Source organism: Canis aureus, chromosome 37, assembly GCF_053574225.1.
Source record: "Canis aureus isolate CA01 chromosome 37, VMU_Caureus_v.1.0, whole genome shotgun sequence".
Lineage (NCBI taxonomy): Eukaryota > Metazoa > Chordata > Mammalia > Carnivora > Canidae > Canis > Canis aureus.
Window position 1 is genome coordinate 25923359 of NC_135647.1, and position 135761 is coordinate 26059119.

General features: G+C 46.7%; 1 protein-coding gene and 1 pseudogene across 4 annotated transcripts; both read right to left on the minus strand.

Moving 5' to 3' along the window:
• Positions 1-27211: 27211 nt before the first annotated feature.
• On the minus strand, positions 27212-83016 carry DUSP22 (dual specificity phosphatase 22). 4 transcript variants are annotated; one of them, XM_077886434.1, is made up of 7 exons: positions 82680-83016; positions 71476-71509; positions 62548-62630; positions 41662-41711; positions 31924-31998; positions 28691-28862; positions 27212-28223 (listed from the first exon to the last, which is right to left on the minus strand). In XM_077886434.1, the coding sequence occupies exons 1-7, from the start codon at positions 82698-82700 to the stop codon at positions 28044-28046; spliced, it is 615 nt and encodes a 204-aa protein (XP_077742560.1). In that variant the 5' UTR covers positions 82701-83016; the 3' UTR covers positions 27212-28043. The 4 variants fall into 4 exon arrangements, with proteins under 4 accessions (XP_077742560.1, XP_077742563.1, XP_077742562.1 ...); XM_077886437.1 differs by lacking the exon at positions 31924-31998 and having other exon boundaries at positions 82680-83015; XM_077886436.1 differs by lacking the exons at positions 41662-41711; positions 62548-62630; positions 82680-83016 and adding an exon at positions 82134-82328.
• Positions 83017-91747: 8731 nt separating this feature from the next.
• Positions 91748-92498, minus strand: LOC144306405 (nascent polypeptide-associated complex subunit alpha pseudogene; annotated as a pseudogene).
• Between the last annotated feature and the right edge of the window lie 43263 nt (positions 92499-135761).

Below are 135761 nucleotides of genomic sequence, written 5' to 3' on the forward strand. Positions count from 1 at the left end.
AAGCCAACGAGAACGCAACTGCAGCATCTTCTGAAAGCTGGAGCAACCGGTGGCAACCAGGCAGGCTTGGCTGAGTCCACCCGTTTGCAGCAGGTCCTGAGGACCCTCCGCCCGTCTGCTGTCCTTCCGGCTGCGAATCCTGAGACGATGCACCATTATTTTCAAATGTGGTTCTGCTGCGGAGGGTCGGGGCATGCGGGGTGGTGGGGTCTGTGCCCGTGCATCGCCAGCAGGTCCCAGAGACCCCAGAGCCTAGGCCCGCGGGGCTCTTCGTGGTTACGCAGTCATTCGCCCGCTGGTTGTCCTACCCTGAGAAGCCAGGCTGACCAAGCAGCATCTGGCGGGGACCTTCCTGGTCACAGGGACGAGGGAAACCATCCAGGGGAACCAAGCTGTTCCTCAAGCTTGACGTCACCGAGCCTCGTGCTCCCCTGTTGCGGGGCAAGAAGCGCCCGGAAGGAAGGGAGCCCGGGAGTCGCAGGAGTAAGTAGAGGCAAGTAGCCGGGAGTCCTGGGCCCAGGGGGGCGACGAGGAGGCGGCCGACGGCCGATGGAGAGGCCGTGGGGGGCGCGGGAAGTGTCCTGTGGATGCTGCGGGGAGCGGCGGGCGGGGTTGCAGGGAGGCCCGGCTCGGAGTGGGGGCGAGGTGGCCCGGAGCCGAAGCAACGGCGTCCGGAGGGGCAGGGGCTGAGGTGGCACCCCGACGTCCAGGCCGGTGGGTGGGTGCTGCACTTCCCTTGGGGTCGGCGCCCCTCCGACCACCCGGCACCGGGACACAGAATCCTCTGCGGCTCGTATTTGAGCCGCAGCTTTGTGCCGCGGGCCTTGGAGCAGCGGCCTCCGGGGGACGCTTGGGGACCGCCCGGGGCACCAGGACAGATCCGGCCACGGAGGCGGGCTGCGGGCCTGCCGGGTGCCGCGGACTGGCTGCCTGCAGTGTGGACACCACGGAGTCGGGAGGAGGAAGCGGCTCGGGAGGGAGGAAAGCCAGATGCAGGGCCCGTGGCAAGGCCGCAGCGCGCAGGGGTGTGTGGAGGTCGAGGCCTGGCCCGGTGAGGCCGGCGGTGCCCGGGGCGGGCGGCAGGGCCCATGGCAGGTGGTGGAGGCCGGCAGGGGGTCGGCACCCACACAGGCAGGGAGGAGGCGGCGGGAGAGGGGGCGCCCCCCGCGGTTGAGGGACGACCCGCAGGAGGTCCGTTAGGCCACGGGACGGTGGCTCCACGCGGCGTTCAAGGCCTCTGCCATGGCAGCTGACTGGAGCACCAGGGACGACGTCCATTTAAGCCCGGATCTCGGAAACTCCCAGCTCCCTCTTTTCCAGACTCCCCCACCGGTGCTCCGCGGAGAAGGTGGGAACGCGATTCCTTTGGAGGCTCCGAGGCACGAGCAGAGGCCACAGCTTGGTGCTGGGGCAGAGGTGTGAGAGGGGGGCAGGGAGACACGCACGGCGGGCACCTGTCGCACCTGTTGCACCTGTCGCAGGGCAGACCCTGCAGTGGCTCCCAGGTGCCTGGCCACCGGCGGACGGGCTGGGGCCTAGTGGGAACGCGCTGCCCTTTGTCCGCCCCGTTGTGACCCAGGGCACCGACGCGGGCACTGTGGCTCCCCGCACAGAACGGCTGGGACCCGGGCTTCGAGGGCACAGTGTCGGGGCGGCCGGGCCCTCACCTGGCCCTCACCTGGCCCTGGGCCTCGTACCGCGCACCTGCCGCTCACCAGGTGCCCACCTGCTGCCTCCATCCCCACGCTGGTCCCGTGGACGCAAAGCCATGCAGACTTGGGGTTGGGTGCCCTGGCATGTGGTGTCTGCACCCTGCGTTTGTCTGCCCCGCTTGCCCCCCGCACACCCCACCTGCAGGTAGGGGAGGCAGAGACGTGACGCCAGGCACCTCCCTCCCACCCTGGTCACCGCCCCAAGACCCGGCCTCCGCCCAGACACCTGCGGAGCCACCGAGGGAAGGACACGTGTTCGGTTCCCTCTGAGCAGCCCTTGCGGCCACGCAGGTCCCGGGGCGCTCAGCGGGCCAGTCGGAGCGCCCCGTGTGGGCCTCCGGGGAGGCAGGTGGGGCTGCGGGCCTGAAGGACGCTCCCTCGGGCCGTGGAGGGCGCAGCAGGAGGTCCGCAGGCAGCGGGGGGTGTGCAGAGCAGGGTGGGCCTGGCCCAGCCTCCCAGGGGCCTCCTCCAAGCCTCCGGTGGGGGGCCTCTTCCCGCTGCCCGGGGCCTCCCCTGACGGCCTCTCCTCCCTCCCGTTCCTGGCCCCATTGGGAAGACGCCAGGTGGAATGCCGGTGGGTCCCGGCCAGGCCCCAGGGACCAGGGGGTCACGGAGAAGGAGGCGTGGGAGTGGAGAGTCATGGTTCACCGAGGGGTGGGCAAGAGAGGGAGACACCAGACAGGCTGAGACCCGGACAGCAGCCGGTGACGAAGGAGTGACACTCACGAGGGAGGGTGTCACGTGTGTCCTGGGGATTTGGGCTTGAGGCGCCAGAAAACTACCCGGGCAGGTGGTCTTGTAAAGAGCCCTTGGGTTTCACCCTTGGAAGCGGGTTCGGGGGGCCAGGCAGGTTCGCCCCCGGCAGGCAGGGGACAGCGGGGGACTCGCTGACCACTAAACATGGCGGGCGTCTCCGTTGGCAGCAGGCCTCTACTTGCCCCCCAGACTTGTGGGCTTGGGGCAGTGGGAGGTCAGGAGGAGCTTGGGCTCCCTGAGCACGGACTCGGGTCACTTCCCTCCCGGAGGTTTATCCAGTGAGCCGTGGAGTGGCCCTGGTGGGACCAACCAGCCACATCCTTCAGGACCGCTGCGGCATCCTGGGCCCTGGCAGGTCCCCCGGGCCCACGCCGTTCCCGGGCAGCACCATCCATTGGGCCCATCTATGGGGTCCAGGCGGCAGCCTGGGAGGAGTCTCGGCAGGTGCCGCTCTGGCCCAGGGCCCCGGCCACGTGCAAGGGAGCCACCCCGACATCGGGTCTGCAGCTTACCACGACATCGGGTCTGCAGGCCCCCCGATTGCCCCGCCGGCTTCTGCTGTCATGTACAGGTGAAGCTCACACCTCGGCCCTGGCTGCGGAGGCGAGCACGCTGAGGTCCGCGGGCTCCTGCAGGTGCCTGCTGTCAGCAGAAGGAGCCGACTGGTGAGGGCCCCGGCCTCGTGCCTCAGTGTGAAGCGAGTCCATATGATTAACTGAGAACAATCAGCCTCGTTAACAAGCCCTCTGTCTGGAAAACTCTTTGGGGCTACCTGTGCTTGCTCCCTGCCTTTCACGAGGCCTCTACCCAGAGGCCACAGAGCGGGGGACCCTCCAATCCAACACGTGGACGCTTGCCTGACGCCAACACGTCGCTCTCCGTGGCCTACTTCTGTTACCTGTTGACGCTGTTGATGGCTTATCTCGACTTAGCACAGCGCGAGCCCTGTGGAGGTCGGGACTTCAACACCCTTGCACCTGGCACCGCCAGCTCATACAGCACTTTGCACCCATATTAGATACTCCGTAAATGTTTTCTGGCTAAATGAGTAAATGATCATTAAAAAGAGAAAATTATAAATAAATAAATAAATAAATAAATAAATAAATAGAGAAAATTCGTACCCATTTAAATGAGACCGTATGACACTACATCTATATGAGTGAAAAAAACACGTCCCTCTAGAAAGCAATTGGAAACCCTTCAAAAATATTCATCTCAGCATTTGTTACTGTAAAACCTGGAATCAATTTAAATGTCTAATCATTGGGGAACAATTAAATACGCGTTCGCACATTCACACAGTTGGGCGATTTATTTGTGAAAATTTGTGTTAATTTGGGGGAAATGCTCATGAGTTCAAGTTAAGGGAAAAAGAGCAGAATGCAAAATCATATGTGTGATACAATCTTAACTGAGAAAAAAGCACAAGAGTTAGGGAAAATCCCAGCGTGTGTGGTGAGGTCACACATTATTTATATACGTTGTTTTTATCTCCACTTTTTTTCTGACATTTGTACTTTCAGGGGCATAGAAAGATCTTATAATCCAAACCGTAAAAAAATCTCTTAAGGACAGAAAATTAACACATATTGATATTGCCTTACCGTGTTGATTTATGCCCATGCTTGACCTTGACTTTCACTGAATCCCTCAATCTATGCCAGCCTTCCATTTTTCCCCATCTTACTAGAACATTCATTCCTTAAACGCATCTTTGATGTAAATCACTCCTATTTTCACATATGTGTCTTTTCTTTTCTGGATGGCTTGCAATCTGGTTTGGGTTGAAGCTCTTGGCAGGGAAATACAGAACTCCATTGTCAAAACCCGAAGATGATATTCTGGGTTAGGTATTTTGGGGAAATACAAAGATATATTAAAGCGTGGTTCCTCCCCTCAATAAATTTTCAGTTGAGTAGCTCTCATTCTCTGGTCTTTACCTTGGAGGAACTGTTTTTATTAAACCACCAGTGACATTCTTTGGCAAAAATCCAATGGCCTCATCCCTTTCCTGAGCCTCTGGGCCTCTGAGCTCCGCGGACTGTGCCGATCAGCTCCTCCTCTGTGACATCCCACCCAGTCTGGTCTTCGGCAGCATTTTGTACCCTTGATAGTGGCTTTCACAATCCTTCGGGCTTTAACTTGAACTCCTTTCCTGCTTCTCAGAATCTCTAGGCCTCACAAGGCTCTTGAATCAACCCTGGTTATCTGACCAAGCACTTCAAAGATGTTTATCTTCATGACACCAATCACTCTCATAACCTTGGGCCCAGTGGCCTCGGCTGCCCTCTTCCACCAAAAATAATAAAATAAACCTCAAAGTTTGCCTCCAACCTCTCCCATACCCCTGTCCCCTAATGATTCAAGCGCTCCGTCTTTAGCAGGAAAAGGCAGGTCCCCGTGCATCCGGGAATATTCTCTTCACAGCCGTAATTTAACCATTCAACCACAGCTCTCAACTTCCTCTTCCTGGACTTATCCTTTCTGCCCTCCTCACCTTTAATGGTGATTAAAACATCTTCTTTGCACAAGATCGTATCTCAGAATAAGTGTAATATCTATTTTTATTTTTTTTATTTATTTTATTTTATTTTTATTCATTCATTTATTTTTATTTATTTTAAAAACCACTTTATGGAGGCATGATTGACATGTAAGAAGCTATACATACCTAGTGTACATAACGTGAGTTCGGGGGTTCGCATACGTCTGTGAAATCATCCTCACGACCCTGGCTATCAATGCATGCCTCAGTTTCCAGAGTTAAGACTTAAAATAGTGGTCTGTACAAAGGGAGTTACCTGACAGGAAAAAATGAACATTTGGGCAATTTTTCAAATAAAGGTCATTTTTTTTCAACCTGCTATTGCGACAAATAAGATATTTGGGTGTACACTATCTTAACTGTCCATCGACACTGGCCAAATTCAGGTGCTTTTTCTCTGATACTTCATTTTAACCCTATAGAAACATCAGAGATACATTTTACCTGATTCTCAAGCTTTCCAGGTGATACCCAACTCCTGCCAGAGTTTAAGAGCATCTCCTTATACAACTCTTCCTTTTTTTTTTTTGTTTTTCAGAGAGCAGATCACCAAAAATGTGGGGTTTTTTTTTTGACATTTCCCTAGTCTTTCCTTGTTTTTCATGCCCTGACACTTTTGATGGTACGAGTCAGTTTGTAAGACGTCTCTGATGTTTTCTCATATAACGAGGTGGTGCGTTTTTGGCGGGGATCCCGCGGAAGTGATGCTGCACCGTCCTTGGTGCATCATATCAGGAGTGTGTGAGCTGATAGACTTCCTTGGTGATGTTTTCTTAAAGACCATGTGAACGTGGCTGCAGAGCACCTCCACTGCAAAGTTACTATTTGTCTCTTTCTAACTGATTAATCTCCTTGGAGAAATAAGTTGAGACTGAAAAGATCCTGTTTCTTCTCAGGCTGGGCCCAGTGATTTTTGTATCTATCAGAGAATCTTGCTTGCCATGATTATTACAATCAGATTTGTCTATTGGTGATTTTGTATTTCCCTCATTCCTTCCATATTTGTTAACTTGAATCCTTATGTAAGGAAGAGTTTCTCCTTCTCTGCCGTTTATCTGTCCATCGACCTATCTTCATCACTATAGACTCAGGAATATTTTTTTTCCTGTTGGTTAGAATACATTACTTCTAATTTATGGATTGGAATCCATTGTTTATTTATGAGATTATCCATTAATCTCAAATTATTCCAATTTGGCCAATGGCAGCTCATTCAAATTGTCTCTTGTGCCTTCCCTTTCTTTTTCAAATATTTTCCTATTTTCTGGCCCCACAAGTCTCAAGTTAATTTTGTATTTTCCCTGATCAAACCCTGGAATCAACCACTTATTCTTTTTTTTCAAATTTAATTCCAGTATAGTTAACATAGAGTGTCATATTAGTTTCGGGCGTACAATATAGTGATTCAACAATTCCAAACATCGCCTGGTACTCACCACTACAAGAGCTCTCCTTAATCCCCGTCACCTACTAACTTTACCTCACCTCCTTCCCCTGGGAACCATCAGTTTGTTCTTTATAGTTGAGTCTGTTTGTTGCTCTGTCTCTCTCACTCCCTTTTTTCCCCCTTTGTTGGTTTGTTTTGTCTTTTAGATTTGCATATGAGTGAGGCCATATGAAATTTGTCTTTCTCTGACTGACTTATTTCATTTAGCAGAATATTCTAGCTTCATTCATGTTGTTGTGAATGCAAGATTTCATTCTTTTTTATGGCTGAATAATAATTCCATCATATATTGGAATCAACCACTTCCCCACAAAATGCATTCCTACATTTTAAAATTTCTGCTTTCCAATCATTGTTGCATTCCATCGGTCAACTTTTCATGGAGACTTTGGCCCCAGGAGAGCGGGGAACTTGCTTGTCTGGTCATGGCTATTTTCTTACCACCCAAAACAGCCCCTGACACAGGTTAGGAGCCCACTCTCATCCCCTTTGGGAACTTCTCTTTACTCACCAGAGAGTTCTGATCACTGGCTGTCAGAGAAATTGGTGACTTTGAGCAATTCTAGTTTTTGCGAGCCTGGAGAGGCTGAAACTAGGAATCAAATCTCTGTGCTCATTTTTCTAAAAATTGTTTTTAATGCAACAGAATCTAAGTCACTCCACATACTTGAATGCTACTTCAAGCAGTCAGGAAACAGGGATATGTTATAGAGCATCTCAGTAACTAATCATAAAGTTTGGTATTTAATGTGTGGTACTGACACAAATCTCAAGGAATTCATTGGCAAACACATGCCAAATTTATAACCAGGCAATGAGCTGTTCATTCAGGTGGTCAAGGATGTACAAGCGCATTTGGAATAAGAGTGACTCCAGAAAACAAGGTATGAACCATTAGAGCTGCTCTTAAGTATTGTTGTTAAACTCATCTAAAATAGAGTACTTTAAAATCTATCAGTTATCTTTGCCATTGGCAAAACATTCTAACTAAATGAACTTTTCAAAAATAAAGTCTGAATGGCATAAAATAAGCCAGGACATTCTCTCCATGTGCCATTATTGCATTGTTAAACCAAGGAGATTCACTGCTTGGATTCACAACCATCGATGAATTGTGGCACATTATAATGTAAATAATAGTTCCTTAAACCTTACAAAGAGGAGCCAAAGGTTTCAGCATCTTACACAATTGGTGTCAGTCCTGGCTCCCAACTCACGCTTAAGATAATGACTAGGAATCTAATTGAGCTTTCAGTCTCACCTTCAGGAGGTAGAAGTAAAAAAAAAAAAAAAAAAAAAAAAAAAAAAAAAGAAAAGAAAAAAAGAAAAAAAAAGCAGAGTTTGAAGAGACACCCTTGAGTTCAAATCCCAGCTCTCCCCCTTACGAACTATACTTCCTCAGGCAATCATTTAACTTTTCAGTCATTTGTGAAATAGTGATAATAACACAATTCCTTCATTTAAATCTTATTCAATAAACACCTACTATGTGTCATGTTGTATGCTAGGTGCGGTCATGAGTAACAGGCAAGACAGGTGAATTCCTCCTCTTATGGGATTTGCATTTTTTATATTAATATAGACCCACGGACATTTATTTTATTTTATCATATTATCATTATTTTTTTTTCTTTTCCCAAGTCTTCCTGTTCTTGCCATTGGGAGCTCCATCAGGTTGACTTCTGTGCCCTTGTGTTATGTCCCCAGCCTTTTTAAAAGTGATTCCTTCTTTTCTGACTCCAGAGGAGGAGACAAAGTGTTACATGAACAATTACAGTAATAGTACCTGAGGTGGTTTCACCTAACAGGACTGACTGTAAGCTAAGCCTGTGGGGTGGGGAATGGGCTAGGAGAATGTACCACGCACAGGGGAGTGGACGGAATGTGCAGAGGAACTGAAAGAAGGATGCAGGCTGAGTGCTGGTGGGGCATGTGGCTAGAGGACAGCTATGTGGGCTAGATGCTTCAACGGGTGTTGTAAGCTAAGGAGCTCAAACTGAAGCTACTAAGAGTTTGAAACAGGGAGATTTTTTAAGATTAAATTAGATTACATCTACTATAATGTTTTGCACATAGAAAGTATTCAATATGGGGTGACGAAGGCTATCATTCTGCCCCCATATCTATTGACACTGTGGCTACCACAGTTGCTGTTGCTGCTACTATTACTACTATCACTACCACCACCACTGCTACTTCTACTGCTACTGCTTGTACTGCTACTACTACTACCACTGCCATGGTCGCTGCCATTACTGCTACTGTGACTATTACTACTTTTATGCCTTAATCCCTATTTGGGATGCTATCACCAAAGCTGTATTTTTTTAAGATTTATTTTCTTTATTTTAGAGAGAGAGAGAGCACACAAGTGTGGAGAGGGACAGAGGAAGAGGGAGAGAATACTCAAGCAGGCTGTCTCCTGAGTGTGGAGCCCTATGCAGGGCTCGATCCCACGACCCTGAGATCATGACCTCAGCCAAAACCAAGATTCAGATGCTTAACCAACTGAGTCCCTCAGGAGCCCCCCAGAGTTTTATTTTTAATGAACTCTGTATATCTGAAGGCCTCTAAATTGAATACCAGCCACTCCATAACCTCCTCTGTTAATGTATAAGGAACTTGTTCAGATGCAATGGATATGATATGGGGGTCAGAGAAGTTGGTCTGCGGTCCTTCCCGACTAGAGGGAGCTCCAATCTGGAGAAAACTGGTCCAGACATGAAGTCAGGACTCTACCTGAATGTTTATTACCAGCTACCATGTCTGTCTTTGGTCCATGAAAAATTGATTTCAATCCAAATACTTTTGCTCATTTAGTAAGCATGTGTTGAGCATCTATCACATGCCAAGTACTATTCTGGGGGCTGGCTCCCTCAGAGCGTACACTGTTAGTGAGCAGAGTATGAAAGGGGTCTCAAAAGAATAGATTAGAATATCTGTTTCTATTTTTTTTTTAATGGTGAACTCATCCCTAGCTTAGAGAGTGACAATGGCCCCACTTGGGCCATCCAGGTGGCCCTGATGCTCCGTGATCCACACAGGGGCTTCCTAACAGGAGACAGGCCTCCTGAGGCAGAGGCTGGCAGTGGCAACCTCTATGGGGACTATCACAGTGTACTACAGGGGCCTCCTTAAGTGGACTCGCAGGCAAAGTCTTCTGATGTTAAGTAGGCAACCCCAGAAAGAACTATTCACAAAGAATCTATGAATGAAAGAGAGTAGTAAAAAAGAGCAAGCAAATAGAAAAATAAAAAAGGCAGAGCCTGTTTTTTTTCCCCTGAGTACAAACTCCTTGTCAGCTGCCTTTTCAGATTCAGAAACGTTTGGTGCTAATATGACAAGCTCTGACAAGAACTCAAATTTGAGAGTCTCAACGTGGCTTTTTAAAATACAGTTGCAAATAAAATAAAATAAAATATGATAAGATAAAATAAAATAAAATATGATAAAATAAGATAAGATAAAATAAAATAAAATAATAAAATAAAATAAAATAATAAAATAAAATAAAATAAAATAAAATAAAATAAAATAAAATAAAATAAAATAAAATAAAATAAAATAAAATAAAATATAGTTGCTGTAGACTGAATGATTGCGTCCTCACAGGATGCATATGTTGAAACCCCAATGCCCGAGGTGATGGTATTAGGAGGTGGGCCCTTTAGGAGGCAATCAGGTCATAAAGGTGGAGCCTTTATGAATGGGATTAGCATCTCATAAAAGGAGACCTCAGAGACCGTGTCTTATAAAAGAGAGCCCGGCCCCTTGTATCATGTGAAGACATAATGACCCAGGAAGACGGTTCTCACCAAACATCAAATCTGTCTTAAAGAAACGTAAGAAATAAATGTTCGTTGTTTAAGCCAGCTAGCCGGTGGTAGTTTGTTGCAGAAGCCAAATAAAGTAATGCACTGTCTCTCCCCCCCGAACCCGTCACTAATACTGAACCTCATACTAGATACATGGTTTACTCTAAGATCTCAGCCAGGGATCTCAACCTTGGCGCAGGGAATGGGAAGTGTAAGCGGAAATTCTCTCCCCTCGACAGAGAGGCACCGTGCAGAAGTTTGAAGTGCACAGGCTAGAACCACCTCAAGCCTATACTCACTGAGTGTATGATTCATTCGATGACGCTTATGCCAGGCAACGTGCTGGACGTTGGGGGTGCTGAGATGCATGGACGCCTTCCCCAGCCTCAGGGGACTCTTACATTTGCACACCCAGGCACTCACGCTGCATAATACAGTGGACAAGTGCTATGCGAGAAGGTCCCTGCTGGATGAAGCTCTGTGGGTGCAACAAAGGATGTGATGGGGAAGCAGAGAGGGTTCAGGGGATGAGACGCTAAATCCTAGAGGAGAGGGGCTCAGCGGCTCCCTCTGAGCAGGCCACGCAGGGGTGTCAGCGTGCTCGGGGGCAAGGATGCGCTAGTGTGCCCAGCAGAGTGTCCCGGGAGGGACGCTGCAGCCTGGGGGCTGCTAACAAGGGCACGCGTTTGTGGCCCCCAGACTGCCAAATTGTCCCACACGCACCCCATTGCCCATGGGCCACATGGCCCCTCCCAGGGAGCTGAAGGACCGTAACAATTGCCAGATGAACTTCCCAGAAATTACCTACAGACCTTTTTTCCCAAGTGAATCTCACTGTCCCGGGAAGGAGAGGGCCACACACCTGCGTGAACATTCTGGCTTCACGGGGAGCCACGTGCCGTTTATCACCCCAGTCCTACCCCAGGTCCTCCCCAGAGCCTGCCACAACCGTGACTCGGGCCCCTAATTCTCTTACCTATTTCGAGCCTTTCTATGTCCATCTGTGAAGAACAGATAATATTTTTGCTTGTTTTTAAATATTATAGGTTTGTAACATGATCTTTAATGGAAAAAAGTAAATATGACAAAATATTAAATCACCAGTTTGTATAGTGGGAACCTGGCTATTTGCCATATTGTATTGTGTAGATTTTACATTTCTTTAAAAAAAAAAAGAAAGAAAAGCCAGTAAAGCGTGGGGACCCCAAGTGGCTGATAGCACTGCTCCTCTGCTCCATCCCATTCAAGCTTCAGAATCCAGACTTTCTAATCAACTCCTCTGGGGCATTGACACAGGGGCTCACTTGCCAGGGTAGGGTGACTGCTGCCCACAGAACCCATGTCCCAGGGGCCGTGGGGACCCGTGCCCTCAGGACCTGTGCTCTCTGGGTTCCTGTTGACCTCTTGCCCGCTCCATGAACTCGTGCCTCGTACCCCATAGCACCGGGGCTCCTATGCCGCATGCTGCAGGGTCAGAAGACAAGCCTAAGGGGCAAACCACACTCAGTAGGAGTCTTGGCTGCACAACTTCTAATTCTGTGACCCTGATCCAATGTCCCAACAGACTGAGAATGGACATATCAGTACTGACATCACCCTGAGTGGCCGGAGGCTTATCAAATCCTTGGCAGGTTGGTGGGACCGTCTTCTTCTAGCGATCATCCTCTGGGATGGAGCAAAAATGAAACAGGCCTAGTTTCCCTTCAGGACCAAGGAAAGTACCTCTTTTTCCTAATGCTAGTGTTACGGGGCTTGAGAAAACTTTTGTCAGAATGTTGTGTGTTTTTTCAGTGGAGTAGATATTATATAAACACAAAAGAGCGTGTTCTCTCACTTTGAGGTGCAGGAAGCGAGTCTGCCAAGCATTGGATGACTCGACCATATTTCACCATCTAGAATTGACGTCACTTTTCCCTCCCGGTCACACTTTAGGTCATGGTATGGCTCCAAAGTTGGCAAAAACATTTCCTGAGGACCATTGAAAAAATGATAGTAATTGCAATCCTCTTGTTTAAAAAATAAAATGTTTCCAAAGAGGACCTAGGAAAGGAAAGGAGATCACAGAAGGTGGGCTCGGAGGGGACGAGGTCCAGGGAGCAGGAAGCACGGTCGCGACGGGGCCAAGCTTCATCCAGAGGGACGCCTTGGGAGCAAAGCTCTGGAAGTAACAGTTTCCAACTGAGAGTTTCTGGCTCCCAGAGACTTTTCAGTTTTCTGTTGGAGGCAAACATTTCCCAGGGGCACAGAGTAGCACCCTGATGGAAGAACAGGCACATTTTTAAGGGGAATAGTGGGAACAATAAACAACTGCTCTCCTCTGAGATTCTGAGAGTTTCATCCATTAGTCAGTTCTGGAGAGAGATGAACACAAATAATTCTCAGAACACTTCCCTTCTCTCATTACTGAAAATCAAAATACTTATCTCTGGAATCATTTTTTTTTATTTTATCTATTTATTCATGAGAGACACAGAAAGAGGCAGAGACACAGGCTCCTCCCCTGCAGGGAGCCCGATGCAGGACTCGATTCCAGGACCCCGGGATCACAACCTGAACCAAAGGCAGACGCTCAACCACTGAGCCACCCAGGTGCCCCAGATTTTTTTTTAAAGGGAGTTTAGGGGAAGAGGCCTTCACTTCCATTTCTTTCTTGTAATTAAGTATCCTTGAGCTGGAGAAAGAGAGAGAGGAGATTAAGTGGAAAGCCACAATGCAGGGGTTCTGCGCTATTGTGTGAGGTACAATTTGACCTGGTATTTCTCAAGAGTATTTGAATATGTAGATCCATTGATCCCAGGTAGCATTTCTGGAAGATAATCTCAAGGAGAAAACCACTTAGACTTGTAAAACTATTGCACGAGGGGAGTTTCGTACATTCCAGCCCCCTGTAGTCTCTAACTTCCTTTTATGGAGATTGACGCTCTTTTTTTTTTTTAAGGTTTATTTTATTTATTTGAGAGATTGAGCGGAGGCGGGGGGAGCAGAGGGAGAGAAAGAATCTCAAGCAGACTCTGCACTCAGTGCAGAGTCAAACACGAGGCTTGATTTCATGACCCTGAGATCAGACCTGAGCCCAAACCAAGAGCTGGACTCAATCTGCTGCACCGCCCAGGTGCCCTGGAAATTTCGTTCACCTCTCACTAGTAATCACGTTTGTCTTGTTTGCTGAGGTATCCCTGGATCTTGAAGACTGCGTGGTATACGGTAGGTGTTGTTGAGTTAACTGAGTAACTGAAAAAATTGGCTGCGATCTCAATGTCCAAAAAAGCACCAACCTCTTCCCACAATTTAGCACGGAGTAGGAACACATGGGCGTAAGCAGAGGGGTCGCACGTAAGATCTTGGAATCCTTTTCAGAATGAAGGACAGCAGCTCAGAGGAGCGGCTGAGCGTCCAGAAGGCAAGAGGCTGTCTAAGCTCCTCCGTGGGACAGAAAGCATGGTCACGGGACAGCAGGGACTCCTAAGGTCATAGGTGTCCCCTGTACTAGTCTTGGTGTCAGTCTTTTGTATTAGCCCAAATCCAGTCTTTAGCGGGCTTAGTTGGGATTAAAGAGTTGAGACTGAAGAAGGCCCTAGAATTTCAAGTACTAAGAAATCAAGAGGTCTTGACTTGCTAAAGGTTAGCTTCATACAGATGGCGTTGGCTTGATTCCTTCCTCAAAGGCATCATTTGCCCCATTGTCGGGCTGTGAGATCTACTTGTCTTGTTCGAACCTCACAATAGGGTTTTTAAAAAAATAAGCCGAATAGATGATCGTAATGAATCAGTGTGGTGTTTGTGATGATGATGCAGAACTAGACATGTTAACGAGAATTGTCAACCTGTACCGCCGGGTAATAAGGTCTGCGGAAGACAGTTTATATATGATATCATTTATCTAAGACTCTACCAACTGTTCATCTACCTGCGCATGTACATATGTGTGTACCTGTCTGTCTACGTAGAGAAAGAACAAGAGAAATTCTTATCTCTAGGTGAAGAAATGGAGATAATTCTTACTTTTAAAAATTTTTCATGGGCATATATACTATTTCAGGAATTAGCATAGGTCATTTTTATCTTCAGAGAAAAACTCCAGTTTTATTTTCAGGAACATACACCCCTGTGCGCACACACAGCGACTAGGGTTTATCATATTCTTGGACCTCCAATTCGGGTGGGCCATCGGATCACCCAGTTGAATCATCTGTGAATGGTCTTGGAATGACTCCGCTTCCATGCGGAGTTATATATTTTTTTCTTTCACAGACGTTGTTTTAGGGCAATTTTAAATCCACAACAAAATTAAGAGGAAGGTGCAGACAGTTGCCATACGCCTCTGCTCTACTCACCAACACCCCCCGTCACAATGGTACGTACGTCATAGTTAGTTGACACGTGGCGGGCAAAGTCTGTGGCTCACAGCGGAGTTCACGCTTGGTGTCGCACATTCTATGCACTTGCACAAGTGTATAGTGACACATATCCCCCTTTATACTATCACAGAGTGTCCCACTGCCCTGCCCATTCATTTCTCCCCACCCCTGCAACCGCTGATCTTCTTATTGTTCGAGTTACCTCTCTTTAACCTCAAAATTTTCTTTTGTATTGTTTCTCTCTTTGGAATTTGAATTTAGAAAAAGCCTGGTTTCAAGCTGGGCTCTGCTCCCAGCTGCGCGGCTCTGAGCAAATGACTAAGCCTGTCAGAGCATAAGTGTCCTTTACTATAACGCAGACGCAGACATGTCCCTGGCGGTGAGGAATAAATGTGTCCCGAGGGCTGACAGTAGTGTATGTGAGTATGTGAGTCTGTGCACACACAGGTGAGTATGTAGCTGTATATGTGCATGTGTGTTTGCGTGTGTACGTGCACGTTGTGTGTGCAGCTGTGCGTGTGTACACCTCTGTGTGTTGTGTACACGTGTTGTGTGTGTGTACACATTTGTGTCTGCGTGGGTTTTGCCTTCGGTTTACTTCTGCCGTGTACTTCTGATGTGATTCAGCATTAGTGTGAGCCGGAGGTGCTCGTGGGACGCAGGTGTTGGGTGTGAGCCCGGGAGCCCCCACTCCGGCCCTCGCCCTGCAGCACGCCCACCGCAGCCCAGACCGGCCTTCTCTGCCCCTCGCCGGGCAGGGCCGCACCGCCACCCGCTGGCGCAGGAGAGGGTCGAGTGGCCCCACCGGGGCAGCCCAGACGCCGCCGTTCCCTTGTCCAGTCCCCGAAGGTGCCCTCTGCTCAGTAGGCTTACTGACTCGCAGCGCGTCGGTCTCCTCCTGTGTCACTAGGCTCCGAACAGAGACTCTGCTTCCAATTCATCATCACACAAAACTCAAAAGGCCTCAGAAATAGAATTCCACCTCTTGGCATCTCAACTACCCCAGAGGGAAAAAATCAAGCCGCCAGTGAGTCCCTGGTTTCAGATAAAACAAAATATTTTAATTCGGGCTAATTTCTTCTTATTCCCAAGAGGGGTTTTATGCACCAAATGCTGGGTGATAAGAATCCTTTAGTTTTGTTTTTTTTAGATCTGTTTTCTTTTGATCTCTGTCCCCATGAAAATTTTATGTACCAGTGTTAAATAATACAGTAGATTCAAAATTCTGGAGTCGAACTGGCAAAATATGAATACAGTGTGTGACATTGGAGGTCACGCCACAAAAGTGACGGTGCAATTTGTTAAGTAGGCGATGAACTTTATTAAATGCCTTTGTTATGAACCTTCCAACCGTTCCTGCAGCTTCCTGGGAACTTATGCCGTATAAGTCATCGCCATTTGCTTCTTTTCTGTTGCTAAATTTTCGCAACCAGATTGTATTGAGATCTCAACCAGGAAACAAGAATTGTGTACTCTTTTCTTGTCACTCAGTGCAACCTACTGAATAATATTTTAGGAGATTCTAAAGTTGGCCCAAATGGTAAAAAAAAAAATCCGTTTCACAAGTGAGTCCATATATTAAACATACATAAAAATCAGATGAACAGAACCCCAATGCAGAGACACACCACACACATCAAAGGGAGGGTTTCCACTATGCAACATTTGGTTTTAACCATGTCCCCCGATGGTACGTGAAAATTCAGTGAACTTTAACTCCAGGATTCTCAGTTTTAGAGCCGGACATTGTGGTAATTCTGTGTCGTGGGGCTGCCCTGTGCACTGCAGGCTGTCCCGCAGCATCCTGACCTGTCTCTACCAGAGGCCATATCAGTTCCCGTTTCAGCCGTGACCATCAAAAATGCCTCCAGATATCCCCATCAGCCCTGTGTAGACCCTCTGGTCCCATCACCAGCAATCAGCCCATAACTCCAATAAAAAAAACATACCAGGCTATTCAATAAAAAGGAAAGAGACACCATGACATGCTGTATATACCATGGAGGAATCTCAAAAACTGTAGGGGAGGTGAAGGAAGCCAGACAGAAAGGGCTACAGACTGTATGATCCCACTTACATGAAATACGCTGCAAAGAAAAATCTACGGAATGAAGGTTAGTAGCTGTCAGCGTTGGGGTGAGAATGAGGTGACTGCACGGGGCCATGAGAGATCTTACTCGGATAATGAAAATGCTCCAAATCTGGATTATGCTGATGGCTGCACAACTTGGTAGGTGTACTAAAAATCATTGAATCGCATGCTTTAGATGGGTGAGTGTACATAACCTTGACCTCAATGAAGCCTGGGGGGGTTTTAAGCATGAAAAAAATAGAAGGATAAAATACATTGCAGAAGAAGAGAAAACATGAGGAAAACCCAACCCCATAGATTTCCTTTGACTATGGGAAATAGTCTCCTAAAAACAGAGAGATCAGATTCCCCACATTCAATCAACCCAAATGACCGTTAGAGCAAGCCACAATATTTTCGCCCCCCAGACAGCTGCAACGTCTGTTAGCACCTGATGCAACTCAACAGGCTGTTTAATTAGTTCTGGTGTGTGTCTTTCTATGGAAAATAATGTGCACGCATGGTCACCCATGTTCAACATGGCAAGGAAGAGGACAGGGTGATTATTAGGGGTTTGTCTTATAAGACGTTCTATGTTTTCTGTGAGCATATAAAATAGTTCTCATTCATGATGAAACATGCCTCGTGAGACATGATATGTGAAGGGGAAAAAGGTCTGAAACCACCCAGAATCTCCCTGTTGCCCACTCAAACCTTTGCCACAGTGAAAGAAAAAAAAACACACACACACACACACAACAACAACAACAAAACCAAAAAGCAAAAACCACCTCTTCTTTGGTGGACATTAAATGACAGCTGCTGCTGTTATTCAAAGATATTCTGAGGACTCTCTTATTGTAAAAGGGACAGCACATATCTCCCTGGAGGATGCCCAGCAGGTGATTTAATTAAAGTATTTACTGTACAAAATATGCACTCTCTGCTCAGAGGCCTAGTCTTTTTCAGGGGGTTCATGACCTGTCTGGAGTGTTAGCAAAGGGGGCGGGGGAGATGTCCCTGGTCAAGTTCTAAATACTAACTGGGCCAAATATACAACCCGAAGTGAGGCAGCACTCGAAATTTCTAGAATCTTCAGCTCTGATGGAGATAAGAAGAGAGAGAAGTGGGTTAGAAATGCGGCCTTTGAGGTAAGTTATCCCAGGAGTTCAATCCGGCAAGGTTTTGGATAAAGGAAGGTATTGACAGTAAATTCATTCTCTCCACCCACTCCCCCCCCCATTCAGCTAGAAACTGTGGGAACATGAAAGGGAAGAGATGATTTCAGTAACTTTAATTTCCCCCAAAGGCCACACACACACACACAAAAGACACTTTCTTCTTTTAACAACTCGATATGTTACAGAACATTACAACTCTGAGAAATTCGGCCCCTGTTTTCAGGACTAGTAAACTGAGGCCCAGAGAAATCACACTCAGCTTGAGCAAGAAGGCAGCCAGGAAGGCAATACGCCCCATAATGATACCTGCCAACATTTCAAGAACAATATTTAAAACGATGCATAATTCTGATTAGGCCCAATTTGCAAACCGGAAGCTGAGAGCAGAAAGGATGCGGATCTACTCGATTAAATCCCACCAATTTCCTAGAAAATGTCATGTAGAACATTCTCTTTGTTTTTTGCTGACAACAGGCACCAAAGGATCATCAAGACAACATGTTTGTCCCATGCACGGTCTGTGAAACGTACACACCACTTTGCTGAGCGGGATTCAGGCAACAAACACATTTTAAAAATAAGCACCTTAAAATATGGAAATAAGGAAAGGGTGACGTTGCTAAAGAAGGTCTAAAGGTTTTTTTCACCTTAAATGTTACACAACTTTTTTTTTTCCTTTGTCACTTAGTAAATACAAGCATCAGAAATAATTTTGAAAAGTTTTCTTTCCACGTATTGACAGTTGTCATGTTCCATGATCAGGTCAAAAAGCATATTGTTTGGACAAAATAAAATCCCGGTTACCTAAGTGGTGTAAGTTAGGCTATTTTCTGAAAATGTAAGTTGTCTTTAACTTCCAAAGACCATCATAGTATTCTGTTGTTTTAACCTTAGGGTCTTGAGCTTACAGAAACCCGAGCGTGGGTACTGCCTCACGACCTTGACGGTGTTTAAGAAAGTCGGAGACGCAGTCACCGTTATACTTAATCATGGTCTTTCCAAATATTTACTCGTCATCCCTCTAAAATGGCTGTCATAGGGCGGCCCCGGTGGCTTAGCGGCTTAGCGCCTGCCTTCAGCCCAGGGCGTGATCCTGGGGACCCGGGATCAAGTCCCACATCGGGCTCCCTGCATGGAGCCTGCTTCTCCCTCTGCCTGTGTCTCTGCCTCTCTCTCTCATGAATAAATAAAATCTTTAAAAAATAATAATAAAATAAAATAAAATAAAATGGCTGTCATAACTCCTTTTCAGTTACCCCATTGCTTCTTTTCCTCACTCACTTTTCTTTGGAAGAAGTTGCTTCATTTCAACGGACCTCTGAGGCTTTTTTGGAAAAGTTTTAAGGCAAAACAATTCTCACCTCTGGGCGAGAGATGAACTCTATGGTTTTGTCTTGTTTTTAAGGTTTATTTACTTGAGAGAGAGAATGCACGAGAGGGGGCGGGTCAGAGGGAGAAGGTGAGAGTGTGACCCCCCCCCGAGTGTGGGTCCCAAAGTGGGGCTGGGTCCCAGGACCCAGAGATCATGACCTGAGCTGCACCCAAGAGTCGGATGCTTAACCCCCTGAGCTACCCAGCCGCCCGTCTCTGAGGTCTTGCAGGTGCAGGTGTATTGATTCATAGCTGATGATTTGGTGTTAGACCGAGCGGCTGTCACTGGTCCAGAACCTTCTTTCTTATGCAGCTACAATGTGACCTGTCCAACGGGAGGCGGCGAGCGTCTTTCACTCCCCCTCACCTACCCCCAGGAGCACACGGTACTCCCTCCATGCGAGCACCTGCTCCTGCACATGGACAAATTCCTCCCTCTCTGCAGGTCCTGGGCCACCCCTTCCCCCCGTACAACTCCCGCCTTGCCCTTGCTCTGTCCCACATTCTCGCCTCTCTGAGTTCCTGCAGCCGGGCCCCTCCTGGCTCTTCCAGCGGTGTTTCTCCCAGACCGACTCCAGGTCTGTCTGCTGCCCCCCCCCCGCCCCCCGCTCCAGTCTAGCGGCCGCCGCAGGTTTATCCAGAGTGGATCCCGCAAAACCAAATCAGATCCACAAGCCTCAAACACAAGATCAGACTAAAACGTCCTCAAGCAGAGGGATTTTCCTGCATAAACGTTTCCTGTGGTGACAACACTCCCTCATAGTCTAGTTAACTGTGGCCTCTTTTATGATTCATTCCTGCTTCATTAATTCATAAATCAATCCATTGAGAACCAACTATGTCATATGATAAAGTTGCCTCAATCTCTGTTTCTAAATTATTTTGGCAGGTTATCTTTGTGTTTTGCTCACACGAAGAGCCTGTTGCCCGTTGGTTCCAACACGGTGTAGTGCAAAGAGCACCGGACTAAGAGTCAGAACTGAGTTCCTTCTAGACCTGGATCTGCGACTCAGCCCATGGATGCCGGTAATCCCACAGGTTTGTTGGGGGGAAAAAAATGAATCAATATATGTGATGGAAAATATACAACCTTATAAAAATTGACCAAATCAATGTAGTTTTCAGGATTTTATTGCAGACTTCTTTTATTAGGGCGGGTGGGGGGGCAAATTTTCATGATCTCAGAAAGAAGCTGTTAGAAAAACTGGACAAAAAAACACACACACAAAAAAAAAAAAAAAAAGAAAGAAAGAAAACCTGGACAGTCTACACTTTTTGGCACGAAACCTGGAGAAAAGATGTAAATTAAAATAGATGTGCAAAAAAAATAATAAATAAAAATAAATAAAATAAATGTGTGTATAAATCTATGTATATTATATCTAATTAAATATGTGTACAGTGTATGAAAAATCCACTTATCTCCAGATATACTGTGCGTACGGCCGTCTACCAAAGGCGCTTCGGGTCTGAATCACGAGTCTGGGTGGGGACCTGGGCCCTCCGGGTGTTGGCTCAGGGCCCTCGCTCACGTCCTTCAGTGTTAGCTCACGTCTTTTCTAGAGAGACGGGATTCCAGTAACAGACTCTAAAAGTTGCTTTAAGCAGCCGTTTCCACGGGTGCCGTGAACTTTGTTCAGAGCTGGTTTCACAGCAAACAATCAGCATCGAACTCTTCTGAGAAATGAGTGCAAATTGTGAGAAAGGCAGTGAATGAGGAAATCCAGGAAACAGAACAAGGCTATCAGATAGCAACTGCATGGATTTGAGTGAAAGGTGACAAGGTCAATGATGTTCTTAGAAATATATATAAAAACAAAATCTAAAAATCAGAGCCACAGGAAGAAGCCAGACACGCGTGGATGGGCTCCGGCTGGGGCTGGGGCTGTGGATGCAACCAGGGAAGGAGACCCTGTGGCAGGCCTTTCCTTTGCCCCCAAGGCCAGCCTTCGGCCCTCTCGGGGGGACGCGTGGGTTCAGCCGGGCAGGAGTCTGGCCCGCGGCTGCGACACCAAAGCGCTAACTGGATGGAGCCAAGAGGGCCCGGGAACTTGCCGCACCTGGGCAGGCCAGCACGTGGAGCAGGCACGGCGGCGACGGGCAGGGGACAGGTGCAGGGACAGGGGCAGGGACAGAGGCCGGGAGGGCGGCCCTGGGCTGCAGGGCGTCCTGCATGGGATGCGGCCCTGCAAGCGCCGGGCTGCTGAGCTGCTGCCGGCCCCCGGGGAGGACGTGGCAGGTGCACCTGCCCCAGGCGCTGAGGCCGCAGGCTGGGCATGTCCTTCCCCAGGAGACGGTGGGCACAGCCAGGATGCATTTGCAGACTGCGGGTCCTGCACCTCACAGATGCTTAGATTAGGTTCCACAGGCCCCATGCTTGTGGGGGGGCCCCGGGGGCTCGGTCGGCTGGGGGCTGCCTTCCCCTGGGGTCCCGATCCCGGGGCCCTGGGACGGAGCCCGTGGGGGCTGCTCTCCTCATTCCCCACGCTCCCATCAGCTCGCGTGCACACTCCCTCGAATAAATAAATAAGATCTTTCTAAAGCGAGGTGCCCTATGATTTTTTGCAGCCGAAGAAGTAGCCTTAGTAAAGGGTACGTACACCTGGTTACTTCACACGTGACCCCGTGAAATAATAATATCAGGGGAGATGGTGATTGAAAGACACACTAATGACGAAGAAAAGGGACAAGCTCAGCGTCCACTGGTCTCTCGTGCAACAGAACTTCCTCCAATGAGCCTTAGTGGGAGCAGCAGGCAGCGTTCTCGCCCGGTCCCCAAACAACCCACGTGATCTTTAGTTATTTTTGAAGAAAGGACCAGAAAAAATAAAGGAGACGTGTGAAGGGACACCTGCTGGCTCCGCGGGTGAGCGTCTGCCTCTGGCCCAGGTTGTGACCTCCCAGAAAGCGCGTGACCGTGGCCGCTTCTTTAGCTTAGCCTCCGGAGGAGAGGCGACCTCGAGCACACCCGAGTCGGGCTGCTTGCACCCGAGCCTCGCTCGGCCGCTTGCTGGCCCTGAGCCCGGGCAATGCCCAAGGTACCCAGAACTGGGCTCCTTCACCCGAAAAATGGTGGCAACGGTCAGATGCATCGTGCGGGGCTGCCGTCGGGAGTGATGTCGTGAAGAGGCCTCCAGGCTCGCGGCCCTTCCGACCTCACGATGCCCCTGCTCTCCAGGTGGAAGGTGTTCGGGACTCGAGAGGCCTTTCTAGACACAGAACGCCCCCCAGGAAGGCGGTGGGCCGCTCTGGCCGCCTCGGGGCCACGACGCAAGGTGCCCTCCAGCACCGCCCGGCCCTTCTCGGGGGCCTCTTTCACTCCAGTGTCACAAGAAGTTCCTCACATGAGTGGGTTGCCTCCCCCGGGACTTCCCCAAGGTATTCTGGAGAACCGGGGCGACACCGGGCTGGTCAGGCCTGCCCGGCACGTGACCATGTTGGCCACCCAGTCACCAGTCCAGGACCTTGGCCTCTCATCTCCCCCAACCTGCTCCACCGGGCTGGGAAACGGGGCGGGGAGTCTCAAGGCGTGACCTCCGGGATGCACCCGGGTCGGGCAGGGAGCTTCCTGAAGGCCCCGGCAAACAGCCGAGAAATGGGTCCCCTCTTCTCGCACCTTCTTGCCTTTCTCTCCGTCGCCGCATCAGCAAGACTCAGCATAAACCGAGGAGAATCCAAACATCTGACCCCTGGCACATGACCAGCCTCTCTAGGGACTCCCGTTCCGGAGAAGCTCGGTGCCACTTGCGTCTCTTGCCTTGAAGGGCACACCCTTTGCAAAGCAGAAGGTGACATTTCTCTAGTGCACCCGTGGAGGCCTTTTGATTTCTAGTTTCCAAAGCGGGTCCATACCAGCGCCTTTGGGGAAACCCATAGCCAGCCAACAAAAGGCAAACCTGCTCACCAGAAAGGATGGTTCCTGTTTGTGCTGGTTTGGCCACTTCTGGGGAAGGGCACCAGAGGCAGAGGGCGAAGCACCTGGCGACAGGGCGAGAGGGGCCAGGACCGTGTCGACGGCCACGTTCCACGCATGTAACCGCTCGCCACGCATGTGCGTCCCGGGGGGACTGCATGGTTATGTGGAAAGGCCGCCCTGGCGTGGCCTACTTGGCTCAAGCTAGGCAGACAGGCAAGGGGTGCCATTAGCACCATTTCCAGCAACTGCATTATTCCTAGAGATTGTTAGCCGCCCCCCCCCCCCCGTTGCGCCTCTAAATCACAATTTTCTTTTTCATCCCCCTGGATCCTTATCTTCTTTTTTTTAAATAAATTTATTTTTATTGGTGCTCAATTTGCCAACATATAGAACAACACCCAGTGCTCGTCCCATCCAGTGCCCCCCTCCGTGCCCGTCACCCAGGCACCCCCACCCCCCGTTTGCTTCGAGGTGACGTGGATGGAACTGGAGGGGATTATGCTGGCTCCTGACCTTCTTAAACAGCGTGTGCTCAGGCACGTTCCCATCCAAAACCGACCCCACCTCTAATTCGTCCGTCCGCACCACGCGCACAGTGTCGAATTGCCTAGTAATTTCAGTCACCTGCTAAAATAGCTCTTCAGACACCAGACTCTAATAACTGAACCAGAAACTCCAGGAAAATGAACTGCAAATTACTGGCTCCTCGTCGACAGTTTGCATACACATCCAGAGCCAAAGTAAACCTGAACTTGCAGATGTTCAGAGACGTACCGGCCATTCTCCCCCCACACCCACACCCCCCGCCACCCCCGATTGGAGAGAGACCCAGGCACAGCACTTGTGACCTTCAGTCAGATGCTTATTAGGTGGTTAAGCCTTTTGCTGCAAAATAGATGCTAATTTTGATTACTAATTTTAGGACCGGCTGCAACTAATTATGTCCCGTTGCTGCAGGGACAGGTCTCAGCGTCTATATAGCGGGGGTAGGAGGACGAAAGCCACGTGCCAAGGCCTCCATGCATGATGAAATGTGGCCAGTGCGTTGCATGAATCCAAGCCCACGTCGGTGCCGACGAGCCCAAGGCCTAAGGAGACCCTATAAAATCCTAGGATGGGCACAACCGACACGCTCGAGGCTCCACTCCAGAGGCAGCTGCTGCTGCTGCTTCTTCTTCTTAGTTTCTCCCTTTCTCTGGGCAATAAAAAGGAAAGGGAAGAAGAACTTCCCTCTGAAGTGTTGGTGATTTCTTGCTAAGTGCGTATATAAATACAAGCATGTTGAAAGCACGTTCTTAATAAAATTATTAATAACTTAGGGTCAGGATGGGAGGAGTCACCCAGGGTGGCATCACAGGGTTTTGATTTTCAGCGTGTTCCCTATTTTCGCCAGACGCTGGCACGCCGAGCAGCCGCAGCAGCTGGTTGTGCAACGTGGGCTCCGACGTCCCCCCGGGCGCCCCGAGGTGCCTGCCGTCGACGGTACGGAGCTCACCGTGCCCTTGGTGTCGCACACACGGCCCCGCTGAAAGCCAGCGGTTTCTCTAAAATAAAACCAAACAAACGGTAAGGCACAGGTGTACATGCGCACACGCGTACACGACTCGCCGGAATTTATAAGTCGTCTCTACGCGTGGGTAACGTGAAGCAGCCCCGGAGGTTGGACGTGGGGTTCCCTGCTCAGACACAAAGTGGAAAGGATAAGCACCCAACAAATAAGGGGAAAAAACACAAGTGGGAACCCATCCTTGCAGAAAAACATGCTACTGAAGACACCTGAGGATGCCCAATGTTAATGAATGTGCCCTAAAAAAACGGGATTTAGGTGCAAGGTCCCCTTGGGGCAGAGAGAGTATATGATGAACAGGCTGGTCCATTGGACCCTGGAGAGGTGACTTCAGGGGGCAAAGCAGGTGCCCGGTTTGTACACGACGTAGGTGTGTTATGGGAACAGCCGCCTGACTATGGGGCGAGCCTGGTCGGGGTCACCCCGGCCCGGCCAAGGCTCTCAGCGCCATGTGCATGTCGCCGAGCAAGGCCCAACGAGGAACCTGGCTTCCCCCCCAAATCCTGACGAGGAGAGAGAGATGGCCTAGCCAATAAAATCAGTTCTCACGAAGCTACTTCACATCTCACAATAAGTCACAAGGCTGGACGCCCGAATTTCCCATCGTCTAGTCTGGCTCCTGGGCGCCCGGGTGCACCTGAGGACGTGCTTTGCGAAGCTGGGATGATGGCCCTGGAAGAGCCCCCCGCGGCCCATGGGAAGGGAGGGCGCAGATGCGAAGAGGAAGCAGGACTCCGGAGCGGCGAGGCCTCGAGACCTACAGTCCCCCGCGTCCCGTGTAGTGTGAAGAGCGTTTGCTTGGCCCCCCGACTGCCTTCCAGCCCAAATATATTCGCCTCCTGGGCCGCTCTGGGTCTCCACCACCACGACCCTGTTCCGGCATCGTGGGCGGTCGCCTGAGCGCTCAGCTGCCCCCCAACCGGCCTCCAGTGCAGATCCTCCGTCCTCCGCGTACCCACCCACCAACCACGCATGGTACCCGCTTGCCCTGCGAGCTCGCCCGCCTCCGGCCCTACCCATTCCTCTGCATTATGGGACCCACGCTCCTTACGGGGCTCCCGGCCCAAGAATCAGCCCCGGGGGGAGACCGACGGAGGTGCTGGCTCTGCCACCCCAGGCCTGGCTGCAGCTGCTGGGGCCCCCTCCTCAGAGCTGCACGAACCCCCAAGTGCAAAGCCCGGGGGCGGAGCGGCCCATCCTATTGCTGCACCCCATGATTTGGAATCAGAAGATCCAAATTCGGGCAAAGCGGAGAGAACGTTTTCCGTTTGGGTGCATTTCTTGGTGTCTCTGCGGGGTTACGCCCTCTGCCAGGCCCTCGTCACAGGACTGTCGCGGGTGCCGCACCTGCTCCTGCAGCAAGAGGACGAGGACGGGGCGGTGTCAGCTGAGAGGGCCGGCGACCTCGGGTGGCCCAGCGCCAGCACCCCTGCTGCCCCTTGCTGCTCCTCGTGTCTGCGGCATGGAGGGAGGCCGTCCCGGGGCGCCGTGCCCAGGCCTCGCCACCGCTCCTGGGCTCTGCGTGCACCACGGCTCCAGCACGGCCCCACACGGAGTGGAGACACGCGGCCGCCGCGGGCCCGGCCCACCAAGGGGCAAGCTGGCTGGTGACGCGGTGGGGGGCGCCGACCTGTGCGGGGTCCAGCCCTTCCCGGAGCCCCGTCGGGGCCTCGAGGCGTCGGCAGGTCCCTCAGAGCCTGCGTGGAGCGGCTGCTGCGCCCACCCGCCCGGTCGAGCCCCGGCCACCTTGGGCTGCAAACCCAAACTGCCTTCCTCCTCCTCTGGACTTAGACACGGAAGCTTAGGGAACGGGCTGCAATCGAGCCCGCCTGCATTTCTCCAAATTAAAAGCCGAAGCTGCCGACAAGGGCAGCAGGTGCCCACGGATGCCGTGCCGGTGCCCGCCCGGGTGCAGGCACAGCGCAAGCCCCTCCTCCGGGTTCCCTCTGTTCATGCCGACGACCACGCTGTCCCCCTTGGTGACGCTGAGCCACTGTCCCTAGCGCCCCCGGCATGAAGGTGCAGCCCCTGTAGCCGCGGGCGGACACCGGGGCGGCCGGGGAGCCCGCAATTCCGGCAGTGGCTGCGCGGGAAGCATCACACTCCAGGCCCTTCGTGGACGTGTCCGAGCGCTCAGCCGACGGCCCAGGGACTCCTCCTGTAAACGTGTCCACATGTCTTTTTGGTTCAAGAAAATACTGTACTTTGCAGACCAGGTGTTCCGGCTGCGGGTACAGAGGGCCGCGGCCGTGCCTCCTTTCCCGGCGTGCGTGGGGCCTGCGGGGTGTGCAGGGACCCGCCTGCGGTGGACGCACGTCCCCACGAGCCCGGGAAGGCCACCCCTCCCAGGGGCTCCGCTGGGGCCGGGACCCTGAGGATCGGGCGCGAACTCGGCGACGCCGGGCCCTCGGCCTCTGCTTCGAAGGCATCAGGACGGGACACTTTCAGCGACGCGTGGATCACGGGAGCGAGACAGCTTTTCAGACATTTAATGAGGTAGCTGAGGTCAAACGCCCGGTCCACAGCGTACACAGAGGTGCTTACTAGATGCACAGGCATTTTAAAACGTGTTTCCAATGCAGACCTGACCCAGTGCCTAAGGAGTGCGCGTCCTCCCGCGCCCTGGAGTGCGTGCAAGTGCCGCCTGAGGCCCCCGGCGCCGCAAGGCCCGAGAGCGACCCCGGGTACAGGCCGGGCACTGGGGCACCCCAGGGGCCTGCTCGAGGCAGCGGAGCCCAGACACCCGCCCGCGGTTGGGGCGATGCTCGGAGCTCCGCGCCACATCGGGCACCCGGACCAGCTGCACCACCGACGCTCTGCGGCCTGTCCCCTCCCGGTCACAGGCTGCCCCGGCTGCACAGCCCTGGACTACGGGGTCATGGCTGGTGGGAGAGGAGGGGAGCCCGAGCCCGGCAGCGCGGACGTGGTGACTGCTCCAGCAACGGGCACACTCGGGGCTCCCACGGGCACAGGTGCATGGGGAGTGCACGGGGGTGGGGCCCAGGCAGGGCAGGAGCAGGCTGGGGCCTGGGGGTGTGGGGCTGGGCTCTGGGTCATGGTCATGGGCTGCGTAGGCCTGGGGGTGTGGGGCTGGGCCCTGGGTGACAGTCGTGGGGCTGCCATGGGCCTGGGGGTGCAGGGCTAGGCTATGGGCATCGGTCGCGGGGCTGCCGTGGGCCTGAGGGTGCAGGGCTGGGCTCTGGGTGACGGTCGCGGGGCTGCCATGGGCCTGGGGGTGCAGGGCTGGGCTCTGGGTGACGGTCGCGGGGCTGCCATGGGCCTGGGGGTGCAGGGCTGGGCCCTAGGCATCGGTCGCGGGGCTGCCGTGGGCCTGGGGGCGCGGGCTCTGCAGGCCCCACCGCCGCGCGCCGGCCCGGGGCTCCAGCCGCCCCTGCTCCTTGTATTTCCGCAGAATGCTTCTGGCTTCCTCGACATCCCGCAAGGGGCTCTCTCCGTATTCTTCCTTCAGCCACTGCCGGAACTGGAGGAGTGGGAAGAAAACCGAACTGTCACACGCACGCGGACACACGCACCCGCACACCTGCACTTTGTAGATTTTTACTGGGTACTTAAGAGTCAGACTTTGCCACACGCATCAACAAAAATCTCGCCTGAGGACACGAGAGCAAGCCAGAGCCAGGAGCGGTGCCCGACCCAAAGGGACACGGTCAGAAGTGAACACGGGGCCCGAAGAAGGTCAAGTAATATCATGCAGCTGCAGCTGGCGCACAAGGGCCGCTGATGACCGCGATGACCGGTGATGACTTGATGCAAGTGGGGCAGGGGCCGCTGATGACTAACTGGGATGCAAGTGGGGCACCCTGGGAGCAGGTGTGCTCTGGGGACCTCTCCAACGCGGCCCCCATGACTCTGGGCGCGTACAGAAAGACTGAGGCACCTTCCTGGGGGCTGTCGCTCACACCACCAACGTCCCCTGAGCACGGTTACCTGGTGGACTTCATGCTTCTCAAATTCCTGGAGTTGTCTCTGGAAGCCCAGGTTGGGGTTGGCACAGGACCTGCCCGCACGCACGGTGTGCAGGGCGTCCTCCCAGCCAAGGTCGGTGACGGTCATGACGTACGCGATCACCAGGGTCACGCTCCTGGAGACGCCGGCCAGGCTGCAAGGGCCAAAAGAACCCACAGGGCAAAAGGGATTTCAGTCCACGGGTCTATCTCCCGACTCAGCGAGAGCGGGGCATTTTGTGACTCTCACTTTAGAAGGTCCTCCTGGCCTGGCTTCTGCGCGGCCAGCGAGCCAGGAGATCACTCAGACACGGGGGAGCCTCTCTCCGTTTTGTCACCCTAGAATCCCAGGCATGAGTGTCTGTGGCAGCCTCATCACTGACAGATTTCCTACTGCCCGCGGCTTTGCACACTTCAGTTCTAGGATCCTCTATGGGCCCCTCTTCTGATAGCCCCCATTGCCCTGGATAGAAAAAAATACCTAAAGCACCCCAAGGAATGTGAAGGGGCTGGGAACCCTGCAATGCATCTATTTATAACCTGCAGCACTTTAGAAGCCTCATGGTTTTGGTTGGGTTTTTTTTGTTTTTTGTTTTTTTTTTTCTGGGTTTCTTAGATAAAAGAAGACTAGATCTATAACTGAAAACCCACCCAATAGAGAAGCTCTTATGAAATAGTTTGTGTTCTTCTTGAAACAACTGAGCAGGGCACAAGAGAGGGCACATTCCACGTGCTCTGGGACGTGGGGTCCGTAACGGTTAATTATATCCCGCAGGCTGAGTAAGGGGCCAATTTTAAATGCATATGCAAATTAACGTGGTCACAGAAGGCTGTGCTGCGTCAGATTTAGAGTGTTCTAGCAACGGTTTAGGATGGGGAAGTTTAGCAGATTTCTCATTTTTAGAAAAGCCTATCTTCAGATTTATATAACCATATGAAATACAGATTCCTAGAATATCAGGGCTACACATCTTCAAACGATAATTTTAATAATAATAATAAAACAACCGCTCTCTGCATCAGGTCGTGGCTCTTCATTAGGCATTTATGTCAGAAATACTGAGGGAGTTTTAAAAAATACATCCTCTTTGACTGCAAACCTGAGGTTCTAATTCACCAGGAGCCACAGAAGCCCAGACACGGGATTCCAGAAATCCCCTTACATGGCTCCACCTGCACCCCCACAAAGTGCTTTAAAGCAAATGCTCATGAATATCATAAAATCCACAATTTGTTACGTTGTCCTACTCTTTTCAAAAGTAAATAACTAAAAAAAAAAAAAAAAAAGAAATAACTAAATAAATCACACAATGTCAAGAACTGCGTGAAACTACCAAACACCATTTTTCTCTAAAGCAATCAAACTATCTATTGCCCCTGCTCTCCCTACAGGCCCTCGGAACAGTTTTCACGAGTGGCTCTTCTAGATATCATGCGCTGGATCGCCTCTGTCATGACAGGATCGTTACCAGCTTCAGCAGCAACTCAGCCCTGGAGATATCACTTTACATTTTCAAAGAGTTTCCCCTGAAATGGTATCTTCTTTGAGGAAATTCAAAAGATTAAGCTTTAAATATATATATTTCACAACATAATATTGTCTTTAAAAAAATCTGATTATAGCTGACACATAATTTACATTAACTTCAGGTGTTCAACACCGTGGTTCCACAAGTTTTACATTACACCGTGCTCGCCCTCAGCGCAGCTGCCATCTGCCACCGTACAACGCTGTTACCGTACCACCGACTGTACTCCCTACGCGGACTTACTCATTCCATAACTGGAAGCCTACATCTCCCACTACCCTACCCCCATTTTCCCCATCCTCTTATCCCCCCCAACCATATGGCTACCATCGGTTTGTTCTCTGCACGTACAGGTCTGGTTCTGCCTTTTGTTTTTATTGTTGTTGTTTTGCCTTTTGGTTTTTTGTTTGTTTATTCATGTGTTTTGTGTTTTAGATGTCATAGGTAAGTGAAATCAAATGGTATTTGCTTTCTGATGTATTTCACTTAGCAGAATACCTCTAGATCTATCCGTGTTGCTGTAAATGGCAAGATCTTTTTTTTTTTTTTTTTTTTGTAGCTGAGTAATATTCAAAATGGAGTTTTACTCCATACAGAGAGGGAACACGCTCGGCCTGCAGAGCTCTGGCTTCAGGATGTTGGCCGCTGCTTCCTTCGACATATTAGTTAAGTGATGAGCATGAGCACCAGTGGTAATGGGCATTTCTTAACGTATACAATTTGTCAAATCGCCATAAGATACACCTGAAACTAATGCCAACTGTATCTCACTTTAAAAAAGGAGAAAAAATAAGTGGGAAATATCAGAAAGGGTGACAGAACATAAAGACTCCTAACTCTGGGAAACGAACTAGGGGTGGTGGAAGGGGAGGTGGGCGGGGGTGGGGGTGACTGGGTGATGGGCACTGAGGGAGGCACTTGACGGGATGAGCACTGGGTGTTATTCTATATGTTGGCAAATTGAACACCAATAAAAAATAAATTTATTTAAAAAAATTTTTAAATGAAAAAAATAGAATATGAGTGCTAACGTTCAGTGAAAGCTTACCATGTGCCAAGGACAGTGCAAAGAACTGTATGTGCATTGCCCCTGGGTGAGGTGTGTAGGAAGAGCTGTCTCTGCACTGCGTATGTGCTCACATCCTCATGACGTATAGCTCAATGCGGGTGGAGAGCTGCACGTAAACTCTTCGTTCTAAGAGTCTATTCAGATCTTTTCAAAGCAAAGTACTAAGCTAAACATACACAAAAGCCCCAATCTGTGAATGGAGAAGAAAGGGTCATTCAGGTGTTGTGCTAATGCCACCTAAACACCCATACAAGTGACCAAAACCCTCCGGGAAGAAACAGTGACTGAAAGGGCACTGACGTGGCAGGGATGAGCCCACAAAATCTGTGCCCTCCCCAGGAGGCTGCTCCGAGGGCCTCAATCATAGACACGGGCTAGAAAAGAGGATCCTGTGATCCAGTAGCCTCGACAGTCCCCACAGAAAATCCTAAGCGAAAACGAAAAAAAAAATCATAGGGTTCTCTTCCATCAAACAGGCAGGGGTGGGACGAGGGGCGCGCTCACGAGCCGAGGGCGCACGGGGCCGTTAGGAGGTGGCGTGAACAGTCCCGGCTCGGGGCCCGGGTGCGGGCCAGGCCGAGCGGAGCCCGGAGCCACGCGCAGGACACGCGTACGTACCAGTGTACAAGGCAGCCCTCGCCCCGGAGTCGGCACTCGTGAATGAACTTAATACTTTCTTTGAAATGTCTTGTCCTGTGGGAGGAGAAAAAAGAGAGAAGTGACCTCTCTCTACTTTACTCAACGTATGATGAAAAGAAAAATCCGCCTGAGGTTTCTTGAAAAGGTCTCCGAGTCCTGCGGCTTCCAACCCGTGGTCACGCTGCCCGAGGCTGGAGCTGCCTCAGCTTTAGAGTCTGTCACACGCTGCGCCGAGGCCTGGGCAGGGCTGCCCGCCTTCTGGAATTTTCTGAATTTCTCTGCGAGGAATCCCTAATCACAGAGTGGTCACTGACTGCTGGGGGGGGGGGGGATTCTGCGCAGCCCGGGGGCCGGCTGGGCCCGACGGCTCGGGTGCATCCCTGAGGCCCTGGGGTTTGCACGTCGGCCGAGCGGGGAGCAGCCACGGCCACGCCAGCGACGGAGGTGACCATGCCACACGGGCTCACCAGCGCTGGACGGGCGGGCTTCGGTGACCCGCAGGCCCCACGCACCTGCCAGCAGCCGCCCCGGAGCTGCCCCAGGGCCGCGAGCCAACGGGAAACACGCTTCAACCCTGCTCGGCCACCCGCGCGTGTGACCCGGGGCTGGGCGCCAGGCCGCTCGGACGCCGGGGATGCGCGGGCCCACTCCACGAGCAGCCCGGGGCACACACTCACCTTCTGCTCCCGGAACCGACGAAGTGACCCCGGGCGCCGTGACTCCCCCCACGGTGGTGACAGAGGAGCCCCAAGCACCGGTCCCGAACGGGAGCCTGGGTGGCCTGGGGAGCGGGGCCCGCGCCGCGGGAGGGACGGCTCGGCGGCCACAGCTTCCCAACCAGCAGACGCGGTGCCCTCCTGCGACTCCGAGCCCTGAACCCGCGGCAGGTCGGAGGCAGCGGGGGCGTCAGGACGTCGGTCCCCCTCAGACTCCGGCCACGGGGGGCGGGGGCTCGGGGAAAGGTTTCCCCTCCTGATAGAAAGAAAACTCTGTCTCTGCCTCAGGTTTCCTGCGAGGAACCTGGACGTAAGCGTCACGCCTGCGCCGAATCAGTTGCCCGTGAGCCAGACACGACGGCCCCGAGGGCAGTAGGTGCAACGGGAGTCCCCAGTGTCCTGGCCCAGGCCCGAGGACCCTTGCCCACGACCGGGAACACCAGCAAGCAGGGCCCCGCTCCCCCCAGCCCGGTGCCGTCTGCGGGGTGACAGCAAACACCGGGACAGCCGGGGAAAATGGGCGAGTGGCGCCGAGGGCCACGCTCCATCTCAGCTCCGGTCCTCACGTCGAGCTGCGAGGCTCCGCGCCCCGGTGTGGAAGGACACACAGTGTGGGAGGACACGCACCGGGAAGGACAAACAACCTGCAGATGAACGACTCGGCAGGCCCAGGCGCCGGCGGCTCGGCAGGCTCTGGCAAGGCGACGGCAGACGAGGCCTGACCGAGCCCCGGGCGTGGGGACCACCTCCCCTCTCTGGCTTTTCCACCAAACCACACGCGCCGTGACACCTGCGCCCTAAGTGCCGTCGGGGGCCCTGGGGCCCACGTGCAGCGCTGTCCCCCGGGCCAGAGCGCATGGGCGCGGGGTCAGCAGGGCGGCCGTGGGCCTGCGGAGCCGGGGCTGTGGTGTGGAGGGCCCGGGAGCCCGGGAGGTGCTCCCCCCGCGGCCCCGCGGCCCGTCCCCTCCGTCAGGGCGGCAGCCGCAGGGCCCGGGCTGGGCCGAGGGACGGTGGGGCCCCCACGCCCCTGACTCCCGGACACAGGGCACGAGGCCGCAGCAGGCAGCCGAGCCTAGAGACGCCGCCTCCAGGTAGAGCCGTGTGCGGCAGGGCCGGGGCTGCTTCCAGGGAAGCCGATGACACAGGCCCGGTCCGGCTGCCTCCTCCTCGGCAGGAAATACCCGCGGGCCGCCCGGTTGCCCAACGCGGCGCGAGGCAGAAGCCACTCCCAGGCGCCAGCCCACCACAGCCTGTTTCAATGAGCGCAGGTTCCCCATTCCTGCTCCCGCTCTGCCCCTGCCCTTCCGCATGGAGGGCGAGCGGGGGGCTCTGGGGGCGACGCCCGCGGGGCTCCTCCGGCTGCACCTGTCCCGCCTCCCCGGCTGCGCGGGTGGGAAGAGGGGCCGCAGGGCACACCCGTCCCCGCCCGTCCCCGCCCGCCCCTCCTGCAGAGCCCCCGCCTCCCTGCACCCTAACCCGACGTCCCCGGCCGTCGGCGAGGGCACGGAAGGGATGCGGGTGGCATCTGGCAAAGGCCAGCCGCGGTGCCCACGGCCTGAGCTTGTTCCCAGACTGCAAATCTGGAGGCCGTGACCTGCCCTGTGGGACCGGGGGCGGCCCTGTGCGAGGAGGACTCCGCACGTCTGAGCAGGGACCCAGGGGCCCGGGGGCCTGGCCACCTGCCTTCGGGGTGGCCGCGCTTACCCCAAGGCCAGCACATCCGACCAGGCCGTGCTGACAGCGAGGGCCGGGAGACCCTGACACAGACGTGTGTGTACGCCTGTGTGCGTGTGCAGGCGCACCCGTGTGTTGCACACGAAGGCAAGGAAGGAAGGACAGGAAAGGCAAAGCACTCTTAGATTTTCAACTCCTGAGAAAGGAACGCTTAAAGGTTAAAAAAAAAACATCGGGTGGGATGTGACACCTGAGCCAGGGAGCCTGGGCTCTGGAAGGCGGGTTCGGATCACACCGCTGCCTCCCCTGGGCGGACTCGGCAGGCCCCAGGCCCCCCCAGCACCGGGAAGCCTCACCTCCCCCGGGAGGCAGGAGGGCCCACGCAGCACGAAGCAGGCGCCGGTGTACACGTCCACGTCAACGACTTCCCACCCTTTATATTTCCCACACTTGAACATTTTTCTTTTTTTAATCGGGGGAAATTAAAGCACACACGTGGTGTGTATTGTGCTTTCCACTTTGCCACATAGGGTCACTGTAGAAACAAACCCAACAAAACCTGCTTTCTCCTCCACTGTCACATCCTTTCACAAGGAACAGCTGAACGCTGGCAGAACAAGGAGGCCACCGTGCAAGGCCAAAAAGTAGGTGAGCTCTGATGAGACACTCAGTGGACCTTTCCTGCCTATTTCTACGGGCTGCAAGGTCCTCGGGAGGCACGTGTGAGCGTGTGCACGTGTGTGTGTGTGCACATGCTCAAGTGAGGACCCATCTGTCTGGAAATAGGATCACAGCTGCAAGGGCCTCTACCTCCAAGGGTCTACCTCCAAGGGCCCACCTCCAAGAGTCTACCTCCAAGGGTCTACCTCCAAGGGCCTACCTCCAAGGGTCTACCTCCAAGGGCCCATCTCCAAGGGTCTACCTCCAAGGGCCCACCTCCAAGAGTCTACCTCCAAGGGCCCACCTCCAAGGGTCTACCTCCAAGGGTCTACCTCCAAGGGCCCACCTCCAAGGGTCTACCTCCAAGGGTCTACCTCCAAGGGCCCACCTCCAAGGGCCCACCTCCAAGGGTCTACCTCCAAGGGCCTACCTCCAAGGGTCTACCTCCAAGGGTCTACCTCCAAGGGCCTACCTCCAAGGGTCTACCTCCAAGAGCCTACCTCCAAGGGTCTACCTCCAAGGGCCCACCTCCAAGAGTCTACCTCCAAGGGCCCACCTCCAAGGGTCTACCTCCAAGGGCCTACCTCCAAGGGTCTACCTCCAAGGGCCCACCTCCAAGGGTCTACTTCCAAGGGCCCACCTCCAAGGGTCTACCTCCAAGGGCCCACCTCCAAGGGTCTACCTCCAAGGGCCCACCTCCAAGGGTCTACCTCCAAGGGCCCACCTCCAAGGGTCTACCTCCAAGGGCCCACCTCCAAGGGTCTACCTCCAAGGGCTTACCTCCAAGGGTCTACCTCCAAGGGCCCACCTCCAAGGGCCTACCTCCAAGGGTCTACCTCCAAGAGCCCACCTCCAAGGGTCTACCTCCAAGGGCCCACCTCTAAGGGTCTACCTCTAAGGGTCTACCTCCAAGGGCCCACCTCCAAGGGTCTACCTCCAAGGGCCTACCTCCAAGGGCCTACCTCCAAGGGCCCACCTCCAAGGGCCCACCTCCAAGGGTCTACCTCCAAGAGTCTATCTCCAAGGGCCTACCTCCAAGGGTCTACCTCCAAGGGTTTACCTCCAAGGGCCTACCTCCAAGGGTCTACCTCATTTTGATCTTGCAAAATTGCTTTCTAATGATTAAAGCAAAGAAAATTGATCTTGCAAAATCGCTTTTTAATGATTAAAGCAAAGAAAACCGTAAATGAGAGAAAGAGCAAGCTGGATGTACAGAAGGCATCAGCTAAACGGAAGAAATCATGCCCAGAAAGACAGAGAGAGAGAGAATAAAACAAGGAGGTTTTACTGATACTTTAAATATAAGGTCACTGTATTGCTAATACCTCTTCTCCCCACAAAACCTCAAGAAATGTAGAGATCTGCTCGGCACTAAAACCACTGAACATTACAAAGGCTCGTTTCTACCCACTCCACAGCACAGATCAGCCTCTCCTGGACTCGACCGAAGAATATTTTTTTTTAAAAGCCCAGTTATTCCTTAACAACGTCTAAAATACAAAATACCAATCTAATCAATATTAGAATAAGAATGAATACGTGAGCTACCGTACATCCGGTAATTCACCCTCAAAACACATCGATACTCCTTTCCTCGGACAGACAACAAATATAACCTTATTTTTGGAAATGCCGAGAGCTCATTAAAGGCACTTTCACTTATTGAAGCTAATACTACAACAATTGTATGTGGTACATATTTTACAGATGAGAAAAGTGAGGTTAACGTGACTTGTGCAAGAATGTAGAGAGAGAAAGCAAAAGCAAGTGTTTCTAAAAGCCTGACTTCACCGGCTCACCTCATATCGGCCAGAGAACACGTAGCGTGTGCACTTGATATAAACTCCAGGATGCCTCTAATTGTGACAAATCATGCAAAACACACCAGCCTGGGTCTGTGGTGTTCGTATGGCTCTGAGAACTTGAACTTTCACATTTCCTGACTTTGAAAGGCAAGGTGGTTGGGGGAAATGAGCTAAAATTTTCAGCGTGTTAATGTTATCTCAACGAGGTTTCTGCATTTTAAGTTCCTGGAAGATCAGAGGGGGAGTTTGTGAGGATTAAAGCCAAGACAGAAAAATTGACCTTTCTGGGCAGTTTACAGCCATTGAACACCAAGTGAAAGCAGTTGGTTTCAAAGATCACAAACCTCGTACTGAGCAGACTTGGCAAGAATTCCTGTTGGCGTAAGGATCGACGGGGAATGATTTGAGATATGAGCCCTTAAAATGTAAGCTGGAAATAACTAAAAATCTGTAAGTTTAAAAGAGTGACGCACGTTCTCTAGAATTTATTTTGTCGTTAAATATAAGAATGCTCAGGCATCAGGAATTAAAAGTGGCTAAAGGACCACTGGTTCTACTAGTCCGAGTTACCCAGAGCATCGATTGCAAGTGACAGACGTGGTTTCTCTTGCTTTTGTCAGCCAGGGCGTTAAGAGTATTTGTCTCTTAAAGGACAAAAAAAAAAAAAAAAGAGTGTCTCTTGACCGTCTACACTGGTTGATGGTACAGAAAGTGGAGGTTCACGTCAGCCTATGTGTTCCTGATGTTTGGTGCGTGCTATCACGCACGGGCTACCTGAAGTGCGATGGGTCATATAAACCGAGTCACGTATTAGCCACTTGCCAATGGCTGAGAATCTCCTTCTATCATGAAGGATGCTCACTGTTAAGAGGCATGTTATGCATGAGACCCCTAACTCTGGGAAACGAACTAGGGGTGATGGAAGGGGAGGAGGGCAGGGGTTGGGGGTGAATGGGTGACGGGCACTGAGGGGGGCACTTGACGGGATGAGCACTGGGTGTTATGCTATATGTTGGCAAATTGAACACCAATAAAAAATAAATTTATAAAAAAAAGATGCGTGTTATGTTTCCAATAAAATGTCTGCAGCAGGTAAAGAGAAACTCAAGCTACTTCGGGGTTTGATCCGTAATATACACAGTATACTCATATTCCAAACTCAATTCCACGATTTCCGTTTGCTTCAGTAGAGCAAGAAATATTTATGAAATCACGGACGTTCCTGCGCCCCAATCCTTATGTATGCATGAGATGTGCTTTACGAATGGATTCAGACTAAAACTTTCCTTAAAGGATCACGTGCGTGCCTACAAGCATAACTCCCCACAGGAGCCTGCCAGCGTTTCTGCCTTTCGATGGAGTTATGGTCTTGACTTTACTTTCTAAATGAATTTTTTTTAAGATTTTATTTACTTTTTTTAAATAAATTTATTTTTTTTATTGGTGTTCAATTTGTCAACATAAAATAACACCCAGTGCTCATTCATTTGGGGAATATAAAAAAATAGTGAAAGGGAATAAAGGGGAAAGGAGAAAAAAATAAGTGGGAAATATCAGAAAAGGAGACAGAACATGAGAGACTACTAACTCTGGGAAGCGAACTGGGGGTGGTGGAAGGGGAGGAGGGCGGGGGGTGGGGGCGACTGGGTGATTTTATTTATTTTAATCATAAGAGACGCACAGAGAGAGGCGGAGACAGAAGCAGGCTCCCTGAGGGGAGGCTGATGCAGGACTTGATCCCAGGACCCCAGGAGCCTTGACCTTATTTTCCAGCTGAAAGAGAGGTCGTGCTGCTGTGGGACTTCACTCAAAATAGCAGCAGTGGCTCATTCTCCTCAATTTCTTTCTGTCGTCAGCCTCACTATAACCACCTACTGGAATCCCCACACTACGCTTTCACCAAGATGTGAGGGAAGGCAAATCACACATCTTAACGAGGCCCCTGCACATATTTGGGTTGGGAGAAAACAAATTCAAATCTCATGGGCTAGTCGCCTGGACCCAAGGTGACCGTGTTTGGATTGCTTTTGCCAAAAGATCTGAACTGACCCATGAGACGCTGCAACTTGGGACAAACAGCTGCTACATCGCCTATCACTCTGGCCTTTCCATGTAAGCAAATATCCCAAATCTTCCACGGAAATGGGCCTCCTGAACACCCAAACTTATTATTTCAACTGTCTCCTGTCGTCACTCTCAACGCACATTAATGCACTTTGAAGAGAGTAAAAGTATACTCTTATTTTCTTTTTTTTTTTATACTCTTATTTTCAAAAGTGCTTCATGTTCATAGGGAACAATCTCCTATATGTGATCTGATCTCCAAAAGTCCTGAAGGCAGGCATTTTTTATTTTATTTATTTATTTATTTATTTATTTATTTATTTATTTATTAATAATAAATTTATTTTTTATTGGTGCTCAATTTGCCAACATATAGCATAACACCCAGTGCTCATCCCGTCAAGTGCCCCCCTCAGTGCCCGTCACCCATTCACCCCCACCCCCCACCCTCCTCCCCTTCCACCACCCCTAGTTCGTTTCCCAGAATTAGGACTCTTCATGTTCTGTCTCCCTTTCTGATATTTCCTACCCATTTTTTAATGAGGGAACCGAAGTTCAGGTGGGTTTAAATGACTTGCCGAAGGTAGATGCGGCAAGTTCCCAAGTTAAGGTATTTAACATCAAGGTCGACTGCTTCCTTGTTTATATAGCGCAGGACTGCTCAGCGCTCATTCTTCTTTTGCTAAGTCAGTCGTTGTACTGGACACCAAGCCTGGCACTTGGCTCTTGGCAAAGCTGAAAAAATCCCAGAGGCAATCAAGTCTGCGTGGCCACCTTCCCTGACAGCAAACGCCCAGAATGTGGTACGATCTGATTCCTCCAAAGAGGCATTGACAAGTTCAACAGTATCTTAGAATTTCAGTTTGAGATAAGAGCAAAGCAACCGTTCTAAAAATAGCCACCAAAACACGGGCAGAAGATTGCTGTGAAAGGCAGTGGCTCACTTCCTTCCGTATACACCATGCCCTTCCAACCACTTCTGTTTCTTGACACGACTAGTAACCAAGGAAGTCCTCTGGTGCTTCTTCTCCTCCTAGACCCAGGCTACTACTGTTTTCCTCGTAATCCTACTGAAATCTTTCCCCTACCATCCTCAATCTTACAGACTGATGACTTTTTCTGTGAAATATGGAGAGTCAACGTGAAAAACGGGCCTTGCATAGAACGTACCTGTCCTGCTTCCAACCTACCCCCACCCTTTCCTGGTCTAACCCTATACCACCTACCCCCTGTCCCCTACCACACCCCCCACATCCTTCCCCACTTCAATCCATCTGACTCTAGCCCCATTTTTTTTTTCCAAACAGGTTTTCTCACAAAATTGTTGCATAATCTGTGATTTCACTGCTCTCCAGCAATGGAAATTCAAAATTGCCTCATGTTCCAACAGTCGATAGTTTTCAGAGATGCTGGACAATGAGGAAACTAAACGTAAGATTCTGTGGCCTGTAATTCCCATAGGTAGGATTTGTGGGCAACCGAGGTTAAGAAGCGTGAAGGGTGAATCCTGACAAGTCTGCAGACTCCCAAATTCACAAACGCCACCATAGCTTAAAACTTCCCTGATGAGATGCAGTAACAGATCATTCTAGCAAGGTCGTTGTGTCTGACGTGCAATGGAAGCCCAAGGCCGGCCCGGAGCAGCAGCCGGCGTCCAGGGTATGCACCGAACGGCTCAGTACTTTATTCCTGCCTCAGCTTCTCAGCCTTGCAAGGCTCAAATCCACGCCTCAGTAAGACTTTACCCCATATCATGGTCTTTCTAGGTCACTTCTGGACCCAGAGTCCAGAGTGTTAAAGCTGTGACTGCCGTGGGTCTCCAAAGCCCAGTCCCGGTTCTGCTAAAGCCTGACCCCACGGGCCTCCGTACCATTGCTGTGTTCCGGAAAGGACGGCAGTTATGAATTTCTCTTTATAAGGATATCAGAGGTGCACTCAGCTGTGCGGAGACAGAGGACTGAAGCTTCCTAAGCCAGAGAGACCTATTCATTCAACTCAAACAGGTTTTAGAAGTATGCTTTCCCATTTCGTGGCCACTAGTCCCAGGCAGCTGCTGAGCACTTAAAAGGAAGCCGGTCCAAACTGAGACGTGCTCTAAGTATAAAAAAACAGATTTTGAAGACATGATATGAAAAAAAGGATGTAAAAAAAAAACCCTCAGTTTTGTTTTATATGGGGCACATGTTGAAATGACAGTATTTTGGATGCATTGGGTTAAATAAAACATATTACTAAAATTATCATCATCACCTCTACCTTTTTACTCTTTTTCAAGTTGGCTTCTACAACATTTAAAATTACTTGCATGGCTTATGTTGGTGGTTCATACTCTATTTCTACTGGACACTGCTGCCCTAGACAAAACCCATTCGCTTCTTTAAGGTTTTGCTTCTAGAGAGGATGAACATGCCAGAGGTTTGGCTTACATCATCCTTTTTATTTTTTTTTATTATTTATTTATTTATTTACTTATTTACTTATTTATTTATTTTTACTTACAAATTTATTTTTTATTGGTGTTCAATTTGCCAGCATATAGAATAACACCCAGTGCTTTTTAAAAATTAGGCTCATCCTGTACACATCCCCTCAGTCAGTGTTGTCTAGATGAAGGACGGGCAAACAAAAAGTGTGTCTCCAGCTGCAGTTCTGCCTAAGTTGGCAGCACAGACTCGCACATGGCATCAAGGGGCCCACTGGTTCTGATGACTCCATGGCCCTTTCCTTATTTGACCTTACTGTCCTTTATTCATTTTTAATATCTCCGAAAAATATAGGAAAAAAAAAAAACAACTTACAGGTTCTGAGATGGTGAATCCGCTGCTGGAATGCACAGGTATTTAACTCCCTGTAGAATGATAAAATAATAAAATAAAATAAAATAAAATAAAATAAAATAAAATAAAATAATAAAATAAAAAATAAAAGATGATACTTAGTGGAGAAAACAATTTAAAGGAACTATTTACTCAGGTCAAAAAATAAAAAGTAAAAAGGAGAAGTTTTTCACTCATCCTTTGTTGCCAAGGAACCGGGAAAAAACTCTTTAATTAAGGTTCCTGGTTATTTTCCGTGACCACGCATACAGATATTCATGCTCTGGCTTGCAAACGGCTTGTAGGTTTAGATAGGGTTTATCAAAAAAGTTAAATAACTGAGTGCTTTCCAGTAAGTGCCAACAAGTTTCAAAACTATCCCCTCAGATGCTTGTTTACATATTCAACACTTTAAAAATCTATTTCACTTAAGATCCTGAGTGGCCAAAAAGGAAGCACTGTTAGTAAAAACCTTAACACGATGACTAAAAATTATCGTGTTATTAGAGTTTTCAATATCAAATTTAATAATTGGAGACTTACAACTTCACTGATGCATTAATAGGAACTTTACACACTCAAAGTACTTTATTTTGCTTGCTCTTCAAAAGAGTAAAGGTCTGTGTACCGAACTAATACATTTTTTTAAAGGATGGCCTGATTTGAAAACAAAAATGAACTTTATATAGGGCTCCATAAAAATTTGTAAAAAAAAAAAAGTCTGTGTAAATGCATGCTACAAAAACCCATGATAAATTTAAGATTTTATTTATCGACAGAGAGAGAGAGAGCACAAGCAGGAGGAGCAGCGGAGGGGGAAGGGGAAGCAGCCCTCCCGCCCCCCCTCACCCAGCGGGGACCCCGGGATCACCACCCCAGCCCGAAGGCAGACGCTTAACCAGTGGAGCCACCCAGGTGCCCCTCTAGACACCTGGTTGTTGGGGGGCACCTGAATGGCTCAGTCAGTTAAGTGTCTGACATCTCCGGTTGTGACCTCAGGGTCCTGGGATGCAGCCCTGCGCTGGGCTCCCACTCACCAGGGACTCTACTTGTCCCTCTGTCCCTCCCCCCGCCCATGGCCTGTGCCCTCTCAGGTAAAGAAATAATTAAAAAAAAAAAAAAAAGCCTGGCTGTTTTTACTTCAGAGGGATTTAAACTGTAGTTCCAAAGGTCTTCGATGTCATATAAAATACAAAATCTAGAAATCTCTGCAACCTCTGTAAAAGAATGTGGTTCTGTGAGGACTCAGATGAACCATTTTTAAAGCCCCTCCTCCTTTGACAGCCTAAGCTCCTAGGGTCTTGCTGCCACGTCATGGATAATAAGTAGGAGAGGAAACACAAGAAACCCTGAAAAAATAACCAACCTAAGAGAGTAAATGACGGGGAAATATACAGACATATAGAAACTATCATGAGTCCCTCGGCAAATAAAGTCATAAAATAACTTTGCTAGAATTATTTGGGTTTTTGGCAGTTGATCATTAAAATTTTAAGGTCAATTCTTATCGTGATCATTAAAATTTAAAGGTTAATTCCTATCGTGAGGCATTTCTGTGTGGTATGTACTAATGTGGTCTTGTAAGGAACAGCTACACTTGTGGCTGCCCCGAACCCTTTGGACCTCCACATTTTGGTAATTCCTGACATTGTGAATCCTACTTTTCCAACACAGAATCCGTATAAACAACATTTCTCAACCTCCTTTGCTTTTAGGGTGTAGACTCGGGACCTAGTTTCATCACCTGACACGCCTCACTGGGGTGGATTTGGAAACAGGACATGGGAAGAGTCAGATGGGTAACGAGCACCTGCTTGGAGGCGCAGGTGGCAGCAGAGGCAGGTGGTTCTGGGGGCAGACGTGGCAGCGGCTCTCACCACTTGTGCGATGTGGTCTCAGTGCTGCTCTTTAACTTCAGCCGAAAGCCTGTTTCTCTAGCTCTTCTGGGAGACCTTGAGGTCTCAGCTATCTCTGAACAAACCCCTCCCTGCTTGAACTGGCGCAGAGTGCAATCGGCTGTCCGTAACTAAGAGTCCCCTCCCTGTCCCCCAGGATTATAAGAAGTCAGGAAAAAAAAAAAAGACATTTTTCCTGCTTAATTCACATGCATGTATTTTTTCTCCAGCTTTGAGCCAATCATTACGTCTTCCAACAAAGGCTCTTGAGGAAGATGGGTTTCACCACTGCTTGTCCACGTGAGAATACTTCGCCTGAGCCAAACAGCCTCGCGCGTGCCCAGGGTAAAGTCCAGAGAGAAGCGTCCCTCATCCGGCCTTCACCTCGCCGTCCCTAACTGCCTCCTTCCGTCTCGGCCTTGAGCTGGGCTCGGGGCACTGTGCTCTGCTGGGACTATCGAGGAATATTGTCTGAGGTCCTAACGCGCCTCCAGGGAGGTATTAAGGCAGTGATTTAAAAGCAAAGGAAATGGAAAAGGAAACGATACTGTAAAAATAAGTAATTTCACTCCGTCCCTCCATCAAGGCCAAGCCAGCCTATCGGTCTAGATACACGAACTGATAATTTCATATATCCGTCGTTGGAATGACTCATTTACTTTTCTCGTTTACTCTCAAGTGAGAGTTGGCCATGGATCAGACCCAGAAGCTTATGAAATCCGTTCCTCCCACACACTTCCTCCAACCTCTTTTAGACCAGTACTTCCAGGAGGATGGGAAGGATTCTCAGATTTCCACCTTCCCTTCACCGTGCCCGTCAGCCTGAGCAGCCTCAATCAGTCAAGGATGCCGAGGTGGGTCTCCTCTCACAGGGGATAAAAACACCTGCCTGTCGTGCATGCTGACAGCCACTTAATTCTAACAGAATCTAAAATCAGCTGATCATATGATGGGAGGAAAGAGAAAAAAAACAAAAACAAAAACAAAGGAAAGGAAGACAATAGACAGAAAGGGAGGCTAAATAGCCCTAAGCTTATTAAAGGCATTGACCATAAATGTCAACAGCAGTGTGACTGGAAGGCACTTCACTTCCTTCAGGTGCTCCCTGAGTGGGAGTCACAGTCCCCTTTTTGGTGCCTTATGCAAAAAAAAAAAAAAAAGGGATGATGGCAGGAGCAAAATGCAAGAACATGGCAGAGGGTCTCTCCCTCCACGCCCGGAGATGGTGAGGAGGCAACTCTTGGCCATGCGGGGCCCCTCACCCTCACTAACTGGAATGGGCATGCGGCAGCTACAGCTTCCCATCTGTGAAGCTTCTAAGGAGGAACAAAGTAGCTCTCAGCCACAAGTTTGGGGATCCCCTACTGTTAAGGAAGGACAGAGAAAATATAAAACACAACATCATGTTCTCTCAAAAGTAGACCAGCAATAACAACAATAACCTGGGCACGTAGGAACACTAAATATCTGTTGAACAAGCTGAAAACCAGTGAACGTGAAGATCACACTATAGGAACAAGCGCAGGGGCAGAAAAATACCATAAAGTGCCCATGCCTTAACCCGGGGACCGTTAACGACAAGAGGGCTGAGCTAACCACGCCGTAGGAGGGGCACACTGCATGCACATGCCCCACACATCGCTCTCCTGCCCGTCCACACCAAGGGGACGTGGGTAAGAATCAGCTCACCGTGATCTACAATAAGAAGGGAACAAACTATGCAAATACGGTAAAGAAAAGACTCAAAACTGCCCCAAAGTTTCAGCTGCTCGCCGCCCAAGAACGTCTATTTATCTTGGCTTAGTCATTAACAAAGCATGAAAAGTCTATCTCTTGGAGGCCACAGGCTGCAGAACACAGAGTACCTGAAAAAGTCTTGAGATGCCTGCACATGTGTACAATTCATGGCAGTTAATTACTAATTCAGAAAGCAACAAGAGTGCTGACAGCACTAGGGACCTCGGTGCTACAGGCTGGATACACTTGAAAGTATCCTAGCATTAATGGATTTCCCCCCAAAAGACCATTCTCTAATGTTGAGCTTTGTAGAGACAGAGACACGGGGTAGGATGTGTTTAGCTAAATTACAGAAAGCATAGCAGAAGAAGTAAAAAAAAAAAAAAAAAAAAAAAAAAGTAACACCTCATTCTAGAGCAAAATTCTAGAACGCTCTGAAAAATTCCCAAGTAATAATAATAACACAGAGGGCAGGTAGGTGCGGGAATGGGTGAAATAGGTGAAGGGGGTGAAAAAGAACAGTTGTCATGACGAGCACTGAGTAATGTATAGAGTTGTTGGATCACTATATTGTGCACCTGAAACTAATATAACACTGGGTGGTAACGATACTGGAATTAAAAAAAGAATAACAGCAATGTTTCTATTACTATAGCATTTGCTATGTGATATTTACTCCTACATATTACGTCTACAACTAAAAAAAAAAAAACCCATAAAACTAAAACTATCTTCTTCTTTGAAATATAATTATTAAATACATAAAATTCAATATTTTCCATGTTGTTTCAAAAAAATAAAAAATGATTGGTAAAAGGCCAATTAGCATTAAACTTCCACAGAGCTGGTAAGTGTCAAGTTGCACATTTTCAATTTAGGCGCCTGGCCCGAGAATATCAAACCCAGTTTAGTTAAGGGAAACGGGCTCAGCCTACGCTTTAAGATTGTCATGATTTCTAGGAGGGACAAAGCAAATGCAGTGATTTCCTTTGACTACGTGGCATTTTTGAACGGCCTAGGGCATCCCGAGAATGCTATTAATACTGATAAGAAATGAATTGAAAGTGGATAATGCTAGAAACCAAAATTATGAATATGGAAACTAAACTTCACTGAATTAAGAAAATGAAAATTAAAACACATTTTACCCATCATGTTAGCAAAGATGCAGATTGTTAAGGTATCCAAGGAAATAGCATTTTTTTTTTTGCCTTGTAAATTACTATAACCTTTTTTAGAGTTTAAGTTAGCAATATCAATTAAAATTCACAATATTCTGGGTTTGGACCCAGAGCTTCCACTTCTAGAAATTAATCCTAAATAAAGAGATGGACCCAGGGCACCTGCGTGGCTCAGTGGTTGAACATCTGCCTTTGGCTCAAGGCGTGACCCTGGAGTCCTGGGATCGAGTCCCGCATCGGGCTCCCTGCATGGAGCCTGCTTCTCCCTCTGCCTGTGTCTCTGCCTCTCTCTGTGTCTCTCATGAATAAATAAATAAAATCTTTTTTAAAAATATAAAAAAATACTGATAAGACGTGGACCAGAGGGAAGAAAAGGGCAAAGAATTAAGAAAAAGCCTCATATTTACCCCGACTGCATATACACTCACTATTAATAATAACAAGCAACCCCTCCATCAGGACTACAGAGTGTGGAAAAAACATTAGGAAAATACAGGAAAGCGGTTAGACTTCAATGAAATCATCCAAAGAAAGCTTTCTGTGTGCAGTTTTGAAAGAAACAGCAGACATCAATTGACTGAGAAGAAAGTCTAGAAAGTATCTCGGAGATCCTTCTTGAACAAAGTTTAAAAGCTTTCTAAGTCCATATTCTCAAAAGTTCTAATATTTTTCTGTTTTCTGTTTCAACAAGCACAGTAACCACCAAAAGTAAGGTTTTTGCCTTTCTTTGGGGCTGAAACTAAAGATTACACTTAAAACGATACGTAGGCAAGTGCTTGAAAAGCAGGCCCAAGATTCTGATTTCGGGACTCATGAAGAGACCCAACTCTCGCTTGTTTCAAGTACAATTTCTAAAAATCACTGTTCTTTTCTTTCTGAAACGTGAGTGTGAGGCTTCTGAGAAACCTCGCTGACCTTCTACTTTCCTAAAGAAAAGAAAGATGAAGCCCTCCAGGGTCTGTCCTCTCTCTCAGGAAGGCCACCCGAGGCGGCTCTAGAACATAACCGGTTTCTGCAAGGACTCACCCACGACCTCCGAGGACACAGGAGGAGGAGACGGAGTTCACGGGAGTCCAGAACCAGTGGATCCATGCGATGGAAAAGTTATTTTAGCGGCTAATAAAAATGACCGGATTAGAGACCTCGGAGACCAAGACCTCATCCTGTTCCGACCCAATACTAGCAGCAACATGGGGGCGCGAAGGAGGTGACATTTTTTTTGATTTTTGGATTTTTGATTTTCTTTGATTGTGGCATTTCTGAGGCATCAGGGGGCCAGGGGGCACGATGGCGTGGCCTCTGCAGGTCCTACCCGTGGAACTCTAACACTGATCATCTGATGCCCATGAATGAATCGGGCAAAGCCCGTTGGAGATCCCCTTAAGGCTTCATTCACCCAATCACAAAAAACAAAAACAAAAAACAAAACAAAACAAAAATCTGACTTCAAAAAAGAAACAAAATTTAAAAAGCCATTCGGTTCAGATCGGCCCACACCTGCTCGGAAGCGAGGCCACAGCTCACACCCGCTGCAGAAGGCCAAGGCTCTCCCACTTGAGACGGTCCCTCCGCTCTTTATTTTATCGTAGTCAAGTCTACATAAAATTTGCCATTTTTAAACCATTTTTTTAAGCATGCAGTTCAGTGGCGTCGTGTGTGTTCACATTCTAACCAGCACCACCCTCTCTAGAGCTTTTCCTGCTTCCCGACTGGAAACTCTGCACCCGGTAGACGCTGGGTCCCGTCAAGCCCGCCCGGGCCTCGGGACCCCCCGGGTCACTCTCTTTCCCACGAATCTGGCTACTTGTGAGCCTCCGTATGAACCTGAAGGCCACTGAACTGAAACAATTAGGGCGGCCACACTCCTGAAGGTCACGGCCCGGGACACGGAACCGCTGGCCTGGACTCGACCTCGGGTGCCCACGGCGGGTGTGACCACCTTGTTCCCCTTTATCAAGTCGCGTCTTCATGGGGTGTCTCAGTCCGGAGGGAGCACCCCAAGGTCCCCCGGCCTGTGCGCCCAGATGCCAAGCAGCCCCCGCGCTGCCTTGGGGTCACCCTTCTTCTCCGCTTGGGGATTCTCGCAGAGCCAATGACACTTTTTGTTCTTAGTTAGTTAGTGAGTTAGTTAGTTAGTTAGTTAGTTAATTAGTATTCATGTGCTGCCAGTGACGCTGCTTAAAGGGGAAAGTGTAGCCCAGGGGCATCGCGGCAGGAAGGTCACCTCGGGAAACGTCCGACCTCGGGCCTGGAGGCCAGCAGGGCGCGGCAGCAGTGAGGACGGAGGCGCGGGCCTGGCCTCGGGTCGCCGGCATCGGGGGCACCTGCAGGGGACAGCGCGGGGTCCCCGGCCCCCCTCTTCCCGCACCCGCTAAATTTAGGAGCCGCTGCGGCAAATCACGACTTGCAGGCACCCGGGTTGTCAGGGGGCGCGGAGGGCGGGGTCGGAGTGTGGAGACAAGATTGAGGCCTTGGCTTGATTTGTGGGGGCAAATGCAAATGAGCAGCCTCGGCCACCTGTCGGCTTCTTTCAGGTGACTCAAAAGACGACAGCCATCTGACTCGGCAGCTCAACACATGAGGCCCACAGGCTTATTTTTGCTGCGGCCCCTGCACTGCGTGGCTAACTGGACATGGTCAGCGCCCGGTGTCCCGGGCCAGCGTGGCCGCAGGGAGGGGACAGGCCAAGGGACAGGCTGGGGGACAGGCCAGGGGACAGGCCGGGGGACAGGCTGGAGGACAGGAGAGGGGACAGTCAAGGACAGGCCAGGGGACAGGCCAGGGGGACAGGCGAGGACAGGCCGGGGAACAGGCTGGGGCACAGGCCAGGGGGACAGGCGAGGACAGGCCAGGGGACAGGCCGGGGGACAGGCAAGGACAGGCCAGGGGACAGTTGAGGACAGGCTGAGGGACAGGCCAGGGCACAGCCAGGGGGACAGGCAAAGACAGGCTGGGGGATAGGTCAGGGGACAGGTAAGGGGACAGTCGAGGACAGGCTGGGGGACAGGTGAGGGGACAGGCCGGGGGACAGGTGAGGGGACAGGCCGGCCTCGCCAGCTCCCGGCCACCAGGCCCCCTGCGGTTTCCGTCTTGGCTCAGGCCCCGACCTCCTGGCCACGACCCAGGGAAGCAGGGCCACTTGGAGCCACCGCTGCAGACCCAGTCGCTTGGCGATCAGGGTGACGGATGCCTCGGGTCACGACGGGAGGCCGAGCCCGGGCAGGAGGGACCCGCAGCGACAGCCTGTGCATGACGCCCGTGTGAAGACCCAGGGTCCCGCCCTGGTGCTCGGCCCCGCGGCCACCCAGGCAACCTGGCGGGCCCTGGGGTGCTTAGGACTCCCCACCCAGGCTCCTAGGCCGCCCCCGTGTGTGTGTCAGTCCCTCCTCCAGCACACTGTCCCCTCCAGGTCCCCCTCCCTCCCCTGCAGGGCCCCCACCCCACCCTCCAGGTCTCCTGCCCTCCAGGGCCCCCTCCCTCCCCTGCAGGGCCCCACCTCACCCTCCAGATCTCCCACCCTCCAGGGCCCCCCCTCCCTCCCCTCCAGGTCCCCCACCTTCCAGGGCCCCCTCCCCTCCAGGTCCCCACCCTCCCCTTCAGGGCCCCCCCTCCCCTCCAGGCCCCCCCAGGCCCCCTGACCAGCCCACCTGCTGCCACCCGCCGTCCGCAGATCAGGCCCCGCAAAGCCCGCGAGGTCGCAACCTGCCCCCTGACAGCACGAGCGAGCTGAGCCGGGTGTAGACGGGGATGCCTCACCAAGTCGCCACCGGCTTCAGGGTCAGGAGCCCGGCCAGGGCCTGGGGGGGTGGGATGCTGCCCGTCCTGGACCCTGACGGCGCCTGAACACCCCGGGCCCCAGCAGGGAGGCCGGGGCGCAGACAGTGGGGCACGAAGCTCCAATTCGGATTCGAGGGCTGCGTAGCCCCGCCTGGGGGCGTGGGGGGGCAGGTGCTTCCAGGGGGGGCCAGCATTCCACTACATTACCCCCGCACCACAGCCCCTTGTCTCCAGCCCCTCGGGCCCTGGGGAGCCCCCAAGGGGAGCCCCAAGGACTGTACCCATCAAGGGGTGAATAAAATGGAGACGAATCCACCCCACATGACCTGCGGGCCCAATGGGAGCCTATGCTCATGGGGGAGCATGTGCGAGGCCACATCACGGCCGATGCTTCCAGCTCCCAGGACGCTGCTCCTCCTCTAGCCTCCAACTTCAGCTGCAGACACCTTTTCTTGCAGGGTTTTTGTTCAACTGCAAAGACTTAGCCACAAGCATGCAGTGATGCTGCTGGAATCTGCACCTGTGGCCTGGCCCTCGCCCTGGAGCCCTGCACACATGCTCTGAAGGCCTGGGGACACCACATGGCAGCTCACCTGGACCTTGCCTGGCTGCCCTCAACTCCAGCTCAGTCTCCCCGAGTGTTCCCGTCCACCCATGGGTGCCACAGCTGCCCTTCCAGCCAGGCCGCGCTCTCAGGCATCCCCAACTTCTCCCCTGCTCCACTCCTCCCACCTGAATTCTGATTCATTCCACCTGAGAAACTACTTTCCATACTTCGGGGCTGTTCTATGGGACACCTACCAGTTCACCGCTACTGTGACTTCTCTACAGATTGTTCCTTTTTTTTTTTTTTTTTCATTTATTTAGTTCCTCCTTACTCTGGTTCCATTCTTTTGCTTTCAATTGTACTTTGTCTGATAAAAAATATTGCTATTCCGTCTTTCTTTTGGTTCATTTATACGGGAAAATCTTTCCCCATCCTTTGATTTTTAACCTTGCTGTGTCGCTCTATGGAAAGGACTCTTGTAGAAAAAAAAATCCCACTTTCAGTGTCCAGGCTCAAACCATCATCACTTCTGAAGGGGATTGTTATAAGAGCTTCCTAACCGGGTGCTTCATACCCATCACCCTCATTGGTCCTGTTCCCTGGTCAAAACCCTGGAAACACAATCCAAATCTGTCTCCCGACTTGGTCCATAAATCTTTTTTGAGTCCCTGCTTCACAGATAAAGCTGAGGCTCCTCAGCCCGACAAGGAAAAGCCTTCCAGCCTGCTCTGAACCTGCCCCCCCAGTCTGGCCACTGTCTCTGGTTGGACCTTCATGGGCCCCAGAACATGCCTTGCTTTTGCACACCTGATGCCTCTGCACGCCCGGAGCCCTTGCATGTGCCGCCTTCCTACCTGGAATCCCACTCCCCGCTCCAACTGGCTGTGCTCACCATCAGTCCCTGGCCAACCTGTCGCCCCTTTGAGACCACACTGGAGTGTCACCTCCTTGGCAAAGGAGGTCGGGTTGCCTGACCTGGTTGGGTTGGCCATTTTCTCCCGGTGCCCTAGAGACTCTCATCTCTGCTATCTCAAGCCGCGGCCTTGCCCTGTTGTAAGGATTTCTGTGCTTGTCTCTTCTGAACACTGAGCCCCATCTTGCTTCTCTTTGTATTTTATCCCCAATCCTTGCTACAAGGTAAGTAAACATCTGCTGAAGCTGAAGGAATAACTCCTAATTTAGCCAAAAGGAGAACTGAATACGGCCCCACCCTTACCCCACCATGCTGACCACCTTCTCCACTCTATAATCAGCCAACTCCACGCATCTTCTGGGCTCCAGGGCTTATTTCCCCCTTCCTGACCAGCCCGGAAGGGCTGCTCCGCGCTAAGGCATGCCTCCCCCTTGAACCAAACCATACTAGTCCTACAAGCTGCCTAAACACGCCTCTTTATAAAGTCTTCCCCAAATTCCCCAGTCCATGAGGCTGAAGATCTTGTATAGAAGGTCAGAGCTTCGACCCTATGCTCCAGCATTTACGAGCAATTTATGTGGTTGTATCAGTGCACACACTCCAGCGGAAGCACAGGGGGACACCAGGTGCTACGTGCTTTTCCTGAGATGTTGGTTTGGAGATGCTGGTGGATCTTGCCACTGGTGCATTTCCATTGAGGAAAAGGAGGGATGCAAATAAGGCAAGCCCACTTCAGAAACACAGCACTCGGCACACAACGTGCTCAGTACTTGATCGCACAGGGGAGTCAGGGCAAGATGGACGAGAGGCGGCACTCAGGAAATGCTAAAAAAAAAAAAAAAAAAAAAAGGAAAGGTAAAGAAAAGAAAGAAAAAGAGAAATTGGGACTTGACTTAGAGAAAAGTTTAGCAGGAATGTTTTGTAGAAGTGTTCAGTTCTGTGGAGATGCTGGTCCGTAAGCATGAGTGCTAAAGAGAAGGTCCGCGTGGGCCTGAGATGCAGGGTGCTCTAGAAGGCCAAGAGACAAGAAAGGTGAACACGAGTATCTTTTATTTAGAGACAAAAGAAGCACTGCTTCCTCTCTAGAATCAATGAAGTACTAGACTATTTCCAGTCCCTTTTGGTCCATTCATGCTGGAATTCTGGGTTTAGAACCCCATTTGCAAGTGAGCTTATCACAGAAGGGTCAGCAGCCAGACGGAGCTATATTATGCACTTGACTGCCCACACACGCAGACCTCAGATACAGCTTGATTCAAGAAAGAGCGATTACTAGACAGTTTTCGATACCTACCATGATCATTTCTATTTGAGTCATTTCTATTTAAGTCTGGGGTTGGCTTCAAACAAATTTACCTCAACATATGAAAGCTGCTGCAAGCCTTTGGTATGGGAGATACCACTGATACTCGGGTGGCATCAAAGAGACTTTCTTAGAGAGGTGAAAACAACTGGGGTTCACTGGAAAATATTGCCAATCTGAAAACCATGGTCAAACGATGATTGATTTTCAAAGGTCCCAGACTTCATTAGCAATAGGATAGTGTGATGCTTTTTGCGATGCCAATAAAACAACTAAGATCGTCCACGTTGGACACGGTGGCTAATCCGAGTAGGAAATCTTGCCCAGTGCCTCAGCTGCATCTCTAAGGAACCTGTGAATCTTAGGAAAGGAAATAAACTTATTTAACTGAAATAATCAAGTGGAAGATAACTGATGCTAAAAATAAAATCTAGACAATTGAAAGGTCCCTCTTGGGCTATCCTCTCCCTTTGGAGATTAAGATAACTCAAATGAATGGTTTACAGCCCCTGATCGTGGACAACATAGATGTAGCACGTCTAACATCAAACACGTGTGTATGAATCCACAGGGAACACTGTTGGCACAGAACCCAGTGTGGCCAAACCTGAACGTCCAAATGCAATGTCCCCATCACTACTACAGACACCCCCCTCCCCCACCCCTGCTGGCCTGCCTTCCATACCTCTCTTCACTCAAAGAGAAATTATGAAAATACTCTATTGTGAAAAATAAATAAAAATAAAGATAAAAGTGAAACTCATCCTTCCTACCCTCTTTTCCCATCCTACTCCACTTTGCCATTGTGGGGAATCTCTATGGTCCCTCCAGCCCCTTCTCTGTGCATTTACATGTGTATGTATGTACCCACAGAAATATATAGAGATATTTAGTTTTACATAAATGGGGTCATATTGTGGATATTATTCTGCTACTTGCCTCTTTTGCTTAACAATTAACTTTTCCCTGTGCTTACATATAAACCTTCCTCTTATTTTTGAGTTGCTGCAGAGTATTTCTTAATATGGATGCATCATAATTGACCACTACCCTTCTGCTGAATGTGTGGGCTGGCTCCAATTTTTTTGCCGTTACACAGAGTTGCAGTGAACATTTTGCCTGTACCTCTGTGGGTATGAGATGAAACATGTGGTTTTCGTCAATTATGTATCTTCCTAGGAGGAGTATGCTGGGGGAGATGCGGCCTATAGCTCCTGTGACTTGAAGATCATGGGCAGGGTGGGCCCCTGGGTCTTGAGAGCTGAGGACCGACATGGGCACAGAGCTGGGGGTGACACTCTGCAAGTCTGCCTGCGTGGCTGCCAAAGGAGGATCCCGGGCAGTGAGGACCTGCCTCCTGAGTCAGAATACAAGCCCCATAACTTGAACGTTCTCTCAGCTTTTCATGACCTCGGTATAAGCTCCTTGAAACTTGATGGGATGAGCATTGGGTGTTATTCTATATGTTGGCAAATTGAACACCAATGAAAAATAAATTTATAAGAAAAAAAAAGAAATCTGAGACAACGCCTCAACGGCTCTGCCTGCACTTCAAGCAGGTGGCAGATCTTTTAACTGATCATTCACTGTCTATGTCTTAGATGTACTTTCCTCCTTGTAGGACCAAGCTTCTAATGCAAACTAAAGGCAGCTGAAGGATCCTTAAGAGATCAGAAAGTCACAGGATAATGATTTAGCAAGAGGTAATTCCGAACTAGAGTCTCCGGGAGCTCCATAAACCAGTACATCTGCATTTGCTAACCCTTCTGACAAGTGAGGAACAGAACAAACAGCGTGTATAAGGGAGGCTGCATTACGGAACCAGATCTTCTGGCTTCACTTGTTACTCATGGCTAATAAATTATCCTTGGCACAGCTCTTCTTTACCACCCTTCAATGAGCCACAAATGACTAAAGACATGATTCCCACTTTGGAATGGAGCTGAAAATGCACGTGGCTCTCAGTTCGTCAGTAAGCACCTGCAGAGGGGCCCCTGGGTGCCAGACCCAGGTTGAGTGCTGGGGGACACCAAAGAAATCCCAAGGTGGCACCTGCCTGCGTGGGCCCGAGGTCAGCTGCGGAGCCTGGATCTGGCAGTCAAGAGCTAGATGTCACCATCAGTGAGTGGTTAAATAGCCACTCAATAGACTGTAGAAGCTGTCCGGATGCTTATAATTCACAACCCAGCTAAGAGTGCAAACTACACATATTATAGAGAAAAGGGAAGAAGCCCTGAGGTTGGAGGGCACTGGGAGTGTCTTTCTCAGAAGGAGAGCTAGGGCCGAGCAGTGAGGAAGGGTAGGGCTTGGGCAGGCCAGAGGGTGGAAGAAGCATAGTTTCTTAAATTTTAAATGCCATTTAACACCTTGGTTCTAGTTTGCTTCACACTTGGGAAACCAGCTGAACTTCTGAGGTAGTGACACGGAGCGGGTCGCCAGACAGACACCGAGCAGGTGACCAAGGCCCATCGAGGATCCCCTCAGCCTCCTAGCTCTGTGGTCCAAGCAGACCGAACACCTCACCCTGGGGAGAGTTTCCTCAAAAATAAGCAGGCAGGGCAGCCCGGGTGGCGAAGCAGTTTAGCGCCGCCTGCAGCCCAGGGCGTGACCCTGGGGTCCCGGGATCAAATCCTGTGTCGGGCTCCCTGCGTGGAGCCTGCTTCTCCCTCTGCCTGGGTCTCTGCCTCTCTCTCTCTCTCTCTCTCTCTCTCTCTCTCTCATAATAAATAAATAAATAAAATATAAAAAAAAGAAAATGGGTTAATCCAAATAACTTCTGGATTGGCTATATCTAAAAAAATAAAAAATAAGCGGACAATGAAGACAGCAGCACAGATAAGTAGATAACCATAAGTACCAGAAACAGAAGACGTGGCCGCCTCTACCTGAAACTAACAAAATTAACTTGTGAGCCTGGACACCTCAAAAAAAGTCTTTAGTGATAAAGGAAATATAAAACAGAACCACCAGGAATAAGTACCTTCTATGAAAACATCTTATTCTTTGGGAAAAAAAAAAAAAACAACTTAAGTGGTTGAAAGTATAAAAGCCACAGCTTAAAATGGAAAGATTACATATCTAAGCTGAACTCAAGCTCGAAAAACCTATCTGGTATTCATACAATACCCTGGTTTGAATATCCACATGTAAACTACTGCCTTTTTTTTTCTATTTAGTCCTAAAATACACATCATTTAAAAATTTAAATTATTTGGAGAATCAGTCCAGCGAAGGAATGAGAATACTTTTCGAAGCGTTTTTGTTGATCGCAAAAAAAAAAAAAAAAATAGTTTTGTTTCCTGCAGGTGCTCTAGTTAAAGACACAGAATGAAAAATGAAACAGACTCTGAAATTTTTACATTAGAAAGACAGAGTTCTGTTTCTTTTTTCAGGGGAAGAGAGAAATCTTTCATTGCTCAATATTACTTCCTCAGCACCTATAAACAATATGGGGTTCCTGATATGAAAAAGCACCGTCTTTGTGACAGGAGTTTTCACCACTCTACAAATCTGGAGCAATCAGGAGGCACTGGAGACTCGGCTCACAAATGAGGAAACACTGCAGCAAAAGCAAGCAACCCCCTCAACCGAGTCCTCAATATAGGAACAGACCACAGGGTTGTTCCCCCCCCCCCCACCGCTTAAATATTTTAAAATATTTTAGTTATACAGGTCTGGTCTTAATTCCTATTTGAAACTAATAAATGTGCCAATCATTTTCCCCCTTGGCCCTGCCTCTTGCTAGCAGGTGATGTGAGCAGGTCCCCAGGTCTGACTATGTTATGAAGGACCCGGGACAACGCTTTCTGCCTTGCTGAGCTCTCGGCTTCTGGAGGCTCAAACGAGACGGGGTGACTGTCGTGGAGACCGGACTCTACCAGAAGGCGTGCCTTGGCACTACCAGCTTCTTCCCAGCCAGAATGCACCAGATTTTCCAAATTCCCAGTTATTTCCCAAAACCCAGGCAAATGCCTGGCCACTGCAAATGCCTCTAGATTCATATGACAGAGGAGGGACCTCGTTCTCTGAGATTCCTCGGCCTCCTAGTCTTGACTCCTAGTACTGAGGGCTTACCCTGAGTCCGAGCTCTTCTTTCGCTGGACTTAATTATTAGTAGTATTTATAAAATATCCACAATATCCATCTTGTCCATACTCTAAGGGCTTCATCAGGGCAAATAATCACTTCTGTTACCTCCAGCGTCTGTCCCAGGGCCTGGCATGTAGCAGGAGTTCAATCAGTCAACCCATCAATCACTCCCTGCCCTCAGAGGGAAGAACTATCTGGACGAGAAACTCAACAAAACGAGAGGGTGACATTCACAGCAAATAAAACGAAACGAAAATTTTGCTAATTAATGGCAATGAAGAATAAAAGTCTGCGCTGGTGACAGCGTAAAACAGGAACTTTCAGTTCCAATAAGGAATAATAAGGCCAATAAGGGCACAGACGGCACAACCCTTTGCAAAGTTCACGCGGCAACATCTACAACAGTACCTGCAGACTCGGACACGTCAGTCACGCGAGGAGAGAACCGAGACCGTAAGGCCCTTTGGAGGAGCCTCTGGCCTGGGAAAGAAGATCCAGGCTCCTACCAAGCTACCCAGACCAACTGTGGAATCATGGGGGGGCCCCTTCCTGTCTCTGAAATTCAGCTTTTTGTCTACACAGTGATAGAATCAAGTGATCCCTGGGACTATGGTCAGATGGGATTTCTACATCAAACACAGAGCGGCCGGCATGGAAGGGAACTCAGAGCTCCTCCGAATCTTAGATGCTAGTTTAGGGCTGACCCAAGTGACTATAAAGGCCCCAAAGTTCCTATTGTTTCTAAGATCTTCATTCCGGAAGACCGACTCCTCCAGATACTCTTCTTGAGAAACAGGAATTAGGGCTTTGGGCCTCCTTCTCTTGGTTGACTACCTTGTCCTATGGTTCAAATGATAAACAAATCTTGTCTCATCCACCAAGGAAGGGCAAAGACCACCTGGCTTCACTAGATGACCAGTAGCGAGGTGAGGCCCCGCCACTCCTAAGGCCTCGGAACACCACCTTTTATTTCTTTCATTTTATTTCTCTCTATCGGGCTGCTCGAAAGGGTATAAAAACCCTGCCAGCAAACACTGTGCTGGGAAAACCTTCTAAAAACTACCCAAATAATAGAACATCAGAGCTAATCTAATTATAATCAACTAAGTCACAAGTTCCTTAAAAGTCCTTCCTAAAGGAAAATCAATGAGTTCATGATAACTAAAGACGTATTCAGGTGGTCATGAGGCATCTCACAGCAACTGTACCTTATGATACTGACCTTGCTCAGGTGTTACAACAGGTCACGAATCATCACAACCACAGAGGATGTAACAGGCATAAAAACTATGCAATCGGGGATCCCTGGGGGGCTCAGCAGTTTAGCACCTGCCTTAGGCCCAGGGCGTGATCCTGGAGACCCAGGATGGAGTAATGTCGGGCTCCCTGCATGGAGCCTGCTTCTCCCTCTGCCTGTGTCCCTGCCCTTCTCTCTCTCTCTGTGTCTCATGAATAATAAATAAATAAATCTTTAAAAAAAAAAAAAAAAACTATGCAATCCCCGAGCTACCAAGGGTGGGTTCTCACAATAACCTATCCTAAGGTAGCCTCATCTGGTAAGAAGATCAGGTTTGGCACCCTTTCCTTGACCACCGCTTCCTTGGCTTTACGAGTTGCATAAGCATCCCTCTGACGGGGTGCTCACCCTGGAAGCTCATCCTGGACAGTAAGGGACAGCAGGCCCCCGTCCCGAGTCCTCCTTGCTCTGAGTGTCCATTACTGTATTCAGCAGAATACAGTCCCATGGGACGTTAATAGGTCCTGTGTTGCATCAGCAGGCACACACGTAAAGTGGTTCCCTATTTAGAAAGAGTCATAAATGTGTGTCTTCAATGCAGAACTTGGGAGCTTTTATTCTATCCATAAATCTGTGAATTTTCCAGAGGAGCCTATGATGTGCTAAATTCCCTAACTTATTTTTTTGCAAAGCATGACATCGCGGGCCTGCTGTTCAACAATCCATCCCTTGACCTAGGGCCTCTGCTCTGGGAACCATATGGTATAATATAATTGCCCTCTCCCATAGTCTCCATCACAATAAGAGCACACCTAATTATTATAAAAGCCTTTGATACTTGATGCTAAGCACCCAGGACTTTTAAACCCGGTCAGATATTTGCTGGAAATGAACCAAAGAAGTACATACAGTGCAGGACCCCGTGTACAGCTACAAGGCAGCGGGGCTTGGAGAAGTCTGCTTGGAATTAGCAGCACTGAAACCCTTCAGTTTTAGACAATCACAACCTCACCACTCGTGGCCTGATCCCAGACTAGTGCTGCCTGGAGTAGGTTAAGGACCTTTCCATAGATGCAATGAAACGCCGGGACACCTGCACCCCGATGTTTATAGCAGCAACGTCCACAATAGCCACACTGTGGAAGGAGCCTCGGTGTCCATCGAAAGATGATGGATAGAGAAGCTGTGGTCTATGTATACAATGGAATATTCCTCAGCCAATAGGAACGACAAATACCCACCATTTGCATTGACGTGGATGGAACTGGAGGGTATTATGCTGAGTGAAGTAAGTCAATCAGAGAAGGACAAACATTATATGGTTCTCAATCATTCAGGGAATATAAAAAATAATGAAAGGGAATAAAGGGGAAAGGAGAAAAAATGGGTGGGAAATATCAGAAAGGGAGACAGAACATGAGAGACTCCTAACTCTGGGAAACGAACTAGGGGTGGTGGAAGGGGAGGAGGGCGGGGGGATGGGGGTGACTGGGTGATGGGCACTGAGGGGGGCACTTGACGGGATGAGCACTGGGTGTTATGCTATATGTTGGCAAATTGAACACCAATAAAAAATAAATTTACATTAAAAAATCAACCTCTAAGGAAATCAAAACAAAACAAAACAAAAAAAAGGACCATTCAATAAACAGCAAATCTTTGAAGATCTCAGAACACGAAGTAGGTCCCGGCATTCTCTTCTCCCATCCTTACCCTTCCACCATTTATTAGGGCCTCTTCTCAGGTTGGGGTTCAGCTTGCCGCAGTGGCTTGGATCTGCACACAACCTTCCCTCTCACCCTCATCCCCGCTCCACTTCCCCCTGGTGATCAGGGCCAGCATCACGGGGGACTGCAGAAGAATAGAATCTATCCCTCAATTCCCTACCAAACCCAAATATTCCCCCGACTCATCTCAGGCTGAGTGAGACCATGACTTCTGGAACTGAATTTTAACCCGAAGACGGAAGAGGGCCTTTATGCACGGGGCCGAGGGCTAAACGCCGTTCCGGAGCCTCTGGGACCCCGGCAAACCTCCTCCATCCCAGTAACTTCATGTGAGCACATGAGATCGAATGATTTTTGGTGTCTGGGTTTTTCCCTCTTGTGCAATCGGAGAGCACTGTTTTACATTTGTTTTTTATGAATTGTTTGCAAATTTAAAAATGAATGAAATAAAAAGGGGCGACAATGACCTCTGTTATGCTATAAAATGATGGTCTGGCTCTTAAAGAGCATGAAATCACAGGAAAGCACTTATTTTCGAGCTGAGGTAATAGCAGCATCCAAAGACTACAACAGGATGTGGCCAAATGTCACCGAAGCGGTCTCTGATGAAGAGGCACAGAACGTCTCTCCTCTTTTCTTTCCAAGGCAGAGTTTGTCTTTGTAGATGGAGACATAAGGGACTAAGGAGGAAAAGTGAGGACGGAAATGCAGTTTCCCCACAGCCGTGAGGCTCTTACGCAAACCTGTCCCTTTCTCCTGGGTTACGGTCCCCACTGTTTCCCTTTCTGTCCCTTTGATTTCCGCACGTGACCCGGACGAGGTTGGACCGTCGCAGACTAGGGCTCCTCTGGGTTCCTAACGGGTCAAGGTCCTGCATGGGGACAGCGGCTCCCTGCAAACGGGCTGGGGCGCTCCCGCCGCGACGTGTCCCATCACATGGAGCCTAAGTGGTGAGGCAGGCCCGGGGGGGGGGGGGGGCGGGGGGGGCGGCTGTGCAATGTATTAAAATAAAGGAAACCTCAGGCCTCATCTTGTGATTTAAAGAGGAAGTCGGTCAGGACCGGCCTGCATTTGACTTCTAGCAGGGCCCGAGCCCGGTCGTGTTTTGGGTGCGAGCTGTCGCTGACGGGCCAGCCACAGGGTGGCCGTTTCCAAGGGACAGTGAACGGCCCTGAACACGCTGTGCTGCCACCCGGGGCCCGAGACCAGCATGCGGGCGCCGGGCACAGCACCTCCGCCCGCCAGGGCCGCAGCCACAGAGGGAGCTGTCCCTTGGACAGCCTCGCAGACCCGGAGACGCGACCCGGCCTTGCTCTCCGCCTGTGGCTCTCTGGTGCCGAGACATGCAGTGGGATCACTTATTATCCCACGGCCTCATTTTTTTTTTTTACACTAACCGAAATCCAGCGGCTCTAATGGCCAAGGAAATTGGATAAATTTAAAATAAAAATATATTACTTGTTCTTGCATAACATGAATTTCAGTGAAAATAGCTTGAACTAGGATTGTTTCCCCAGAATAAGTCCCCCCCCAGCTCCGCCCCCTGAGCTGGAGGACTCATGTGCATCACAGCACACATGTACCATGGCCCGGTGAAGGCCTGGGGCTCTGCCGAGGCCAATGTCCCGGAGCAGAGATCGTCCCCAGCCAACCGCTCCGGCCGCGTCGGCCCGAAACCGAAGAAGAAGCTGCCCTCGTGCCTGGCGCGGGGCGCACAGCCGGCCTGAGAGCCTAGGCCCCGACGGGCGCGCCCGCAGACAGGCTCCTCATCACAAGCCCCGGGAAGTCTCCAGGGACAACTTACCTTCCGTGGTCTTTTGTCTTTAAATGCAATTGGTAGATAATTGAGCTTAAATGGGGAAAAAAAAAATCAGGGAGTGAGCCCCTCGGACTCTCCTGGATTCTGAAACCAGGGACAATACAGAAGGGGATGCGAATGAGCCTTAAAAATCCTTAAAATCTAGAAGTATATATATATTCCCCAAATGAATGAGACCATATAATGTTTGTCCTTCTCCGATTGACTTATAAAAAATTAGTGAGAGGGAATAAAGGGAAAGGAGAAAAAATGAGTGGGAAATATCAGAAAGGGAGACAGACCATGAGAGACCCCTAAATCTGGGAAACGAACTAGGGGTGGTGGAAGGGGAGGAGAGCAGGGGGTGGGGGTGACTGGGTGACAGGCACTGAGGGGGGCACTTGATGGGATGAGCACTGGGTGTTATGCTATATGTTGGCAAATTGAGCACCAATAAAAAATAAATTTATATTAAAAAAATTTTAGAAGTAAGCACAGCGTCAGCTTATTCGCTGGCTTTTAGCCAAGCAGCGGCGCTAGGAGAGCGGTGGGCAAGGGGCTCAGCCGCCGGGGCAGTGGGGCCGCGATGGGGTGCAAGGGCCCAGGGGACACGGGACACGGGGGGGCCCACCGGGACACCAGGCCCCGCTCCGCTGCCCCTTACCTCCAGCAGCGGCCGGGCGCTGTCGTGGACAGACAGGATATGTGTCACCTTATTCTTGCTCAATTGCTCTGCATCTCTGGCATCTGTCACAGAAGAAAGGAGATGACCATTTTATTCTTCTCTGCAAGTTAATGACTTGGAAAGTTCAGCCAGGAAAAAAGTACAAAACGCCTTGTCTATTTCTTTCTAGAAACTCCATAATTGACCATACCCAGAAAAATCCAGGCCTAGGAAATTTAGGACTATTGCTTTAACGAATTTTGCAGATAATTTATTTCGGATTGTCAGATTTTTTTTTTTTTTTTTGATAGAAAGTGGTCACCGGAAACTTGAAATGTTATTTAGATCGATAAACATCATGATCATTGTTGTTGCTGTTTATTCTTTTTTTAAAGATTTTATTTATTTGAGAGAGAGAGAGAGAGTGAGAGAAAGAGAGAGCACGACTGGGGTGGAGAGGGACAGGGAGAGTGACACAGACATTTAGTCTTTTATTGGAAACATTAACTATAAGGTTGTTTGACATATATTAATATTTAAAAATTACCTCTTAGTGATCAATAATCTAAGTTAAAATCAAATACAAAAGACCCACTTACTATATAAGACATAGGAACCTGCCAGGGATGACTTTACCCTAATGTCAAAGGCAGGGATGGATTTAAATGCAGATTAGAGGGGCGTCTCGGGGGCTCAGCAGTTGAGCATCTGCCCCCGGCTCAGGGCGTGACCCCGGGGTCCTGGGATCGAGTCCCGCATCGGGCTTCCTGCATGGAGCCTGCTTCTCCCTCTGCCTGTGTCTTTGCTTCTCTCTGTGTCAATCAGGAATAAATAAAATCTTTAAAAAAAAATACAGATTAGACGGTGGCTTATAACACCTACAATTCACTTCAGGGCTAAACTAAAAAATGGAACATTTTCTGGAAATTCCAAACAGAATGAATTATTAGATTATCTGCATATGAAACTAAGGAGACACCAAGGCTTACATCCCCTTCTAATGCTCCTATTGATGCTGCAGAAGAAAGACTCAATGAATTTCCTCAAGTTGAAACCTTTCTGCTAATTTACCAAACAAGGTCCAGCCAGAAACAGCTCCCCCACGCCCATGTCCTGACCCAGGAGGAACTTTTTTAAATGATAGAGGGTAAAATGGACTGAGTCAAATATTTATTTGTAGAAACATAATAAAGACAAACACACATACAGGGGGAAAACCGCTATAAGGAATTAGCTCCAACAGTGACAATCTTGACAAGATGGAATTGCAAGTGTTTTAAAATTTTTTTAATAGCTTTTCTGGTATATTCAACACAAGAGGTTCTTTCAGTTTAACACACCTATGAACTAAGTGGGAGCTCCACCTTAGGTCAGGGTCTATGGCAAGGCTGAAGAATCTGCAGGCTTTTTTTTAAAGATAGATAGATGATAGATAGATAGATAGATAATTGATAGATGGATGGATAGATAGATAGATAGATAGATAGATAGATAGATAATTGATAGATGGATGGATAGATTGATTCATTGGGGTGGGGGAGGGGCAGAGGAAGAAAAGCAGGCTCTCCTCTGAGCACAGAGCCTGAGGATGCTGGGCTGGATCTCGTGACCCTAAGAGGAATCTGCAGCTTTGAGAAGCCTTGATGATCATGTAGAGACTGAAAAACTTTCCCAAACATTCTGCAATAAACATGTACCATTTAAAGTCAGAAAAAAATATTTTTAATTTATTTATTCATGAGAGACACACAGAGAGGGGCAGAGACCCTGGCAGAGGGAGAAGCAGGCTCCATGCAGGGAGCCCGACGTGGGACTCGATCCCGGGACCCTGGGGTCACGCCCTGAGCCGAAGGCAGATGCTCAACCGCTGAGCCCCCCAGGTGCCCCAGAAAAAAATCTTTAAGAGTGATATTAAAGTGTTGTTTTAAGGCTTTCTTCATGGCTCCAACCATCTCAAGCTTCCAACTCGGAGGCGCACAGCAGCCATTTCGTCCTATATACGGAGACTCAGCCTGAACACCGCCCCCCACCCTGTCCCACAACTATCCTAAGTTTTGGCATCACTAAGTTTGACTTGAACAGGAACTGGAATCACTTAGGATCCCACTGGCAGCAGCTTCCACTTCTCACCGAAAGACAACGTGCCCCGGTGCCACCAGCATCTGTGTTCTAGCCAAGTGGAGAAGCAGGACCGAGCTAGAGCCTTCGCCGCCGCAGGAGAACCCGGAGGCAGGTGGGGCAGCGGAGCACCGAAGCGGCCTCCTGACTGTCTGTCTTCTGGATTCTGAGCCTGCCACAGACTTGAATTTCAAAGATTTGTTCAAATATACTTTTTCGGGCAGCCCGGGGGGCTCGGAGTTTTAGCGCCTGCCTTCGGCCCAGGGCGGGATCCTGGAGTCCAGCATCGGCCTCCCTGCATGGAGCCTGCTTCTCCCTCTGCCTGTGTCTCTGCCTCTGTCTGTGTGTGTGTGTCTCTCATAAATAAATACATAAAATCTTTTAAATAAATAAATATACTTTTTCCTTTTTTATCAACAGTTTTCTTGAGATGAATTATGTACCATAAATTCACTCTTTTAAAGGGTATGATCCAATGGTCTTTAGTATCTTCAAAGCTGTTTAGCCATCACTGAGATCTAACACATTTCGTCACCTCATAAATCCACTTTCATAACACAGATTAAAATAAACAGAAAAAGTAGCTTGGTAAGAAAAGTATACATTTTTGAATACAGAAGAGCACCCGACGTCACAAATGAGACCACAGACTGTAGGGCTCCAAAGGAAGCAGAACTCTTGGACTCTGTCCCCCTCTCTAGCTTATCTTATCATAGTGCTGTTTCTACTGATGCCCTACTCGGGGATTACCCTACCCCGTAAGCCCCATAAGCGCAGGCTCTATTTATTAGGGAGGACGTAACGCGCTTAATCAACATTTCTGGATGATGGTATTGGACCTCTTCTTCTTTCGGACGACAAGTTATTGGTGGTTCTGGATGACCACCTACAACCACGGGCACCGCGTAACCAGCCATGAACACGGCTGTAGGACCCGACCACGGGGTGAGCAGCGTCCTCACATGCACCGGGCGAGCCTGCAGGGCTCACACCAGCTCTCCTTGGGCACAAAATCAAAGGACGGAACTTAGTCCTTTACTGCTCCAACCCCGGGCTGCCGCTGGCAGCCCGGCCTCCCCTGGGAACCCACTGGAAACGCAGACGTCCCGGCCCACGACGTGATCAGAGCCCACATCTGCAGAAGAACCGCAGGAGGCAGTGTGCGCGGTTCACGGGAGCCCTGCAGGGCCTCCAGGGAAGGAGCTACTAGCGGGTGCCAGTGGTGTCCCTTCCGCACCACGCCACTTTAATGCCATTTCTAAGCCAGAAAACAACCCATCACCACTTGGGACATCATTAGTGCAACAGGATTAATAAAACCAACGGGAAGATTACAAGTTAGAATTCACGCGGAAAAAAACCTAGAAGAATATAGGCTGGCCGTGGTTATCTCAGGGTGTGGAGTTTTGGGCAAGTTTTCGCTCTATTTAATATATTTCTATCACATTCGAAGTTTTAAAATTTTAATTTTCACTGATGAGCCTGAATTACTTTTATCACCAGGAAAAGAAAAATTTTAAGAACAACTCTTCATAAAATTCAACATAAATTACATTAGTAAGTGAAACAGTCAGCCCTTCGTGGGTAAAGCAGCTAACCACAGTCTTTTCCTCTTTCTGCCACTATCTCCCCCGGCCCCTGGACTCCTGCCCACTCCTGCTGCCTCACGTGGCCTCCAGGAGAAGCAAATGTCATTTTTACACAGCGGGAGCACTGAAATAGAAACACCTACTTGACCCCTCTCCCTTGCTGTTGCACGTTCCCTCGGCGGAGACCCCATCCACCACTGCTAAGACTTCGCTAAGGGAGCAAGTGGATTCCTGGAAGATACTGTCTTCCCATGGCAAAGTGGCAGCCACGTGCTTCCTCAGGAAGGGGAATTGGTGCTGTTGATCTTGTGTTGATACAGAAGACGTGCAGGGGTAACCAGTCCTTGGATGGGGAAAAAGTTAGAGTGGCCACGGGAAATACGCAGCCCAGCAAAGTCAAGTAGGATTCTAAATAAAATCATCAAAAATGGAATATTCCTCAGCCATTAGAAATGACAAATACCCATCATTTGCTTCGACGTGGATGGAACTGGAGGGTATGATGCTGAGTGAAATAAGTCAATCAGAGAAGGACAAACATTATATGGTCTCATTCATTTGGGGAATATAAATAATAGTGAAAAGGAATAAAGGGGAAAGGAGAAAAAATAAGTGGGAAATATCAGAAAGGGAGATGGAACATGAGAGACTCCTAACTCTGGGAAAGGAACTAGGGGTGGTGGAAGGGGAGGAGGGCGGGGGGTGGGGATGACTGGGTGACGGGCACTGAAGGGGGCACTTGATGGGGTGAGCACTGGGTGTTCTATATGTTGGCAAATTGAACACCAATAAAAAATAAATTTATTATTTAAAAAAATCATCAAAAAAAAATATCAGATGAAGTACCGGAGAATAATACCATCAATGCAAGCACTCTAGAAAAACAGATATTTGGCAGGAAAGAACTTCTTTGGGGATACCTTCCCAATCCTCAGAGCATCTGCTACACTGACCTGTGGACTCAACGGCGTGGCCATACAGGGTGAGAGAAGGAGGAAAGGGGGCGAAGAAGAAGGTCTCTGTTAAGGTGATAAATCCCAGAGTCATACGTTATCATACGCTGCAATAGCTGCCAGGGTCGTAAATCAGCTGTTAGCGTGTTCGACCTTTAAGTGGGCACATTTTCAGCCTGGGCAGTTCCTACTTACTTCCTTCTTCACCAAACGTGGGCTCTGACATTTACTGGTGTCGACCTTGGGCAAGCTCTTTGGTGCCTTACTTTTCTCATCCTTGATGTGGGGAAATGGTAAGAGAGCCACCTCAGAGGTCTGCTGGGAATGCTACATGATATAAAACGCTTACGCCAGTGCTAGGCCCACATGGAGCAAATATTATTGTCGCCAACATTATTAGTATTATCACCGGGACCAGATGAAGTCTCAAGGCCGCGGTGTGGGCGTCAGTCTCCATCACCTCTGAATGTTTCCAAATACTCGCTTACTTCAAAGATGCCTGACTTCAGCTCTTGTTTCCACCACCTGGTGCTCATCACTATTCATCACGAAGCTCCCTCAGGCTAAGCCAACAGCAGAGCACCAAAGATTAGTGTTGAGGCTAACACCAGGTCAGCCTTATCTGAACAACTGGGGGACCACCACTGGGAAGCACGGCCATTGTCACTGGCAGACAGAGCAAGAGCTCTGAGATCTCAGACACGTCTCTGTGGACATCACCAGTACACATGCGGGCTGTGAGCTCGTTTCCCACATTTCTAGAATTTGTGGGCACCATCAAACAATGAGGGCTTCTCCTGTTTTGGGACCTGCCAACTTGTGAGGCAGCAGATAACCACCCCCCTGGTTGCAGGGCAGGTCCTGCTCTTTAAGACTCCACTCCCATCGCCTTAGCTTGCAGCCAGGATGGGGCGGGGGTGGGGGCGATGGGGTCTCATCAAAGACCAGGCTGCAGAACCCAAGTTCCTTCATGGGTTTTTCTCTAGGTGGAAAGGACCAGATGTTGGAAAATGGTTTGTGATTCACTGCAAGTTTAAATTAAAAGAAGAAGAAGAAAAGAAGAAGAAGGAGAAGGAGAAGGAGAAGGAAGGAGGAAAGAAGAAGAAGAAGAAGAAGAAGAAGAAGAAGAAGAAGAAGAAGAAGAAGAAGAAGAAGAAGAAGAAGAAGAAGAAGAAAAAGAAGAAAAAGAAGAAGAAAAGAAGAAGAAGAAGAAGAAGAAGAAGAAGAAGAAGAAGAAGAAGAAGAAGAAGAAGAAGCTGCAGAGTGACATGTGGGATCCCCACTGGAAGGAAAGAAGGAAGGAAAGGAGGGAAGGAGGGAGGGAGGGAGGCAGGCAAAGAACAGGGGAGCGGGGAGGGGAGGAAGGAGACACTCGATGACTGGACTGAGCCCCGAGCCCCTGGAACCAAGGCCGGGGTGGCAGGGCCAATCCACAGTGCACAAAAATGAGGATCTCTCAGAAAGTTAAAACATTTTTTTCCCCATTAATTTTTCTTTTTACATTTTTCCACTGGTGGTCGTGTCGCGGTAGGCATGGATTATCTTTCATTTAAAAAGAACAGAAAGCGGCTAAATGCGACATCAAGCTGAAGCACACGTGACAGCTGGGTTCAGTGTCCGGAGCAGCCGTGGTCCCTTCACCCCGGCCCCGGCACCTGCTAGCCGAGGCGACCAGCGCCCACTGCCTGTCTGGCCAGCGTGGGGCCATATGAGCACCTGCTTCCTCCCGCCACCGCCTGAAGTAGGCTGTGCCCCCCTCCCCCGCGCAGACAGAGAGGGGCAGGAGGGCCTGACACCCGCCACCGGCCACGTCCAGACACCGAATGGCGCTCTGGCCGCACTGCCTGGCCCACCCTCTCCAGGGCCCCTCGCGTGTCCAGGCCGTGAAGCGTGTCCGGGGCCACACCGGCTCCGCAGCAGCGGGGAGCAACCGGATTCCAGGGCAGACCTCCTTCCAGATTCCCTTCGGGGCAGAACCGGCTCCCCCATCCCATTCCTGCTCCTCCTCACTCGGAGCCCCTGAGCACCCCAGCGTGGACCCACGACACTCCCGGCACATGGAACAAGCTTCTGGAATGAGCGAGTGAATTCGCAGGCAGTGCGCAGAGAGCACGGCCTCCTTCCAGCTTCTCGTCCGTCTGCTGCACCTCCATGCCTTTGCTTCGGGTAAGCCTTCCATCTCGTGCTTAATAAATGTCTCGTGAATTAATGAGTGAGTAAAATATGCCACATACGAGGTCAGAATAACTGGAGTCGGCGAAGAAGCATCAACCGCCTGAGCAAGGAGCGGTACAGGGTGGAGAACTCGAGTGGGCCAAACCCACAGCAAGAATCCAGAAGCCGCGAGGGGTTCCCAAGCCATGGAATACTTAGGAAACAGGCACAGATTGTAGTACAAAGAGTCTTAAAATGTGCCTTAAAATTGCGCACCCATGGGATCCCTGGGTGGCTCAGCGGTTTGGCGCCTGCCTTCGGCCCAGGGCGAGATCCTGCAGTCCCGGGATCGAGTCCCACATCGGGCTCCCGGCATGGAGCCTGCTTCTCCCTCTGCCTGTGTCTCTCCCTCTCCCTCTTTCTCTGTGTCTACCGCGAATAAATAAATAAAATCTTTTTAAAAAAAAATTGTGCACCCATGACCTTCTAGAAGAAAGTAACCCGCTATGAATAAGGATAAAACTTTCATAAACTGTTGGCCGAAGTACTGAGGTGGGTGGACATTCATTACAAGCTTTAATTTGTAAACACTTCCACGTAGCAATTCCACTTCTAGAAATGTACCCCGAAGTCTGTTCTCAAGCCCAAAGACACCCCCCGTCTTCATGAAAGCAGTTAACTCCCTAAGTAACCCCAAAAGGCGGTTGCTCCCCACTGCATCCCAGTACTACAACTAACCCACCGCAAAGCACTCGCTGCTTTTTCAGAACTACAAGGCTTACTAATTTAGGAACTCCTGTACTATTTTTAAAATGTTCTAGTAGCAATTAGCAGCTGTCAGCTCCCTGGGCTCAGCTCTCTCTGAGGCCAGTAAACAGCACTAGGAGCCCAACGGGGCGGTGGGAAGACCAGAGGAGGAAACAAACATTATGTAGAGAAATAGAAAAGATCAGCAGGGTGCGTCTTCTCATTCAATGCGGTTTCTCCCGAAGCATTTTTTGTTGATCAGCGTGTACAGAACCTAAAATCTTCTGGGCTGTTCCTATGTATGTTTTATTAGTTCCTCATGTGCTATTTTAGTACAGTTTAGTCTACAAAGGTGTCCCTTTTCTGAGGGTTTTAATGAGTAAACATAGCATGCTACATAGTATTTATTTTTTTTTTTTTTACCAGTTCAGAATTATTTTGGGTGGAGAAAACCTGATACAGATTCACAGGGAAACAGACACGCAGTGGTGGGACCTCACAGTTAAGTGATCGGTAGATGCGGTCACCGTCTGACTACAAGACATAGGTGGTCTTTCATGCGTATTTTAGTAGCTATCTCAATGGTTAGTTTCGTATGACATTAAAGTAATCGAAAATACATTAGAAAAAAAAAGAGATTGTTTGTATAGACGATTGGAACCTGAACTCAAATTTAGGGGCAACCTGAAAACAGACGGGAATGTGTTCTCACTTGTTCTAGCCAGAGGACTCCAGATGCCTACGAGGAGTCTGGCTCTCTGCAGCAGACAGCCTTGTTTCGGCAAGTTCCCCAGGTCTTCTCCGCCCTCTCAAGGATACACATCTCCAGGGGTTGAGGGGTTGGGCATGGGCACAAGTCCGAGGGCCCCACAGGGCGCCTGGACCAAAGCGGTGGCCTTGTCCAGATCAGACTCTACGCTCTGAGCCAATCCCTTGGCCCAATCATGCTTGACTCCGCCTCTGGTGGGAGCAGCCCACAGCGTACATCGACAGACGGAAGGAGAAACCTCACACGCCCGGACAGCCAGCCCTGAGGAGGCAGATCCTGGCCCGCCCTGCCATCCCAACCCACAGGCCGGTCGGTGAAACAGCCGCGCCCTAAGGACCCCGCCGCATGCAGGACTCCCCTCGTCGAGGCCGCTGAGAGCCAAACTGAGACCAGAAAGTGGAGGGGGTTCCAGGGCCCCGGGGGGCGGGGGTGGTAGTTAGTGCTCAACGGGGACAGAGCTTCAGTTTGGGAGGATGAGGAGCTCTGGAGGCGGGGGCTGCGCCGCGGCGTGCACACACCTGGGTACGGCTACGGGCGGTATGAATGGGACATTGCACATCACGCGTGTTTTACCCCCAAACGAGGAAAGGGAACTCACCTTTGAAGTTGCCGATGTAAAGGCCCGGCAGGATCTGCGGGGAGACAGAGCACACGTGAGTGTCGCAGCCCCGACTGCGGGGGCCCCCACCGCCCCCCACCCCAGCCAGCCCAGGACCCAGCATCCGCTCCCCCGTGGGAGCCCCGACCCTGAGGACCAGGACCGGCCAGCGTCCCTCACGGACCCCTCGTGCTCCCTGTCATTCAGAGTCCAGTGCCACCCCAGGGTCAGGCCTCCGTCCCTCCCGGCCACCCGTCCCCTCCACCCCTGCTCTGCTCCGCCTATCCTCCAGCTCCAGCAAAGCTCGCCGTGCTGGGGTCCCCGCGTCCCGCAGCTGAGGTCCCGCTGCCCTGGCCCCCGGGCCCTAGCTCTGGCCCACACTCTGGAGACGCCCCGTCCCGAGCCCAGAGCCTGGGGCAGGCCCTGGTCTCAGCACCCAACGTCCTGGGTAGCCCAGCAGTGCTATGTCACGGGGGCAGCTAGGTACGGGGGGTGTCTCCCCTGCCAGACCAGGGAGCTCTGGACAGCACAGCAGTCGCAACCTGTCCCTGGATGCTGTGCACGTGGCTCCGGCCCAGGGCTCCCCGACTACTGCGCAGAGGGGTTGCTGAGTGCAGGGTGAGCTGGCCAAAGGCGCAAGTCAGTAAGAACAGACACTCGCCCCAGAGCGTCCGGTTCTCCTAAGGCACAGGTTCTCAGACGAGACAACCCAGTAGAGAGTGGGGCTCCGACCCCGACACAGCTGAGAATCCAGGGACAACCTTCGACTCCCGAAAACCTCAACTACTAGTAGCCTCCTGTTGATTGGGAGCCTGCCCCATAGCCTATTCGCACACGCCCTGCATGTTACTCGTGTTACACACCGTACTCTTACAATAAAGGGAGCTGAAGGAAGGGACGTGTCATTAAGAAAATATTAAGGAAGAGGAAATACATGTAGAAAAGTCCTCGGGTGAGTGGACCCGGTAGCTCACACCCGTGTCGTTCAAGGATCGGCTGTAGTCCAGGACACCAGGCAAGACCCGGGAGTGAGCAGGGCTGGGGGTGCGTGATCATCCTGACTCCCTGAGTACTCAGAGGGGAGAAGTGAGTTTGGAGGGTGCCCTGTGGGGCGGAGTCACATCCATGACCGAAGTCAGAGCACCGAGGCAGGCCAGGTCAGCTCTGGACCTCGGAACATGTGAGACCGTATCTCAGAGGAAAACACTAGTGTCCACTGCCAAGGACTAGAACATTTGACGGGTCTTTCTCAAAACACAATCAGTCTTTGGGATTCTCCCGGGAGGAAGGGTGGAGTGAACACTACATTGTTCCTGTTTTAAAACATGAGAACAATGCAAGTGCATCTTGGATGCGGATCAAACTGATGTTCTCTGGCAGCTCTTGGCTGCGGAGAGCTCCTTCGTGTGCAAGCTCCCATTCTCCAGGGTCTCTCTACCCTTATTAGGAGGCGCCGTTAGATACTAAGGGGCATCGTCACCACAAGGCCCTCTCGGCTGACAGTAAGAGACTTCCTCTTTGACCAAGAGCCTTCCTCTTGACCAGGCTTCATCCTTGGCCTGCACGTTAGCAAAGAATCCTGCTAAGTCAGTTTATCAAGAATCCTCCCACTCTTGATACCCAATCAAGCTCATCTTCCTCCACCCTTGATACCTAATCAAGTTTTCAGTCATTTCCCATCCTCCCCTTCCCTTGCTTGTTGGCTATGAATCCCCGCTTGCTCCTGTTTACTGAGAGCTGAGTTCTCTCACTTGCAGTAGTATCTCCCCTGCTGCAATAGCTTCAAATAAAATATTCCTTGCCATGTTTAGCGAACGTCAGAATAATTTTTCTTTTATGACATTGACCACAGATGGCTACAGATTCATACAACCGACAGCTATGATGCACCACAACATGAGCATGTGTATTTGCCCAAATCACAGAAAGTATAACAGCAGGTGAATGGTTTACTGATTTCTATCACACATGGGCATCATGCTGGGCACTCAGGATACAGATGAGATGTGACGGACAGAGACCAGGGAGGAGGGATAGAGGGGGATGCCAAAGGCCTACTTCCCTTGTGGAGCTTCTTGCCTAGGGAAGGAGGAGGTTACTTGACCACTCTGGGGTCCCCAAGGATTTGCAGGAGGCAGTGACACTTAAGGGACCTGAAGTTCAGGAGCAGTGGGCTAGGAGAGAGGAAAGGACAGGCAGGGGAGCTGTGGAAACCACCAGTGCAGAGAAAGAAGATCAATCTCTACCAGAAGAGAGCGTGAGGGAGGCAGAGACACAGCACGGAAGAACAGGGAGCGGTGGTCCGGGCTGTGGACCAGGCTGCATGCAGCAAACACAGGCAGCCAGGAAAGGCTGTCAGCGTCTAAACTGAGTGCCGGGATCCCTGGGTGGTGCAGCGGTTTAGTGCCTGCCTTTGGCTCAGGGCGCGATCCTGGAGACCTGGGATCGAATTCCACGTCGGGCTCCCGGTGCATGGAGCCTGCTTCTCCCTCTGCCTGTGTCTCTGCCTCTCTCTCTCTCTCTGTGTGACTATCATAAATAAAAAAAAAATAAAAAAATAAAAAATAAAAAAAAAGTTGAACAGAAAGTGAAAACAAATAAAGCTACTTTATTTAAATAAATAAATAAATAAATAAATAAATAAATAAACTGAGTGCCACTGAGATGATTAAGATGTGTGGGGCCATGAGAAAGATATTTTCATATATTTTTATTTAGTATATCTCAGAAATAGAGGAAGGGTAAAGTTGAGTATGCAGCCAAGGCCTTCTCATCTCTCCCACGGCACCTCCTCTCCCTTCCCTCGTGCCTCTCTCTGCCCAGTGGGTTGCAAAGTCCTAGCACAGTCCTGGCGCCTTGGCCCACAGTCACCACCCCAGGTCAGAAAGCCTCGGTTGATGTATGGGCCAGAGCAAAATCCATTGAACTTCTCTGTCCCATCAAATTAGTTTCATAATGTCATATTCTCACTGGGTTATTTTCCAGATAATGTTGAGGAGCAAACCCTTTCCCAAGAAGATGAAAGCCAAAACTGAAGTTCAACTAGAAATTTCAAGCTGGCTTCCACAGGATGGCTCCAACTTACCTGAAAGATTTCTCCATTTCTCTCCAATCTGCAGGCCAAGCCAAGTGACCCCATTGCCCAATACCCCCTACTGGTCCTCCATGGCAATATCACATTTCTTTGCTCTCAATATTCTCTTTAAATAGACAAGTGATCCCCACTGTTTGAAGTCCCCCATCCTCCCTGGCTATACTAAAAAATTATAAACCCCGTAATAGACAATTATTTCATTGGTTTCCTAGCCTCTGAAGCCCTTTCCTATATTTGAGGAATTTCCCCTTACTTTAGAGTCTTAGTGGGAAGCAGACCCAGCTCTCACTACAGAAGACTGCTTGCATTGGCCTTCGCTGCGGTGAAATGGAAATGTGGCCTAAGTGCAGCAGGTCTCCACAGCTGCCCTAGACCAGAATCCAGAGATAACCCACGGTATTTTCTCCCTCAACAGGGGCAGGGCTGGGCACACATCCAGAACTCAACAATAACAGCAGCAGTATCTTGGGGAAGCCCCAGAAACACTCTTACCAGATCATTTCTAGGATCTGTTTCTGGCAGGGTAGCCCTAACCTGGTTCTCCGGCCTTCCTGCCATCCTACCTACTGTACCCAAAGCAGCTGCCTTTGGGTTTTGTTGCTTACAACCACTGACCCTGATGTAGGCCTTTTAACCCAGAAAAAAATGCATGAATGCAAATAAGCTGGACAGACAGACCTTCGGGCAAGTCAGAGACCAGCAGAGTCCTTCCCACCTTGTAAGCAGCAGCCCCGCTGGCACTCCCAGAACCAGTTAGAGATCCCTCCAGCAGGAGACTCCTCCTTCCCCTGGACCCTACCCCCACTTCATTAAGCACTTACTTCTACTCCTCAATAGCTCCCCAATTTGTTTGCTCCCCTTGAAACTTTTGTGCAGTATCTTTGTTCAGCTTCTTAGCGCCTCCCCTCTGACTTGCTGTAACAGCCTCCTAAAGATCTCCCTATCTTCAGACCCGTCCCTCCAAAGGAATCCTCAACATGCCTCCAAGTGCAGAGTTGACTATATAAGTCTTCAGATTAAAATCTTTTAGGGTGTGGCTGGGTGGTTGGTTAAGCAACTGCCTTTGGCTCAGCTCATGATCCTGGGGGCCTGGGATCAAGCCCTGCATCAGGCTTTCTGCTCGGGAAGGAGTCTGCTCCCTCTGCCCCTCCTCCCACTCATGCTCCCTCTCAAATAAATACATAAAATCTTAAAAACAAAAACCCTTTTTAGGGTTCCAAGTAGCCATCACCATGTAACCTAAATCTGGCACTTGAGCAAGTGAGACCTTCAAGTACTGATGTTGCTATGTCTGCAGCCTCAGCCCCATGCCTACCTCTTTCTCCAAACTTCCCCATTGCTGACATGACCACACAAAGATGCAGGGTGAGACCCCCAATTCCAGCACCCAGATTTTAAGGGGAAAAGCCCAATTTTCAACTGCTATGAACTACATTTAAAAAACCCAAAACCTTAAGTATTGTGGTAGACAAATAAATACATCTGCAAACCAACTATAACCCACAGACATCTGGTTTATGACCTTTATCTGCCGCCTGCATCACATCTGTATGTTTTCTCTGAACTTGGATGGTTCTCTCTTGATTGGTAGGTACTGAAGTAAATGTTTCTTCAATGAATAAATGCTCAAGGAGAGAATGTGATAGGGTGGGAGGAGGTGGAGCAAGGAAGAGAGAAATATGAAAAACAATATGAGTAAAGCCTAAGAAATCAAACTTTGCCCCTTTCGGTCCTGGGCAGGTTCCCACTGGGGTCAGTGGTGGCCACACCAGTAGCACAGGGGCCAGTGGTGGAGGAGAGCAGAATCCTGAAGGTATGCCAGGGCAGAGTCCTGGCAAAGACAGAGGCTTAAACTTACTAAAATCAAAGAGCCAACTTAACTAAAAATCATTTAGGATGCACATTTTTGTATGCATTTAAATTTTTTTTTTAATTTTTCAATCCTTTATTTAAATTTCAGTTAGCTAACATACAGTGTAATAGTCGTTTCAGATGTAGAATTTGGTGATTTATCCCTCACATCCAACACCTGATGCCCATCACAAGTGCCTCCGTAGGGCCCACCGCGTACCTCACCCATCCCCCACCCACCTCCCCTCCAGCATCCTTCGCTTTGTTCTCTAGAGTTAAGAGTCTGTTTTCTGGTTTGCCTCTCTTCCCCCGCCCCCCATGTTCATCTGTCTTGTTTCTTAAATTCCACATATGCAAAAAGAAGGCAGAGCTATGTCAGTAAACTTTAAACTCCATTTTCAAGCCCAGTAGAGTAAGCTAGTGTTTCAAGGGCCGGAAATAGAAAACGAATGGCTCAATCCTAGTTTCTATAGTTTTTTTCCATACAGAATTACAAAATAAGATAAAGAAAGCTGGCCATTGGCAGAGAGACAAATTACATTTTTTTGTTTTTAAGAAGAAAAGCCCCATGAATATTTAAACCTCTAGTCTAGTCAGCTTCCTAATTCAAGTTTGAAACTCAAAAAATTAAAAATTAAAAAAAACTCAAAAACTTTGACCCATCCACTTCCCTGATGTGATTGTTGCTGGTAATCCTTAAGTACAGAGAAAGAGAAAATGAAATGAAATGAAATGAAGTCCTTTTCCAGCAGAAAGACAGCGTAGAGAGGGACCACGGACGAGCAGAGCGTTGGCCTAGGACAAAGCTGCTAATGGGTCAGCCAGTCGTGAGGCCCGAACTCAAGCCAGAAGAACACGAGGGGGTGAAACCACTACCCCTGGGAGGAAAGGAGAGCATAGATCAAGGGGGGAAGCCTGTGCACGCAGTTTGGACATGTTCGGGAATATTGTTTGACTCAAAGATCGGGACAAGCAAATCGCCCTAATCACCTCCGGGCCTCGGGAATATGCGCGTCCTTCCCGTGTGCGGAGGCTGGGCCTCCTCCCTTGCCCACCGCGTGGCTCCCAAGAGACGGCAGCTCCTGCGAAGTCTTTCCTGACCACCTTCCCTGAAGCCCTCCAACAATACCCCCTTGTTATTCTCTTCACCGTATTCATGAGTACTTAAAATCATTTTATTATTTGCTTGCTTTTTTGATTGACCTTGAGGCGGGGGTGTGTCTACTGTGTTTCCTGCTCTGTCTCAAAAGCCTGTCACTGCGTCTGGCACATGAGGACATAATAAAGGTGAAGGAACACAGCATGAACTGCCATGGAAGAGGCTCTCTAGCACGCTGCTCGTCAAAAAGTCTCTTGTTTTCTGATAAAAGACTGTCTGGAAGTAGGAAACGGAGGCAGACTCCTGCAGAGAAATACTGAGACGACGCCAAAGATTCTCCTTGGTTAACGGCTCCTCTTGATCGACACCCTCCATGTCCACACTATACTAACTATCCGGGCAGAAATGCTTGAAATCAAATCTCCCTCCACAAAAAACAAAAAAAAAAACAAAACAAAAAACAAACAAAAAACAAAAACAAAAAACACTTATGAACAAAAGAATACTGCTTCTAAGGGAAGCAAATATTTTGAGTTTTTTCAACATTTCTCTTCGTGCTTCAGGATGTCATGGAACCTAATACTACCCAACAGATTTAAGAGATAAATTCCTGATCATGCAGCTTTACAAGGTTGGGGGGAGGGTAATCTCAATTCTTCCTAGGTCAGAAAGAACTTTCTGGGTCTCAAAGCTAGGAATGAGGGGGAGAACTTCGGTGGGTTCTATGAAGAGTTAAATGTTACAGACTGTCTTAATGTCATTTGACCATGGACTTAGCCAATTTGCATTTTCAAAAGGAAGAATCTGATAATACTCTTGAGGCACCTGGTGGCTCAGTGAGTTGAGCATCTGACTCTTTATTTCACTCGAGGTCATCATCTCAGGGTTGTTGGGATCGTGCCCCATTTCAGGCTCTGTGCTCAGCACGAGTCTGCCTTAGGCTCTCTCTCTCTCTCTCTCTGGACCTGCCCCCACTTGCCTCTCAAAAAAAACAAAACAAAAAAAAGAGGCATCTGAGAACACCCTTGTACGTACTTAAAACACTGAGAATACTCTTGTATGCACTTAGAATACTGCTTTAAGCATCTGTTCCTTCAGTATGAAATAAAACTATAATAGTGAAAAGAGAAAACATCCAGAACGCAGTATAGAGGACAGAGGACAGAGATTACGAGCACGGAGCAGTCTGTGTGTACAGCTGCATACCCGGTGTGCTCACCTCCCACAGAGGAACTCCTCTGTAGGCCGCCTTGGGCCAGCATGACAGGTTGTTCCTGTCTTTCACATTCATTTCCCAGCACAGGCTCTAGCACGGTGCCTTGACAATAGCAGGTGTTCGATAATATAATTTGATGAACGGGTGGATGGACAGATGAATAAATTATGAAGGTGGCCAAGTCAGGTGCTGTCACATGGGAACAGCTGCATTAATAGCACAAGGATGTCTAACCTTTCAACCCCTCGCCATATAAAAACAGCACTTCTCTACCTTTAAGGGCCTATTCACCTTTTGATATTCCAGTTCTAGATCACGCAGACCTTCTCCTCTGAGGGGAGAAGCCTAAGCCAGGGCTGTCAATGGGGGACACGCCTACCCTCCAGGGTACATCCGGGAATTCCCGGAGATATTTTTGGTTGTCTCAATAACAAGGGGACGGTGCTACTGGTGACTAATGAGTAGAGGCTTGGAATGTTGCCCAACCTCCTACAATGCACAAAAGTTGGTCACCCTTAGCAAAGGGAAACTTAGGAACTAAACAATGTAGATTTTTCTTCGGACTGCTGCAAGTGTAGCAGTTTTTGTCCCCATGGAGGACGTCCTCATCAATACAGTCCAGCCTCTTGTGTGCAGAACCTCATGTCCATCTCAGTTAGGTGGACACAGCATATTGCACAAGCGATGTAAGGGAATGAGGTTCCTGTGTTCGGGCCGATTAAAGATGAGGGGGAAGTAGAGAGAGCCCAGCAGTTGTGATCTCTTATTTTTTGGTCTCATATCACGTGCATACAGCTTATAAAATCTAAGCTTCACCGTAACCGTGGGAAGTCACTGTCCCCCCTCTCTGTGCACACTGGGAAATGGACCCTCAGAGAGATTAAGTAACATGACGAAGGTCCTAATGGTACGTTTGAAACCTCGTTCCTGTTGATTGCGAAGGTAGCAGAAAACTTTCTTTTGTGCTAGGATGGCAGTTCATCCCAAGTGAATTCTTAAGAGTCTGAAAAGCTACCTGAAACAGCTCCCCACAGCTTCAAATTAATCGAAAAATAGTAAGAGCCACCTTCTCTCTTCCTTCATGCTTGACACTCATGCAGAGGACCAAAAGGCAGGCGACTAAAAGAATCCTTGATTGCTTTCTGTGCGATTCCCAAACAGATCCTCCGAACTGGCCAAAATTGTAATCACTAATGAGTTTATGGTACATCAGGCCCTATTTTGAGACTTCGCCACACAGAGTAACTCATTTGATCTTCATCATAACTCCATGAAGTCGGGGCTGTTATTTTCATCCGTGTTTTACAGATGAGGCACACAGAGTTTGCGTGACCGGCCCAAAGTCACTCAGCTGGTAAGTGGCAGAGCCTGGACTCGAAGCCAGGTGGTCTGGCTCCTAGCCGCAATGCAAGGCGCCTCACTATGCTGCTAAAGATCAACCCAGCAAGTGTCTCTAGTGGGATTAGGGTTAAACTAAACAGCCTGTTGCATGCAAATACCATGTTTCTGTGGAGTCTTTGAAAACTCCCAGCTGAGTCAACATTCTCTCAAGGGTTTGAACCCCCTACTCTTTTGGGTGAGGACCTACAGTGGAAATTTCTATCCTCACTGTCATCTAATTCACCTTAAATACTATAAAACCTCATTAAAAACAACTTTTTTTTTTCTAGTCTAAAAACCTAGTCTGTCTAGCCAAGCATTGTATCAGAGAAACATGCCCCAAATCCTTCTCCATGTGCATGTTTTTATCTTGATCATCCTGAATTCATGATCTAATTGTGGTCTGAAGGAAGTGTTGCCACTCTAGGCCGGATGTGAGGGCCCTGTGGATCCAACACCTTAACCCCTCACTGACTGCTGGGGTTGGTTCACCTCATCCAGAACCCAGCTCCCCAGGCTGAAGGCCTCTTCTTTCCTCACTGCCCTGTGTCCTCCAAAAGGCATCCTGCCTGCTGGAAATCGAGCTGTCCCTGGATTTCATAAGAAACCTGCTTGTGCCAGTGGAAGGCAAACACTGCAACTGGCTCAGCCTCTGGTCTCCATCAAAGGTTCTATGAAGGGCCGTGCCGTTTACCGCTGTACCCCCCCTCTGCCCTCCCGACTAGCACAGCCGCTGGCTAATAGGAGGTACACGATCAATATTTCTTAATGACATCTCTAAATCTGTTGTTTCTGCATCTCTACATTAGACTTAGTGACTCTATTTACAATACAAGATGATTACGACAATAACAGCAAGGAATTTATTACTTTCTTTGAAAAGTAAACATCATGACATGAATATGACTGGTTTTGCTGAAAAGCCTTGATGTTGAACCCTTAGGCAATCATTCATATTCCTATGTTCTTTGAATCATAATATAAAAATACTACAAATTAAATGCTGAAAGAGGTGGAGAGTGAACAGCTCAAGTGAAGAAAACTGTAGAAAGAGCAAGACAAAAACTGAGATGTGACTGCAAGTCCACAAATTTGTGGAAGCACCTTTATTTTTTCTGTTTTCATTTAATAAGCAGAGGGTTCACGGTGTTGATGGTTTTCAGTGTTAATGGAGACATAATGCAGCTATTTATCTGCGAGAAATAGCCCGTTTCCAATCTTAGTCTCGGCTCCCCATCCCACCCCACCCGCAAAAAAACCCACACAAGGACTATAATTCTGGTTACCAGCAAGCCTCAGATGTGGAGGCCCAAATCACACAGCAGTTCACCTATAAACTGAGTCTCCAGAACACAATGAACATGATGTGGGCAGGTGAGAAAAGCCAACTGGGTTCGCAGGGTTACCGGCGAAGGCACTGTCCCCCCAACCCTATCTTCTCACACTTGCACTCCAGCTGAAAGAACCAAAGCAGCGTGGATCCCAGCGCAGAGGTGAAGGAAAGGAGGGAAAGGAAGGAGGAAGGCGAGCCAGGCAGGGGTGTATCCGCCAAGCAAGGGCCGGCTCCCCGTGGGGATGTGTGTGAGGGGAATAGAACCGGAGCAGACAAGAAGGTAGAAACTGATTTTTGGTCTAGGAGCATGTAAAGGCCTGTGAAGAGGCACCTGCATTGGATGAGTGCTTTTCGGCAGTGTTGTCTCGCCCCTGGAACCAGCAGGGCCAGGCCCGAAAATCTGTAACCCTGGGGTCCGCGTGGACACGCAGCTCGGGCCGCCCTCCCTGCAAGGGCTGAAACCCGGCGTCCTCGCTGTCGGGAAGGACAGCCTAGCTCACAGCCTGGGAGAGGGGCTCTGGGGAACCGAGGCCGGGGCGCGGCCCGACAGCGCCGCCAGGCCCGGAGCAGTGCGGGTTCTGGGTCAGGCCGCGGCCCAAGCAGGTCGCCAGCAGGTCGCCAGCAGCCCGCCAGCAGGTCGCCAGCAGCCCGCCAGCAGCCCGCCAGCAGGTCGCCAGCAACTCACCAGCAGGTCGCCAGCAGGTCCCGGGAGGAGGAGCGAGCCCTGGGTTGGTTTTCTCCGCACGGCCGCCCCTGCGACCTGACATCTCAGGACTTAGCTGTTACCTGGCAACTGCTTTGTCCACGCTATGTTTTTTGTTTTTTTTTTTTAAATGTGGGAGAAAGAGGAAATTACAGAGAAGACACCTATGTGCTCCAGTTTACTGATAACGTGGGCGGTGATGCTTCGAGAGCCGAGCTTGGGAGTGGGGGTGGGGGGTGGGGGGAGAAACCGCAGCCCCTCGGGGCTCAGCTGGGGTGTAGACGGAGCGCGCCTGGACGCCCGCAAAGGGCTCGTCGAGGGTGCACAGCTCGGCGCCAGGGCAGGGCGGGGCGCGGGAGGGGGGCCTGGAAAGGGCCGCGGGCTCCGCGCCGCCCCTCCCGCCGCCGCAGGGGGCGCACCTGCCGGGGCCGCCGTCCGAGGGCCGCGGGCAGCGCGTTGGGCCGCAGCGGGGCTCCCGGGGCCGCCGAGCAGGGCCCCCCCAGCGCGAACGAAAGAAAGGCACGTTACCTTGTTCATCCCATTGCCCATGGCGGCCGGCCGCGAGCTCTAGCACCCCGGGCACGAGGTCGCGGGCTCACCGGGGCCACTACACCGGGAGGGGCGGGAGGGGCGGGAGGGGCGGGGCGAGCTCGTGCTCCCCTGGGACGGCCACCGCCGCCGTCCCCGTCCGGGCGCCCCGGGCAGCCGGCCCGGCCCGTAGGGCTTCCCGGTCGCCCGCCCCTGACTTCCCGGCCGCGCGGCGCGGAGGAACTGGCGGGTCCCCTGCCGGGAAGCCGGCTCGCTCCGCCAGGGCACGCCCCGCGCGCCCCAGCTCCCCTCCCCGGCCCGCGGCGGGGACGTGCAGGTCCCCGCGGCCCACGGAGGCTCGGCGGCCGGGCCGGAGCCCAAGGCGCACGCGCAGCGCGAGCCGCGGGAGTAGGGGAGGGGGCGTGCCCGGGGCGGGGCCGGGGCGGGGCCTGCGGGCGGGAGCCGGGCAGGGAGCGGGCAGGGGGCGGGGCCGGGGCGGGGCCTCCGCGCCGCAGCCCGTCCCCGGCCGCTCCCCCGGGATCGAGGTCACCGAAACTCCCTTAGACCTTTCCCCCGGGGCGCCTCGGGGCCCGTTCCCAGTAGTCGCCCCCCCGCCCCGCCGGCCCGGGTGAATCAGGTGCTGGTGAGAGCCTGGTCCTCGGCTCCCCCCCCGCCGCCCCGGCTTGGGTTTCCTGAGCGCGACGGATTTAGGCCGGGCTTGGGGGATTCCTGGGGCCCTGCCCCACCCACGGAGACCGAAAGGGCTCCCGCGGTGGGGAGAGGTGGGCTCAGTGACTCATCTCCGGGGTGACCTGACCGCCCTGCCCTGGGGGCGCAGACGGCCCGCTCCCAGACCCCACAGCGGGTGCCTGGACGTGCGGCAGGTGCCCACCTGCCCACCTGGACAGGGAGCGGCCCCGGGATGCGGCTCCTTCCCGGGGATGGGGTTCGGGAGGCAGGGCCTGCTCGGCTGTCCCTGCTTGCTTTGCTCCACGCATAGTAGGAACTTAGGAAACGCTAAGTGGGACGCCCGGGGGGCTCAGCGGGTGAGGACCTGCCTTTGGCCCAGGGCGTGACCCCGGGGTTTTGGGATCGAGTCCCGCGTCGGGCTCCCTGCATGGAGCCTGCTTCTCCCTCTGCCTCTCTCTCTCTGTGTGTGTGTGTGTGTGTCTCTCATGAATAAATAAATAAAAGCTTTTTAAAAAAAAAAAGAAAGGAAAATGCTAAGTGAACACGTGCACCCACGGCGACGGCTGCGCTCACCCCTAATGGCCTCGTGCCCGCGGCTCCTTCTGGCGCCCTGGGTGCAGCCACACCTGCTTCCCGACCTGCCGGGCTGCCCCAGGCCTCCGCGTGGGCTGCGCCCTCCACCCGGACCAGCCCTTTGCAAAGCTGGTTCTTGTCTTTGAGGTCTCAGCCCAGATGCCGCCTCTTCAAAGATTGTCCTGACACCCAACCTACTAAAGTCGATTCTTGGGTCCCTGTCATATCACCCTGTGTTATTTTCTTCATAGTGTTTAATGTAATTGGACATTATCATATTGGTTTGCTTACATTTTATAAGTCTTCCTAGAAAACGGCCTTCTAGTGAAAAGGTCCTCCTCTGCCTCATTCCTTACTACAGTCACGTAGTCTGGGACAGTAGCTGGCATGACATGGGGGTTCCGGGTAAATTTGTTGAATAAATGAATGAATTTTAGAGGACTGAGAAAAGAGCATTCTGAAGGATGCTGACATTTTAGGTTTTTTTTTTCTTTTTTTTAGGTTTTTTTTTTTTAAGATTTTATTTATTTATTCATGGGAGACAGAGAGAGAGGCAGAGACACAGACAGAGGAGAAGCAGGCTCCATGCAGGGAGCCCAATGTGGGACTCAATCCCAGGCCTCTAGGATCACGCCCTGGGCCGAAGGCAGGCACCAAACTGCTGAGCCACCCAGGGATCCCGAATGCTGACATTTTGTGAAGAGCTTCCAGATTCCATCTGAGTCATTTCTTTCCTTGGACTCCATATATCTTCTTCTGGTCAGTAGCAGGGGCCAGAACCCCACATGCAGGAAGCCTCCACTCAGTGTGCACCCAGACTGTCTCCCGTCATTTGGATAGAATCCAACCCCGTCTCCTTGCCGCTGGAGTATCTGTTCTCTATCCACCTTCACTTCCTCTTCTCTGTGTCACTTTCCAGGCACCTAGACAGCACATCTCCTCTCCTTCTGCTCCTCACCATCGCTATTCCTCCTGCCTTCCTGCTTACAGCTAACACAGCCTAGTTAGTAGACTGCCTGGGGAATCCCAGGACCAACCTTTGTTCCTAAACCTCATAGTGATCTTGGCCAAGATGATCAACTGTTCTGAACCAGTTTTTACCTCCTTAAAATGAGAGCATCGAACTGTGGATTTTTGAAGATCCTATCCAGCAATCAATGAACTACTTTATCCCTCCACTTTACTCGTGTGTGCTGTGGTTGTTTCCAGTAGTCAGATGAACTTTCTAGAACATAACCAGTTCATAAGTTGGTACTTTCCCATAAATGACAGATCCCTACCCATTTTTTCTTCTGTAATCCATTTGGAACATTTCCATTCTCTTATTCATTCTTATGACCTCTCCTAAGCCCATAACCTGTGATGGTTCTTTCCTAACAGCCAAAATGGGTACTCTGACTTTCATTCAGTCTGGCCCTCAAGATCCACATGCCCAGAACTCATTTCAAATCCTCAAGTTTTTATCTTTAATTAAATGAGAAAAGAGAGGAGCATTAAAATCCGAAGTCAGATGAGTTAGGTTTTAGAAATTTATTTTGTGGATGGTTTCTCCAGAAGAAACTATCTCCCTACGCGTCCCCCGTCCTGTTCTAGAGCCTAATCCTATCTCTCTTTATCATCACAGTTAACGATTTGTCATATCTTGCAAGTCTATGACTAAAGAAAAGGAAAAGGGAAAGTCTGATCCAATTTGGGCAACATGTCCTGTTTTTTTCTTTCTTTTCATTTTCATAGCAACACCTCAGAGATTTTCAGGTTCAGTTCTCAAGCTGAGCAGGTGAACTGCCCATTTCCAAATGCCTTCCTGTCTTCCTTCTTTTATTCTCAATACCTCCTGATTATAGAGAGAGGGGAAGGAAGGAGACTCCTGGAAGAAGCTGGCAAGCTCCACACCTAAAGTAGAAACTATTCATTTGCATTCTCTCTCACTCATAAAATTTTTAAGTCCTCATAAGCCAAGTGGAATTTCATTCCATGTAAGATTTTTACTTCCCCTTTCTCTCCTTCCATTTTCATGTCTCTCAGCACGACCAACACTGTAAATTTTGGTAAGGATTCCAAATAAGTAGAGCCTTCACGTGTGCCTAGTGAGGAGTAGTCTGTTAACAAGCTGAGTCCACGCACACGTGGTGAAGGGTAACCAGCTAATGATGTATTCAGTGAGCAATAACTGAACTTTAAGGCAGTAGGATGTGAATGCACACAAGCAGAAGCCCAACCACTAACGTCAGCCAGATTATTAGGGGTGTTACTTATAATTTCAGAGAATTGAGATCAACCTCTGCCCAAGTGAAAAGGAGTTATCTAATCTTCCTTGGTCTTTAGAACATACTATAATTAGAGTTTCTCAGCCTCAGCACTGCTGATATTTGGGGTTGGATATTTATTTCTGCTTGTGGGGGTGTCCTGTGCATTACAGGATATTTAGGAGTATCTCTGGTCAATAGCACCCCCTCAGTGTCATGACAACCAGAAGTATCCCAGTGCTTGGAAAGCAAAACACATTCCCTGCCATTATCATCTGAATGATGGGGCCACAGGGATGAGATCTTTTAGGGATGAATGAAATCTCTTTCTCTTCCTTTGTAACACGGTAAATTTATAGTAATAGATAATGTTAGTCCTCTGCAGGATTCTTAGGCCATGCTGTCAGATAAGAAACAAAGAGCAAGAAGTTAAAATGAAGAGCTAATATGAGTAAAGTGTGACTGAAAGTAAAAGAAAGCTAATGAATTGTGGAAAGAAGAAGAAAAACGGAGTCTAGAACCACCAAAGCAAAAGCACAAAACATTTTTTTTTTTTTGGTTCTCCAGAACGGTCCAGAAAGAGGGTCCCCAGTTAGCTGGGGCTGTGCAGAGAAGCCTGACTATGAGAATAGGCTCCTCGGTGACTTCAACCTTTGACAGACCACCGGTTCCCTCCAAGCAGTCTTCTCTTACTGAACTCGGTGTCCTCCTTCCCCTTAAGAGGTTTGGAAAGCTCAAATCTCAGAACACAGGCATCTGGTGAGGCCAAGGAAGAAGGGTAAGAGGAACAGGTATGCGGGTGGGTAAGCAGAGCAGGAAGGTGAGCTCCGGGAATCCGGGAGGAGGTGAGCAGAGAGATGCCCGCTGGCGAGTTGGGAGTCGCTGCGTGTGGAGCTCCTGGGACGTTTGGCGGAAGCAAGGCCAGTGGTGGAGGAACGGGGTGATGGAACAGTTTACGGGGCGGGCCATCAGGCAAAGGGGGAAGAAAGAGCCCTCGGTCCTAAAAATCAGGTAGAAGGTGACACTCTTGCCAGCATATGGGTCGTAACTCGGACACATGTGTACTGTGAGCCTCCTTGGCTTCCACGACCGTAAGCTTTCCGAGGGCAGGGCCAGTGGTCATCACTCTTTATACCCAGTATCTGTAATAGTTTCTGATATGTGAGAAAACTTTCTGATGTTTATTGATTAAAGAGAGAAAACAGCCGGGAGGTTGTTGCATTTGTCCAGATGTGAGGTTCACCAATACTTCATTCTTTTATATGCTAGATGCCCTGTCATCACCTCATCGACCTGCTTTTCCTTCTGTAGAGCAGTTTCCTCGTGGCGTGGCTCTTCGCTCTAGGGATGGCCCCAGCCCTATTGTCCTGTTTTTGAAAGTGATGCAGTGCACACTGGTATCACACACACACACACACACAGAGAGAGAGAGACAGAGAGACAGAGAGAGAGGAGTCCTCGCACACAGTGCTTTCTTGCATTGCTGGACTCTCAACTCCGCCATTTGAGTTGTGGCCACAGCTGTAGTTGGCAGAGCCCAGTACTGTCTGTAGTTCTGCCCTTGATATCCTGTCCTTCTTTGACCTTTGGTTAAGAAGCCATTCCCGGGGACCCTTGGGTGGCTCAGTGGTGGAGCGTCTGCCTTCGGCTCAGGTCGTGACTCCGGGGTCCTGGGATCGAGTCCTGTATCGGGGCCCTGCTTCTCCCTCTGCCTGGGTCTCTACCTCTGTGTGTGTATGTGTGTCTCCCATGACTAAATAAAATCTTTAAAACAAAAAACAAACAAAACAAAACAAGAAACCATTCCCAGTTTATGAACATCCATTTTGCAGGTTGGCTATGGTTGTTTTCCTCGCCTAGAATGGTTTGCTTTGACCTATGTACTTCCCTATCTCTGCCAAGAAGGGGCTACTTGAGACAGCAATCAGATTCTTTAAAACTTTACATGACTTAAAACAAAAAAACAACTTTACAAGGTTGATGATCCCAGCCCAAAGCTACTAAAATGTCAACCAATCTCTTTTTATTTTTTTATAAATTTATTTTTTATTGGTGTTCAATTTGTCAACATATAGAATAACACCCAGTGCTCATCCCGTCAAATGCCCCCCTCAGTGCCCGTCACCCAGTCACCCCCACCCCCCCGCCCACCTCCCCTTCTACCAACCCTAGTTCGTTTCCCAGAGTTAGGAGTCTTTTATATCTTTTTAGATTCAAAGAATAATCACCTTTTTAATTTGCCTGGCAGTACTGGTATAAGGTATAGCTTGGGTCTTGCTTTCTTACCCCATCTCGCCTGGGCACGAAGACATACATCCAGGAGCCCTCACCAGTTACTTCCTATGTAGTACTACGTTGATGGCCTCTAAATTTTCATAATATCCTATTCAAAGTAACCACATGGCCTTAAGTCTAGTGGGGAGTAGGGTGCTCCCTAAGTGTCTCTGGTCAGGGAATTGCATCTGTTTGCATCTATGACACCTGCATGGCCAGCCACCCTCTTAAATGCACACTTCCGCTTCTTCATATGCCCGCAGGGGCCTGGGGCTGCCTAGGAGTGAAGACATAAAGGAAGATGGCAAGGGAAGCCCCGGCTCCGAGGACTGACGGGGCAAGAGCAGCAGAACACCCATCAGATAAATGTTACTTCCAGGGTTTTCTCTAGTGAAGAGCTTTGTTCACTTCTTGGTTAGTTTTACTTATTTTCACCCTCGTGTGTGAAACAGAAATTGAACTAGGTCTGGAGATACTTAAAAAAGTCTGGGTAGGGGGCTGCAGAGAGGAGGGGGTTTCCTCAGAGAATGGAATGTCCCAAGAGAAATTTCATTTATTGTGAGAGGGGAAGTCCATTTCATATGACATAACGGTGTCATTATTTAACACTCTGTTGGGTTTTACGTTTAATACTTATCATTATTTTGATTCGTCATTCAGCATGAAAACCCTGTGGATTCTACGAAAATCATCGTACATAAAGAGCTGCCGGGCTAGACTACAGACCAGGATCATCTTCTTTCTTATCCACACCAAGGTGCTTGTCTTTTCTCACTCAGAACTTATTCTGCAGGAGACTACCTTGCCCTTTGCCCCCTAAACTCGAAGCCCTCCATCCCCCACCAAGAAGATCTCATCTACAGCTGCATCTTATTATTCAAATTCCAGCACCCTTCGAGCACCGGTTGACTTGCGCTTTGTACCATCTCTTTCACGCCTGTGGCCTTGTCTATGCAGGGCTTCGACTTCAGGTCTGTGCAAATGACTACTGCAAGAACAACGGCTGCAGAGAAATTCAAGTTGTTGCAGTCTGGGGCACACTCAGTTCAAAGGAAGTTCGTGTACATTGCTCTCTGACCTCTCATATATCCAGTAACCCCTAAAAAAGGGCAAGAGAGTCTAAGGCGAAGCTTTCCCTGCTTCACTGATACACGACTCGCATACTGTACAGACTAGAACAGTGTCCCAATCTAAAAACATTTATATTTGGCTTTATAATGACACCAGTTTCCCCTCTATTCTGCCCCAGAATGCAAAGGAGTGCTTATTTGACCCCTCTTGTAATTAAAGGGTCTGTGATGGTGCTTTTTCCCCATCAAAAGCATAGTTTGTCTTGAAAGTGATATGGAATCTCTCTCCTCTACAGATAGAAAACTCTTTAACTTTTAAACGGCAAATTGAACACCAATAAAAAAACGAATTTACAAAAAAAAAAAAACTTTTAAATGGCAATTCCTCCTCCTGCTTGTCAAAGTTTGTGGACAGCAGCAAGCGGGCAAGTACAGTAGATGGGTAGAAAGATAGATAACTGGTATATAAGGTAGTGTGATATCTGAATATTTTCAATGCATCCTCACTGCAACGCTTTCTAAGATATGTACAATTTAAAATGAACTTTTGCTTTTAAAAATGTCACTATTTTGGGACCCCTGGGTGGCTCAGCGGTTGAGCATCTGCCTTCGGCCCAGGGCGTGATCCTGGGGTCTCAGGATCGAGTCCCACGTCGGGTTCCCTGCATGGAGCCTGCTTCTCCCGCTGCCTGGGTCTCTGCCTCTCTCTGTGTGTCTCTCATGAATAAATAAATATTTAAAAATAAAATAAAATGTTCAAAAAACATTTAAATAAATAAATATTTAAAAATAAAATAAATTAAAATGTCACTATTTTTATTGCAGTTGTAACTACCACGCAAATGGGGCAAGAAGCCCTCTGCATTGTGAAAATTTTATTCAAACCATTGGTATGAAGCTTCTTCTTGGTATAAAAGTATGTTTGTGGGTTTTTCTTTTCTTGAGTAATAGCAAATCTAGGACTTTAGAATCAGTATAAGTGTTGATTCTGTGTTAGGACTGCAGGAGTGAAATGTCTAGTCAAGTGTTTGCGGAACTACTTTGAAACAGACCATGCTCACTTCTGGTTATTAAGTCTAATAGTTTCATGGAGTTAAGATAATAATCCCTTAGCGCTCTTCACCTGTTTCCTAAAGAGATATATGGTTTTTATTTGCATCAGTCACTTTCTGTTCTTTTTAACTTTGCAGAATTTATTTCTGAGATATTTAGAAATATATAAAAAGAGGGAACAGTCTGGTTCTCTAAGTAGGTATAAAGCATCTATATCATTTAGGGTGACCAACTTGTCCCAGTTTTCCCAGGATTCTCCTGGTTTTAAGACTGAAACCAGGATCAACCCAGGACAGCCAGTTACCACACAGCTATGATGTATTTTGGGGAAATATTTTAAAATGTTCTCATTTTAAATGAGAACAAATAATTATCATTCAAGCATCTTCTTCTTTATTTTAAAATGGTTCTATGTGTTTTACATTGAAAAGGAGCGGCTGCCTTCCTCGCTGGGCAGGGCCAGGCAGTGGTCAGCTGTGCCCCGACCGCCGCATACGAAGCCAGCACTGGCTGCCCCTGAAGGGTCATAATGGGCAACGAATACGTTCTGGAGGGAAATATTGGCTAAAGAGAAGCCAATGTCAGTATTTCTCCCTGGAGAAAAATACATTTTGATCTTTCCCAAAACAAACCAAAAGCTGTATTAGGGCCCATTTGAATATTTTCCTAGAAGCTTTATCGGAAAGGAATCGTCTGCTTCCACTTCTTAAACCCCCTCGCTGCCTAGTGTCCCTTAGTCCACTACTGTTTTCCAGGCTACGTGGTCTTCAATGTCCTTGTGCACATCTCTCACCTCCAAGCATCAAGGCAGCTTATTTGTTTATTCAACCAACATTCACTGAAAGCCTGTGTTCTAGGCATATTGTGCCAGGAGCTGGGGACACAAAAACAGAAACAAAACTGCCCTGTACTTCACTTACATTTATTTATTAAGTCTTTGGGAAAGATCTCATATGTAAATAATTTCCATGTAACATGTTATACTTTGTAAAATTTTCTTTGAGAGCTTAGAGAAAGGCACTCATGGAACTGCCTGAATTGGCTCTTCTTTCCTCATTTCTGGCATGCAAGGTCTTGATAAACGTATACACTCATGCGTGTTTTTTTTTTCATCCAACAAGAAGCCATCTCTTTATCAATGATAGAAACAGTATAAATTTTAAACCAAGCTGCAGTTATTCTTTTGAAACACCGAAAAAAGTCCTCGTTTTCATACAGCTACATTGCTAACTCCATAATAGCATTCACACTATCATCACTGTCGTCCGTCAGGGCTCCGACTGCCTTTGCTCTTGACACATTTGCTTGTGACGTGACCAGTTCTATGCCCTTAACCTCTACACCCGTTTCATCAACCTCTTCCTCTTCACTCTCCTCCTGTCCAGTTGGAGTCTGTGTGTTTTCTTGGATGTTTGAGACAGCTCCACCTTGAACTTTGAATTTCTCAGCAGCTGCCAGTTGAGCTTGCTGAGAGAAGTCCTTAATCTTGGCTTCCCCAAAAGCTACGTAGGTATCTGAAGCTGGGCTCTTGTACACATCTGGTTTTGTGATGACAAACAGGATATTCTTAGATTTCCGGACAGTGACTCTCGTAACCCCCATAACCTGACAAATACCCAGTTTGGACATAGCCTTTCGTGCCTTCTTTTCACTCCGGCTTTAGCGACTGGTTCTTCACTGATTCCAGCTGCTGCTGCCAGCTGGGCTTGTTGTGTGGTTGCGGGTGTGGAATCCTGTTCCTCAAGCTCTCATACTGATTCATCACCGTCAGATTCTGTTCCAGACCCTGTCTCAGCCTGGAGCTGGGGCAACTCCTGCTCTGTAGCAGGGATGGTTTCTGTGGCTTCACCAGGCATTTTGTGCGGGGAACCATTCATGTGTTTTAAGCACAATTATTTTGGTTATTTAGAGCCAGGAATATAGCATTGGCCTGTCTTAACACCACATTCTGAAACTCTTGGTTCATAAAATATCATTTCCAAATGTGTGACAACATAGGGAGTGATGCATGTGCCTAATGTCTAAATATAATAAAAGCAGTGCAAGAAGGTGCTCTTGCTTAGCAGTCAAAACTGAATTTGGTACTTCTCACCTCTCACCTTTCCCACATTCTCCCCCTGCCCTTTATCAGATTCTCACAGGTACAACTTCAAGGGAAGAATTTGAACTTCAGAGAATTTGCGAATAAAGAAAAGCAGCCTAATTCTATATGAGCTTGGGAAATATTTAGCCTTCTGATCGGATATCTTTTACAGTTTTTGAGGAAAACCTGGCATCGAAAGATAGATGGTTGGTAGTGAGCTAAATCAGAAAATCATATTTGGCATATATTAAAGAAAATCAAATAGTAGAACTCAAAGGGCCTTTGAATGCCATCAGATTCTAGTCTAAGGCATTTGGCAACTAAGGCATCAAAACATTAACTGATTTTCCTTGGGCCATACTGATACGTAACAGCAGAAATTATTTGCTATTCCAGGTTCCCCTCTCTTTTTTTTTCTTTTTTTTTTTTTTTTCAGGTTCCCCTCTCATTACCCAGGCCTGTCCTCTGATTCTCTCACCTTCCCACTACCTAAAAACTAGGTTAACCCATGGCACAACTAAAAGCCTTCAGGACTTTAAGCCCTGCTTCAACTCCAAGCTGCTTTTGTAATTTTTATAATACTCATGATATAGTGATATTGTGAACATCCACCCCTCAAAGGCTTGATGAGATTCCAGCTGAAAATAAAGAGGTACCAGCTGCTTCCCATGGAGGGAAGCATGTGAGCAGTAGCACAAAGACTGGCAGCTAGAAAGTGGGTGATGGTTACGGGCATAGTAGGAGAATGAGAAATTAAAAGTAGATAAAGTTTGAGTGAGAATGCCTTGAATGCTACATCTCTCTGAGAATCATTTATTAGGAAGATGAACCTGTCATTAGTACTGAAGGTAGAACAGTGACATCCACTAGAAAGTTGTTTCTATAGCCTAGAGATGATGTATTAGGGTTCTATAAATATAATACTGGAAAGAGAGTGGTGGGGGGTGAAAGGAAGTGAGTCATTAGCCAATAACTAATTGTACAACAAGTATTTAGCACCTTCTATACACCAGATACCAGGCTAGCCCTAAATATACAAAAGTGAAAAGGCTTGGAGTTTACCCCCAAGGAATTTGCAGTTCCATAGGGCACGTGGACAAGGAGTCAGACAGTTGCCATACAATGTACAGGCACATTGGAAGCAGGAGAAGGAAATTGATAAGGGGATCCGCAGAAAAGGTGCTAGAACACCATCTCAGCAGGAAATAGAATCCAATCAGGTTGAACAATCAGATTGTTCAGGTAACTGCAATGAAGAATTTCTTAATGAAATGTGTGTCAAGGTTAACAGAACCCGATAATGGCTGAGGTAGCAGGAGACTAGTTCAGTGGGAAGCTGTTGTCATCCCTAGGTCTGAATCAGGGAGAGGAAGATTATTATTGATTAGAGCCTACTAGAAGTTGGAGCCATGGCAGTGGGCCACCTGACTGGAGCTGTGGTTGAGGAGTGCTATGAGCTGAATTGTAATTTCCGAAATTTATATTTTGATACCCTAATCTTCAGTCCCTCGGAATGTGACTATATTTGGAAATTGAGTCTTTACAGAGGTAATTAAGGTAAAATAAGGTCATTGGGAGGCCCTAATCTAAGTGCTGTCCTTAAAAGAAGAGAGGAGGACAGCCCAGGTGGCTCAGCGGTTTAGCGCCACTTTCGACCCAGGGTGTGATCCTGGAGTCCTGGGATCAAGTCCCACACCGGGCTCCCTGCATGTAGCCTGCTTCTCCCTCTGCCTGTGTCTCTGCCTCTCTCTCTCTCTCTCTCTCTCTCTGTGTGTGTGTCTCTCATGAATAAATAAATAAAATCCTTAAAAAATAAAATAAATAAAAGAAGAGAAGATCAGGGCACAGACACACAGAAGACCTTGAAAGGACACAGGGAGAAGGTGGCCATTGACAAGCCAAGGGTAGAGACTTCACAAAGAACCAAACCTGCTGACACCTTGGTCTTGGACTTTCAGCCTCCGGTAGTATAAAAGAGAGAAAACCTCATTGAAAAATGGCTCTCAAGCCTTCTAAAATTCCCTTGTGAAAACTGTGTGACTACACTAGTGGTCAAATAATGTCCCTAATATATATCGTATAATAATAAAAACAAGGTACTCTGCATTTTCTTTATTACAATAGAAAAACCTATCCATTTTGTAAGGCCAGTTAGAAAAGGTTTCAATGCACACGTTTAAAGTTCTATTTAATTATTTATTAACTGAGACTTCAATTAAGATTTAAGGTAGCACAAAGGTGAGGAGTTCTAACTATGTAGAAAACAAGGAGTATTGTTCCCACTCACACAGGTAAAAGCTAGATAAACTATATAACTTTTCTTGAACCCATTAGAGACCTGAGGTCTTAGGTTAACTAAACCACCCCAAACTCAAAGAAAGGCAGGCCTTCTCGTGGATGAACAGGATACAAGCACTTGCCCAGTCAATGGTAGAACACGACAGGAAAAGATGCACGTACCACAGAAGTAAGTAAGAGGTAAATATTTTTTGACAAATGGTAGGAAACTGGTATGAGCTAGTGTGAGAGGCACCCAGATCATATGAGAACTTGTACCCACTCAGAGGCTCTTCCCCACAGACTTTCACCAGATTCTCACTGGTGAGATTAGAAGCTAGGAAAGGCAGGAGATCAGAGAAAGCCTCCTATGGTGGCACAGACATGGAGGAGAGGGTAATGTCGCTCAGGAAAATCATGAGTCCCACTCAGACCCTTCTCCCCAATGGAACTAGAGCTTTGACTTGAAAATCCAGAAAACACAACGGTTATCCTAGAATAATTTAAATTCTAGTCAAGGGAGGTAACACACAGTAACCAAAAATAGTCTCAAAATATTTATATGATTTTTATGCACATCCACATTCTGTGAAGCCAGTATTGCCCTGGCATCATAACCAGACAAAGACGATACAAGAAAAGAAAACCACAGGCCAATTTTATCAGGAATATAGGTGTGAAAATCCTGGATAAAATGTTAGCAAATCAAATCTACTGATATATAAAAATAGAATATGGCCAAGTGAGATTTACTCCATGAATGCAATGTTGGTTCAATATTGTAAAATCAAACAATGTAACTGAACATACCAATATACTAACAAGAAAAATGACAATTAGGATGAATCCAGAAAAAAGAAAGAAACAAACGTTTGACACCATCCAGCGTCCATTCCTGATAAAACTCTCAGCAAACTGGGAATACAAGGGAACTTCCTCAACCTGAGAAAGGGCATTTCTATTAAAACAAACAAACCCCAATCTGCTGCTAACATCATACCTAATGGTGAAAAACTAAATGCTGTCCCTTTACGGTCAGGAGCAAGAACAGTATGTTCACGCCACTGTTTCTGCTCAGCATGATACTAGAGACCCTAGACAAGGCACCCGGGAAGGGCAGGGGAGAAAGAATGGACATGGAAAAGGAAGAAATACAACTGTTTCCATTTGTAGATGACATGATCACCTACATAAAGAATACACAAAAAAACTGCTAGAACTAGTAACTGAACTTAACAAGTCTGCAGTTTACTAGATAAATAAGAAAATATCATTGTTTTATAAAATAGCAATGAAATAATGGAGATTTACATTTTAAAAAATATTGCCATTTTTTCTTTTTTTCTTAACATATTTTAATTTTCTTAACTGCTGCTGCAGTTCCAGGCTCTATGTCTATTTGAAGCAGAAGGAGGAGGGAGAGCCATTCCAGGATCCCTCCTCCAAACTTCTCTATGCATCCTTGGTTAGAGCTGGATTGTATGGCCACATTTTTTTCTTTTTGCAAGGAAGGACAAAAAATAGAGTATCTGACAAAGATAAACTGTATTGTCTGAAAAGTCTGGAAAGTCATCTTATGAAACCATCGTGGGAAATATCTGGGGCTTTTAAGCAAAGAAGAACAAAGGAAGGTTCTTGGGTAGACAGTGGAAAATGCATTAGCTACAGAATTAAAGAAAAAGAAAGCAACTAAGAATCAGGAGAGAAATACCCAGTATGTCTCCAAGGATTTTATCAGCAGGAACTTGAGAAGCCTCTTTCCTGGATACTGCAGTAATGTGATTTTCTTCCAACAACTCCTCACCTCTGGATTCTTACTTCCAGATTTTAAATCCCTGGAGGGAACAGTTTGGCCCAGGTTAGGTCACATGCCCACCCTGGGTTGATTAACTATGGCTCCGAGGTCAGGGACATTTATGCAGACAAGTCCTAACCCTGGGAGCCTATCTGTGTTGGGGGGCTGTTCTTAGAGAAATGGTAGTTATGAGATGGCTCTTTAACCAAGAGATACCTGTTACATTTACAAAATAAATATGGATGAAGGACATGTAAAAATTAAAATCTGACTAGATGGCTGTGTAATGATTTTATTGTGTGATAATAATGGCCAACACAGTGTAGTAGCAAAAGTTTTTCAAAATGACATTGAAGTATAGTCACTAAATTAAATTGATATTACCACTTTATACATCTCATTTAATGAGGAATAAAGGTAATATGCTAATTCAAAGAATACTCTTGATGATGAGTTCCTCTAAAATTCAGTGTACGGAGACATTAGGAAAGATGATATAGTAGGAAGCTCCAGGAATTCACCTCTCCACCTAGACAGCAATTTTGTTGGCAGATCTGTATGATAAAAATATTTGGAACTCTGGAGTCTATTTGAAGTTTTTCAGCTTTCAGAGAAAGGCTTGTCTGACATTTAAGGCTTAGGACATTCAAAAGAAACTGCTTATATGGGAGAATTTAGAAAGTTACCCCACATGCCCAGAGAAAGATGCAGCTTTAGAAAAGACCTGAGAAGACCTTAAGTTTACACTGTAGGCTGATCCCCAGCACAGAGCACCCTTCAACGATTACAAAGCATAGCACCTCTACGTAATAAAGGCTATATATGAGAAAACTGTGGTTAACATCACATTTATTTTTTTAATTTTATTTATTTATTCATGACACAGAGAGAGAGAGAGAGAGGCAGAGACACAGGCAGAGGGAGAAGCAGGCTCCATGCAGGGAGCCCGATGTGGGACTTGATCTGGGGACTCCAGGACCACGCCCGGGGAAGAAGGTAGGCGCTAAACCGCTGGGCCACCCATGGAAAAAAGCCAAAAGCTTTTCCTCGAAGAGAAAGAACAAGACAAGGATACCTGTTTCCACACTTTTATTCAACATAGTACTAGATGTTCTAGCCAGAGCAATCAGGGAAAGAGAAAGGAAGGAAAGAAGGAAGGAAGAAAGGGAGGAAGGAAGGACAAAAAAAAATACATTCATATTAAAAAGGAAGAAGTAAAATGGTATCTATTTGCAGATGACATGATATTATACACAGAAAATCCTAAAGATTTAACCAAAAAACTCTTAGAATAAATTAAGTAAAGTTGCATTTCTGTACTAACAGTGAGCTATCAGAAATAGAAATTACAAAATAAGTCCACCTATAGTTGCATCAAAAAGAATAAAATACCTATAAATAAATTTCACTAAGAAGGAGAGAGTTCTATATACTGAAAACTATAAAACATTAATAAAAGAAATTGAAGAAGACACAAATAACTGGAAAGATTTACTATGCTTATGGATTGGAAGAATTAATATTGTTAAAATGTCTATATTACTCAAATAAATCTATAGATATAATGCAATTTCTACCAAAATTTCAATGGAATTTTTTGCATAAGTAGAACAAACAACCTTAAATTTGTATGGAACTTTAAGAGATCTTGAATAGCTAAGGTAATCTTGAAAAAGAACAAAGCTGGAGGTTCATCCTTCTTGATTTCAAACTATAATTCAAAGCTATAGTAATCAGTACAGTATGGCATTGGCATAAAAACAGACATATAAATCAAGGGAACAGAATAGAGACCCCAGAAATAATCTTATACATATAAGGCCAGTTAATTTATGATAAAGGAGCCAAGAATATTTTAGTGACAAAAACCAGTCTGTTCAATAGTGATGTTGGGAAAATTGGATAGCTGTATGCAAAGGAATGAAACTGGATCCCTATTTTACACCATCCATGAAAATAAACTCAAAATATGTTAAAGAATGAAAAAAAAATTTAAGAAGAATGAAGGCAAGACTAAAATCATAAAATCTCTAGAAGAAAACATTTGGGATAAGATCTTTAACATCGGTTTTGGCAATAATACTTTTTAATTTGACACAAAAAGCAAAGGCAACAAAAGGAAAAACGAACAAGTAGAAGTACATCAAACTGAAAAAGCGTCCACAGGAAAGGAAACTACCAACAAAATGAAAAGGCAATGAGAGAAAACTTTTGTGACTCGTATATCTGATAGGAGGTTAATATCTAAAATATATAATATACAAAATGTAACTAGCATAAAAATATGAATAAAAAATGGAAATGAGAACTAGACATTTTCCCAAAGAAGACATACAGATGGCCAACAGATATATAAGAAGATGCTTAATATCACTGATCATCAGGGAAATGAAAATCAAAATGACAATGGGGCATCACCTCACATGATAGCATGAGTATCCTCAAGAAGACAAGACAGGGCAGCCCGGGTGGCTCAGCGGTTTAGCGCTGCCTTCAGCTCAGGACGTGACCCCGGGGTCCTGGGATCGAGTCCCACCTTGGGTTCTCTGCATGGAGCCTGCTTGTCCCTCTGCCTGGGTCTCTGCCTCTCTCTCTCTCTCTCTCTCTCTCATCTCTCATGAATAAATAAAAATCTTAAAAAAAAAGGCAAGGCATAACAAATGCTGGCAAAGGTTTGTTCACTATTGGTGGGAATATAAATTGCTACAGACATAGTGGAAAACAGTATGGAGGTTCACAAAAAAAATTAAAAATAGAACTGCTATATGATTCAGCGATTCCACTTCTGGGCATATATCTGAAGGAAATGAAATCACTATCTCAGAAAGATAGCTGCACCTGCATGTTCATCATAGTATTAAAATAGCCAAGACATGGAAACAACCTAAGTGTTCACTGATGGATGTATGATTATATTTATATTATATATATGATGAAATACTATTTAGCCATAAAAATTCCTGCCATTTGTGATCACATGGGTAGACCTGGAGGTCATAGTGCTAAGTGAAATAAGTCAGACAGAAAAATATAAATATTGCATAACTTCATTTATATGTGGAATCTAAAAAAAACATTAAAAGAAACCTTATAGAATCAGAAGACAGATTGATGGAAATGAATAAAGTTGATCAAGGGTACAAACTTCCAGTTATAAATAAATTCTGAGATAGAATATCTGAAATAGAATAGCATTTTTTATTATATTTGACAATACCGTATTGTGTATTTGAAAGTTGCTAAGAGACTAATCTTAAAAATTCTCATCACAAGAAAAATATATGTGACTATATTTTTAAAATATTTTTAAAAAACTAATACAATCTTATATGTTAATTATATCTCAAAATAGAAAAAAAGTATCAGAAAAATGGAAGTGGATCTGGTAAATATAGGAAACAAAAAATATGTGTCTGCAAACGTGAAATTCTTTTTTTTAATTTAATTTTAGGGGATCCCTGGGTGGCTCAGGGGTTGAGCATCTGCCTTTGGCCCAGGGCATGATGCTGGAGTCCTGGGATTGGGTCCCACATCGGGCTCCCTGCATGGAGCTTGCTTCTCCCTCTGCCTCTCTCTCTGTCTCTCATGAATAAATAAATAAAATCTTTTAAAAATTTAATTTTAATTCTAGTATAGTTAGCATATAGAGTTATATGAGTTTTAGATGTACAATATAGTCATCCAACAATTTCCAGCATCACCCATGTTCGTCACAAGTGCACTCCTTAATCCCCAACACATATTTCATCAATCCCTCCATCCACCTCCCTTCTGGTAACCATCAGTTTGTTCTCTATAATTAATAGTCTACTTCATGGTTTGCTGTCTCTTTCTTTTTTTTTCTTTGCCTATTTATTTTGCTTCTTCCATATATGAGTGAGATCATACAGTATTTGTCTTTTTCTGATTGACTTATTTCACTTAGCATCATACTCTCTAGCTCCATCCATGTCATTGCAAATGACAGGATTTCACTCTATTTATGGCGGAATGAGACTACAATAAGATATCACCTCACTCCTCTCAGAGTGGCTAAAATAAAAAAATACAAGAAGCATCAAGTGTTGGCGAGGATGTGGAGGAAGAGGAACTCTCCTACACTGTGGGCGGGAACGCAAACTGGTGCAGCCGCTCTGGAAAACAGTGTGGGAGTTCCTCAAGAAGTTAAAAATAGAGCTTCCCCATTATCCAGCAATTGCTTTACTAGGTATTTACCTAAAAATATAAAAACACTAATTGAACACAATACATGCACCCCTGTGTTTATAGCAGCACAATTTACAGCGGCCAAATGATGGAACCAGCCCAAATGTTCACCAACAGACGAATGGGTAAAGAGGCGCTATAGCACACCTCCCTTATACCATCTTCTGTATACACATATGTACACAACAGAGTATTATTCAGCCACAAAAATGAAACTCTTGATATATTTTTCCATGTAAACAAAACATCACAGTACAGCCGAAGCTATGAGGAAGAAATCTTGGAAAAGAGAGAAAAAACCCTACAAAGATTAAATTTTTGTGGCATTTGGAATAGAAATACTGTTAGCTTACTGCAGAGTGGGAATAAAATGGGCTATGGCATCAAATTGACTTGAGTTTCAATAATGGTAACTCCACTCGGCAGGCCTGTGTCCCTTGAAAGGCGGTTATGATAAGTCCATCTCCTCAAGTGTAGTGCAGAGCAACCCACAGCTTAGGGCTGTGATGAGGCCAAGGTGGCAGCAGAAAAGTGGCTTATGAGGTAGCAATGGGCACGGGCCCCCCTGTGACCAGCCCTGAATCAGCAGGTCTGAGCCCACGTCTGCAGCTCCCTGGGTGAGTAAGCTGCATGGTCGGGGTGAAGAGACGTGCAGATATCTCCGCATCTAGGACACGGTTGGTCCTGATGGTTTCTGTGTACAGCATATAGGGCTTCTGTCACTTTTCCCCTAAGGCTGTCATGTCTTTTTTCATTAAACACGATGACAAAATCTGTCCTAAGTGAGGTGATAGCTCTTCGTAGTTTTGGTTTGTGTCCCCCCGGTGAGGAGTGATGTTGAGCATCTCTACATGCGTCTGTTGGCCATCTGGGTATCTGCTTTGGAAAGATGTCTATTTGCATCTTCTGCCCATTTTTAAACTGGATTATTTGTTGTCTGGGTATTGAGTCTTATAAGTTCTTTATGTATTTGGGGTCAGACGTGTCATCTGTAAATACCCTCTCCCGCTCTGAAGCCTGCTTTTTTGTTTCGTTGATTGTTTCCTTTGCGGTGCCGAAGCTTTCCTCTTCATGAAGTCCCAATAGTTCATTTTGTATTTTGTTTCCTTTGCCTCAGTAGACGTAACTAGGAGAAGCTGCTACAGCCAGTGTCGAGGGGGTCACTGCCCAGGTTTTCCTCTAGGATTTAATGGTTTCCTGTCTTACTTGTAGGCCTTTCATTCATTTTGAATTTATATCCATGTATGATGTAAGAAACTGGTCCAGTTTCATTCTCCTGCACGTTGCTGTCCAGTTTTCCCAACACCGTTTGTTGATCAGACTTTCTTTTTTCCATTGGATAGTTTTTCCTGCTTTTTTGAAGATTGACTGACCATATAGCTGTGGGTTGGTTACTATTCTGTTCCATTGATCTGTGTGTCTATTTTTGTGCAGTACCACACCGTCTTGATCACTACAACTTTGAAATATAACTTGAAATCTAGATTTGTGATACTTCAACCTTTGGTTTTCTTTTTTTTTCTTTTTCTTTTTCTTTTTCTTTTTTTTTTTTTTTTTTTTTTTGTAAGCATAACCCATATAAATGGGTGGTTTGTTTGTTTGTTTATTTATTTATTTATTTATTTATATAAATTTATTTTTTATTGGTGTTCAATTTACCAACATATAGCATAACACCCAGTGCTCATCCCGTCAAGTGCCCCCCTCAGTGCCCATCAACCAGTCACCCCCACCCCCCGCCCACCTCCCCTTCCACCACCCCTAGTTCGTTTCCCAGAGTTAGGAGTCGGTTTTCTTTTTCAAGATTGCTTTGGCTATTCAGGGTCTTTGTGGCTCCATAACAAATTTTAGGATGCTTGTTCTAGCTCTGAGAAAACTGTTGGTGGTAATTTGATAGGGATTGCATTCAACGTGTAATTTTTTTTGGATAATATATACATTTTAACAATATTTGTTCTTCCAATCCATGAGCATGAAATGTTTTCTCCACTTCTTTGTATCATCTTCAATTTCTTTCATCACTGCCTTATAGTTTTCAGAAAATAGATTTTTCACCTCTCTGGTTAGGTTTATTCCTAGGTAACTTATGGTTTTTGGTGCAATTGTAATTGGGATCGATTGCTTGATTTCTTCTGCTGCTGCTTCATTATTGGTGTATAGTAACGCAACAGATTTCCATATGCTGATTTTATATCCTGTGACTTTGCTGAATTCTTGTATGAGTTACAGCAAATTTTTTGGTGTAGTTTTTTGGGTTTTCTCTAGAGTATCTATCTTCTGCAAATAGCAAGTTTGGCTTCTTCCTTACTGATTTGGATGCCTCCTATTTCTTTGTGTTGTCTGACTGCCGAGGCCAGGACGTCCGGTACTATGTGAAATAAGGGTAGTGAGAGTGGACATCTCTGCGTGTTCCTGGCCATGCAGGAAAGGCTCTCAGTTTTTTCACGTTGAAAGTGATACTAGCTGTGGGTTTTTCATATATGGGCTTTATTATGTTGAGGTGTATTTCCTCTAAACCTGGTTGAGGGGTTTTTTAAAAATCATGAATGGATGTTGTACTCTGAAAAATGCTTTTCCTGCATCTATTGAAAGGATCATGTGGTTCTTATTCTTTCTTTTATTAATGTCATGTTTTGCGTTGATTGATTTGTGACTATGGAACCACACTTGCAACCCAGGAATAAATCCCACTTGATCTCGGTGAATGATTCTTTTAATGCACTGTTGGATTTGGTTTGTTAGTATTTTGTTGGGAAATTTTATACCCATATTCACCAAGGATATTGGCCTGTATTTCCTTTTTTAGTGGAGTCTTTTTCTGGTTTTGGTGTCAGGGTAACATTGGCCTCCTAGAATGATATTGGAAGTTTTCCTTCTGTTTCTATTTTTTGGGATAGTTTGAGAAGAGCAGGTATTAACTCTTCTTTAAGTGTTTGTTAGAATTCACCCGTGAAGCCATCTGGCCACGGGCTGTTTGTGGGGAGATTTTTGGTTACTGATTCAATGCCCTTCCTGGTTGTTCATCAGTTCAAGTTTTCTAGTTCTTCCTGCTTTAGTTTTGGTAGTTTATATGTTTCTAGGGATTTATCCATTTCTTCCAGGTTATTCAGTCTGTTGGCACATAGTTTTTCATAATATTCTCTTATAATTGTTTGTATTTCTGGAATATTGGTTGTTATTTCACCTCCCTCACCTGTCATTTTACTTGTATGTGTCCTTTCTCTTCTCTTTTTGATAAGTCTGGCTAGAGGCTTGTCAATTTTATTCATTTCTTTCAAAGACCCACCTCCTGGTTTTACTGATCTGTTTTACTGTTTGTTTCTATCTCACTTATTTCTGCCCTAATCTGTATTAATTCCCATCCTCTGCTGGCTTTGGGCTCTATTTGTTGTTCTTTTTCTAGCTCCTTTAGATGTAAATGAGGCTGTTTGAGATATTTCTTGCTTCTTGAGGTAGGTCTGTATTGCTATATACTTCTCTCTTAGGACCACTTTTGCTGCATCCTAAAGGTATTAAGCTGTCCTGTGTTCATTTTCATTCATTTCCATGTATTTTTTTATTTCTTCTTGAATTTCTTGTTGACTCATTTATTCTTTAGTAGGATGTTGTTTAACCTCCATGTATATGTGGTCTTTCCAAATTTTTTCTTGTGGTTGACTTCAAGTTTCACAGCTTTGTGGTCTGAAAAATGTGCATGATACTATCTCAATCTTTTTGTACTTGTTCAGGCCTGATTTATGGCCTAGTATGTCATCTATTCTGGAGAATGTCCCATAAGCACTTGAAAAGAATGTCTATTCTGCTGCTTTAGCTTGAAATGTTGTGAATATATCTGTTAAGACCATCCGGTCCAGTGTGTCATCCAAAGCCATTACTTCCTTGTTGATTTCCTGCTTAGTTGATGTGTCCATTGAGGTAAATGGGTGTTAAAGACCCCTGCTGTTATTGTATTATTAGCAACGAGTTCTTTCATGCTTGTTCTTAATTGTTTTATATATTTGGCTGCTCCCATGACAGGGGTATAAATATTTACAATTATTAGATCTTCTTGTTGGATAGACCCTTTTTTTATGATATAGTGTCCTTCTTCATCTCTTGTTACGGTCTTTGGTTTAAAAATCTAGTTTGTCTGATATAAGTATTGTTACTCAGGCTTTCTTTTGATGTCAGTTTGCATGATGACTATCTCTCCATCCCCTCACTTTCAATCTGCAGGTGTCTTTGTGTCTAAAACGAGTCTCTTCTGGGCAGCATATATATGGGTCTTGGGTGTTGTGGGGTTTTTATTCCCCCGACACCCTATATCTTTTGATTGGAGCATTTAGTCCACTTACATTCAGAGTAATTATTGATATATATGTATTTAGTGCCATTTTATGACTGGTTTTGTCATTGTTTATGGAGATTTTCTCTGTCCTTTTCTAGTCTTTGTCAGTTTTGGTCTTTCCTTTTGACTCAAGGTGCCCCCTTTCATATTTCTTGCAGGGCTGGTTTAGGGGTCACAAACTCCTTTAGTTTTTGTTTGTTTGGGACATTCTTTATCTCTCCTTCCATTCTAAATGGCAGCCTTGCTGGATAGAGTACTCTTGGATGCTGATTTTCCCCATTCAAGATGTTGAATGTGTCATGTATATCTGGCTTGCCAAGTTTCTGTGGAGAGACCTGCAGCCAGCCTTATGGGTCTTCCCTTGTAATTTAGGAACCTCTTTTGTCTTGCTGCTTTTCTGATTTTTTCTATTTATCCCTGTTAGTTTGCAAATTTAACTACAATCTTGGGGTTTGCCTGTTTTTGTTGATTTTGATGGGATGTCTTCATGCATTGTGGATTTGGGTATCTGTTTCCTTCCACAGACTAGGAAAGTTTTCAGCTGTAATTTCCTGAAATAAACTTTTTGTCCTTCTTCTCTCTCTTTTTCTTGGACTCCTATAATACAAATGTTATTATATTTGATGGAGTCACTGAGTTTCCTAAGTCTATTTTCGTCATCCAAGATTTTTCTTTCTTTTGTTTAACTTCATTATTTTCCATAATTCTATCTTCTATATAATGTATTCATTCCTCTGCCTTTTCCATTTTTGTGGTTATTACATCTAGTTGGTTTTTAATCTCAGTTATTGCATTTTTCATTTTGGCCAGGTTGGGTGTTTTTTTTTTTTTTTCTTTTGCTTTTTATATCTGTGGTATCAGTCTCTCTGATATCTTTTATGCTTTTCTCAAGCCCAGTGAGTATCCTTATGATTATTGCTTTAACTTTTGTAGCAGGCCTATTATTTATATCTGTTTCAAGCAGGTCCCTGGCCATGACTTTTCTTGTTCTTTCTTTTGGGAATGAATTCCATTCATTTTGTCTAAGTCTCTGTCTTCTTATGTGTGTTAGGAAATCCTGTTATGTTTCCCACTCTTGAGAGTAATGGCTTTATGAAGAAGAGGTCGTAGAACATCCAGAGCCTCGTGCTTCAAGGGCGTCACTCGTGTGTGCTGCCTGCACTCTGCTGCTGTGTTTTAGCTGCTTTATTCCTCAGATCAGTTGTCTGCAGATTTTCTTCTTGCCGGCCATGGGTAGTGTTTGGACATTGGCGAGAGTGTGGCAGGGTTTAACTGGTGTGCTCTGGTCTGCTTTTTAAAGGGGCCTGATGCTGTTTCCAGTATAACTGATGCTCTTCGCAGTCCTCTGTGGTCAGTAGACTTGGGGAAAGGGGTCGTGCTGATTTTCTGGGGGAGGGGCCCACCGTGGTCCTAAGGCCCACTGACCTGAGAAAAGCACAGCGCAGGGTGATGAGGTTTGGTGTAGGCAGATTAGACAGTGTCACTTCAATGCTGAAGTTGGTTTACGCTGGGAGAGGGGTGGGAAATGGCCCTAACCCACTCCTTTGTCCATGGAGAGGGTAGACCATGCTTGCAGCAGCCAGAGAAGAACAGGCAGAGGAGTGAATAATTTCCCCTCATGCATCACAGGCATTTTTCAGATCACTGATGTCACACTGTCACTGCCAAGCCCACGGCTGTTACAGTTCCAGACTTCACAGACCTGCTGTAGTGGGGACCTTGCTCGTCTCTGAGAAGGGTCTCTTTAGGCTGGGACTGATGCAGGTGTGACCTAGAAGGGCAGTTGCGCCAGAGAGGCATGTGGGATTTGGTGTCAGGCTAAAAAGTCATTGTCCTGGTCCGGTCCCCTCAGGTGTCTCTGCACTTATGCTGAGGGGCAGGGGAGGGAAATGGTATTTGCCAGTTCTTTCGTCCCCAGAGAGGTAGAGGTAATGTCACCTTTCAGAGGCACTCCAAAAAGAATGAGCAGTCTCTCTCGGTGCCATACGAGTGACCCTCCGATCATACCTATGCCTCCAGGCTGTTTGCCTGCCTCTAGTCCAGGAATGGAGCAGCATCCTCAGATCTCTATGTCAGCCAAGCCTGGCCACCTCTCAGACTTCACTGTTCGAGACTCGTTGGTTACAAAGCCTCACAAAATTCAGCCCCTCTCGTCTTCCCAGGCAGTGGCTTTGGGGGAGTGTTCTTGTGCGTGTCCCTGTGCACTCCAGCCTCTCTCCTCCTGCCCTGTGCTTAGCGCTCCCTCCCCTCCACAGCACCCACCATCCACATCTCCCACTTCCCACCTTCTCTGAGGTGGGTTCTTCTCTCTCTGTACTTCTGTCAGTTCTCGTGTCAATGTTTTGAGTATTCAGAACAATTTGAGAATTATCTATCTGCACTTGAGGGACAAGGCAAGCCCAGGGTCCTCCTACTATGCTACCCTCTTAGCTCCCTCCCCTCTTTTAGTTTCTTTTTAAATGTGTGATCCACTCGACGAGCCTTTTCCTAAAATTTCACTCTCAGTTAATCATACTCATTGGCTCATTCATTCCAAAAGCATGTATGTACTAAGCACTCGTTTGGGGTAGAGCCCGGTACTGAGAGATGAGTAAGCAGCATTGATCATGGGCATGTGTCAGAGGTAGAGACCAGGACGCCATTTCCAGGCACGTGACTCCCCTGCCCCATCCTCATGGTGGAAGAACCAGAGGTCATATTTGTATAACATAATCCAAACTCTACTCCAACTTGGACACAGTGGATTGGATTTGAGGAGGAAAATTGCTGACACAAAATTGGCCAGTCATAATCCTTTCCAAGGAATTTGGAATTGAGACTAAGAGAGGAAGAGTTTGTCTCCTTCCACATAAAACAGTGTGGTTGTCAAAGCTATTTTCTGCCAAGTAGCAATGACTGCAAAAATAAGGAATGGAGTAGGCTGACTAGGAGAAGTGGAAATAAAAATAGATAGAGATAACCTAGGGTTATTGTTATTGTGTTCATCTTTCACTGAGTCTCAAAATTATCCTTGTTTATGACTTTCACAAAATACTCCATATCTCCGTGTTCTTACTATGAATCTCCCCTTTAGCTTAAGCTCACTCCAGTATGCTTCCATTGCTTACAATTGTTAACATAGTGTCCTTGCCCATAAGATCTCAACTTAGTAAGATAAACTGAAAAATATGTGTTTTTTTGTTTTTTGTTTTGAAAAATATGTTTTACAATACTTGATGGTGTTGCAGGACTCTGAATTCTTGGACCAGGAACTGTATTTGTTTATTGTTTGTTTTGTTATTGTTATTTATTTATTTATTTATTTATTTATTTATTTGATAGAGAGAGAGAGTGAGAGCACAACAGGGGGAGAGGCAGAGGGAAGGGGAGAAACAGACTTCCCACAGAGCAGGAAGCCTGATGCGGGACTTGATCTCTGGAACCAAAACTGAGCCAAAGGCAGATGCTTAACCAACTGAGCCAGCCAAGTGCCCCCAGAACCGTATTTGTTTTATTCATTCCTGTATCTGCAGCATATTGTAGCAGCTCAGTAGAATGTATGTGACTCTAACATTATATGAGTGAAGGAAGAATAGTGGGACTTGAACAGGTTATGTAGCCACTCTTTCTCCAGGTTACTCATCTGAAGGGGCCCTTAGAAATTATTTGGTTTAAGTGTTTATTGTACAGAAGAGGAAGCTAAGGCCCAGAAAGGTACAAGCCATTTGCCCAAATTCACACACCTAGTTAGCAGCAAAACTGAAAATACAACTCATGTCTCCAAGCTCTGAAGCCAATATTTTTTCCATTGTCCTATGATACTCCCTTCCTGATGAGCCAGCTTCCATTGACCCCAATGAATAATATACCCAAAAGCCCCCAAAATCAGCCTCCCCTCTATAAAACTTCCTCAGTGTGGGTTCATAGTTCACCGTATGAAAAACTCTCAAAAAGGAAATTCCTGGTGTTGGTCATCGCTAGGTCTGGCTAGCCACAGACACCATTCAACAAATGCGGGAGGAGCCTCCCAAAGCTGGCGTGTCATGAAAAGACCCAAAATGAGGTAACCAAGGCAACCCACAGAAGTACTTCTTGGTTTTACTGTCCACTGAAATGGGATTTTTTTCTCTGCCCTTGCCAGTCATAAGAATAAATGAAGACTTGGTTACCTCAACACTAATGGGCAAAAATATTCTCTTGAATACAATGATTGTCAAAGGCATATCTGAGTGGGAACTGGGAAAGAGATAAAACAGATAACCAAGATACACACACAAAAAAAAAGTCTATGTTAAAAAAGGAAGGCAAAGGAATGGTGAACACAGGATTTAAGACGGATTTAAGAATTTAAGATTTAGTTGCCATCCTAAATGTTGGGTCAAGAGAAACAGATATAAAATGGGAGAGAACAAGAATACTAGAATTAAATTACTGTTGAAGTGCTGACTTTTTTATTGGTAGTGATAGGTGGTGGATTTTTTTTACATTACTGAAAATAAGTAAATTACTAAATTAATAAAAGACAGACCAAGATGAGAGTGTGTCATGAGCTAAAAATTATGAGTAAGCTAATTCTGTATAATTAAGGTCCATAGACAGGGAAAAAAGGATAAAAGAAAGAATAATAATGGTGTCAAAGAAATGTCTTTATTATTTCTCTCAAACCAGAAAATAAATATATCAGGATATTATAAACATTTTTGAGTTTCTTATTATTTTACCTATTGTGACACATTATTACTGTCAGAAAATTTTTAAAAAATCTCTTTAGTTTGTTTAATATCTGAGCTAAGCTATGCATGCTGATAAGTTAGTGTCAGCCTCACTTTAGAGAATACTTTATTAAAAGCAATAATGAAAAAAAAAAGCAATAATGCCTGGCATACTACTAGAAAACACTCTGTGATAAACTTGGGCTTCCTGTGGATGGCTTAAAATATCAGACTGATGTGCTAAAACTTGCTTCAGTTTCAGTTATGAAATAATTGAGGACACACTTTTTCAGGTCCTTCAATGTTTTTTAAATGAACAAAAACATGTATTTCTAAGACTTTGTGAAACAGGGCTCAAGAAGCAAACAAAACTAAGAAGGAAAACAAGAACCAACTAAGAAAGTTGGAGATGAGTTTTGAATAGCAACAAGTTTTGAATAGCAACAAGCTGCCTACTTTACATTTTAGTGTTGATTGATTGCCTGCCAGTTGATGAACTCATGTTCTATAATCCACCCTAGAGATCACTGCTTTGTTAAAAACAGTATAAAAGATAAATCTAATAAAATATTAACATTTGTGGACGTTTGGTTAAGGAAATAGGGGGATCCTTTGGCTATTTCTATTAAGTCTGAAGTTATTCCAAACTAACAAATTTATAAGTAAATAAACAAAGCAAAAATTTAATATAGGATTTGGAATGCCCAAGGAGCAAGACTGGCAATTAATTTGAAAGGCTTACTCAAAGACTTAGACATCAGTAATCAAGCATTATTTTCAAAAAGATTTAAAAAAAACCCACCGTCTCTTAAGAGAGTGTAAGAAACTTACAGAATTGAGATTAAATGATTAATCCAAGGTTGCATACAGTTAACTGTAAAACCACAAGCCAGAGTCCAGGTCATGGAGAGACTTCCTTCAGGGGCCTAATAATCATGCAGTAGTGAGGAGCATTTACAATGAATTCACATGTAATGAAAATCTTCAGTGAGCAACAATTAGGTAATTTCCATGCAATCAAATCCCCTAGACTGAATAAAGATAAAAAATGTTTTATCTTTAAGTGGTCCAGTTTCTGGTAAACAGAATTTCACAGGACAGGAGTGGATAAGGTATAGTTGAAAGGAATGGCCTGCAGCAAAGACTGTAAATCCCTCCAAAGAAATGTATTGCCGATGGCCATCGGAAAACTGAAATCCTGAGATATGGCCATACTAGGAAATGCTGACTTTGTTAAAACAATTTTTCTCATTGCAATTTGAACACAAGTTTAATGGCTATTTTTTTCTTTTAAGATTTTATTTAAATTCACATTAGTTAACATATAGTATTAATTTTATGGGTAGAATTTAGTGATTCATCACCTACATGTAACACACAATGCTCATTACAATTGCCCTCCTTAGTGCCCATCACCCACTTAGCTCATCCCCCAACCCCTCTGCCCTCCAGCAACCCACGGTTTTTTCCCTACAGTTAAGATCTCTTATGATTTGCCTCCCTCTCTTTTTTTGTCTTATTTTATTTTCCCTCCACTTCCCTATGTTCATCTGTTTCTTAAAGTCCACATATGAGTGAAATCATATGGTATTTGTCTTTTTCTGGCTGATTTATTTCGCTTAGCATAATATACTCCAGTTCCATCCATGTCAAACAAATGACAAGATTTCATTCTTTTTGAGGTCTGAATAATATTCCATCGTATGTATAATAACTAATTTTGTATCCCTGGATAAATACTTAGTAGTGCAACTGCTGGATCATAAAGTAGCTCTATTTTTAATATTTTGAGGGAACTCCACAGTTTTCCAGAATGTCTGCACCAGTTCACATTCCCACCAACAGTGCAGGAGGGTTCCCCTTTCTCCGCATCCTCTCCAACATTTGTTGTTTCCTATCTTGTTAATTTTCCCCATTCTCACTGGTGGGAGGTGGGATCTCATGGTGGTTTTGATTTGTATTTCCCTGATGGCAGGTGATGCGGAGCATTTCCTCATGTGCTTGTTGGCCATGTCTATGTCTTCTTTGGAGAAATGTCTGTTCACATCTGCCCATTTCATGACTGGATTGTTTGTTTCTTGGGTGTGGAGTTTGGTAAGTTCTTTATAGATCTTGGATACTGATAGGTCATCTGCAAATATCTTCTCCCATCTGTAGGTTGTCTTTTAGTTTTGTTAATTGTTTCCTTTTCTGTGCGAAATTTTTTTTTTATCTTTTTTTTTTATCTTGATGAAGTCCCAATAGTTCATTTCTTCTTATGTTTCCGTTGCCATTGGAGACTTGTCTGTTACATTGCTGTGGCCAAGGTCAGAGAGGTTGCTGCCTGTGTTCTCCTCCAGGAGATGGCTTCCTGTCTCACATTTAGGTCTGTCATTCATTTTCAAATTTAGTTTTGTGTATGGTATAAGAAACAGATACATTCCCATTCTTCTGTATGTGGCTGTCCAGTTTTCCCAACACAATTTGTTGAAGAGACTGTTTTTCCATTGGAATTTTAAAAAATTAAGTATGGCATATGATGTGATGAACCCTAGGTGTTATATGTAACTGATGAACTATTTTTTTTTTCTGATGAACTATTGAACACTATGTCTGAAACTAATGATATACAATGTATGTTGGCTAACTGAATTTTTCAATTAAAAAAATAAATAGATTTTTATTCAACCAACCTGTAATTCATCATTAGTTCCAGATGTAGAGTTCAGTAATTCTTCAGTTGCATACAATACCCAGTGCTCATCACATCATGTGCCCTCCCTAATGCCAGTCACACAGTTACCCCATCACCCCTCCCACCAATTAGGAGCTAGTTCTTTGAAAGAATTAATAAGATCCTTGCCATACTTATCAAGAGGAAAAGAGAAAGGACCCAAATTAATAAAATCATAAATGAAAGAGGAGAGAGAGTGACTAATACCAAGGAAATACAAACAATTTTAAGAATATATTATGAGCAAAAATATGCCAAAAATTAGACAAACTGGAAGAAATGGATAAATTTCTAGAAATTTAAACAGGAAGAATGGAATATCTGAATAGACCCAAAACCAACAAGGAAATTGAAGCAGTCATCAAATATCTGCCAACAAACAAGAGTCCAGAGTTGGATGGCTTCCCAGGGGAAGTCTACCAAACATTTATAGAATAAATAATACCTATTCTTCTGAAGCTGTTTCAAAAGCATAGAAATTGGGAAAGAAAATTTCCAAACTTGTTCTATGAGGCCAGCATTACTTTGATTCCAAAATCAAAGTCCCCACCAAAAAAAAGGAGAATTACACCACCATTATTGCTAATGAACATGGATGTCAAAATTCTCACCAAGATACTAGACAATAGGATCCAACAGTACATGAAAAGAATTAAGCACCACAACCAAGTAGGATTTATTCCTCAGATGCAAGCGTGGTTCAACATCCTCAAATCTATAAACGTCATACATCACATCAACAAAAGAGAGGACAAGAACCATATGGTCCTCTCAATAGATGCAGAAAAGGCATTTGACAAAATACAGCATCCTTTCTTGAATAAAACTCTCTACAGTGTAGGGATAGAGGGAACAAACCTCAACATGATAAAAGAAATCTGCAAAAAGCCCACAGCGAAGTTCATTCTCAATGGAGAAAATAATGAGAGCTTTTCCCCTAAAGTCAGGAACACGACTCACCACTCTCACCACTGCTATTCACCATAGTACTAGAAGTCCCAGCCTCAGCAATAAGACAACAAAAGAAATAAAATCCATTCAAATTAGCAAAGAAGAACTCAAATGCTCCCTCTTCACAAATGACATGATACTGCACATGAAAACCCAAAAGACTCCACCCCAAGATTTCTAGAACTCATACAGCAATTCGGCAGTGTGGCAGGATACAAAATCAATGCCCAGAAATCAGTGGCATTTTTGTACACTGAGACTGAAGAAAGAGAAATTAAGGAGTCAATCCCATTTACAATTGCACCCAAAAGCATAAGATTCCCAGGAATAAACCTAACCAAAGAGGTAAAGGGTCTATACCCTAAAAACTACAGAACACTACTGAAAGAAATGGAGGAAGACATAAAGAGATGGAAAAGCATTCCATGCTCATGGATTGGAAGAATAAATATTGTGAAAATGTCATGCAATCCCTATCAAAATGGTTCTCCACCCTCGCCCTTTCAATCTGGAGGTGTCTTTGTGTATAAAATGAGTCTCTTGTAATCAGCATTTTGGTGCGTCTTCTTTTTTTATCCATTCTTTTTTTAAAGATTTTATTTATTTATTCATGACAGAGAGAGAGAGAGAGAGAGAGAGGCAGAGACACAGGCAGAGGGAGAAGTAGGCTTCATGCAGGGAGCCCGACTGGGACTCAATCCCGGGACTCCAGGATCACACCCCGGGCTGAAGGCAGCCCCAAACCGCTGGGCCACCGGGGCTGCCCTTTTTATCCATTCTAATACCTTGTGTGTTTTGATTGTAGCATTTAATCCATTACATTCAGAACAATTGGTAGATATGAATTTTGTGACATTATAGCACCTGCTCCTGGGGACTGTCTCTGTTCTTTTCTATTCTTTGTTGCTTTTTGTCTCTCTTTCCGTTTCAATGGGTTCCTTTTAATATTTCTTACAGAACTATTTTAATGTTCATGAACTCTTTTAGTTTTTGCTGTCTTGGAAACTCCTTATCTCTCCTTGTATTCTTAATGACAGCCTTGCTGGATAAAGTATTCTTGACTACATATTTTTCCCACTTAACACATTAAATATTTCCTTCCTCTCATTTCTGGCCCGCCAAATGTCAGTGGGCACTGCCGACCTTATGTGTCTACCCTTGTAGGTTAAGGACATATTAGCTGCTTTCAGAATTCTCTCTGTATTTTACAAATTTCAGTAAATATGTAATGGTGTTGACCAGTTTTTTCTTAATTTTGTGGAGAGTTTTCTGTGCCTCTTGGACTTGAATACCTGTTTCCGTACCCAGATAAGGAAGTTCTCAGCTATAATTTGTTTGAATAATCCTTCTGCCCCCTTTTCCTGCTCTTCTTCCTCTGGGACTCCTATGAGACAGCTATTATTGTACTTTATGAAATCACAGAGTTCCATAAGTCTACCTTCATGATCTAATAGTTTTCTCTCCATTGTCTTATCAGCTTAATAATTTTCCATAAATGTATTTCCTATATCACCTATTCCCTTCTCTACTTCTTCAGTCCTTGTTGTGATTATATCCAGTTGGTTTTGCATCTTAGTTATAGTATTTATATCAGTATGACTAGTTTATGGGTCTATTTATCTGTGCAGTAAGGTTTTCTCTGCTGCCCCTATGCTGTTTTCAAGCCCAGCTAGTAGTCTTGTGACTTTTGATCTAAATTCTTGTTCAGTTATATTGCTTATATCTCTTGAGCAAGTCCCCTGTGTACAATATCTTCCTGACCTTCTTTTGGAGAGAATTTCTCCATCTTGTCATTTTGACTTAGTTTCTGTCTTTTTCATGTTTTGAAAGCTTGCTATGTTTCCTGCACCTGAGAGTAATGTTATATTAAAAGGGTTTATACAGTCTCCAGGGCCTTGTGCTTCAGGAAGTGTTTCTGGTGTATGCTGTGTGCACTCTGATGTTGCATTTTGGTTGCTTTTTCCCACTGGTTAACCCTCTGCAAGTTCCTCCTTCCTTGCTATGGGGATTGTTTAGAACTTTAACTAGATGTGCTTTGATTTGTTTGTTAAAATAAGCCTGGAAAGGGACACCTGGGTGGCCTAGCTGATCAAGCATCTGACTCTTGATCTCAGCCCAGGTTGCAATCCCATGGTTGTGAGCTCAAGCTCTGTGCCCAGCATGGAGCCCACCTTGCACCTCCATGCTGTCCCCCTTCAACCATGGAGATCTTTCTCCCAGTCCTCAGGTTGACTTCCTAGGTGTTCTAATGGATCTTACCTCTATACAGCTATGTTCCAGGGATAAAAGCAACTTTAAGGGCTATTTTTATTGTTGTTATTATTGGATGTTAGCATTTGTTTTTTAAGATTTTATTTATTTATTTATTTATTTATTTATTTATTTATTTATTTGAAAGAGAGAGAGCAAGTGAGAGGAAGGAGAGAGAGAGAGAACTTCAAGCAGACTCTCGCTGAATGCAGAGCCTGACTTGGGGCTTGATCTCATGATCCTGAGATCATGATCTGAGCCAAAATCAAGAGTCAGCATTTAACAGATTGGACCACCCAGGTACCTAAGCTTTTTTTTTTTTTTTTTAAGTACCTTAGGAGGAAAAGGATCTGTCTCCTTCTAATAACAAAAGAACAAAACCCAATAGAATTAAAGCCTTTGTCACAAGGATGAGATGGTGGATTATCTCCTTCTTTGCTCAATCACTTTGGAATTAGTATGAGAATCATAACCTTTATTTTTTTTACCAAGTTCTTTGTGAATGGATGTTGTATTTTGCCAAATGCTTTCTCTGCATCTATTGAAATGACCATAGAGTTTTTATACCTTATCTTACTGATGTGATGTATCATGTTGATTGGTTCATGAATATTGAAACACTGTTGCATTCCAGGAATAAATGAATCCAATTGATTGTGGTGATGATGTTTTTACTGCACTGTTGAATTCAGTTTCCTAGTGTTTTGTTGAGGATTTTTGCATCTATATTAGATTACTGGCTTGTGGTTCTCTCTCTCTCTCTATCTCTCTTTTGTGTGGTGTTTTTAAAATCTGGTTTTGATATCATAGTAATGTTGGCTTCATACAATAAATTTGGAAGTTTTTCTTTCTCATATTTTTTGGAAATTTTCAGGAATAGGTATCAATTTTTCTTTAAATGTTTGGTAGTAAAAAAATAATAATAAATAAATGTTTGGTAGTATCCACCTGTGGAGCTGTCTGATCCTGGACTTTTGTTTGTTGGGAATTTTTTGATTACTGATTCCATTTCACTGCAGATAATTGGTCTGTTGAAATTTTCTATTTACTTCAGCTTCAGTTTTAGTAGGTTACATATGTTAGCATATAGTTTGTAATATATGTGCTTAACAATCCCTTGTAATTGTATTTCTGTGGTGTTGCAATTTCTCTTCTTTGTTTATGATTTTGTTTATCTGAGTCCCCCCCCCCTTTTTTGGTGAGTTTGGTTAGAGGTTTAATGAACTTATTGCCATTTTCAAAGAACCACTCCTGATTTCACTGATCTGCTCTATTGGGGTTTTGTTGTTGTTTATTTGTTTGTTTGCTTCTATATCATTTGTTTATGCCCTTATCTTTATTATTTCCTTCTATTGGGTTTAGGTTTTGTTTGTTCTTTTTTCTAGCTCTTTTAGGTGTAAGATTTAGTTGTTTATTTTAGCTTTTCCTTGCTTCTTGAGGTAGGCATGAATTGCTGTGAAGTCCTTCTTAGAACTGCTTTTGCCACATCTCTAAGATGTTGGACTGTTGTGTTACCATTTTCATTTGTTTCCATGTAATTTTTAATTTATTCCTTGATGCTTTAATTGACCCTTTCATTCTTTAGTAGTGTATTATTTAACCTCCCTGTATTTGTACCTTTTCCAGACTTTCTCTTGTGACTGATTTTTAGATAATGTTGTGGTCAGAAAAGATGCATGGTATGACTTCAATCTTCTTGAATTTGTTGAGACTTGATTTGTGGCCTGATAAGTGATCTATCTATTCGGGAGCATGTTCCACATGCACTTGAAAAGAATGTGTATTCTGCTGTTTTAGGATGGACTGTTCAGAATATATTCTATTACTATCTATTACTATTCTATTCTTTTATGTTTGTTATTAACTGTTTTATGCATTTGAGTGTTCCCATGATGAGTGCATAATGTTAACAATTGTTATATCTTCTTGTTAGATTGTCCCCTTTATTTTCACATAGTATCCTACTTTGTCTCTTGTTACAATCTTTGCTTTAAAGTTTATTTTGGGGATGCCTGGGTGGCTCCGCGCTTTGGGCACCTGCCTCGGCCCAGGGTGTGATCCTGGAGTCCTGAGATAAAGTCCTGTGTCAGGCTTCCTGCGTGGAGCCTGCTTCTCTCTCTGCCTGTGTCTCTGCCTCTCTCTCTCTCTCTCTCTCTCTCCCTGTGTCCTTCATGAATAAATAAATAATATATTTTTAAAAAATAAAGTTTATTTTTATTTTTTTATTTTTTTTATAAATTTATTTTAAGTATTTTCTTGCTGTCTTCTCTCATAGTTTGTTGGCTTTTTTAGTGATGTGCTTGGATTCCTTTCTCTTTATTTTGTGCATTTTATTATTGTTTTGATTTGTGTTTACCATTACATTTTCATATAACATCCACTGCAAATATCAGTCTCTATTAATTTGTTGCTTAAGTTTGAACTCACTCTTTACTCCTCTTCCAACCATATTTTAGGTTTATTGTGTCATAATTTACATTTTTTAATTTTGTGAGTCCCTTGACCAATTTTTATAGATATACTTCATTTTACTACTTTTGTGCTTCCTACTTTCCTACTCCTACTTATGATCTCTCTTTTACATTCAAAGAGTCCCACTTGACATTGTAAAGCTAGAACAAACAATCCTGAAATTTGTAGGGGATCATAAAAGACTTGAATACCCAATATAATCTTGAAAAAGAAAAACAAAACTTGAGTTATCACAATTCCAGACTTAAAGTTACATTACAAAACTATAGTAATCGAAACAGTATTGTGTTGGTTTTAAAATAGACACATAGGTTGATGAAAAAGAATAGAAAACCCAGAAATAAACCCACAAGTATATGGTCAAATCAATTCTTGATGAAAGAGGAAAGATTATATAATGGAGAAAAATCTCTTCAAAAAATGGTACTGGGATGCTTGGGTGGCTCAGCAGTTGAACGTCTGCCTTTGGCCCAGGGCCTGATCCTGGAGTTCCAGGATCGAGGCCCACATCGGGCTCCCTATGTGGAGCCTGCTTCTCTCACTGCATCTCTCTCTGCTTCTCTCTCTGCCTACATCTCTGCCTCTCTCTCTGTGCGTCTCTCATGAATAAATAAATAAAATATTTTTAAAATGATACTGGGAAAGCTGGACAGTTACATGCAAAAGAAAGATACCGGACCACTTTATTACACCATACACAAAAATAAATTCAAAATGTATTAACAACTTAAATGTGGGACCTGAAGCCATAAAAATTCTAGAAAAAGAGCATAGGTAGTAATTTCTCTGACATTGTCTATAGTAATATTTTTTTCTAGATATGTGTCCATCAAAATAAAAAGCTTTACAGTGAAGGAAATAATTGACAAAACTCAAAGACAACCTATAGAATGGAAGAAATTTGCAAATGACATATCTGATAAAGGATCAGTATCCAAATAATATAAAGAACTTCTAAAACTCAGTACTAGAAAAAATGAATAATCCAATTAAAAAATGGACAGAAGACAAGAGTAGACATTTTTCCAAAGAAGACAGTTAGGTGGCCAAGGTACACATGAAAAGATCAGGAAAATGCAAATCAAAACTTCAATGAGATATGACTTCACACCTCTCAAGAGTGGCTAAAATAAAAAACACAAGAAACAACAAGTGTTGGCGAGGATGTGGAGAAAGGAAAATGCTCTTGCACTGTTGGTGGGAATGCAAACTAATGCAGCCACTCTGGAAAACAGTGTGGAGGCTCCTCAAGAAGTTAAAAATAGAGCTACCCTACAACCTAGCAACTATACTACTGGGCATTTACCCAAAGGATACAAAAATACTAACTTGAGGGGATACTTGCATTCTAATGTTTATAGCAGCATATCAACAGTAGCCAAGTTATGGAAAAAGCCCAGGCCCATTTACTGATGAATGGATAAGGAAGATGTGGTGTATATATATATGCAATGGAATAGTACTTAGCCATAAAAAAATGAAATCTTGCCATTTGAAAGAACATGGATGGAGCCAGCATGTATTATGCTAAATGAAATAAGTCAGTCAGAGAAAGAAAAATATCATATGATTTCACTCATATGTGGAATTGAAGACATAAAACAAATGACCAAATGGGAAAAAAGGAGAGAAACAAACCAAGAAACCAGTTCTTAGCTATAGAGAACCAATTGATGGTTATCAGAGGGCAGATGTGTGAGGGATGGGTTAAATAGGTGATGGGGATTAAGGAGTGCGGCTGTGACACCACCAGCTGTCATATGGAAGCAGTGGATCGCTGTATTGTGTACCTGAAACTAATATTATACTGTATGTTAATTAACTGGAGTTTAAATAAAAGCTTAAAAATATTTAAAATAATCCAATAGTCTGGCAGCAATTTCTTTTTAAAGATTTTATTTATTTATTTATTCATGAGAGACACAGAGAGAGTCAGAGACACAAGCAGAGGGAGAAGCAGGCCCCCTACAGGGAGCTCAACCACTGGACCACGCAGGTACCCTGGCTGGCAGCAGCTTAAGAGCTTTTTTCTTCTCCTTATAGGTTCAAAGAGCAACACAAGCATCGAGTTCTCATTGCCTTTTATGTTCTGAGTAACTTTCCTCTGAAGCCCTAGATGACTCCTAGTAAGGCCGCAGTGTGGAGTGAGAGATGGCCCCAGGGTGAAAATGGAATTACCAAGAAAGCGAAAGTAAAAATGGCATGTCCGGGAAGATGGCCCGATGCAGTTCATGGTGTTCCAACCACGGTACCAGCAGCCAGGATACCTGGCTAGTAGAGGGATTTCCTGTACACCTGACAGTGGCACCGAGGTTGTACAGGGCCACAAAAAGAGCTTGGCTTTCATGCTTGAGCACAAGCCTGTGGGTGGGGAGAGGCTTGGGTTGCCTGGAAGTAAGTTTTTGCCAACTAGTGTGAAATGGGCACAAAGAAAAATTGATTCCAGTTGTAGAAAGAAAGTGTCATTTATTGTCCACACTGGTCTGAGGTCCAAAATGCAAATCTGCTACTTGATTGCAAGATTTGCCCCCATCATCCCTTAAAAAGTTTCCCCAAAATCTGGGTTTCCAGAAACATGGAGAAGGGCAATGGGGTCATGAAAGACACAGATTGGTGGGATATTCCAAGAACACCATGTAGCTGTTCTTCCAATATTTCGCTTTCTCCCTTGGCCTTGTGGATACAAATTCTCCAATTTCATTTTGTAAATATCCAGCGAGCAAAGACTTGAACCTCTTCTCTCTCTGGTTTCCTCAGAGAAAAGTTTCTCTCTGTGAAATGATTAACTACACCCCCTCTCACAGTCCTCAGTGTGTGGGTGGGTGTCTTGTCCTAGAGGAGATAAGTTTCTTTTCTGTTCTGTGATGTCTGAAAAAGCAGAAAAATGAAAATGTCCGGAGAGAGAGAGAGAGAGAGCATAACAGATGGAGGGAAATCCACTCACCAGAGGAAGTTTCCCAAATCTTTTTCTTTCCTTATTTTCTTTCTTTTTGGAGTGGGAAAGTACTTATGCTCACGATCAGTATTTGTGTTCAAATATTATGGTTTCGGAAGAGACCCTGAGTCAAAATTCTCTGTAGGCTGATCTGAGTTCATTATGGAAAAGGGTAGAGAACATAAGAATGAGGTAGTCTTTTTAGGATTAGCATGAATTTCTGAGGAAGGATTTGGAAATTACTGACAAATTGAAAAGGCACCTCAATTGCTAACCCAACACTCACACGTTTTCCTCTACGGGTGCTGGTCCATCTGCGCACGGCATCTCTTTCTTATGCCCACAGCTACTTCCATCCAGGTATCAGCTATTGACATGACTTCAAGATTTAGAGGATCAGGAAGGGGGGAGGGTAGAAGAGATCAGGATACTTGGTACGAAGCAACAAATGTCAGATACTTTGAAAGCAAAGGACATTTATGGACTAGTTATTTTTCACTTATTTATTTAAATTCAATGCTCGGTGCTCATCACACCACATGCCCTCCTCAATGCCCATCACCCAGTTACCCCGTCCTTCCACCCACCTCCCCTACAGCAGTCTCTCATGCTTTGTCTCCCCTGATGACTTCCCAGTGGGTTTTCCCTCCCTTCCCTCTGATACTCTGTGCTCTTCTGTCTCGTTATTTTTCACTATGCAAGGCCCAGCAGCCAGAGGATGGCACCACCTTCACTTCCTTCCTACTTGGCTTCCTCCTGCCTCTACCTCTCTCTCTCTTCCCCACATTCTAGGATCCCCCGAGGCAATCCTCCCATTTGTCATGTCTTTCCGTTTTCTTTCTTCTGGTCATTCTGCCTAAGGAAGGTTCCTGGGGCTATGCAACAATGCATGCGTCTTTACCAGAAGCTGATAGTGAGGTCTTAGTCTGGGAGTCCTCACAGAAGTGACCTTCCTTCACACCTCAAAGCTGCCTCCTGAACTCAGCCCTTCTGATGACTCAGGGCAGCTCCTGGTATAGAGTCTGCTCACCGGGTTAAAGCTCGGGTCCCTACTTATCTGTGTGTGTCTAGGAAAGTATCTTACCCTCTCTGAGCCTCAGGTTCTCACGTGAGAAACGGTGGCAAGAAGCAGCGTTCGCCTGGGACACTCCGACATCACCCTGCCTGCCTCACACTGCGAGGGCTCATAAACAAGAGGGTGTTTGCAAAGCTCTTCACCTGAGCGAGTCTTCTGCCACTATCTATTGTTATTATTAAGCCTTTTCTAACTCAGTTTGTATTTCTAGGATAAATATTTCCTAGCTGAACAATGGAGCTGTGGTTACTGTGTGATAGTTACTGCTTCGAGCAAGCCCACCTACGACACTAGTGCCAACTTCAGAAGAGAAGGAACACCCTCCCAGAGAGCCCTCCTCCTTCTTCCCTCGCGACTTTGCCAGCACAGTCCTGGTTGGGGATATTGCACCGCCTTCATCCTTCATGTGGGCTTAGATGGGCAATATGGAAGAAAGAAGAAACATGACTTGTATTGGATGAGGAGGACCTCAAGTTACATTCTGGCTGAGCAGATTCGGGCATCCTTTCCCCTTAATGAGCCTCAGCGTCTGTATTAGTTTCTAAGGATTGCCCTAACCAGACTACTACAACTGGGGTAGGTTAAAGCAACAGGAATGTGTTGCCTCACAGTTCTGGAAGACGGAATCTAAAATTAGGATGTTGGCAAGGCCATATGTTCTCTGTCTTTTCTACATTCTGGCGGTTGCTGGCAATCCTTAGCATTCCTTCTGTCTCCACATGGCCACCTTTTCCCTATGTGTCTGTCTCCCCTTTTTAAGCACAACAGAAATAGTGGATCAGGGGCCCATCCAACTCCAGTAGGACCTCATCTTAACTAATTACCTCAGCGAGGGCCATATTTTCCTTTTTTTTTTTTTTAATTTTTATTTATTTATGATAGTCACAGAGAGAGAGAGAGAGAGGCAGAGACACAGGCAGAGGGAGAAGCAGGCTCCATGCAAGGAGCCCGACGTGGGATTCGATCCCGGGTCTCCAGGATCGCGCCCTGGGCCAAAGGCAGGCGCCAAACCGCTGCGCCACCCAGGGATCCCGAGGGCCATATTTTCAAAAAGGATTACAGTCTGAGGTAGCAGGAGATATTAGGATTTCAATATGTCTTTTGGGGGGATACAATGGAACCTTTAAAAATACCATCATGATACAATGAGGCTAAGAACTCTCCTTTTGCATAGTTATTGTGAAGGTTAAAAACAGTGGAGCTCAGGGCCCGGCACACATAGTAAGTACCCAGTGAAGGGCGGCCTTTACTACTGTTGTGGGACTCCTGCTCTGGAGCACAAGGTCGAAGGCCCTGGCTGGGACTGAGGAGAGCCCCACAAGCCCACCAGCCTTTCTAGGAACTTGCCAGGAACTCCTCCCCGACAAGAGGTCCCCCCTTGAAGGAAGCCGGACATTTGTCACACTATAGACTGCAGGTTTCGAAACACATTAGTTTACATAAGAGAAGACTACGTTAGGATAGGGAGCGCTAAAAAAAAAAAAAAAAAAAAAAAAAAAAAAGGATAGGGAGCGCTATACTGGCCGTGGGAAGATCTGGGCTCTCATTGGGACTTGAGCACTAATTTGCTGACCGACTTTGATGAGGTCTCCAGGTCTTTGATTTCCTAGGGATAGAAAAAGGGGTGTTTGACCAGATGATCTTTCAGGTCACTAGTTCATGTATGCTGTACAGTTATTTCCATATTCCCACCCTCCCACATTGGTTTAAAATGGTTTAAAATTGGGAATCTTCCTGTTCATTCCCGCCCCACATCCATTGTTTTTCGAAAACGTAAATCTAGAGCTGCCTGAATGGCTTAGTCGGTGAAGCATCTGCCTTTGGCTCAGGTCATGATCCTGGGATCCTATGATCAAGCCCTGCTCAGTGGAGAGTCTGCTTCTCCCTTTCCCTCTGCCCTCTCCCCATTGGTGCTCTCTCTTTCTCAGATAAATAAATAAAATATTTTAAAAAAAGAAAATATAAAATTAATACGTGCTTCTTACATAAGCATTAGCATTATAGAAAAGTAAATATAAGTGAAAAATAATATAGTGTTGGTATGAATGATTGAAGAGCAATTTCCCATTTTGATGTTATGTTTCCACTATAGTAAGTTTTAAAAGGCATAAACCATTCTCAAAAGGCACCAGAACCATAAATTATACACACATATAGAAAGGGAAGCATGAGCCTAGGGCATCCCATCCCCCTGCTTCCTTTCGTACGTCTACTACAGACATAGGTATTGAGCACGTTCAGGCTCCTTAGCGCCCGGGAATGGCCGTGTGGCACAGTCCTGGCTAGTGAAGTGGAGAAGGAAGTCTACCAGGAAGTTTGCATGACAGTTCTTACCACCAAAAACAAAAACAAAAAAAAAAAACACAAACAAACAGAAAACACTGGCATCATCTTTTCCTATTTCTTCTTTTGATTGCAGATGCAGGGCCCGGGACTGGAGCCATCTCGTGATCGTGAAGACACCAAGGAACACAGGAAAGCTGTTTCTGGTATTGCTGAGCTCCTGCACCAGCTGCGGCACCACCTATCTCACACTTCACTCTTTTTGATGATTAAATACTGTTGTGGTTGAACTTCGTCTGCCCAAAATTCGTATGTTGCAGTTCTAATCTCTAGTACTTGGCGATGTAGCTACATTTGGAGATAAGTTCTTTAAAGTGGTGATGAAGCGGAGCCTGGGTGGCTCAGTTGATTGAGCGTCTGCCTTCGACTCCGGTTGTCATCCTAGGGTCCTGGATTGAGCCACCTGTTGGGTTCCCTGCTCAGGCGGAGACTGCTTCTTCCTCTCCTCCCCACTTGTACTCTCGCTCTGTCTCTCTCAAATAAATAAATAAAATCTTTAAAAAAAAATAAAAAATAAAGTGGTGACTCAATTCGAATGAGGCCATTAGAGTTGGTCCCAACCCAATGTGCCTGGTGTCCTTATAAGAAGAGGAAGCTTGGACACGATAAGGGACACGGGGATATTCAAGCACAGAGGAAGGATCACGTGAAGGTAAGCTATCCGCAAGCCAGGAGAGCAGACACAGGAAAGCCACCGCTGCTCACATCTTGATCTCACACTTCCAACCTTGTGAGAAAGTAAGCTTCCATTTACCCCAAAGACACAGATGCAGTGAGATGCCAGGACGCCTGCACCCCGATGTTCATAGCAGCAATGTCCACAACAGCCAGACTGTGGAAGGAGCCTCGGTGTCCATCGACAGATGATGGATAGAGAAGTATACACTGTAATATTCCTCAGCCTTAGAAACGACAAATACCCACCATCTGCTTTGACGTGGATGGACCTGGAGGGTATTATGCTGAGTGAAGTCAATTGGAGAAGGACAAACATTATATGGTCTCATTCATTTGGGGAATATAAATAATAGTGACAGGGAATAAAGGGGAAAGGAAAAAAAATGAGTGGAAATATCAGTGAGGAAGACAGACCATGAGAGACCCCTAACTCTGGGAAACGAACTAGGGGTGGTGGAAGGGGAGGAGGGCGGGGGGTGGGGGTGACTGGGTGACCGGCACTGAGGGGGGCACTTGATGGGATGAGCACTGGGTGATATGCTATATGTTGGCAAATCAAACTCCAATAAAAAAAATTAATTAAAAAAAAAAGAAAGAAAAGGAACGTCCGTTTGCTGTGCCCTGCTGTGGCAGGCCTGGCCACCAGGTACCCGATCACTCCAGTTGTTGCTACTCGAGTTTTCTGTTGTCGCTGGCTGGACTAGGGAGACCCTGGGCCCTGGAGCTCCGACCCCGGCTACCCCAAAGATGCTGCCGAAGCTTCTTGCTCTTGTCAGGACAAAGAATTCAAGAACAGACACACAGTAGAGCAGAGGAGTGACACGAGCAGGCAGTTTATTAAAGTGAAAGTACACTCGAGCTGTGGAAGCAGGAGAGCTCGAGCGAGAGGGAGAACGAGGAACCCCGCACAGTCTGGGCAGCTGGTGCCTATCTTTTATGATTATTAACTGGGAGGGGGGACATTCATGACTTGGGGGCAGGGATTTCTTGGAAGCATAGTTTTCCTGGCTTTTCTTCCTTATTCGGTCAGCGGTTTCCTGTCATGGCATCACCCATCTTGGGCCTGTTGGTTGGATGGGCTTGTGGCGTGCTGCCAGGGCAGGCCTCAGACTTTCCCAGGACAGGCCCTGATTTCCTCTTTGCTGGCCTCCAGGCGTCCTGTTAGAACCTAAGGAGTTGCTTCTAACACTGTGACTTTCCGCTGAAAGCATTCCTGGTAACTTCCAGTTCTTTACAACAGGTGACCGGATTTTTTTTAGGATTTTGTTTTAGGTCAAACATTTTTAATTCTCTCATTTTGAAATAAATAAAGTATGACTAACATTTTTTTCATTATGGAATAACTCCATTCTCCACAAAGGACATCTTTTCTTGAAAACTTGAGAATTCTTTATTATTTTAGATATATTTTACTATTATTATTATTTTGGTTTCTTTCTTCACATCTTTATTGCGGTTCTGTTATTCATCTGTTACACAGCCAGGTCATTGTTATAATTTCTATTCCATTTTGAATCCCCCCCCCCAACTGCCTGAGGTATTAACTATTTATTTATTATTATTATTAAGCTTTTAATTTCAATCAACATACACTGTTCTATTAGTTTCATGTGTACAATATAGTGATTTAATAATTCTGTACATTGCTCAGTGCTCATCAGGACAAATGTACTCTTTAATTCCTATTACCTATTTCATCCATCCACCCCACCCACCCTGGTAACCATCAGTTGGTTCTGTACAGCTAAGGATCTATTGCTTGGAAGAATGAAGACTTCCATCACTCTTCGTGCCTGCAGGCTTATCTGGAACATCCATGTCCCCCTGCCTTGGAGACAGTTACACATGCATGTCCCCAGGTTCTCCAATGACAGACTGGGGCAGAGTCAGATGAAAATTACTCACTGGCTTTCCTGGGTCTCACCTCGTGATTGTACATCATGGACTTCTCAGTCTGCTCAGTCATGGGAGCCATTGTGATATGGGTTCCGTTCCTCAGGAGAACCCTGACCAGTTCATGCTATTACCTCTTGTGGGGTAAAGTAATTTCAGAAAGATGCCATCCTACAACGTCCTGAGAAGCAAACTGCTATCAATGAAGCCTCAGGTTGTGTGTTTGGGACAAGAGCTGGGTGAGGATAGTGAGCAGCTATGAGATCCTGGAGAAACCTCATGATCCAAGAAGGGAGAGACGCCCGGTGCTCGGACTCACATGGTGGAAGCCAACTTCTGCTCATCCTGGGGGTGTTTCCTAGACCTTGCAGATGGGGAAGTGCAAATGGTAACTCAGGGTGATATAATCATGTATGTAGAGGGGCAGATAATGATTTTGACTAAGGAATATTCTAAGAAAATGAGTACATTTGAAGTGAAATTTTAAATATCAAAAAAAAAAAAAAAAAAAGAAGAGATCCCTGGGTGGCTCAGCGGTTAAGCGTCTGCCTTGGGCTCAGGGCGTGATCCTGGAGTTCCAGGATCGGGTCCCACATCAGGCTCCCTGCATGGAGCCTGCTCCTCCCTCTACCTGTGTCTCTGCCTCTCTCTCTCTCTCTGTCAAGAATAAATAAAATCTCAAAAAAAAAAAAAAAAAAAGAATCTATTGCTTGGCTTATGTCTGTCTCTGTTTTTCCTTTGCTCATTTGTTTTGTCTCTTAAACTCCACATATGAGTGAAATCATATGGTATTTGTCTTTCTCTGACTGATTTATGTGGGTAAGCACTACATTCTCTAGCTCTCTCCATGTTTTTGCAAAGAAAGAAATCTTGCCATTTGCAAAAACATGGACAGAGCTAGAGAATATGTATATATTCTTTATCCTTTCATTTATCAACCCCCCAAATATCTAGAGCGTTTTGCAGCAATTTTCTACAGCCTTTACAACATTCCTCCACACAAATTTCAGCAAAAGGAATATTACCCTAATTAAACAAAAAAGAAATGACACTACAGTTGAATAAGGTAAATCATAAGTTTAATTAGAACTGTAACAGCCCAGGAATCTTTCACCACCACCACCACAACAACAACAAATTAGTAAGCTTGACAGTTGTTACCATAAATGTTATATAATTACTTAACTGGTTTTCAACTTTCTCAAATAGTCACCCTTTCACATAATGAAAAGGACAAGCAACTAATGGCATTTGACCCTGTCACCTTTGGGGAAAAGGGCACTTAGAATAAAAGTCCACCTGCCAAATGTGCACAGGAACATCATCAACCAGGAATCACTGGTTTGCGAATTAAAAACCACCACTGGGGGTTATTCTGTATGTTAGTAAATTGAACACCAATAAAAAAAATAATAATAAAATAAAAAATAAAAAAAAATAAAAACCACCATCTGTTAAAAGCTGTGTATATATTACAATTAGTCATAATGGTAAGTTCTAAGAAATACAGTTCACTTCAAAAATAATCTTAATTGGGATCCCTGGGTGGCGCAGCAGTTTAGCGCCTGCCTTTGGCCCAGGGCGCGATCCTGGAGACCCGGGATCGAATCCCACATCGGGCTTCCGGTGCGTGGAGCCTGCTTCTCCCTCTGCCTGTGTCTCTGCCTCTCTCTCTCTCTCTCTCTGTGTGACTATCATAAATAAATAAAATTTAAAAAAAATAATAATAAAAAAAATAATCTTAATGAAGGAGAAGGTCAAGAAATAATGAAGAAAAATATTAATTTTTCAAAATAAATTAAATTTTTACATAAAAATACACAAAGCCAAAAGATACAGTTTTGCAACATATGATAGACCACGGGATTCTTTCTCTACTGTACAATGAACCTTGTCGTAATCAGTAAGAAAAAGATGAACAATGCTATTTAAAAATAGGTTATTAATAGCTAGTTCACGTCAATAAAAATGCAACTAGCCACCAAACATGGGACAGATTTTCCAGTTATATTCATACTTAAAGAAATGCAAATCAAAACAACAATGCAGTATAAACAGCTACCTATAAATCATTATCACCCCAATAAAGCTTGATAAAATTTGGTGCTGGTGTGAGGGCTGACTTATATGACCATTTTGGTGGGCAACTGCCATCAAATTTTAAGATGCATATACCCTTTTTAGGCAATATTACTCTCTGGATATGTGTTTTTAAGTACATCTCCATCTATTTCATCTACCATCTATCTATCATCTATCTATCTATCTATCATCTGTCTACCTATCTATTATCATCATCATTTATCTGTAGATATCTATATACAAGGATGTTTACTGCAGCATTATTTGTGTATCCAAAATCGTTGGGAGGAGAGGAAATATGACTAGATAAGGTGTGTACATACCATGGAATATTGTGCAGCTATTAAATAGAATGAGGTAGACCTAAATATGCTGATATGGAAAGTTCTATTATTAAGTGAAAAAGTGACATTTAGAACCATAAACATGTGTGGACATGTATGTGTGGGATTTACACTATCTCTGCATATCAGAAAGAGGTAAAGGGACAGGGTCTAAAGTGAACAGAGTTTATTTTGGGGTTCAAGATGTCCTTCACTCTGAGTCAGCACTGAACACAAAGGCCAACTTACTAGTTCATGACTCCAAGGAGTTGCTGGCTGAGGAGGTAGGTCCTGCTTAGCTGTAAGAAGTCCACTGATCTCAGTTGACAGGATTTGAAGCACACGTTGCATTACACAAACATCACCTTACATTGTAAGCGTCAGCCCTATTATAAGACACCAGTTTGAGGGTTTCAATTTGACCTTGGGGAACATCAAAACCTGAAGAACAAAGCCAAACCACACACAGCCAGGTGAGTTTCATTGTCAAAACCATTGAAACTGGCTTGGATCCACCCGGCAGTAGGGAAGTGAAAATAGGTCCACATATCACCACCCACGGCCTGGCTGAGCCCCTCTCTTCATTTAGACATTGTGACGAGGGTGCAACCCTGTCTCTTAGTCCCTTGGTTTCTTGGGCACAATTTTTGATGTGCATCTTCTGTCTTCACGGAAGGAAGGCTCATCAATATGGGCTCCCAGAAAGCAGTACTGAGGTTCCACCAACACTCCCTAAGAGTCTAAGAAATACTTTAACAAGGACACCACACATTGAGGGTTGGGGAGAAACTGAATCTTTGAAAAAAATAAGTTTGCAGAAGTTTATTATTTAATTCTATTCTGTTCCCCTGTCAATCACTAAATAAAGTGCCTATAGGTGAGAAACATTTTTTTTTTTTCCAAAAGCAAACCAGAAATAAGCCAAAAAGTGCGTGGTGCAAATCACTTTTTGATGGAAAATGGATTTTTTTTGTTTTGTACTGACCCACAGAATGAAAAAAAGAAAAAACAGTATTTTTTTTTTCCACATAAAATTTTCTTTGCTCTAAAAGTTTAAAAACCATTAAGCCACAGTAAATCATCATGATACGGTTTAGTTGTAAAGTATACTCAACTTTAAAAATATATATATCTACAAGCTAGAACCTTGCTTTTTGCTGTTGGTGCTGTTTGTTTTATTTGAAGTTTCCATCTTTTTTCCTTCCTTACCTTTTGCAGCCATTGCCTGGTTGCCTACTTCCTTTTCTGCGTTGCTTCCTTCCTTCTCTTCCTCATGTCCTTAACCACCTTTCCCTTGTTTGAGGATACTTATATATCTACTCCACGTCAAAAACTCCTCAGCCACTTTCACCATTTCCCTTCCTAAAGGAACTCCAATTATGCTCAGAGAACAATACATCAGCTGTCTCACAATTGGCTCAAAGAAAATGCAGCAATTCAGTCCCTGCTGAGGGGCTGGCCTAGGAAGGCACTTGTTATCCAGTGTTGGCCAATAAGATGCAAAAGGAAGAATTCCGGGGGCCATTCAAAAATATTTTCCTTCCTGATAGGGGAAAGAGCTACAGGAGGATAAAGTCCTTTTGTATCTCCCTTCCCTTCCTGCTCGGGGCTGTTATGAAGGCACGTGATGCCTCTGTCTGTGGCAACTGCTGTCTTTTCACACTAAACGATGAACTCCTGGTAGATAGCCCAACTCTCCAAGTTGCACGCGGAGTAGAAGGACAAAAATAAGCTAGTCCTCAACAGCATCACTGAGTGACTTAAACACCTTGGGCTCAGCTACCTGTGGACTTAAGTGAATTAGAAGATATTTCTAGATTTTCCTGTTATTTGTAGCCACAAAAAAAATTTAATATATACACAGGCTTAAAAACCAAGTAAAGAAAACTATTGAATTAAATAGAAGAGTAATGGTATTAATTATGGCCACAGGAATATGATCAAAGAGCTTTGGCTAAAAAAAAAAATTTTTTTAATAAATTAATTAATTAATTAAAAAAATTTTAAAAAAGAGCTTTGGCTACACAAAAGAGTAAACAAGCAGCCCTGCTCAGAAGAGCCGGGAAGAGTTTACTTGAGAAGGGCCTTGAATGTTGGCCTTATTATGGAGCCTCATGTCAGGCAATGAGAGGTGCATCTGGGAAGTCAAAGAGGGGCTTAGTGTCCAGGCAATAGTGAGGAGTTCAGTCTGGCAGGAAGGAGAGCTGGGAAGGTGATATGAGGCCTTGGGGGTATGCCACGAAGATACGGCTTTCTTCTTTGGGTGATGGGGGGGGCGGTGCATATGCACATTCATGAACATTCAGACATGTGGATGCACACGCTCCTCCTGTCTAATAAAGAATCTGTCTGGCCTTTTTCCAAGTTCCTGGGAGGAAACTTTCCCAGTGATTGGAGTATCCTTGCTATTTCTGGTGGTCCTTAGCAGTTTATGCTGATGAAGTGACTCCTGGTGGTCCCTAAGTACATCAGGATGAAAGTGGCCATGCTGGAAAGACCGTCAATGTCATTAAAGGATTGGGGTTTTTAGTCATGTGAGGTCATCCTAATCTCTGGGAGGGGGTAGGGGGTGAGACCCCCTAACTGGCCATGAGATTGAGTCATTGAGCCTATGCAATGAACCCCCACTAAAAACTCTAGGTCCCAGGACTCAGCGGAGGTTCCTGCTTGGTAAACACATCAATGTGCCAGAAGAATGATACATCTTGAGGACATGGGGAGAGGACGCAGAAGCTCTGCGTCCGGGACCTCACCCAGGCCTTTTGTCGAGTTCTGATTTGTTCTCCCAGCTCCATTTTCCTGAGCTCTGTGAGTCATTCTAGTGAATTATTGAGCATGAGTGTTTATGGGGACCTCTGAATTCGTAGACAGTTGGTCAGATGTGCGGGTGGTCTGGGGATCCTGGAGTTTGTGGCTAACGTCAGAAGAGAGGGCAGTGTTTGGAGCGATAGTGCCCTTCACCTGTGAAGTCTGGCCATGCTCAGTCATTTCACTCTACATATGAAAGGTGATTCCAGTTTGGAAGACAGCATTGTATGGAAGCTGTGGGGTAGCCCACGCCCATCCGCAGAGGCCTGAGTGCTGGGGTCTTTAAACCAGAGCATGAAAAAGGCTTCTCTTCACCTCATGCAGACAGACTGGCTTCTCCTTCAGAGAAATGCTTGCCTTTTTTTTTTTTTTTTTTTTTTTTTTTTATGATAGTCACACAGAGAGAGAGAGAGAGAGGCAGAGACACAGGCAGAGGGAGAAGCAGGCTCCATGCACCGGATGCCCGACGTGGGATTTGATCCCGGGTCTCCAGGATCGTGCCTTGGGCCAAAGGCAGGCGCCAAACCGCTGTGCCCCCCAGGGATCCCAAATGCTTGCCTTTCATTACAAAGGAGCTGTGGGGGATCCCTGGGGGGCTCAGCGGTTTGGCGCCTGCCTTTGGCCCAGGTTGCGATCCTGGAGACCCGGGATCGAGTCCCACGTCGCGCTCCCTGCATGGAGCCTGCTTCTCCCTCTGCCTGTATCTCTGCCTCTCTCTCTCTCTCTCTCTCAATAATAAATGAATAAAATCTTTAAAAAAAAAAAAAAGAAAGAAAGAAAGAAAGAAAGAAGAAGAAGAAGAAGAAGAAGAAGAAAAGAAAGAAAGAAAGAAAGAAAGAAAGAAAGAAAGAAAGAAAGAAGAAAGAGAAAGAAAGAGAAAGAAGAAAGAAAGAGAAAGAAAGAAAGAAAGAAGAAAGAAAGAAAGAAAGAAAGAAAGAAAAGAAAGAAAGAAAGAAAGAAAGAAAGAAAGAAAGAAAGAAAGAAAGAAAGAAAGAAAGAAAGAAAGAAAGGAGCTGTGGGGCAAGAGTGAAAATATCTGAGAAAATTAGGGAGAACCAAAACCATCTGGCCTGTGATGCAGCTCATGTTATCACTGGGACCCCTCATCACGGGACATAGTGCCGTGGCCCGCATGTAAATGTTTTGCTGTCACTCAAATCCCATTTTTCAGAGAACATAATAACAAAAGCAAACACAATAATAACTACCATCTATTGAACTTCAGTAATGGGAGAGATGAAAAATATGGTTTTTATGTTTTAATCCGATCCTCATGAGGAACCTGCTGAAAGATATTCCCATTTTACAAGTGATGCAGCTATTTGGGTAACCGGCCTAAGTCTCATGGAACCCACAGAGCTCGGTTTTAGCCCAGCTCCCAGTGACAGCAGAGCCTTGCTCTAAGCACCGTGACTCACTGCTTCTCATCCAAAGCAAGAGAGATACCGGGTCAGAGTTAGTGCCCCGCAGAGGAGGTTATGCCCCATGGAAATGGGGCTTTGCAAGATGAGTCATAAGGAGTAGAGGAGGCTCCATGCTCTCTACTGCCTACTTCTCTCTCATTCTTCCCAAATTCACTTCCCTGCTGGAGGCTGCCTGCTCTGGAGCAGGTGGGTAAGTGGGCCAGAGTGCTAAAGGATCCTGGGACTCAGCACTGGAGGCCCCATGGAAGGATGTGAAGGAAAGAAGGGAAGGATCCTTTTAACTGCAGGGTGATTTGGGGCTCAGGAGGGTGGGGGCAGAGCGAGGTCACTCTAGCCTAAGACGTGGTTACTCTTTCAAAATATCAGAAAGGGAGACAGAACTTGAAGACCCCTAACTCTGGGAAACGAACTAGGGGTGGGGGAAGGGGAGGAGGGCGGGGGGTGGGGGTGACTGGGTGACAGGCACTGAGGGGGGCACTTGACGGGATGAGCACTGGGTGTTATTCTGTATGTTGGCAAATTGAACACCAATAAAAAATAAATTTATTATTAAAAAAAAAAAAGAGGCAAGAGTGATTTCCAGTCGGGAGGCCCAGATAGATGCTCAGATAGTTGTGGTGAAGTGACAAAGCTGGGATTGGGGGATTTATTTTCTGCCCAAGCCAGAGAGGTGAGGCAGGGATACAGCAGATAGAGGTGAGGAGACGGAGATGAAATGGTCGGGAGACGACGGATATGTGTTCGGATTGTTCCAGATTTGAAGCTTGCGTCTACCACTTTCTCTATCTCTCTGTTTTTTACTATTTTTAATTTCTAAAGCGGTCACGGCAATACCTACCTCATAGAGTTGGTGTGGCAACTGACAGTAAGGCGAAGGGCCCTAACAGTGCTCGGCACGAAGCAGCCATTCACAAAGTAATATTCGTTTTTTAATTTTTAATTAAATTAATTTTAATTAATTAAAATTAATTAATTTTAATAAATTTAATTTTAATTAAAATTAGGTCGCAGTTGTAAAAAAACATGTGTGACAGCAGTGGTTGGAGTGACGGCCCATAAGCCACCCTCAAGCCCTTCGGCTGTTGCAGGCTCCGACGCCCGAGAACCGCCTGCCTTCCCCCCGGGCCTGCCTCGCCGCCCGCAGTCTGGGCCGCACACCAGCTTCCCTGGCAGGGCGGCCTGGCCGCGAGCTGCGCGGCTGTCACCTGCCCTCACCCGCGTGGCCTGCTCCGCCCCGGCCCTCCTGTCCCCGACCAGCGTTGTGCGGGACCCGCCTCTCTTCCCACACTCGTGCCTGCCGCGCTGCCATGCGTGTGGCTCACGGACTGTCACAACCTCCCGCAGGAAGCGCATGAGCGGCCTGGGCAACCTGGGGCGGGGGTGCCAAGGTGGGCAGGGCCCAGCTCGCGAGCCCGGGGTGCTGGCGGCAGGCCGGCCCTCAACTGCCTGCTCCCACGTGGATGGCGGCTGTGGGATGGAATTTCTGACCCCACGTTGCACATGAGAGCGCCCAGGCTCCAAGATCAAGTAACCCTGCTGAGATCACTCAGAGAGAAATTGGTAAAGCAAGAAGGTGACCTTGTGTTTGCCCGATGCCCAGAGCAGGCAACGTCTCTGCAGCCACGGCAGGGCAGCGCACTCTGGGGCACCCAGGACGTCCCAGCGGCCTTGCTGCACCCACGGTAGCCAACGTTGCTTCACCACCGTGAGCCCTCTCTGGGCCTTTCCTCCTCTCCTAAAAATGGGATGGTAACCCCATGTACTTGACACCATTGCTGTCAAGGTTTAGTGAGCTTGTGAGCAGATGCACCCACAAGGCCTAACGTGGGGCCTGTGACATGGTTTCCTCC

Excerpts from the sequence above, each read along its gene's own strand:
- DUSP22 (XM_077886434.1), bottom strand. The coding sequence starts at position 82,700 with ATGGGCAATGGGATGAACAAG. Across the intron at positions 62,631-71,475 it reads TTACATCGGCAACTTCAAAG|ATGCCAGAGATGCAGAGCAA; the intron begins GTGAGTTCCCTT and ends CTTCTGTGACAG. Across the intron at positions 28,224-28,690 it reads AGAAGCATGAAGTCCACCAG|TTCCGGCAGTGGCTGAAGGA; the intron begins GTAACCGTGCTC and ends CCACTCCTCCAG.